Source organism: Anolis sagrei, chromosome 1 (genome assembly GCF_037176765.1).
Source record: "Anolis sagrei isolate rAnoSag1 chromosome 1, rAnoSag1.mat, whole genome shotgun sequence".
Taxonomy (NCBI): Eukaryota; Metazoa; Chordata; class Lepidosauria; order Squamata; family Dactyloidae; genus Anolis; species Anolis sagrei.
The window spans coordinates 329,097,535-329,241,713 of NC_090021.1; the positions used below are offsets into that span (position 1 = coordinate 329,097,535).

At 40.8% G+C, this 144,179-nt stretch overlaps 1 protein-coding gene across 1 annotated transcript; it reads right to left on the reverse strand.

Moving 5' to 3' along the window:
- Positions 1-2,981: 2,981 nt before the first annotated feature.
- On the reverse strand, positions 2,982-69,760 carry NUDT14 (nudix hydrolase 14). The gene is made up of 5 exons (XM_060754466.2): positions 69,585-69,760; positions 35,418-35,461; positions 15,292-15,356; positions 10,678-10,915; positions 2,982-4,002 (listed from the first exon to the last, which is right to left on the reverse strand). The coding sequence occupies exons 1-5, from the start codon at positions 69,663-69,665 to the stop codon at positions 3,762-3,764; spliced, it is 669 nt and encodes a 222-aa protein (XP_060610449.2). The 5' UTR covers positions 69,666-69,760; the 3' UTR covers positions 2,982-3,761.
- Between the last annotated feature and the right edge of the window lie 74,419 nt (positions 69,761-144,179).

Below are 144,179 nucleotides of genomic sequence, written 5' to 3' on the forward strand. Positions count from 1 at the left end.
TCATATATTTTGTAATTTTGGCACCTTTATTCTCACCTTTTTCTTCTATTTTCTGGGTAAAAATGGGTTTTTGTTTATCTCTAATTTTATCCCTAATATTTCACTTTTTTATAAGTTTTGTACCTTATCACAGTTCCACCACATATGTATATTGGTTCCTATTTTCCCACATTTATGCCAACGTTGTTTTGATGTACTTTTTGTAATATGGGTTAGTTGATGTGGAGTTCAATACCCTTTAGTCAAAATTTTCCACTGTTTCCTTAATCCTTAAGTGTTTGATTTTTAAAATCGTCTTTATCTAATTCTGAAGCCCTCATTACTATTTAATGCCTATTTCCTTATCTTGATCAGTATATTGGGTTGTTGTAGGTTTTTTTCGGGCTGTATGGCCATGGTCTAGAGGCATTCTCTCCTGACGTTTCACCTGCATCTATGGCATGCATCCTCAGAGGTAGTGAGGTCTGTTGGAACTAGGAAAGTGGGTTTATATATCTGTGGAATGACCAGGGTAAGACAAAGGACTCTTGTCTGCTGGAGCTAGGTGTGAATGTTTCAACTGACCACCTTGATTAGCATACAATGGCTTGACTATGCCTAGAGCAAACTTTTGTTGAGAGGTGATTAGATGTCCTTGTTTGTTTCCTCTTTGTTGTGCTGTTGCAATTTTTTCAGTATATTGTTTTTCTACTATTTTCCTATATATATACATCCTACAATATATTTTTCCTTCTCTCTTTTCCATTTAAAAATTTGATCTAGATCTGCTTCTGGGTTTTCCCTTCTCTTCCATTCTGTGAAGAGTTTGCTATTTTCCTGAGGTTTCACATATCCCCGTGAAGTCCAGGAATGTACTCAGCCACCCATATTGCCAAGGCTATGCAGGTCAATATGTGTTTCTACAAATCTGGGGTTCTTCAAGTATACTGTAGACTATACACTGTTTTGGCAACATAACTTGTGTTTTCTATGAGTCTATATGAGTGTTAAACAGTAAGAAATACAACAAATGCATAGCAGTTTGCATCCTGCCTTAGGTTTGCATGATTGTGCTGTGCGATCCTTGGGGTGAATGGCAAAGCGGGTCAAATGAATGCGTACCAGAGTGTGCAAATGAAAACACAGCCAAATGTATATCAACCTGCAGAGGGATGATAGGAGCATAGCTCCTAATCTGCAATCCTGAACTGAATGCAAATGTTTTGAATCAGACAAAACAAACAAAAACCAATGTACGTATGAAGGTCCAGCAGGATTCTGGTTGGCATTTTCTGTAGGCTGAATGATGATTTGAAATCTGGGTTGTTGTAGGTTTTTTCGGGCTATATGGCCATGTTCTAGAGGCTTCTAGAACATGGCCATATGCCTCTAGAACATGGCCATGTAGCCCGAAAAAAACTACTACAACCCAGTGATTCTGGCCATGAAAGCCTTTGACAATACAGATTTGAAATCTATTTTTTAATCCTATCTTAATTCAATTGTTGACTAGTGAGTTGATGCACAGATAAATAGCATTTGCTAAACGGGTCTACTCCAAGTGGACTCAATTGTTGACTAGTGAGTTGACGCATAGATAAATAGCATTTGTTAAATGGGTCTACTCCAAGTGGAGTTAACAATAGAGTTGAAAGTCGTATTCTATATCAAATGGGCCTGATAGACATTTGTCACTGTATAATAACAAAATGAGGTGGTCTGCTTACAGTCCAGTTGAAACTACTACCAGATCCTATAGTACTTTGAAACTACTAGCAGATTCAATAGTACTTTGGTAGGTTGCAAGAGAACCACCAGTGTCCCAAATAGATCTGTGAAATAATTAATAGTTTAGTCACTCTGTGTTATTCTGATACATATGAAACATGGCTACCTTGACTAACAGCTATGATGGCGCTAACCTCCATAAATTTATCCAAGGCGTTGAAAAGCCATCTATGCTAGAAACATATGGCAGTGAATTCACATTTACTGAGTAAAGAAGGGTGCTTTTTATTTGATTTTAATTTCTCAGTATTTGGCTTCTAGGCTGAAAGGATAAAATACTTTACTCATTAAGCATACCATACACTGGTCCCAATACTGATAGTTGAGATTCAATAGCTCATATCCTTCCACTGAAAAAACTGAACATTTATTCCTATGCTGCTTGCTCTTCTTAAAGAGGAATTTTGTCTGCCTCTAACATTTAAGATGGCAGGTACATGACAACCTATCACTACGATCAAACAAATTAACAGCTTCTATTTTCTTCCATGTTACTTTTAAATTAACATCTTCAATAATGGAATAGAGATCTCTTTTAAAGCCATAGTTTCTAGTTCATGAAAAACCAGTCAACTGAAATTTTCCATGTAGTGTTGTGACCTGGTCAGATTCTGAGTGCTCAGATGAGGAGGAAGGGGATACTGGGAGAGATTCAGAGGGCCCAGAGGAGACTTGAAGCTGTCCAGAGAGAGATGTTTTCCAATCTCCTGGCAGTTCTCAAGAGATCAGTGAAGGCAATCTCAGTTCCCATGAGAATCTGCCAGAAGTGCAGGCAGGGAAATGTGTGAGATGAGTGTTTGTTGAGGTTCAAGAGATTGGAGTTGAGAAAATGGCCTGCAATTAAGACAGACTTGCTTCTCCAAGCGATTTAGAGATAAGGAACGGGGAGGCAGGTGCAAGATATATGATCTCATGGGAAGGATTCTGGCTTTTTAAAGGTGATTCATGCTGGTATAATCCTTGTGAGAGGAACGCTGCATACAGATGAAGAGCTCTTGGTTCCATGTACCTTGTAATTAATGTATTCAAGTTTTCAAGCTGTTCCCGTGTTCTGGTCTTGAGGCATAGTTTTGCCTGCCTTGAGATTCATGTACCTTGTCTTGGAATATTTCAGTGGAATTGTTTTAGAGACTTTCTTTGTATTGATTTTTGGACTTTTGGCTTTTATGGAAATAACCTCTTGGACTTTGATTCCCTTATTTATATTTGCTTACTTTTCATGCAGTCAGCTTTTATTATACTCTGCTTTTAATAAACTCTTACATTGGATCAACTGGACAGTGCGTAGTTTGTGGTGGAAAGAGGCTCTAGAGCCCTAGTGCAACATATAGGATATTTACATGGAAATTAGTTGGTTTAAAAATTCCATTTATTTTATTTTATTTGAATGGCTGAAGGACCACTTTTAGCAGTGGTGGCAGACTTCTCAAACTGCCACATAGTTATGCAGTTAACCCCACATGAAGCCTTGAGAAAGCAGTCTGAGGGGCCATGTTATAGGATTCCCAAGCTCCCACTCATGCTGTGGGACACTTCCCCTCACAGGCATGTAGGGAGGAGACCTCCTTCTGGGGAAGTGTGCCATGCAAGTTGACATGCTTATGGACCCAATGGCCACAGCTTCACAAAGATGGAGTTGAAACTGTGCGTTCACCTCTGTAACCAGGTTTGGTTATATCAAACTAAGGTCTATTCCAACATGTGTGAAGCTGTGTGCTTTCACCAGTCACTGATAAAAAAAGTGCTGTCAAAACTTGCTGCCTATATAATATGCATGTGCGCTGGGCTGACACCAGTGGCAACAAATGATGGCAACAACTTTGTCTGAATCCCTTTCCAAATGGTTTCAAGTTTCTAATTGCCATTCCTTTCTTTGTGAAACTCTTCTAAAGGAGGCGTCTCACTTACATGAATCGAGTTTCTTAAATATTTGATTATTTTCCCCACCCCCTATTTCTAATTTTATTTCCCATGCTCCCAACAAAATTCAGCGCTTATTTTTTTAGCAACTTCGGGGCGATGTTGGTCTGGAACCACATGAAGCTGAAGATGACGCCCATTGTTTTAGGGAAGGTTTCATCAAATGCAAAATTCATGGAGTCCTGAAGAGGTATTTCCACAACTTCAATCAGCTCGCCTTCTTCCGGCTGACCACCTCCTTCGCTGGCTTTCATCTCGTCAGTTACTTCGGCATAATATAATATCTGCTTAGATCCCGTCACACCAACTCCAGATCTTTAGGCACACAAAACAAACAAACATGAATAGATAGACTTTAGACTTAGGTTTATTTCATGTCCTCATCAAACTTAGTAGACTACAGACTGAACATGAGTCAACATTGTGATGCAGCAGCAGCAGCAAATAAAAAAAGTGATTCGTGGCTGCATCAATAGGTATAATGTCTAGACAGAGGGAAGTCAAAGTCCCACTGTATTCTGCTTTGGTCACCTGGAATAACACTGTGTTCAGTTCTGGGCACCACAATTCAAGAAGGATATTGACAATCTAAATTGTGTCCTGAGAGGGGCGACCAAATTGATCAAAGGTTTGAAAACAAGGAGCTTTGTTATTCACATAATAAGATATATTTATTCCTTTCCCTGTACTTCAAAAGTTTAAAGCTTCCCTGAAAGCATAAAATTTATTACGTAACAAAATGAACCATAATTTAGGTGAAAGGGTATTCGGTTTATTTATATCTAAATATTTTACTTCAAGGGGGAAAGGAAAGGAGTGAATGAAAGAGGGGCTGATACGATGCTTATCAGCAAATCCAGGATCATGCCATTCTTTGATCTGCATTCCAAATCCATGTATTTCCATAATGGGTCAACTGATTAACAATTAAGGTAATTTCCCAAGGTATTTTCTTTGGAGTTTTAAACTGTTTTGAGATTGTATGTAGCAGGTGACTGAAACAAACATATACACACACAGATGGAGCAATTGAGACAAAATTATTTCATATTATAGTATCTGCAGACAGGTGTACCAGCAGGTGATCTGACTAATTATAAAGCATTTCATTGTACTCCAGCCATTAACAACAATGCGCTGAGGTTAAAATGGCATTTGTACATAGATTACCACGTAGAGTACAACGCGATGCCACATTAGCACTATATATTGGCAAACATCAAAGCCAGCCTATTGATAAAATTAAATATGGAGTGAGGTCTTGGTATACAATTTCATATGCTTTGGAAACGTGTCCACAATTTGCGGGAAGTTGGCATTATTGGCATGGTTTAGGGAGATTAGTTTTAGCCTACTGTAGCAGCTCCCCTCCCCGAAAAACAAACAAACATTCATCTATGCCAATGCTTTCAACTGTTCCAGCCTTAATTCTCTGCCATCCCACCTTTTCTGATGCTTTTCCATTGTACCAGATTCACTTTCCTCCTAGGACCCCGGTGGCACAATGAGTTAAACCCTTGTGCCAGCAGAACTGAAGACCAACAGGTTGGAGGTTCGAATCCAGGGAGAGTACAGATGAGCTCCCACTGTCAGTTCCAGCTCCCCAAGTGCGGACATGAGAGAAGCCTCCAACAAGGATGGTAAAACATCAAAACATCCAGGCGTCCCTGGGCAACGTTCTTGCAGATGGCCGATTTTCTCACATCAGAAGCGACTTGCAGTTTCTCAAATCGCTCCTGACACGGAAAAAAACACCAAACTTTTCCTCCTCCCAGTTGTGAAGCAATTGAAGAAACTGGAGACAAAGGGTTATCCCTTTGTCCTCAGCTTCTTCAATTGCTTCCAACTGCAAGTAGTAGCGGTCATTCAATTAATTCAGCAGAAGGAAAGTACTACGAGTGAGATCCTGCCTTTCCCAGTTGGCTCAGGCAAAAGCAAAGAGCTGCACCATCTCAGAGCTTTTCCTGTTTATTCTCAGTAATAGCCCTTTCCATCCATGTTGACCAGGTCCTGATGTTGCTTAGCCAAATCAATGTTTACATCTGTGAAACATTGAGGGGTATGATGTACTCCTAAGCACTGCTCCAGTGGGCATGCCCACTCTATTCTTTCTGCCACACAGGAAACCATCAAAGGGAGACACATCACATAAGCAATGGCTACTCCAGTTTATATTTTCGTTAGCAACTGGTGGACCTGCTGCCGCAGAAGTGGTGAACCAACTCTGGAGCTTATAATCCATTTGAACTAGTTTAGATGCTTTTTGTTTAGTTGCTTTTTGTTGCTCAAGAAGTTTAGTTGCTTTTTGTTGCTCAACCACATGCACAGAAAGCTGTATTTTTTCATCTCTGTTTCAATAAAATATGCTTCTGGAAATATGGTCAACTTATATTTATAGATATGCACACATAAATATAAAATATATAGGATCTGGGAAATGCTCAGATCCTATATATTTTCCTTCCCTTCTTATTGTTTCCTTTTTCCTTTTTCTGTTTTCTCCCATTTTTTCCTTTATTTTTTTTAACCAATCACTAATCAACAATCATTACATCTTAAATGATGGTGATGTGAATGCAGCCACACTGGTGGGTTACTCCCAGCAGTCCAAGACATTCATAATATAACATAGACCATCTTTAGATCTATGTTCCCTCCTTCAGGCCAAGGATAGGCATTTGGTAATCCCTGCCTTATACCTATAAATGTTGCCACTCTGCAAAGATGATGGAACGGAGAAGACAACAGAGACATCATGAAGGGTCAAAACAGCATGTGCTCAATGGACATTAAGCATATTGTCCTCCTTTTTGAAGCTGTATAATCTCAGACTATTAATTCTGAAAGCTGGCAATATTTGAATTTTTGGTCATTCCAAGAAATAAAATTATTATTATCAAAAAAGGATGTGGAACTTTCACCTTTATAGGTTTCCCTTGACATTAAGTTATTCATGTGTGACTCTGGCAGGTGGTGCTCACCTCCATTTCTAAGCCGAAGAGCCGGCGTTGTCCGTAGACACCTCCAAGGTCATGTGGCCAGCATGACTGCATGGACTGCCGTTACCTTCCTGCAGAAGCAGTACCTACTGATCTACTCACAGTTGCATGTTTTCAAACTGCTAGGTTTGCAGAAGTTGGGGCTAACAGCGGAGGCCCATCCCACTCCCCGGATTTGAACCACCTACCTTTTGGTCGGCAATATCAGCAGCTCAGCAGTTTAACCTGCTGCACCACTGGGGGCTCTTTTTACCTTTATACCCTGATGTCTCCATGGGTCATATCAAAATCTGACATTTTGGGCCCCAAACCTGCCTCCAATTTATACATGAAGTCAATTTATACATAAGTTTATATAGGATTAAAATAGCACCACATGTTCTTTCAGCATCGATGTACAAATGGCACATTGACAAATAGATGATCAAAATGCTAGAGACAAATTCTGGCCTGATCTTGTGTTTGCCTGGCAGCCAGCTCTGCTGAGCACAGGGAGTGTTATTCCCACGGAAGTGTGCCTTTCTTTCATGGGGAAGAAAGCACCTTTTCATCTTGCAAGCCCCTTCCTCTAATCTGGCTCCAGGGAGTAGCAAGAGGCACCCCCGCTCTTCCACTCCCCTCCCCTTCGCCAAAGCTCATTAATCCAGCAGGAAGGGACATTTGCCAGGATTGACAGCTGTGGGTTTGGATTTAATTCTGAGCTTTCTTTTTCTTTTCTTAAAAAAAGAAAATACATCTCAGTGTCCGCTTCAATAGAGTCGTCAAGAGGCAAAAGCAAAGCAAAGTTTTCCTTCTTTTAGAGTTGCTACTTCTTCAGGCATTTCAACATGCATTTCCAAGTCTGAGAACAGATGCTTTTTTCACAAGGCTACAATCTGGGGAGGCAGAAGGCTAGGAGCACATTTTCATTTTAGATTATTTAATTCTTGACATTTGCTTAATTCCAAATACTAGACATACTCCCCCTCCACACACACACACACACACACTTTTCTTCTCAGATCTGATTCAATTTACATTTTAGAAAAACAACAACAAAAAAACCCAAAACAAAGCAAAATCAAATCCTTAGTATAATAGTCTCATAATACAATTATAACAAAATGTATATCCAAATACACATATTGGTTTTTATATCACAATACAGAAACATCAAAAGTGATAGAAAACAGTCTCTTAACTCTTGAACCAATATTGGGATTTACAAAAGTTTGCCTGTTGTGTACCTGCGTAATTCATTGCTTTTGGCACTCTAGAACCTTCTTCCAAACAGCTTTGTAAGATCTTAGCAATTCAGCTGTATGTTTACATGGAACTGGACAACTGTTAATTGTTGAATATTTCATTCTTGCAATCATCTTCAAAGGTTCAGTTAGCGGGAAGATGAAACAGGGCCTTCTGGGTGTTGTCTCCTAATTTTATAGCACTTCCCTTGGGAGACTAAAATGCACCTCTCCTTGCTGTTCTTTTCTTAGAAGGTAAAGACTTATTTAATAAGACGGGGTTTTACAACTGAAGACTTTAAAGGAGCAAGCTTGCAAGAGGGTGCTGCATTGTTTTTAGTTGTTATTTAAATCTTGTAAGTGTATGTTTCAAATTATAATATGAGGGTTATCTGGAGCCCCCGTTGGCGCAGTGGGTTAAACCTCTGTGCCAGCAGGACTGAAGACCGACAGGTCGCAGGTTCGAATCCGGGGAGAGGTGGATAAGCTCCCTTCTATCAGCTCCAGCTCCTCATGCAGGGACATGAGAGAAGCCTCCCACAAGGATGATAAAACATAAAAATCATCCGGGCGTCCCCTGGGCAACGTCCTTGCAGACGGCCAATTCTCTCACACCAGAAACGACCTGCAGTTTCTCAGGTCGCTCCTGACAAGACAAAAAAAAATCTGGAAAGTAAGGTTACAAGGCACGTAGCTCTTGCAGGGAATTTTCGCAGGGGAAGTTGGTCACTGCTATGTAGTGGAAAGCCAGCGGAAGCAAACGAGCAGTGCCAGTTGTCAGTAGCTCATTGACTGGCATTGTGGTGAAGGTTAGAGATGAGCATCCTCATTCAATTTCTCTCCAAGTGCGAAGTTCACACTGTAATGTTGTTCATTCGTTCAGTCGTCTCCGACTCTTCGTGACCTCGTGGACCAGCCCACGCCAGAGCTCCCTGTCGGCCGTCACCACCCCCAGCTCCTTCAAGGTCAGTCCAGTCACTTCAAGGATGCCATCCATCCATCTTGCCCTAGGTCGGCCCCTCTTCCTTTTGCCTTCCACTTTCCCCAGCATAATTGTCTTCTCTAGGCTTTCCTGTCTCCTCATGATGTGGCCAAAGTACTTCAACTTTGTCTGTAGTATCCTTCCTTCCAGTGAGCAGCCGGGCTTTATTTCCTGGAGGATGGACTGGTTGGATCTTCTCGCAGTCCAAGGCACTCTCAGCACTTTCCTCCAGCACCACAGCTCAAAAGCATCGATCTTCCTTCGCTCAGCCTTCCCTATGGTCCAGCTCTCACATCCGTAGGTTACTACAGGGAATACCATGGCTTGGACTAGGCGGATCTTTGTTGCCAGTCTGATGTCTCTACTCTTTACTATTTTATCGAGACTGGACATTGCTCTCCTCCCAAGAAGTAAGCGTCTTCTGATTTCCTGGCCACAGTCTGCATCTGCAGTAATCTTTGCACCTAGAAATACAAAGTCTGTCACGGCCTCCACATTTTCTCCCTCTATTTTCCAGTTGTCAATCATTCTTGTTGCCATAATCTTGGTTTTTTTGACGTTCAGCTGCAACCCGGCTTTTGCGCTTTCTTCTTTCACCTTGATTAGAAGGCTCCTCAGCTCCTCCTCGCTTTCGGCCATCACACTGTAATATGCTACCTAAATGCTAAGCGTATGAACACTGCCGTGGTTCATCGCGAAATCATTTCAGTTTATGATGAGGACGTAATGTCAAGACACATGTAACAAAATGAATACGGGATATATTGTGAGACCATGAAGAAACTTCGGAGAGCCATCCAAAACAACGTCATGGGATGCTGACAGCGGGAATCTGTCTCCTTCATGACAATGCACATCTGCACATCGTTTATGCAACACAAGAATTGTTGACTTTGTATGGTTGGGATGTTTAAAGCGACCCCTCTCACAGCCTCGATCTCGCACCCAGAGACTATAATCTATTCACTAAATTGAAGGAACACCTAGGTGGAAAACACTTGTCCGATAACGACGAGGTGAAAATCGAAGTGACGAACTGGCTGAAAAAGGCGAAGGGAAACTTCTATGACACAGGCATCAAAAACTCGCCCCACAGATGACAAGATCTATTGAACTGAATGGTGATTATGTGGAAAAATAATGTAATACCTATGCTACAATCCATGTAAGTTCTATTAAAATATATTCATTTTTGTTTTTTTAAAAAACTTGTAACCTTACTTTCCAGATAACCCTCGTATTTTTCAAAATTTAGTTCCATTTAGAATTTGAAGGCCTAAAGATGGTAGTGCACATGCTGGTAACCTCATGGTTGGACTTCTGCAATAAACTGTGCATTGGGTCACCTCTGTACCAAGTTTGGACACTCCAATTAGTTCAAAACACGGCAGCCAGATTACTACAGGAGCATAAGAGTGCTAGGAGTGAGCATATCTTTATTAAAGTCACTCCACTGGCTGCAATTGAGTTTTCGAGCAAAGTACAAAGTGTTGGCTTTGACCTTTAAAGCCACACATGGTTTGGGTCCAGGTTACCTGCAGGATCACCTCCACCGAGTTCAGCGTTCAAACCACTCCACCAAGATGGCTGCCATTTCAAAATATTTGGTAGGCTATGATATGTATATTTGCATCATATCCATTGGAGCAGATGATTCAACAGCTTGGATAGCTTCTTATAAATTTAGATTAAGATCCAGAGTAGATTCACTGCCCATTCTTTGGAAAGCACCAGCTGCCAATGGTTGTTTATATCTTCAGAAAGCTCACACCCATTACCTTCTTACCTGTATGAAGTAATCCTCTTCAAGTTGGCGACAGAGACCTCATAGCCACATTCTTCCATAACTTCTTTGCAAGCAAGTTCTTCCAAAGACAGCTCTGGCTTGTCTACGATACCGGCACAGAGTTCATAGGTTATTCCTTCTGAGGCAGGCAAGCAATCTGAAAGGAGGCGCCAGCTCTCTTGACTTTTACTCTCAAATTGTTGAGGACACTTCCGCTCCATCTCACACATGTAGACAGCTGACAAACATGAGAAAGAAAAACTCAGTGTCTTGTCATCTAGAACACGCACAGTCCCTTAGCTCATATTTTAAGGACAGACAGAGCAAGTGAAACCTCCACAAGGACCAACTCAAGACTGCCAGAGGAAGAGAAACAAATGGTGGCCCCACCTACTCACACAAAATCAGCCAAGTTATTTTTGTATGTAATATAGGAAAGCCCATGATTCCCTCTCCCTGGCAAGTAAAATATGAATGAAGCAATGAATACACAGAAATTGACTTTCTCTTTAACGAGAAAATCTGCCGCCTGAGATAGTCACTTCATTTTGTCTAATGGTTGGTTGGCTGGTCCTAACACATCAGCAACACAATACCTATTCAGGTAAGCACACTGTTCTTTACTAAAAAAAGTAGCATGTATACATATATATTCTGACGTGAGAGAAAAAAACGGAAACCCTTTTTGGATCTCAAGATATTTCATTAGGGGACTTTCACATTACACACATGATAGCACTTTAATACTACTTCAACTTCCATGGCTACGTCATTTATAATCCTGAGATTTATAACTGAGTGGGGAACCAGAATTGTCTGGCATAATTTTAAAAGCCCCATATAATCATAAGAGTTGGAAGAGAACTTGTGGGTCATCCAGTTCAACCCCATGCCAAGAAGCAGGAAAATCACATTAAAAGCACCTTCGACAGATGGCCATCCAGCCTCTGTTTAAAAGCCCCCAAAGAAGGAGCCTCCACCACACTCCGGGGCAGAGAGTTCCACTGCTGAACAACTCTCACCATTAGGAGGTGCTTCCTAATGTTCAGGTGGAATCTCCTTTCCTGTAGTTGGAAGCCATTGTTCCATTGCGTCCTAGTCTCCAGGGCAGCAGAAAACAAGCTTGCTCCCTCCTCCCAATGACTTCCCCTCACGTATTTATACATGGCCCTCATTATGTCTCTTCTCAGCCTTCTCTTCTACAGGCTAACATGCCCAGCTCTTTAAGCCACTCCTCATAGGACTTGTTCTCCAGAACCTTGATCATCTGACTTGCCCTCCTCTGGATACATTCCAGCTTAGAGTCAACATTTCCCTTCAATTGCCGTGCCCAGAATTGGACACAGTATGATTCCAGGTGTGAATAGAGGGATAGCATGACTTTCCTCCTATTTATGCAGGAGGCCAAAATCCCATTGGCTTTTTAAGCTGCTGCATGACATTGTTGGCTCATATTCACCTTCCTGTCCATGATGACTCCAAGATCTTTTTCACATGTACTGCTCTTGAGCCAGGTGTCCCCCATTCTGTATCTTTGCATTTCATTTTTCCTGCCTAAGTGGAGTCTCTTGCATTGGTCCCTGTTGAACTTCATTATTTTAGTTTTGGCCCATCTCTCTAACCTGTTAAAAGTTTTCTGAATTCTGCTCCTATCTTCCGGAGTACTGGCTATCCCTCCCAATTTGGTGTCATCTGCAAACTTGATGATCATGCCTTCTAATTCTTAATCTAAGCCAGTAATAAAGATGTTGAACAGGACCGGGCCCAAGACAGAACCCTGCTGATGGCACTCCACTCGTAACTTCTTTCCAGGATGAAGAGGAAGCATTGCTGAGAATCACCCTCTGGGTTCGTTCACTTAATCAATTAGAGATCCACCTAACCGTAGTTTTGTCTAGCCCACATTGGACTAGTCTGTTTGTCAGAAGGTCATGGGGGACCTTGTTGAAGGAAGGCCTTACTGAAATCCTGAGAAAGGCGGCATAGAAATGGGGTAAATAAATAAATAAATAAATAATCCAGGTACGCTACATCCTTGGCATTCCCTGTGTTTACCCAGATTGTAACTCTATTGAAAAAAGAGATCAGATTAGTCTGGCATGACTTACTTTTGACAAATCAATGAAATTAGAAATTCCAAGATCTGATAGGACAGGGTAAAAATACTCAAAAGTACTACAACTGTGTAGTGTGAAAGACACCTTGGACTTGCTAGATTTTTTATAACACTGCTACTTTTTCTTCACCAGTTAAAATGACCTGGGCTCACAGCTTAATCGTTTGCCTGATGCTCTTAAAACAATTAAAGATCATACCTGTAAATTAGATCAACTAATAATGAAAGATTTACAAGTCTATTTTTTTAAAAAATAAAGAGAATGTTTGGAAAAAGATGAAACTATAATAACCCTAGAATAAATAATTTAATAACCCTAGAATAAGCTGTTGAACTTGATGACTGAAAGGTTGATGGTACGAATACAGGAAGCTGGGTAAGCTCCTGCTGTTAGCTTCTGCCAACCTAGCAGTTTGAAAACATGCAAGTGTGAGTAGATCAATAGGTACTGCTTCTGCAGGAAAGTAATGGCACTCCATGCAGTCATGCCAGCCACATGACCTTGGAGGTGTTTATGGACAATGCCGGCTCTTCGGCTTAGAAATGGAGATGAGCACCACCACCCCAGAGTTGGACAGGACCAGACTTAACGTCAGGGGAAACCTTTACCTTTACTTTACCTAAGCCATTTATTACCCTTTTTGCCAATACCACTTCAGACTTTAACAGTAGAACCATTAAGTAAATACACTTTAATAACACCCAGCACTTTGCTTTTACATTGCAAAAGATTTTATAAAGAATCTTAAAGGCATGTGTATAAATAATCTGAAGCCACTTAATGCGGTAAGCACATCTGAATTTCTTATAATTGAGCACATCCAATGTAATAGCTGCACTTAAAATGGAAAGAAGTACCTAATGTACTGCATATTTTAGAAAAGGAGGGATCGATTAAGGTTGTTTAGCAAAACAGAGGAGTTTTACAAAGTTTGATTTTTTTCCCCCGCCTCCAGCGTTACATCTTTTTTGGAAGCAACTTCTTGTCTCAGTGCAACCTTCCTTTTGTCAGCCAACATGTGTATTTCACAGTATTCGCTGATACTTGCTGGGACGTTGGGCTGCACATGATGTACCATGTGCTTAATTATGAGTTTTCCAACCTGTCAATTCAGCTGCTGTTTTGGCAGTTATGGAAAGCACGCATGTTTGTTTGAACGCCGACACCCTCTTTGAACATATACTCCCCTCCTGCACAGATTGCTGGGTGGAATTTGCTACAGACTTTTTACATTAATCTAGAAACAGCTGTTGTGGTAATTTGTTCCTAAAGAACACGCTAAAAGCCAAATAATAACATCAAAGAAAACACGAAGGAATGGATTCTATCTGTACTATTGATTTGGTTTCTATGTTGTTGGGCAGGCTGTTAAAAGACAGAGCATTATTACTGGCAGTCTTCTTTATAGTGATGCTATCTTTATTATTAGTCCTGCTTTTGTTCTTTTAATAGTTGCTGGACATGTACAAAGTAAAATAGCAGGAGAAAAAAAATCACCTGCTAAACTGTTATTGTGTTGTCTAAGGCTTTCATGGCCGGAATCACTGGGTTGCTGTGAGTTTTCAGGGCTGTATGGGCATATTCCAGAACCATTCTCTTTTGACATTTCACTCAAATCTATGGAAGGCATTCTCAAACCTCACAACCTCTGAGGATGCCTGGCATAGATGTGAGTGAAACATAAGGAGCGAAGGCTCCTGGAACATGGCCATACAGCCCTGAAAACTCACAGCAACTAAGTTGTCAAGTTGACTTCAACTTATAGAAACCCCAAGAATGAGAGGTCTTCAACACACTCAGGTTTTGCAGACTCATGGCTGTGGCTTCCGTGATTGAGGGCCCTTCCAGACAGGCCCTATATTCCAGAACCTGATCCCAGGCTTTCTGCTTTAAACTGGATTATATAAGTCCACACTGACAGATAATCTGGGATAAACAGAAAACCTGGGATCCTCGGGCTACGAAGAATTGCCTAAGAAGAAGTATGTATATTTATGTATGTATGTATGTATGTATGTATATGTGTGTGTGTGTGTGTGTGTGTGTATAGACATACTATGCACTTATGGATAGCTCTTCCATGCAGTGTGGATGTGTGTGTATGGTGGTTTGGGCGGGGGAGGGGGGAATTTTCCTTGGACAACTATGGAAATACTCATGGTTGAATGGGTCTTTGAGCTCCTGTCTTCCAGAGTCCTAGCCTCAAGTATTTACACCACATTGGATGACAACATCAACAACTGTCATGTTGACCAGAAGATTCGGGGAGTGGTTGCCTAAAGGTAACCTTTCCAACCTTTTCTAGGTGGCAGAGAAGAATATGACACAGATTCTCTCTTTCTGAACGGAAAGGGCAAAAGCTGCTGGAGATGTTGACTGAACTCAGGATGGAAACTCCCAAACAGGCAGATGAGCTGTAGCAATTGAACAAGGCTGAATGCAACTTCCTTGGCTGACAAGGGAAAAAAGGTTAAGTAAAACAAAGGAATAGGATTACCTGGACGGAACTGCTTCACCAGAACAAAGCATTGCCGAGAAGTATTAAAGATCAAAATGGACACACTAGGGAAGGAGGAGACAAAAACAAAACAGAAAACCAGATCAATGGACTTGTTAGAGAGCAACTTGCCACACTGGGAAGGTTTTAATGATGGTAGGGCTAAGCCTTAAAAGGCAGGATGAGTTAGCCACAAGCACATTAGCTAAGGATATAATTATTAAATTACAGTTTGAGCAAATGAAGAAGCTGGCACTGACAGATGTATAAGTCTGGCTGGTTCTGGAGTTCATGAAGCCACTGGCATTTATATGATACCTGCTCCATTGCTATTAATGCCCCTCTCTTCAGCCCAAAATGTCTGTTTGTGCAACCAAGGGCACTTTTAGACAGTGCCAAAATGCAGGATTAATATGCTGGATAAGCAAACCCGGGACCTCAGAGCAAGTCCCCACACAGACCTGCAGTTCGGGCCTTTCTGTGTCTTGGGATAAAATGGAGGGTGGATGGGGCAACATACGCCGGAAGTTTTTTTAAAAAATCACTCAATTATGCACTCATGCTTATATGCACACATGCATATATCCTAATACAAATATGGAGAGATTCCTATGTGCACATATACGCATTAGCACATAATGGAAGGATTTTTTTTCATGCCGCCGGATTTCCTTCTTTCCCCAATTGCCTATTCATGATCTATTTAATATTATAAAGTTTAAAATAAACACTTTCAGGGACCTCTAAGGGCTCTCCACTTCTCTCTTGAAACCAGCTGGAAATCAGCTGTGTCTCCGAGAGAGTCCGAACAGCTGATCAGGGCTTTTTAAAACTGGCATGGGCGGGAAGCAGTCTCCCTAGAGCAGTGTTTCCCAACCTTAGGTCCTCCAAGTGTTTGGGACTTCAACTTCCAGGAATCTTAGCTAGCTTAGCAGCTGTTAGGAACTGTGGGCGTTGCAGTCCCAAACACCTGGTGGGCCAAAGGTTGGGACACACTGCCCTAGAGGCAAAGAGGGAAATTCTGAACTTTACATGATAGCAGAGCCACACAGTCATGGGAAAATCTGCTTTTCTCACCCAGAAGCAGGGTAAAAGAGGACCTTTTTGAATCGGGTTTTCCCTCCGTTGCTGCAATTGAGTGCGCATTTAGCACAAACGTCATCTGGCCACTCCTCTTTTTAACCCCGAATTATAGGTACTGTCTGGAAGCGCCCTGAGTCTTAAAGTATGTATCACACACTTGAATGTTGTGTTGAAGTTAAGGTTAATTATCACTGTTTGGGGCCAATTCACGTGGTAAGTGGAATAATCAAAAGTGGGGAGAGCCCAGTAAAGTATTCCTGCTCAGCTCATGCCCTCATTCAGGATGCTGTATTCCATGGAGTCCACATTTCATGATCACCAACTCTTCCCTTACCTATTCCAGGGATATCTCTCCTCAAAATTCTGTACTTCTACAACTCTGTGGGTTTCCTAAAGTTTGCTAATACTTTGATCTTGTGTGTGGATGATGCTGTTTTGGCTATATAAGGATTCATGTTTGTATAAAGAATTTTCTAATTAATGTACAAGGTGTGGAACATAGCCAGGTTGTTTGAAATTTCTATTTAGCATTTTGAACAAATTCAAATTATTACCACTTTTAGGAGAAATGGCAAATACTCTGGAATATCAATCATTTGAAATTATCCTTAATCCTTAAACTATTCTTGTTGATGTTGTTCATTCGTTCAGTCGTCTCCGACTCTTCGTGACCTCATGGACCAGCCCACGCCAGAGCTCCCTGTCGGCTGTCACCACCCCCAGCTGCTTCAAGGTCAGTCCAGTCACTTCAAGGATGCCATCCATCCATCTTGCCCTTGGTCGGCCCCTCTTCCTTTTGCCTTCCACTTTCCCCAGCATAGTTGTCTTCTCTAGGCTTTGCTGTCTCCTCATAATGTGGCCAAAGTACTTCAACTTTGTCTCTAGTATCCTTCCCTCCAATGAGCAGTCGGGCTTTATTTCCTGGAGGATGGACTGGTTGGATCTTCTCGCAGTCCAACTATTCTTATAAGAATAAAATTTCTTGTGGCACCTTGAGTTTTGTTTCATGTAAACCTTTGCAGTCCACTTTACCAGACTCCAACAAGAAAGAGCTAAACAAAGAATAATACTTTATAGCCTGGAGGTGATGAAGTCCACCATATACCAAGAAATGGTCAGGATCACCTCTGACATTAAACTGAGCCAGGTGATAGCCTCAGGCAGCAGATGCTGGAAAAAGGGGCAGCCCTCTGGCTGTTCTGCTTTAGTAGCGGACAGAACTTTGGATATTATGCAACCAATCTTGCTCCATTCCCCACAACTAGATTTTTATGTAGTGGAGGCACTATCGCATAGCTTAATAAAGTTATTGGTTTCAAGAACCCCCTTGATGCGCCAGTTCCACTGGATGCCAGCATGCTACCGAACACAATTCAAAGTGCTGGCTTTAGCCTATAAAGCCCTAAATGATTCTGGCCCACTTTACCTGTCCAAATGTATCTCCCTCTATGTTCCACCTCGGAGGTTAAGATCATTGGGGGAGGCCCTGCTCTCGGTCCCACCCCTCTCGCAAGTGCAACTGGTGGGGATGAGAGACAGGGCCTTCTTAGTGGTAGCCCCTCATCTATGGAACTCCTTCCCTAGTGAAATTAGATCAGCCCCCTCCCTCCTACCTTCGGTAAAAACTAAAGCTATGGCTGTGGAAACAAGCTTTTGGTCAGTATGCAGTACAGTAAGTGAGTACACATAACGGAATGATGACTCGGATTGGCCCTGGAACATGATTAGGATTTTGTGATTTTAACTGATGTTTTAATGTTTGTGTTTTAATTGGGTTGATTTCAATGCAGTTGTTTGTTTACAAATATGTATATGTAAATATGGCACTGAATTTTGCCTTTGTGAGGCCGCCCTGAGTCCCCTTCGGGGTGAGAATGGTGGAGTACAAGTGTGGCAAATAAGTAAGAATTAGTCTAAGCAGCTTCTTCACACAAAATCAGGAAGAATCCCCATTTTGTCCTATATCTGGAAATTCTGGCATGCATTCATTGTTTCCATAACATACAAAAATGTGAAACTAGAAAGCTTGGAACACCTTTGTTCTTCAAGCAAACCTCCCAGACACCCCGAACCAGCATAGCTAAGAGTCATGTTGGATGGAGGAAAAGGGTAGGGGGTTGCAGTTATTGTCTAAAAAAAAAAAAAAAAAAGATTGTCCAAGCTCTGCTAATTTGGTACACATACAATAAAGCGACCTCGATGAATACAGAAATCTGCGAAACATGGAAATTATTTCTGTCCTGCATTGTGTTTTTCAGCCAATTTGAATGCCAACTTCCTGACAAACACATTTGTCTATTCATTTCCATGATAGCTTGTTGATTATCTAACGTTAACTTTGATTTATATTTTGCCCTATCACAAAGACTTAGAAATCTCCACAGATTACAGCTGAAAACCAGCATCGAATTAGGACTTGGGATTTAGTCATTGATTCATTTTCTGTTTTGGTGCAAATATCATTTTGTTTTTAGTCCCGCATCTGTGAGTTAGAAATTATCACAAACCTTTATGACTATGGGTATGGTTTAGGAATGTTCTTCAAGTGTAACTGTACTATTTTTTTGGGAAAGAACTGGAAATATTGGCAAAATCCACATGGCTTCAAAATATTCAGAAATGTGATTTGTCTAATCTCATGATGGGGCTGAGGACCCCGAGAGCTTCTTAAAATGTTACTTTTCTTTGTCATTACCATCTTAGTTGAATACTTTACTAAGAGCAGACTTCAAAATACTCATGAAATTAAATATATATATATATATTCCAACAACATTGAAGAGGGATAATGAGAATAATTTGAAAACAAAAGGAAGTGTCAATTCATTGAAGAATGAGTTCTTATTTCTTTCCTAAGACTCTCTCACTTAAAGACAAGCACAGAACAGATGGAACAATCAGAACCAAGCTGTCAAAGTTAAGGAACAAGATCAAATCAAACTTGAATGAAACTGTGTTTTCATTACAACTGTCTTCTTTTTGTGCCATCTTGAAACAACCGGGAACACTGGAACATTAGGTTGGAAAAAATTACCAAATTAAACAGCAAAAGAAATCCAATTTATTCATATTAACAATTAATTAGTGTGATATTTTTTTTAAAAAAAAAGAATGATGAAAGGGACTACAAAGGGGTGTTCTTGTTGTAAATCAGAAACAAATAATTGTTTGTGTTTATGTATATATGGAGCCCCAGGTGGCGCAATGGGTTAAACCCATGTGCTGGCAAGACTACTGACCAATAGGTCAGCGGTTTGAATCCGGGAAAGTGGGTTGAGCTCCTTCTGTCAGCTCCAGCTCCCCATGCGGGGAAATGAGAGAAGAAGCCCACAAGGATAGTAAACCATGAAACATACAGGCATTCTGTGGGCAACATTATTGCAGATGGCCAATTCTCTCTCACCAGAAGTGACTTGCAGTTTCTCAAGTCACTCCTGACACGAAAAAAATGTATTTAACAGAACATATATATATGACGGAGGAACAGACACTGTAGCAGGTGGCACAGTGGGCTTCAGTAAAATCCTTCTCCACTGCAATCCCATGTGCCCCCAAAACCAGCTCTAGGGAGTTCTGAAACTCCTTGGAGGTTTTTGATGTGAAAGATGATGGAGGAGAGAGAAAGATGGATGTGCTACAAACTCCATAGAAATCTTGCAGCAGCCCACTACATTTTACTGATTTATATGAAGCATGTTCCCCAACTGGTTTAAACATTGATTGATTCTGGGGTATGCATGTATTTCCACTCAACGCTAGCAAAATCTCAAGAGGGATTTTTGATGTTCACAAGGAATACTCCAAAAGGCCAAAGGTATGACCTATCAAATTGGGAGGCCAGGCACACACACACACACACACAATAAAATCAAAATGCCCACTTTGCTGCAAGAGTAATGGGTGACCACCACAAGAAATAAGATCTACAAGACCTCTCTTATTAGGAAATGTTATCTGGAAGTCTTGCGTCTTCTTCAGTTTGAAAGTGGGGTCTCCACACTAGTTGTTTCCTCTTGGTACAGACTTAGGAAGACTGGCACAGAAGGCTGGGTAATAACAGGCTGTGTCTGAATATAATTGGGACTAGGAAGATTGGAAGAAATTCACTGAATTATCGTGGCTTAGAGCTGAAGATCGATTTCGTTTGGTCTGCCTTCCCTCTCAGGTCCTGTTTAGGGCTAGTTTGAAAGGAGAGAAGGCTAAATTAAAAATAAGACAAAGATTTTGAATGGGGGAATTTAGCATTTCAGCTTCTCCCACAGTCCCATAACATTTTTACATGAAAATAACATAACCAATTTGATGCTGCATAAATTCCAGTTCAGATAGCGAGGAAGGGGTTTTCATCACACATACAGGAGTTAAATTTATTTAACCAGAAGATCTCACTTGATATTTTCCCTATATTGTAGCAGGAACATATTTGGAAACATAATGCACAAAAGATTATATCCGACCAAAGTATTATGTTATCAGAACGTCAAAGCATAACACAAGAGCAGGAAAAGAGCACACTTTCCTTGGAATGTATGAGGCCTATACAAGAATTTAATCTGTAATTGACATCAAAAGGTCCTAAACAATAGGTCTCATGTGCAAACATGCCAGAAATGCATACAATGTTTTTGGTTGTTGTTCTTATCCCCTCCCTGGAGAATACAGTCAACAAAACGTTTTGTTTCAGGTGCAATGGGATGCCGAGAGATCTATGAATCATTTCAAGGGTACAGAAAAATTCATGGGAAGAGAAAACTTGGTTGATTTGGGTTCTGTGATTTCATGTAGTAAACCCTCAAAGGTCTACCCAGAGGTCTTATGATATAAAAGGGATATAAATACTTAAATGATTTTTTTGTGTGGTCGTGTCAGGAGTGCCCTGTTGTGATGAAGAAATAATTAGAGTGATGTTAAATTTTAAAGAACAATAATTTAGGAGTTTTAATCGTTTGGATGGTGAAATTGGCTTTTTCAGATTATTGAAGAAAGAACCTATTCTAAATAGTTCACTTCGAATATTCTTAAACTGAGGATAAGAAAACAGATTATAGGCTGTTTTAGTCAACAGTGGTTGCAGGATGAAGTCCTGCCTCAGATAGGACATAGAGCTTACATTGCTTCATAGGTCCCCCAAATAGGGATGTCAAACCTTCTCAAGTCTTGATTTTCTTGTGGTTCTCCACAAGGAATACATTGGCCCTTGGTTTGGTATAATGGAGCAGTACCTTGCATTTATCCCTGTAAAAATTCAGTATGTTGGTTCTGGCCCAGCTCTCCAATCTATCAAGGTCAAAAGTTAGCTACCATCCTAATTTGAGTAATCTGGAAATTTAGTACGTATGCCTTGGATTCCATCATCTAAGTAACGTATAATGATTTAAGCTGTATTGGATCTAGTCACTTCTTTCCAGGATGAAGAGGAACCACTGATGAGTACTCTCTGGCTTCAGTCTGTCAACCAATTGTAGACCCACCTAACCATAGCCCACAGTTCAACACCTTGCTTGAATTAATATCATGAGGGACATTATCAAAAGCCATACTGAATCCAAATATACTATATCTACAATACTCCCCTGATCTACTAGGAGACATTTTCCCTCCTCCAATCATGCTAGGACCATTTCTGTCCTCTAAGAATTCTCAAAGATGGTGGCTTAGGGCACTTCCTGACAGCACCAAAATCTGTGCCAAAGAGAGTTTTAAAAAGCCGTTTTGGCACGGATTTGTGTCCCCACTCCCACCAAAAAACCCGGGTTTTCTTGGGGAGGGGGCTACATGACCTCCCGATTACAATCAGGATGGCATGGAGCCACCCCAAAGCCCACAGAAGTTTCCCCTAAAAATAAAATAAAACATACCTGACTGTCATAACATTCATCCTCACACCCTCCTAGGGTGAGAAAATTATGCGCCATGAGACCGGGGGTCGGGTGAGGAGGAAAATCCCTCCATACCTCCATCTCCTGGCATGTCATTTCCTCGTACCAGGAAGGCATGAGGAGGAATGTTATGGCAGCCAAGTAAGTTTTATTTTTAGAGGGAAATGGGAGGGAGGGGATGGACGCCATCCCGGATGTTTGGGCTCCAGGATGTTCAGGATGGCAAGTGGAGACTCGCCCCTGGGTAGTCCCAGGACTACTTGGAAATGAGTCCCCACAGGCCCAATACCCTATTAGACCCAGGCCTTTAGGAAGGCCCAGATCTAATGGGGCATTTAATTACAGTAATTCGGAAAAAAACAAGGAAACACTGGTTTAAACGTCTCTGGTAAAACCGAGATAGATCCCATTTTTTGAGCCTGATAGGATGGACCCTTGGATCCAGAGTTCCTTTTTTCTCCTTTGACTCCGATGTTCTGAATTCTATTGGTAGCAGGGTTTTAGCTTAATATAAGTAAACATTATATAACAAAATAGACTACAGATTGTATTCCTAGGCATTACTTCTTTAACATAAAATGTGGCGCCAGAGTATCAGAAGTATCAGAAGTGGGAAGAACAAGGATAGGATCATAAAATACAAAAAAGGAAAAGCTCAGCATGTCTCAGTAAACTTTATCCAGAACAAACAGTATGCCAAGGTAAAATTAAACAACAATGTCAGGTAAATCTTGCAAAAGTACAGATTTTTTTTAACCTTCTAGTGACATATTGAAACTGATTATGTATTTTTATTGTTGTTTGTGTTTTTGACTGTGTTATTTTGTGTTTTTTTTAACCTGGTGGTGAACTGGAAAGGAAGTTTATTTGCTTTCTCACTTTTCTTTCTCCTTTGCAGTTCATGCATACTCAGTATGGAATTCTTAAGGCACCTGCTGTTTACTTTACCTGTTGCAGACACGCACCCACAATTACATAGCTAAGGTAGAATCTTATTCTTTCCCAGTTTTATAATTTTTCTTTAAAGTTTTATTATTTTAGTTTATTAAATGGTTTTATTGGGGAGTATTTTATAAAAATGAGCTTTTAGCCAGAAACTTTAAAAACTGCATTCTATTTCTATTATCTATGGCCTAAAGACTGCAAGATCAAAATCTGAAACGTAGGGATGGCTCTCAATGATGGCATGTACAAGGGGTTGAAATACAGACTTTTAACATATTGCATTCATTTTAAAAATAGTTCAGCAAAAGTCACACACACTGTTCAGGGCAGTGGTCTCAGGAGTCCAGAGAAGGGCAACCAAAATTATCAAATGTTTGGAAAGCAAGGCCTACAAGGAACAGCTGAAGGAACTGGGTATGTTTAGCTTGGAGAAAAGAAGGCAAAGAGGGAATATGATATTCCTGTTTAAATATTTGAAAAAAAATCACTGAGGAGGGGGCAAGCTTGTTTTCTATTACCTAAGAGTCTATCACACAGAGCAATGGATCCAAATTGCAGAATAAACACCTAAAACATCAGGAAAAACTTCCCGACGGTAAGAACAGTTTAGCAATGGAATATGCTGATTCAGAGTGTAGTGAAGTCTCCTTCTCTTGAGGTTTTTAGGCAGAGGTTGGGTGGCCATCTGAAGGGGGTGCTTTGATTCTGTGTTCTTGCATGGAAGGGATTGGACTAAATGGCTATTTTGGCTTCTTCTAATTTTCTGATTCTATGATTCTCCTTGAGGGCTGGAAAAGTCAGTGGTCTGAGAATTGGGAGTATCACCTAATTGGGAGTATCAACTAAAGCAGAACCACTGAATCTCTTATTGAATGACAACATTTAGAGAAATCTCACTAATTTTATATGTGAAATGAAACAAAACTTTATTTATAGCCTGACCTATCTCTTTGAAGGGACTCAGGCAGTTCACAACAAAATACACAATGGCAAACATTCAATGCCAACAGTAATATATAAGCAAATCAATAAACAAATCAAGAACAACTCAATAAATTATAGACCAACATAAATGACCAAGACATAACATAATCCACATAATTACAAAACAGATTAAATATTTAAAATATCAATAAAAATATCTAAAATTAGGTTAAAATTGTTGGGGGAGAGATGGAAAATAGCAGGTTACCAGGGTGGCTGCTAGCAGCTAGGTAAGGTGCAAACAGATGTACTCCCCATCTCCGTAAGCTAAATTGCATAGTGTTTTTAATTGCGAAGGAGAGGAGGGGGGAGGCCATTCTTAACTCTTCAGAGCAGTGGTTCTCAACCTGTGGGTTCCCAGATGTTTTGGCCTACAACTCCCAGATATCCCAGCCAATTAAACAGCTTTTAGGATTTATGGGAGTTGAAGGCCAAAACATCTGGGGACCCACAGGTTGAGAACCACTGCTTTAGAGAGTGAGTTCCAGAGTGACCACGGAGAAGGCCCTCTCTCTTATTCCCACTAACCGTGCTTGAGACGGGGGTGGGACTGAGAAGAGGGCCTCCTCCACCATCTGAAACACTCGTGTTGGTTTGTATAAGGAAATGTGGTCTTTCAAATAGTCTGGGCCTGAACTGTTGAGGGCTTTATAGGTAATAACCAGCATTTTGTATTTTGCCCGGAAGCAGCCAGTGGAGCTGCCGTAACATAGGAGTTGTCCGCTACCTGTACGGCACTCCAATTAGTAATCTGGCTGCCGATCCTAAATTCAGCCTACCAACATAACTCAGCCTCACATTTCTTTTAAAACACACATAAAACTTAGCTGTGTCTGTGCTGAATGAGAATACATAAAATATGAACTAGTATGGGTCAAACGAACATATATGATCCCCAACATATAGGAGGGGTTTTAAACAATCCCACCAGGACAAGCAACGAAGCGGAAAAATCCTTGTGATGCTGCAAGTAACAAGGCCTGCTGCTTTAACAATGAGGCTTGCAAGAGAACGAAAAGTCACAATAATTTCTAAGACATGTTAACAACCCCATAAGCATCTATCTTTGAGACATAAACTGCAGCTAATTATTATTACAGTGGCTCAAGCTGCCTACATTATTTTATTTAATCAGCATATAAAAGAACGAGCTGATGGAGAAAATTTCAAATAAACAGATGCTCGGCAATGTATAATAATGGATAAAATATAGAGTGTAAAAATTCAACAACAAAAAAAGGAAATGAACTGTCGGGCCAACATTCAGTATACAATATACTGCATTAGTCAGAGCATTTTAAAGTACAATATACTCTCTGTGTTTGTGTGTGAGAGATACCTTGGCTCACATCCCAGGATCCAAAAGGCAAGGAGACCTTACAATTCAAAACCATTTCTGCTGGGGCGGGGGCGTAAAATAAATTTCAGACCTATTGTGTTTATAGTTTCAGTAAGCTCCCTGATGGTGGTGTTGGCAACACATGTTGTAATGGCCTTTAATTATTTGTGAAAATTGCTTTCTCGCAAAAGATACTACATAAATACCTTAACCATCTAGGAATACAAAACTGTGAAAACACACAGAGTAGAGATCGCAGTGGTGTTGGTAGAGTGGCAAACTTGATCTGGATTGCAATCTGAATGCGGATTGCACAGGGAGTTCTGCAGATATTAAAATGTAATCATGGAAATGTGTTGGTGCAACATCCTAAAATTCTACACATAGGTAAGGTAAAGGTTTTCCCTTGACGTTAAGTCTAGTCATGTCCGACTTTGGGGGTGATGCTCATCTCCATTTCTAAGCCAAAGAGCCAGTGTTGTCTATAGACGCCTCCAAGGTCATGTGACCAGCGTGATGGCATGGAGTGCTGTTACCTTCCCGCTGAAGCGGTACCTATTGATCTACTCAGATTTGCATGTTTTCAAATTGCTAGGTGGGCAGAAGCTAACCAGGGGAGCTCTCCATGCTCCCTGGATTCGAACCGCTGACCTTTCAGTCAGCAAGTTCAGCAGCTCAGCAGTTTAACCCACTGAGCCACTGGAGGCATATACATACACATAAGTATGAAAGAAAATTAGGTTCCTGTGGGTTTTTTCGGGCTATATGGCCATGTTCTAGAGGCATTTCTCCTGATGTTTCGCCTGCATCTATGGCAAGCATCCTCAGAGGTGAGGATGAAAGAAAAATTAGGAACACGAGTTTCTCCACACCAGTTTAGACTATTCTATTCATTTTGCCCCATACCATTTACACAGATTGAAAGCTTTGGTTATGAAAAATTATGACTGTATAATTATTTCTCCCATTTTTCAGTATCTCACCAGGATTCTTATCTAATCCACATACCATACCAAATTGAGAGATTTTTCCCTGCTTCCCTTCCAACATAGAAATTTGTGTATATGATGGTAAAAACTTTACCCAGCATACTTTTTTGAAAAAAACAACAACCTGAATATATTTTTATACAGTTTACTATTAACTAAACCAGGGGTCCTCAAACTTTTTAAACAGAGGGCCAGAGTCCCTGAAACTGTTGAAGGGCCGGATTATAATTTGAAAAAAAAAACCCCATGAATTAATTCCTATGCACACTGCACATATTTTATTTGTAGTGCAAAAAAAAAAAAAACCCACTTAAAAACAATACAACAATTAAAATGAAGAACAATTTTAACAAATATAAACTTATAGTATTTCAGTGGGAAGTATGGCTGATGAGATGGGATTGTTGTTGTTGTGTGCTTTGAAATAATTCCAGACTTAGGTTGACTCTGAGTGAGGGCCAGGTAAATTGCCTGGGAGGGCCGTATTCGGCCCTCGGGCCTTACTTTGAGGACCTCTGAATTATTAGTACAACAGGTTAAGCTGCCAGCTACAGAAAATCTTTTTTGCAGGCTTTTAAGCAGAGGCTGGATGGCATCTGTCAGGGGTGATTTGAACGCAATTTTCCTGCGTCTTGCCAGGGGGTTGGACTGGATGGCCCATGAGGTCTGTTCCAACTCTATGATTGTATGACCAGAAGGTTGGCAGTTCAAACTGTGGGTTGGAGTGAGCTCCCACCATCAGCCCTAGCTTCTGCTTACCTAGCAGTTTGAAAACAGCAATGTGAATAGATAAATAGCTACTGCTTTGGCGAAGAGGTAAAAACTGGCCCTGAAGAACTCATGACGGCAATTCGATCAGGAAGGCGTCCATGGACAACACGCTCTTTGGCATGAAAAATGGAACAACAGCACCTCCCCATGGCCAAGTTGAGCCTCCAGATGCCAGAAATGAAAATGAGGAAAGCCTTGCCTCTGTTTATGTACTGTCTATCTTTGTTAATTATATAACGGCACTGAATGTTTGCCATGTATGTGATCTATACTCCGGTCTGAGTCCCCTCGGGGAGATAGAGCAGAATATAAATAAAGTATATTATAATACTTATTAAAGTATTCTGTATGCATTTTCTAGCACATATGTAGTAGTGTGCATTTACTTGTATATTAATCAAGAATATAGAATCAAAGAGTTGGAAGAGACCTCATGGGCCATACAGTCCAACCCCCTGCCAAGAAGCAGGAATATTGCATTCAAATCATCCCTGACAGATGCCCATCCAGCCTCTGTTTAAAAGCTTCCAAAGAAGGAGCCTCCACCACACTCCAGGGCAGAGAGTTCCACTGCTGAACGGCTCTCACAGTCAGGAAGTTCTTCCACATGTTCAGATGGAATCTCCTTTCTTGTAGTTTGAAGCCATTGTTTCGCGTCCTAGTCTCCAGGGAAGCAGAAAACAAGCTTGCTCTCTCCTCCCTATGACTTCCCCTCACATATTTATACATGGCTATCATATCCCCTCTCAGCCTTCTCTTCTTCAGGCTAAACATGCCCAGCTCCTTAAGCCGCTCCTCATAGGGCTTGTTCTCCAGACCCTTGATCATTTTAGTCTCCCTCCTCTGGACACATTCTAGCTTGTCAATATCTCTCTTGAATTGTGGTGCCCAGAATTGGACACAATATTTCAGGTGCGGTCTAACCAAAGAAGAATATGCAAGTGAATGCAGGTATGCAGAATCATGGTTTCCTTCTTACAATGGCACACCAATAGCTATTCCCATGCTTTTGATATTTGCAAATCACTAATTAGATCTCTTTATTTTGTTTCAAATCAAACAAGAGACCTGAAAGAGACCAGCTGTTCCTTCTCAAGAAAGGTGCAGGGAAAGCTGGAACTGCGGGACCTTTCTTAATGACAGTTGTGACCATGGGATACAAACAAATCAGATGATTATCTCAGTTGAAAGAAACTTTTGATGGGTTGCTTAGCTCACCCTCTTCAACAAAGGCGGGATAAAATTCATGATCCCTGCATCATCCTCGATAAAAAGGTGTCAAGTCTGGACTCGATCACCATCAACAATGTTGATTGCCCAACATCCCTTCACAGCTTGTTCAAAAAGCCTTTCCTTAATGTTTAACCTGAAATGTTCTATCCTCAGCTTTATATGCCTACATGTTCTGGTCTCAATGGCCAAGGAATATAATTGATATCTGTCTCTTCTAAAGATCTCTTTACATGTTGACAGAAAGTACTCTCATCTCCCCTTAAGCCTCCACTGCCCAAGTATGAACATGCCTTACTCTTGAAACAATGCCGCTTGCTTTTTTTTGGCATCCTTGCTAGTCTCCTTGCAATCTGGATCATGTTGATAGTATTCTGAGTTATTTAAAGGTACATTCCTTTTTATTATCTTGGTTCACATAACCAATCATGTCCAATGGGAAAATAATAAATTTCCATAAGACCCAACAGTGGGCCAGCATGTGGTAACATCAAGAGGGCCACAACACTGTACAATATGTTCCAGGCAAAAATGGGTGCAACACTGTGCATTGTGGTATAACAATGTTGTGTGAGAAGCTTCTTTATCTTATGTCTCTGTCTGTGCAAGTTCATGCATTTTCTTTTGAGGACTACGCCTCCCAGACTCTCCCTCTCAGCATGCCTACTTTAAGACATGCTCCTCCTCTTTTGTTCGGGTATTTCATGTACATTGAAATTACACTCATGTAGGAAAAATTATATGTTCTATTCCAAATATTAGAATATTGATACATCATACTTTTGTCTTGGTAAACATTGAACCAAGGCAGCGTTTCTCAACCTGGGGGTTGGGACACCTGGGGGGGGGGGGGTTGCGAGGGGGTGTCAGGGGAGTCGCCAAAGACCATAAAAATACAGTATTTTCTGTTGGTTATGGGGGTTTTATTGCAAAGTTTGGTCCAATTCTATCATTGGTGGGGTTCAGAAGGCTCTTTGTAGAAGAACTATAAATCCCAGCAACTACAACTCCCAAATGTCAAAGTCTATTTTCCCCCAAACTCCACCAGTGTTCACATTTGGGCATATTGAGTATCCATGCCAAGTTTGCTCCAGATCCATCATTGCTTGAGTCCACTGTGCTCTCTGAATGTAGGTGAACTACAACTCCAAAACTCAAGGTCAATCTGATCAAACTCTTCCAGCATTTTCTGTTGGTCTGTGAGCCAAGTTTGGCTTAATTCTGTTGTTGGCGGGGTTCAGAATGCTCTGATTGTAGGTGAACTAGAAATCCCAGCAATTACAACTCCCAAATGGCAAGGTCTATTTTCTTCAAATTCAACCCGTGTTCACATTTGGGCATATTGGGTATCTGTGCCAAGTTTGGTCTAGATCCATCATTGTTTGAGTCCACAGTGCTCTCTGGATGTAAGTGAACTACAACTCCAAAACTCAAGGTCAATGCTCACCAAACCCTTCCAATATTTTCTCTTGGTCATGGGAGTTCTGTATGCCAAGATTGGTTCAATTCCATCTTTGGTGGAGTTTAGAATGCTCTGTGGGATGGTAAACAATAAATTCCAGCAACACCCCCAACCCCACCAGTATTCAAATTTGGACGTATCGGGTATTTGTGCCAAATTTGGTCCAGTGAATGAAAATACATCTTGCATATCAGATATTTACATTATGATTCATAACAGTAGCAAAATGACAGTTATGAAGTAGCAATGAAAATAATTTTATGATTTAGGGATCTGTATTAAGGGTCACGGCGTTAAGAAGGTTGAGAACCACTGAACTAAGGGCTGCCTTTGAGACAGAATGCATACCTCAACATCCAAGTGAAACCTTCCAAATGCTATCTGCTATTTTTCTTGAACTGATGAAGGATGTGTCCATATTGTCTGATTCCCTGTATCTTTTATTGTTCAACATATTTAATAGCTTGTGCAGTCATAAGGTTTGAAAAGTTACCCTTTGAATTACAACTCCCAGAATGCCAAAATCAGCTGGGAGGAAGATGTTGGGAACTTCAGTTAAATTAGTAATTATTCAATTGTGTGGTACAATCTACACGAACCTGGGGTTAATGTCTAAATAGTTGTTAGTGGCTACTCAAATTTGGAATGCTATGGGCACATACAAAATAAACTTGTTGCAATCTCAATATGCCATTACTAAAAAAGGAAACTTGTTCAACATGGATCCATAGCTTAGCTCATACTGCGTCACAATGGAGACCACAAAGATAGAAACAGTTACTAAATAATTCCCCTTTGGCGACCAGTTGTTGATAGGAGGAAGAAAGAAAAAAACCCAGCAGTAACTTATGAGAAAAGGTTCATGAACCAATCTGTAGAAAAAAAAATCATACTATAGCTTCATTCAACTCCAAAAAGTTGTGGTCACAGCTAATTTGCTGTTTTGACTCAGGGCATAATATGCCAGGAATATATTTATGTCTATAGCTCTGCATAGAATGAACATGGGTTGTTTATGGCATGTAATTTTGCCTACATAACTTTATAATGTCAAGATTTTGAGTTATCGCACAGACACAATTTTGCTTCCTCAATGCATAAAGCAGCTATAGAGGAGACTAGATGGAGGAGCTTCACTCATGACATTGCCTCAGTGCGTGCCCAAAGCTGCTTTCGATGTGTTTACATTGTAGGTAGCACAGTCACATCATTTGGGGTGGGGGTGGGGGCACATATGTAGCACATATTCAATAGTGACTTCTTAAGACCTCAGGAAGGTCGGATTTTAGGACTACACAAATTCCCCCAGTCAGCATGACCCATAACAATGAGTGCAAGTTCAGAAAGAGGCTGGACAGCTATCACTGGAGATGGAACTCACCTCTAGCTGGACTTCTTGCATTGAGCAGGGGGTTAGACTCAATGGCCTACAGGGATTGTTTCCTTTCTGGCTTTCTGTATGTAGTTAATACCCCTGCTAACTGTAAATTGTTTTGCATTCACACATTATAAAAGCACAGAGAGGCATGGGGGGGGGGGGGGGGGGGAGCTTCTTCTAAACCTTGAGATGCCAGATCTGGCAATGATAGTACATGCCTTAGTCATCTCAACTGGACTACTTTTTTGTGTCAGGAGTGACTTGAGAAACTACAAGTCTGCAAGGACTTTGCCCAGGGGACACCCAGATGTTTTACCATCCTTGTGGGAGGCTTCTCTCATGTCCCACATGGGGAGCTGGCGCTGACAGAGGGAGCTCATCTGCATTCTCCCCGGATTCGAACCTCTGATCTGTCAGTCTTCAGTCCTGCCAGCACTAGAGTTTAACCCATTGCACCACCAAGGGCTCCTGTAGACTGGACTACTGCAACACGCTCTACCTTACAGGGAGAGAACAACTCTCATGCTATGGCAGCTTCACTGGCTCCCAGTCTGCTACTGGGCAAAATCTAAAGTGCTGGTCATTATCTTTAAAGCCCTAAATGGTTCAGGTCCAGTCTACCTGCCCAACCGCCTCTTCTCATATGAACCTGCCCGGACACTGCGCTCATCAGCAGATGCCCTCCTCTCGGTCCCATGCCCATCTCAAACCTGGTGGTTGAGTCCATAGTGCTCTCTGGATGTAACCTCCACCCCTGGAACTCCCTCCCAAAGGAGATCTTCCTATGAACCCAGGCGTATGAAGATGCAAATGTTTAAAGATTTGGCCTGATGAAACAAGGAAGGGACTATGGTTTAATGATTTACTTTATTGCTCTCTGTGTGATTATTTGTATGTTCTAATGTTTTATATTGCTTAGTCGTATTGTTTAATTTATTATTTTTATAGCATTGAATGTTTGCCTTTTATGTTGTGAGCCGCCTTAAGTCTCCATGAGGAGATAGGGTGAGATATCAATAAAGTTTTACTTGCTTACTTACTTACTTGCTTGTTTGCTGCACTGTAGTACAGACAGAGGACTGCTAGATGAGCCACCAAGACAATTGCTCTAGACCTCACTTTCCATGAATGATGGAAACCAAAATTATTCTCTTTAACCATCTTATCATAGGACAAAATTGAAAGCTAGCATGGAATAGTGGCTAGAGCCACGGATACAGGGGTGGGGTGTGTGTCAGAGTTAATATGAATGCTAGAAAACCACCTCTGTGAAATGCATCAGTGGAGGCAATATAAAGCAGAAAGACATGGGAGAAAGACTTCTGGGCTGTGGAGCCCTGCTTATGGAGCACGCTTTTCTTGAAGACCTCCAAGAGAAGGATGTTCCATAAGAGGGGCTCCACACTTTCTTTCTGGCACCAGGCTAAAACATGGCTATTAATAAATGCCTTTGGGGGCTAATATATTTTAAGTGCACAGATAAATAATAGTACCTTGCTGCTATTTTTTAAAAAGTGGTTTAAACTGATGCTATCTTTAATATAAGCATGATGTGAGGGACTTCTCAGTGGCTGCTCCCAGGCTTGGCGATTCTCTCCCTAGGAGGCCACAATGGCCCTGTCCTTGCTTTCCTGTCCACAGGTTAATTTTTTTTGCTGTCTGCTTTAGTCCATGCTTTTTATCAGTTTTTAAAGTGTTTTTAATATTTTATATGTACTCCAATTTAACTTTTTCTATAGTTTTATTTATATTGTCTTCTAATATGATGTTAGCTTCCTCGAGTCTCATTACTGAGAGAAAGGTGGGCTACAAATGATAATAATAATAACCTCAAAGGTATCAGATTCTATTTGGTCATCTCTACTTAGTACTTGGACAGAGGAACCCCAGGAGGAAAGAGAAGGAAAAAGAAGGAAAGAAAAAAAAGGAAGGCAGAAGAGGAAGGAGGAAAGAGAAAGGAATGAAGGAAAGAAAGAGGAAGAGGAAGGAGGAAAGATAAAAAAGGAAGGAAAGAAAGAAAAGAAAAGAAAGAAAGGGTGAAGGGAAAGGAGGAAAGAGAAAAAGAGGGATGGGGGAAGGAGGGAAAGAAAGAAAGAAAATAAAGAAAGAAGAGGAAGAAGGAAAGATAAAGAAAAGAAAACAAGCAAGCAAGCAAGCAAGAAAGAAAGAAAGGGAGAAGAGACAGGAGAAAAGAGAAAGAAAGGAATACCAGGTGTCATAGAGTATATTTCACAAGAAAGAATTACCAAAACCATATCTGAGTATTCCTTGGCTAAGAAAACTCTGAAATTCATAACGCTGCCATACATTGACAGGTTTTTTGAAGACACACACAGTAACATAATTATTTACATTTTTAATCTAAAACTGTTTATATAGTACACTGCCCTGAGAGTTTGTGATAGTGAAAAAAACAGAAGGTTTCTAATAAGGAAATGAATAACACATAAATACAAAAGAAGACCCTTCTTGGATGACTATGGGCTCTTTGTAGTCTCATTTGCTGACTCTTGTACCAATTACAATTTCTTAGCCTTGTGGTGAAGGGATAAAATGGAATGAGCCCATGTACACTGCATCCTTGAGAAAAACCAAAGTATAAACACAAATAAACAAATAAATTAAAACAGGGGGTGGACAGACTAGAAAGTTTCCAGTGCAAAGGAGGTATTGGATCTACTTGAACATAGAACTAGTCTGGTATTACCAGGTTTGGGGGACAACCTTGGGAAACTGATGGATGGAATGAAGACATTTTCATTATTCCCAGGATGGCAGCCTGCAGCTTGAACAAGATGGCATTCTATCCAAGCTGAAAGCTGTGCTCTGCAGTCACGAAAAAAGTTTGAGGATGACAGCTGCTGTACATGTAAAGGCAACAAATGTTATGTGACCAGAAATGACTGGCATGACATGTGCACCTTACGTAATCATGTTCCCAGCTATTCTAAAAATGTCCTGTTAAAAAGCCCTTTAAAACAGAGCCTTGTACCGTGCCAAACCACACCAAGAAATAAACCAACTCCACCTCCTACCTCATTGGGATCTGGTCTCTTGGATGCTTTCCTCCCCAATATTTATTTATTGAGCCTAGAGAAAGGGGGGAGGGGGACGGGACTCAAGGCGGCTTACATATGGGAATTATTCAATGCCTTAAACACATACAACATTAAACTTAAAATCCATTGAATTAAAATGAATACATATTTAAAAAATTTAAATTACATTCAATATTAAAATCATCCTATCCAAAAATTGTTGTCTGAGGTGGTTCCGTACCTATTGCAATTATATTATATTATATTATTGCACTGCTTCTCTGAAGGCCTGGTCCCAGAGCCAGGTTTTCACTCTGCTTCTGAAGGCTAGGAGCGAGGAGACTGATCTAATGTCACTAGGGAGGGAGTTCCATAGCCAAGGGGCCACCATTAAAAGGCCCTGTCTCTCCTCCCCACCAGTCACGCTTGTTAAGAAGGTGGGACCGAGAGCAGGGTCTCCCCAGAAGATCTTAATCTCCAAGGTGGTTCATGAGGGAGAAGTTTCAGACAGGGAAACTGGGACGGAACCATTTAGTGCTTCATAGGCTAAAGAAACCACTTTGAATTGTGCTCGGTAGAACAGTTGGCAGTCGGTAGAGCTGACATAACAGATTATTTGAAAATGGTTTCATGAAGCAACCTCTTAAAAAATAGGCAGTGTCATCTCCTGCAGAAACATTTATGAAATGTTTCTGTCTCAGATTAAAAGGAATAATGAAGTATTGTATTTTCAGCCATCATTGATCCGTATAGTCTTTCAAGACACAACAAGTACAATTGTGATGTTTTTGGCTTTGCAATCGCTTTTCCCTGGAGACATGAAAAATATGAGGTGAGAACTAAACTACATTGAAATGCATGTTTGTATGGGAATGTGGAACCTCAGAATGAACATGAGCAGGAGGAATGGCATGTCTGAATGCAAGCCATGTTTGATGTTAAGCAAACACTCCAAGGTGCTGTTTGTCTGTCTATCCAGAGGGCAGGATGGATTATGGATTTATTTGAAAAAAAAATCTGGAATTTACCTGTCGTGTGTCCTCATGAAGTCCCAAATTTTGGAAATCCCATTCTGAAAAACAGAAAGCCATCACTAACCATTAGTACAGAGTGATAGTCTTTGATCTTCACTCATATGAATCAATCAATGTAATATACATGTGCAGGTAAAGTATGGTTTTAGATACGGTTGCAGGTTGAGTATCTCTTATCTAAAAAGCTTAGGATCAGAAGCATTTTAATTTTTTCGGGTTTGGAATATTTACATGTACATAATAATAATAATAATAATAATAATAATAATAATCTTTATTTATACCCCACTCCATCTCCCCCAGTGGGACTCGGGGCAGCTTACATGAGGCCATGCTCATCAACACAATAGACACAATATACACAAAAACAACACGACAATATAAAATCAAACATCAAACACAAGAAATTCCACAGGGAAGGGCCACTTCAGAATAAAAAAAATATTTTTTTAAAACAATGGGAGATAGGCAACGTAGGATTGTCATGACGGGGATAATGCAATATCTTGAAGATGATACCAAGATTAAACATGGAACTGATTTATGTTTTGCATGGAAAACAGTGCAGGTAGGAATGAGAGTTCCAATGTATTTGGAGCAGAATTTAACGTGCAGGCTATGACTTATCCAGCCTTCACAGCTTTCATCCAGGCAATCTTAAGGACTATGGCTAGAATCCTGTTAAAGACTCACATCAACGTAAACAGATTTACATCTGTGAAAATTAGAGCTGAGCAGTTCCAGAATGTCCATATTTAATAGAGGACTGCAGTCATGTTACTACATAAGGCAGCGTTTCTCAACCTGGGGGTCAGGACCCTTGTGGGGGTTGTGAGGGAGTGTCAAAGGGGTCGCCAAAGACGATCAGAGAACACAGTATTTTCTGTTGGTCATGAGGGTTCTGAGTGGGAAGTTTGAACCAATTCCATCATTGGTGGGGTTCTGAATTGTAGGTGAACTATAAATCCCAGCAACTACAACTTCCAAATGTCAAGTCTATTTTCCCCAAACTCCAGCAGTGTTCACATTTGGGCATACTGAGTATTGTGCCAAGTTTGGTCCAGATCCATCATTGTTTGAGTCCACAGTGCTCTCTGGATGTAGGTGAACTACAACTCCAAAACTCAAGGTCAATGCCCACCAAACCCTTCCAGTATTTTCCGTTAGTCATTGGAGTTCTGTGTGCTAAGTTTGGTTCAATTCCATCGTTGGTGGAGTTCAGAGTGCTCTTTGATTGTTGGTTAACTATCAATCCCAGCAATTACAACTCCCAAATGACAAAATCACCCCCCACCAATCCCACCAGTGTTCAAATTTGGGCGTATCGGGTATTTGCGTCAAATTTGATCCAGTGAATAAAAATACATCCTGCAGATCGGATATTTACATTACAAGTCATAACAATAGCAAAATTGCAGTTATGAAGTAGCAAAGAAAATAATGTTATGGTTGGAGGGCTTGACCACATGAGGCACTGTTTTAAAGGGTCATGGCATTAGGAGGGTTGAGAAACACTGACCTAAGGGATGTAGAAAAGTGATTGATGCATATTATACATCAAAAGACCAGCTAAGTGTGAATGTGCACTGGCAAATCCTGAAGCACATCAAGATGTTGTTCGACATGCCCCATTTTTCATCTCTGCAATTCACTCACATGATTTCTGAGTGTATCTGCTACGTAGATAACCACACATAAGGTCTCATAACATTAGCTGTGAGTGAGGATTTCAGCTTGTATCTCCCAATATAAACCTGCCAAAATGCAAAGATCTTCAACGTAGGGCTTTCTCACGGTCCGACAATTGTCCCCGTCCGTCTGGTGAGGACACATGAGACGGCCTACTTGGCAGCTGCTCTCACGCACTGGAATTCCCTTCCATGGAAAGTTAAGCTGGCTCCCTCTTTTTTCTCCAACAGGTAAAGACTGTTTTTATTTCAAAAGGCATTTATCAATTAACTGGTTGCTCAGAAGTGTTTCCTAAGAAAGTGCGTACTACATTTATAGTTTTCTCTTTATGTTTCAAAATGTTGTGATACAATTTGATACTATTAAGTATTTTAACATGTTAGCAAAATTATTTAATTTTTTATAATCATCAGATTTTAGTTCCATTATGTTTAAACTATGTTGCAAGCTGCCTTGGGCCCCATGTCAGGATTAAAATGGCATACAATGAGAATGAGAATAAAATAAACAATTTGTAAGACGAATAGCCCCTAAGAGCTGATAAAAACTTCTTTAGGTGGCAGGAAGACACTTCTTCTGGCAAGACTGGTAGGATTGAAAGCGTCTAAAGCAGACTTGGGTATCACAAGTTATTTTCTATTTATTTGCCTTATTTATATCCCACCTTTCTCTACTTCGAGGAGGACTCAAGGTGGCTTACAGATCGCAGGTAAATTAATTAATTTAATTTTCTATCTACTAAAATCTGGGGCACAAATACTTAAATAAATAGTCTGAGGATGCCTGCCATAGATGCAGGCGAAACGGCAGGAGAGAATGCTTCTAGAACATGGCCATACAGCCCAAAACACCTACAACAACTCAAATAAATAAATTTTCTATCTATTAAAAGCTGGTGCACAAATACTTAAAACAACTAAATAAATAATTCCACTAAGAGAACCAGTGTGGTAGATTGCTTTGAGTGCTGAACCTGAGTTCCAATCTCCATTTAGCCACAGAAACCAACTGGGTAACTGTGGGCAAGTTACTCTCTCTCAGCCTCTCAGGACGATAAAAACAACCCCCTCCGAACAAATCAGGCTGATAGCAAATAAAATACCCTTTTGGTTAATTCAATAAGGGGACTTTTTCACTCAAATAAAATATTTTAAATTAGTTAAACTAATTATTTAGTTACACACTTCAAAACCCCTCTCCAAAGTATTAATAAGACTTGGTTCTGACTTCCGCAGTGAAGATACCGCTACCAGTATGTTGCCATTAGAAAGGCAAGCTGGCTGGCACCGAGGTGTGGCAGGAGGCTTATTTTGGAAACAACAGAGGTGACCTGAGGGGGAAAAGAGGGAGAAGCGGAATGCGGTGGTTGTCGGTTGTCGCTGCTGCCTAACGGCACAGGCAGGAAGGAGGAGGGGTGCATTGCATTTGCCAATACGTCCTTTGTGTGTGTCAGGATTTTCAAATTGAGGTGCACATTACATTCAACACTAAACTCAAGTAACTATCTGGTTTGAACAAGTTATAATATTTAAGAGAATTAGAAATGTTATGCCTGATCCAAGATTCCTATGAGGAATCTTGGATCAGGCTGAGATTCCTATGAGGAAGAAACCCTCTCTGAACGTGTAACGAGGCCACCAATTTGTAAAGGAGGCACCCAGTTTGTATCGATGTCTCCAGTTTGTAACCATTTGTAAAAGAGCCACCACTTTGTAAGGACTTACTAAATTGATAACACAACTACTGGCTTGTAATATTGAATTGGTCTTTCTTCAATGTGTAGCGTGGCTTAACTTGAAAGTATTTGCAACAGAGACTTGGCTTTAGAAGAAACTGTAACAAGCTTATTGAAGTATAGAAGAAGCTTGATGGTTTCAATGTTTCTTAGCTCTTAGAGACACATTTCTTCAGAGGTTACATTTAATACATTTCATAAAACAACTCTTAAGAGAACTATTCCTTTTAATAAACAGGTTTCCTTCAAAAAGTGTTTCTTTCCTTAACCGATTATTTCAGGTACAAGCTTATTCTATTCTTGAGTTATTTCTGTTGCAGTAAAGATGCTTATTGGGTTTCTCTCACCCTTTCTACTCATACACTAACTACTAACCTAAATAAGTCAACTTGATCTATCTAAATCTCAAAGGCTAAAAGCCTAAACCCTCCTGATTCTCAACACAGTAGAATCAGCCTTTCCCTGTAGTTCTTAGACTATAGACTACCTTTTTGGTTCTCAATACACAACAGAACCAGCCTTCCCTGTAGTTCGCTGACTACAAACTAACTGTTTTAAAATGGCTGCTCTGCCAAGTGGCAGTTGGCTCCACTCCTTTTTCCATGGCAACCCAGCTGAGCTGTCTACCATCCCCCCCAGTTATGCTAGTTTAAATACTTACCCTTTTAAACACCTATCTATTATTATACATAACTGTAGATTAAAACTCACACTTCACCACAGAACCCAGTGAGACTTCAGAGTAGACATATGTCAAATCATGGCCATGTATAAATATGTGAGGAAAAGTCATAGGGAGGATGGAGCAAGCTTGTTTTTTGCTTCCCTGGAGACTAGGATGCAGAACAATGGCTTCAAATTATAGGAAAGGAGATCCCACCTGAACATTAGGAAGAACTTCCTGACTGTGAGAGCTGTTCAGCAGTGGAACTCTCTGCCTCAGAGTGTGATGGAAGTTCCTTTGTTGGAGGCTTTTAAACAGAGGTTGGATAGCCATCTGTCGGGGATGCACGCCCTCCAAATGGGAAGTTTAGTTTCACAACTCAGTTTGTTTTTATGAGCTCCCTGCAAATAACCTGCTCCTATTTTTATCTCATTAGAATCTTTTAATTGTTTTATTCTGTACATGTGGCCTGCCCACTGTTATCGTGATTGTGTTTATTTGATTTTTTTCTCATGTAATTTTGATGATATTGTTCGTTGTTTATGTTTTTGGTTTTATTCTGCTGTAATATGTTGTCCGGGCTTGGCCCCATGTAAACTGTTCCAAGTCCCCACTGGGGAGATTGTGGCGGGGTATAAATAAAGGTGATGCTTCTTCTTCTTCTTCTTCTTCTTCTTCTTCTTCTTCTTCTTATTATTATTATTATTATTATTATGCTTTGAATGTGATTTTCCTGCTTCTTGGCAGGGGATTGTACTGGATGGCCCACGAGGTCTCTTCTAACTCTATGATTCTGTGGTTGGTAAAATTCTTTTTGATGCCACCATTTCCCAAGCATATGGGCATGCATAGTGCTAATATGGAGGCCCCAAATCAAACTAAAGCTATGTTTGCAGATTCCTTTGTGGAGTGAAATCTTTTTTTAAATATACGTTGCATCAAGGCTTGGGAAAGAGCCTCCTGTAAATGTGAACTGGCCTTCAGAGTTTCCTCCATTCCCATCTTTGTGTTGGAGTTCTGGTAGTAGCACCTAAGTGCAAAAGTGGGTTCAGATATACTTCCTGATCCTTCTTGCTATTTGTTTGCCACTGTTCTATCCATTCAACTAATTGCCCCACATTTCATTTAGTTATGTGCATGGTGTGCCTTCAGGCAGCCTGTTGACTTGGTGATCCTATGAATTTTGTAGTTTTCTTAAGCAAGGAATTCTCAGAGGAATAATAAAAAAGCTTCCTGGTTTGTGGACTCTTTGATCTACAATAATGAAGCCATAAATAGATTAAGAGTGTCACTCTTAAGATAAAGCTAGTCTATGCATGACTCCGACTCTACCCATGCAGTGATCTGATAATGCTTGTAAAGGCACCTCGAGCTTATCTATGAATAAAATCCAATTTTATAGGACCAGCTTGCACCTGCCCAAATAAATAAAGCAATAAACAAATGAAACTGCCCAACATCCTATTGTTTGCAGTGGCAGAGTCTCAAAGGAGTACCATTTGCTGCCATTGTCCAATGTAAAGTAATTTCAACTTGGCTATATGCAGAGTTTCTATTCTGCCAAATGCCTGGCACCTTGATTAACAGTCCAAGAGAAATTCTGCTAATTATTAATAGCAAGTAAACAGTTACCAATGGTTATATAGCTCTGTGTACTTTACAGCACACTACATCCAATGTATTTATGGTGATTTTATCAGGTAGTGGGCAAGATCAGGGCAGAGATTTATCTTCCCACTGTTCTGCAAACATGTACATTGTTAGTGTAATAAAAAAGGGCCCTTTCACACTACGAAGTTAAGGCACTATGATTCCACTTAAAGTTATTGTCGAAGGCTTTTATGGCCGCAATCACTGAGTTGTTATGAGTTCTCCGGGCTGTACGGTCATGTTCCAGAAGCATTCTCTCCTGACATTTTGCCCACATCTGTGGCAGGCAACCTCAGAGGTTGTGAGTACTTTTGAAACTAGGAAAATAGGGTTTATATATCTGTGGAATGTCCAGGGTGGGAGAAAGAACTCTTGTCTGTTGGAGGTAGGTGTGAATATTTCAACTGGCCACCTTGATTAGCATTTAATAGTCCAGTAGTTTCAAGGTCTGGCTTCTTACTGCTTGAGGGAATCCTTTGTTGGGAGGTGATTAGCTGGCCCGGATTGTTTCTTGTCTGGAATTCCCCTGTTTTTGAGTGTTGTTCTTTATTTACTGTTATGATTTTAGAGTTTTTAAATACAGGCAGCCAGATTTTGTTCATTTTCATGGCTTTTTCTCTTTTCTGTTGAAATTGTTCACATGGAGTTCAATGGCTTCTCTATGAAGTCTGACACGATAGTTGTTGTTCCAGCATTTCTGTGTTCTCAAATACTATGCTGTGTCCAGGTTGGTTCATCAGGTGCTCTGCTGTGGCTGACTTCTCTGGCTGAAGTAGTCTGCAGTGCCTTTCATGTTCCTTGATTCGTGTTTGGGCAATGCTGTGTGAGGTGGTCTCTAATTAGACTTGTACACAGCTTCATGGTATACGGTAGACTTCTGCAGAGATGAGAGGATCCCTCTAGTCCTTTGCTGAGCGTAGCAGATGAAGAAAAACAAGCTACAAACTATCTACAGATCCACTAAGAAAATCCAACAAATGTTTTTAAATCTGGCTACCAGTATTAACAAACTCTAAAATCGGAACAGTAAATAAAGAACAACACTCAAAAACAGGGAATTCCATACAAGAAGCAATCAGGGCTAGCTAATCATCTCTGCAGAAGTCTACCGTTTACCATGAAGCTGTGTATAAGTCTACATAGGGACCACCAATCAGAGCATTGCCCAAACATGAATCAAGGAACATGAAAGGCACTGCAGACTACTTCAACCAGAGAAGTCAGCCATAGCAGAGCAGCTGATGAACCAACCTGGACACAGCCATAGATGCAGGCGAAACGTGATGAGAGAATACTCATGGAACATGGCCATATAGCCCGGAAAACTCACAACAACCCATGTATCCATTTATTTGTTCAATGGGACTCTAGTTGGGAATAAAAATTGGATTTAACCTTAGAGTATGCTTATTCGAGAGGGCCCAAGCATCTGTCTCCTCCGCATGAACCACCTTTTGCTTAATTTCTTTTATTCTTGTCTGCTATGTTCTTTGCTCACAAAAGGCAGAAAACCCATTTTGTTTATCCACTTTCCATTTAGCCTAATGGAAATTGATTTCACATCTACAGTGGTTTGCAAGAGAAGACGAAGTGGAGTTTCATAATTTGATGGGAAAGCATTTTTTTTTTTTGCTGGCTGCATTATTAATGCCAGTTACTGTCATGGAGAGTCAACAGCTAACATCTCCAGTGACTATGGCAATGCCCCTGAACACTCTGTACCTTCAGGTCAATCTGAACTCAGTGTGATTCGTTCGTGTGCATTTCCATTAACATACCTTCACCTCTGCATTGTTTTAATTAGCTTTGCTCAGGAGGAATTTGTGTCCAGTATCACTCTGAGCGTGGCCTTCATGTAAATATAATATAATGAGGGGAAAAAACAAGGTTTTACATTCACTGTCAATCACCACTTAAAACCATAGGGGATTTTGAAAAGCAGCACAGAGCCAACTCCGCCTGATGTTGTGAAATCGGAATTCTGAATATAAATTCTGCCTTGCAAGACAGAGGCAGCACGTTTGGACTTGTACCGATTTCTATGTAACAAACTGAAATGAGCTCTTTTCTACACATGAATAGGAAAAACAGGACATCCCAATGCTTCCTGATGTGGGAAAGAAAGACTGCTCCTATTACCAAAGAGAAATTTCCAATATTTCTCAAGAATGGAGAGCCAGAATGATACAGTTGATACCTGGCTAGATTGGGAGTTCCATAGTACATAAGCAACAACTGTAATGACTCGTGAGAATTGTCAATTAGGAGACCTTGGACTGGAACTCTGGACTATGGCGAGACTGTTATTTATTATGTACTGTCTATGATTTATGTTTAATTGTAGTTTTATTATTGTGGTTGTTATGGATTGGCATTGCGTCAGTGTCCAATGTATGGCATTGAAGTTTTGCCAGTTATGTGTAAACCGCTTTGAGTCTCCCTAGGGGTGAGAAAAGCGGTATAGAAATACTGTAAATAAATAATATGATTTGGATTTGTGGACTCGAGACTTGGTTGTGTTAATATTTTAAGGGCCAATATTTTTAATGTATTTATTGCTTTTTAAATGTATTTTTTATTGCTATTGACTTGTTTATGTTAATTGTTGTGCTCTAAATGTTCTTTCTCAGTATCTAATGACTGTCAATTTTAAACCGTCCTGAGTCCCTCTTCGGGGATTGAGAAGGAAGGGATACAAATGCTCCAAATAAATAATAATAATAAATAAGATCGCTGTGCCGCTCAATCTAATCTAACCCACAGTGTTCTCCTTGGGATAATTTAAAGTGCAAATACCAACTAGAGTCCCTTGGAAAATGGGCTAAATATAAATGCCACCAGGCCGTAAGTGGGTAGAGAACTACAGAACTTAGATTGCATTTAGTTTAGATCAGTGGTTCCCAACCTGTGGTCCATGGACCACCAGTTGCCCACAAGAACTAAAATATGGTCCGTGGCCTCACCGTTACTACACCTTTACAACAAGAGTGACTTGTCTTGCAAAACCCTCTTATAGTGCCAAAACAATGGGAATGTTGGGAGGGGAAAGGCTGACTACCCATGGAAGGTGTGACAACAAGCCCCCTGATTGCTGCTTCTCCTCCTCCTTCCCCCTAAGAGAAGCTGTTCCATGTGGTGCCTGGAAATGGGGGCACCTTGGTCTCTTAGTTTTTAGGCATGTTCCTGGGGTTATTTGATGTGCTGATTCAGAAAATTGCATTGGATAGACTTTATCAGCTCTAGTTTATTAAATATGATTTTCTGTGGGTGAGCAAATGGTGACTTCTGGATGGCATATGTTCTGTATCAGAAATTAGAGATGATGTGGTCTATCCAATGCAATTTTCTGAATCAGCACCCCAAATAACCAAATCAAATCTAAAATTCACTAAAAACTGATTTTAACCCTTTTAGTACTAATGTTGTTGAGTGGTCCTTGGTCAAAGTGGTCCCTGGTCAAAAAAAGGTTGGGAACCACTGGTTTAGATACTGTGGGTCTGGGTTACCTAAGCAACTCAGAAGTACCCTACTTTGATTCTCAGCTTCAGTGCAACACTGAGATAGTTGAATGAATGCGTATTGTGGTTATGTATGAAGGTGTGCAAGGCACTAATGAAGGGTTTCTTAACCAAGGTTCCACGGAATGATAGAGTCTCATAAGATATTGTTAGGTTTTACAAAAGAGGCAACTGAAAGATAATACAGCTCTATTTTTTCTGGGTTTAACTTTTGTGGATTTGATTCTTTCAGTGAACCTTTAGGAGCTTTGTAAATTGAGGTTCATGTTTTATGGTTAGATATAATTTTACTGTTTAATTGTTTGTGTAATTTTAGGTCTTATGTTATAATTAGTTGATCGATGTCGGTTTGCTTTGGGATTGGGTGGGTCGCTAATGTATTCATGTTTGTACTTGTCTTGAGGCACTGAATATTTACCTCTGTGTTTTTTGTTTGTTGGAACCCGCCCCGAATCCCTTAGAGGAGGTAGGATGGAATACAAATAAGGTATTACTATTATGATTAGTCTACATAGGGACCACCAAACACAGCATTGCCCAAACATGAATCAAGGAACATGAAAGGCACTGCAGACTACTTCAACCAGAGAAATCAGCCATAGCAGAGCACCTGATGAACCAACCTGGACACAGCATTTTATTTGAGAACACAGAAATGCTGGACCACTCTAACAACCACCATGTCAGACTACACAGAGAAGTAATTGAAATCCACAAGCATGTGAACAATTTCAACAGAAAGGAAGAAACCATGAAAATGAACAAAATCTGGGTAACAGTATTTTTTTTAAAAAAAACCACTAAAATTATAACAGTAAATAAAGAACAACACTAAAAAAAACACAAAGGGGAACTCCAGACAAAAACAATCAGGGACAGCTAATCGCCTCTCAACAAAGGATTCCCCCAGGCACTAACAAGTCACACCTAAAAATGGTCAGGCCATTAAATGTTAATCAAGGTGGCCAATTGAAATATTCACACCTAGCTCCAACAGACAAGGGTTCTTTCACCCACCTTGGACATTCCACAGATATATAAACCCAATTTTTCTAGTTTCCAACAGACCTCACAATCTCTGAGGATACCTGCCATAGATATGAGCAAAACATTGGGAGAGAATGCTTCTAGAACATGCCATGTAGCCCAAAAAATCTACAACAACCCTATTATTATTATTATTATTATTATTATTATTATTATTTGCAAATTTGACTATAGAGTTGCCCTGGAGGACCTATGGATTCTTCAAGAAGTCTTTTCGTAGCTTAAAAAGTGATTTCAATTAATGATTTCCCCCCACTTTCACAAGGGTCCTGATTCCTCAACCCCCATGAGCTGTATATTTAACAGTTTTTATTCAGAAGTCCCACAAGACATCATAATTATTTCAAGAGCTCCCCAAGGGAAAATAGTTGAGAACTGCTGAGTGTCACCAAAAAAGAGTCAAAATTTTTCCAGAAATAGAGGACAAAGGGTAGCACAAATTTTCATAGTATTTGCATGTACTGATTTACCTGTACAGATGCAAATTTAGACATCATTGCTAGAACTGAAAGAAAAAAGATACCTCACGATAGTGAGTGGGGAAGTGATGTATAATTGCTGTACCCATTGTCTGAATGCTCCTGAGTGGGTGATTTCAAGGCTTCGTCTCTCCCTTCTTACTGTTATATTTCATATTTAACCAGTTCTGGACTAACCAGCCTTTCAGAGAATGCCTATGAAAAGAGGAGTTCCCTCTGGTAATCCTTAAAAAGTAGGACACATAGGAATTCCAGTAGACTATTACATAATCAGCTTATTATTTATGTCTGCTACCATATAGGGTTTGGACACCAAGTAGTTCAGGATACATTCTGGTGAAGCATCTGGTGAAGCCTTGCTAAGAAAGTTCAAGTTTTGGGCTCTAGTAAAAAGAATGGCAATGGATCTCCCAAAATGGTACACGCGGCTCATGATAAAATCATAATGAATTTATTATGATGGTGATTTTTATTTTGTGTTTATTATATGTAATGAAATCACATTATTCTTTTACTTTTATATAGTTATTCCGTATGGGGACAAAAAGAAGGCACAAACAAGAGGAGGAATATAAACACTTCTGGTTGCTTAATAATGAAAGGCACACATTATGGAATACGGTAATTTTTACAAACCGTAACCATGCTAGCCTTCAAAGTGGGAGTTATTTTTTTAACTAGTAGGCTGAGATCAAACTGCTTCCAGATGCCTGTGGTGGTATATTTTACTGCTCCAAGGTGCTATTTTTTTACCCATTAGCAGGTAAAATAAACATCTGAGAACACGTTTGCTTATTCGACTGTTAATGTGATACAGTGGCACGGGCCTCTCTATTCGTTTCATGCCTATCAACTCCTAGGTCAAGTACATTAAAACCTGTGATTTGCACGTTAGTATTTCTCTTTATGGTTAAGACAATGTCGTAATAGTAAGGTTGCTTTTATGCATACATTGAATCCCCCTTTCTCCTTAGATTTATAAGCCCTTGACTTGCTTTCCGACCATAAAATAAACAAGTAGTTATGCCAGCAGAGTGGAGCAGGTAAGTCGCACACTAGGGAGACCTGTGATCAAATTCCCACTCACAATAGAAAAGACCAATGGGTACCTTTGGGCCAAGCATTATCTATCAGTCCAATCCATCTTGAAGAATTGTTGAAAAGGTAAAATGGGATTGACTCCATCAAGAAGTGAACAAACAAGTTAACTAATACAGCCTGTAAATGGGAAATATTAACCAACAAACCTGGCAAACTCTTTTTAATGTATATTTATAATCATTTTATGTAATTGTGTATTTTATTGCTGTTTTTATATTGTATTGGCAACCAATTGTTTCTCCCTATAAAGGCTATTCTTTTCCTACAAGCAAGTATGCATTAATATATTGAAACTGATACTTGCAATGAGGAGGATATGCTGCCGGCATTAGGAAACTTGATAGGCATTAGGCGGTTTATATTATGACTTTTTTTTTTGCAAAATTCGGTTTAACGCTAGGTCAACAAAAGAAATGCACTGAACGTATTGACTGTTTCATGAGCTATGAAAATTAAGGATGTAATAGATTCAGAAGCAACAAAAATGCAAAATGGGAACAAGGCCCCTGAATCACATGATGGGCCATGGCTATCTTGCCTCTCCTAGGTTCTCAAAGGCAATGTCCATAGAGCACATGTTCTGGTAGAATCTACTAAGATGTCTGGCTTTGGGTATGGCACTGTCACCCAAGAACCAGCCTAGCTAAATACAGTGACACATCTGCGACAAACTCCTCTGTCTCCTTCTCCTCCTTAATTTCTTGCTGCTGCAAGAAAATTGCAGACGGACTACAAACAGAGGCACAGCTATGTGGCCCAAATGATTCATTGGAACTTAGGTCACAAGTACCACCTGCCAGTAGTAAAGAACTGGGAGGATCTTAAACCTGCAATCGGTAGTGGAAAATGAACACGCAAAAATACTGTGGGACTGTCAAATCCAGACTGACAAAGTTTTGGAACACAATACACCCGATATTGTGGAAAAGAAAAATGTTTGGATTATTGAGGTTGTCATATCAGGCGACAGCCGAATTGATGAAAAACAACAGGAAAAACTCAGCCGTTATCAAGACCTCAAAATCAAACTGCAAAGGCTCTGGCACAAACCAATACAAGTGGTCCCAGTGATCATCGGCACACTGGGTGCCGTGCCAAAATATCTCAGCCGGCATTTGGAAACAATAAACATTGACAAAATCATGATTTGTCACCTTACTTGGATCTGCACGCATCATTCGAAAATACATCACAATGGCCTAGACCTGGGGTCCTCAAACTTTTTAAACAGAGGGCCAGGTCATAGTCCCTGAAACTGTTGGAGGGCCAGATTATAATTTGAAAAAACCACGAATTCCTATGCATACTGCACATATCACATTTGTAGTACAAAAAACACTTTAAAACAATATGATAATTAAAATGAAGAACAATTTCAACAAATATAAATTTATTAGTATTTCAATGGGAAGTGTGGGCTTGATGAGATAGGATTGTTGTTGTTGTTGTGTGCTTTCAAGTCGTTTCAGATTTAGGTTGACCCTGAAGGAGGGCCAGTTAAATGACCTTGGAGGGCCGTATCCAGCCCTCGGGCCTTAGTTTGAGGACCCCAGGCCTAGACTCTTGGGAAATGTTTGACTTGTGATTTTGTGATATGAAATCCAGGATATAGATCTCGTTTGCTGTTACATACTGTATTTTTGTGTCAGTAAAATAATAACAACTGCATATTTGTAAGACACTGAAGGTAGGAAATGATTAAGCATGCTTTCAAAATGGCTAGTGAAAAGGCTTTAGCAATGATCCTATCAAAGTGGCACTGCTGCATTGTCTCTTTGGTCCTATGAACACAGCCTAACACCTTCAAACATACCGAGCTGCTGAAAGCTGCTGGAGATGGGGAGAAATCAGATACATGGCACTGGAAAGAAGCAGTTGGCAGGTTATGTTTTGCACATCACCAGTGGCATCTGAACTCCAAGAATGTTGCAGTCCAGCAGCAATTACACAATTCTTTGTTGAGTTGATGAAGTGAAGTAGTTTAACACATCAGATTAAGACCAGGAACGCTCATTCAAATCTTAACTCTGCTGCATCACTAACTCTCTCTCCTGATCTAAATATAACTACATGACAGGTGAATATAAAGACAAGCATTCTATTGTGTCGAATTCTACATTCCACTGAGGGGAAATAATTGCTCCGCAAACAATTTGACAATTTCTGAGCTCTTCTAGGTAAGAAAACAGTGTATGCATTTGCAAGTCCTTTGTGCCCAGGTACTATGGGAGAACTGACTTGGCAAATCAATTGCATCAGTGATATTTTTTACCAAAGCAATTTTCTAAACTACCTCTCACATAGTATGTAGGCTTTGAAAAACCCAAATTCATAAAACAGAGAGCTTGGAATTGGCATCCTCTTACTTTCGGTACCTTTCCCCAAGTTACAAACATCCGACTTACATATGACTCATAGTTAAGAACAGGGCTGAGACACCAGGAAGTGAGAGAAGTCTACACCTTGGAAGGGAAATTCACCCCTGAAAGTATTATCATGGGAGAAAGATGTCTCAACTAAAGCTTTCTCGCCAATCCTTGTTTCTACAACAAGCCATTTTTTTCAATATCCAATTATGACAGGGATAGAGAGTGAGGTGAAACCTTCTGAACAGGGGCACAGACAGCAAAACAAACACTATAGGGGTGTTAATCCTTCCCTATACTATCCAAAGCTATAACTGGAGTTACACTTAAACATGTACCTATTCCAACCCTTCATACAAATTCAACTTAAGAACAAACCTACAGAACCTATCTTGTTTGTAATTTGGAGACTGCCTGCATTATGGTTGCTGATGCCTCTGCTTTCTGTGCAGCTTTGGCAATGAAAGTTTTATTTCTTTGTTTATTCATTGGATATGCCACTTTTTTCCTAGAATGAAATCTAGGGCAGCTTCCTAAATCATTAAATGAAAAACATTCACCATGCAATGTGTCGAAGGCTTTCAGAGCCGGAATCACTGGGTTATAGTCCAACCAGTGGGTCATGGCACACTGGTGGGCTGCGAGACCTAAAATAAGGTCCGCAACCGGGGGTGTGTGCTACCGTTGGAGGAGAGAGAGAGGGAGAGAAGGAAGGAGGCCAGTGCCAGTGCCATTGCCCTCGCCCTCTTACCCTCTTGCGGCTTCCCAAGCGCCATTGAAGGAGAGCGAGAGAAAGAAGGAGAAGGAGAGAAGGAAGAAAGGAGGCCAGCGCCATTGCCTTCGTCTTTGCCTTCTTGCAGCTTCCCTGGTGCCGTTAGAGGAGAGAGAAGAGAATACCCCAAAGTAACTATTATTATCGTTGGGTTATTGTAGGTTTTTTCAGGCTATATGGCCATGTTTAGAGGCATTCTTTACTGATGTTTCACCTGCATCTATGGCAAGCATCCTCAGAGGTAGTGAGGTCTGTTGGAACTAGGAAAATATTATCATTATTAGCACCCACTGCCAAACACAAGAATTGTAATGGGAAAGCAGCCCTTTGTAAAACTCTGTTTAGTCCCACAAAGTTGTTGTTGTTGTTAAAGCCATTTGGGACAGTTTCTTTGGTCTCGCACACTGCTTTTTGTATTTTTTTTCAATCTCAGCCCCCTTCCCACGAGCTTTAACAACATCCATTTGAACAGGGACCACTTTGACCAGAAACTAGAGCTGACGTGTTCTATCCAATGCAATTTTCTTAATCAGCATCCCAAACAACCAAACCAAATCAAAAAGTAACCAAAAACCGATTCGTAATCTTTTTGGTACTAATGTTGGAGAGTGGTCCCTGGTCAAAGTGGTCCCTGTTCAAGTGTTCCCTGGTCAAAAAAAGGTTGGGAACCACCGCCTTAGTCTGAATGAACTTGTTAACAAGATCAAAACTTGAACATCTCAGCTGATCTACCTCCAACTCAATTTCATTTACTATGTATGTATGCTGGGATATATGCTAGGTGGAGAGAAATGATAGCCAGTACATATCAAACTAACTGATGTGAAGGACCAACATTTCCCCCCCCCCCCCCCCCCCCCCGGATATTTGTGCTCATGAGCTCCATTTTTTCTGTTATGGAAACTTGTCCTTTGACTCATGGCAGTCCATGAGCCAGCGCTTTAAGTTGCATTGCTATAAGCAGGTGGTTTCTCACAAGGTTCTAGATATCAATGTGTTGCCGTTATATTCTCTCTTGATTAAAGGGTGGCCAATTCTTTGAACAGGAAGGTAGTTTGGCCACAAAGTTTGGGGCAGCGCCCATTCATTGCACCATTATGCTTGCTTCAGATTTTTTGAGCAGCAACTCTGGGATGCAGAAATGAGCTGAAGTATCTTTCCTTACCATAAAGCTTGGAACTGTTATCTTATTTGAATGTTTTGTCATGCTTTTAGGTGTTTTAAGAACTCTCTGAAATGCTTTTTAGATTATAGTACTTCTTACTGCAGTGGCCAGGTCTTCAGTTTTTGCTGAAGTAGTCACAGCTCTTTGTATAGTTGTGAGTGAGATATTTCCAAAGCCACAAAAAGTGGTTTCAAGTCTCAAGCCCCGTATGTGTTTATTTATATGCTTGGTTTATTTATTTTATTTACTATATTTGTATACCGCCCTTCTCAGCCCTCAGGCAACTCAGGGCGGTTTACAATGGCAATGATTCGATGCCCCAAAACACCCTAAAACATTTAAAAACATTAACACAAAATATAAAACCATCGTTAAATTAAGTTAAACATTAAGTGATAATTGTGCATGGATGAAGTCACTCTCAGTGCTGAGACACTTGTGGGTTTTGATCTGGGTTTTGATCTATGAATGGAGATTATTTGTTTACATATTTAACATGGCAATAATGATGTCAAACCGATTATCCTTCTAAGATTTTTTTTTTTGCATGTTTAGAGTTTGGAGAGATGGTAAATTGTCTCATGTTATGGAAGTCATAGTTTGAATTCTGGAGTTGGTAGCATCTGTCCATTTCGTATTGATTTTTGTTAAGAAGTGGGAAAGGTGAAAGGTCCTTGTGATTTTTTTTTATTTTGTAAAGAGGGTCTTATGAGAAAGTCTTAGGGGAAAATCTAAAGATTATTTCTGAGCCTTGCCTTCCATTAACCCCCTGCTGCTGCTCTGCATCCAGTTATTTTAATGGCTTTCAAAGCAAGTGAGCGGAAAATGGCTTCTCTAGAACTTTCTTGAGGAGGCTGACTTGCAAACTGCCATTGCTTTTGAAACAGAGCATATTAATGCTTGTTAAAATACTCCATTATTTCTGATTTAAAATATGAAGGCATTTTTTAAAAAGAACATTAGTTGTAAATACCCAAGGATTGGAAATTTCACCTATTAAAATACACTTTTTTAAAAAAATATTTGCTAATAATATTGGATGTACTTCCTTTTTTTAATAAAGGAGAGGTAGAGAAAATTATAGTAGAAGGATTGTTTGGGTGGAATAATAATCTGACCCCGTTGCCTTCATTCTTCCTATTTTAATAGAGAGGTTAGCTGCATATTATTAAAACACACAGTGGCTGTTTCTACCAGCCACTTTTTTCATGAAACTGATTTTTCAAAATCCTGATGCATAAAAGGTACAGTCTGCAACATATTCATGTCAACCTCCTATTTATGATCAGTATCCATGATACTATTTAAATCTGACAGATCTAAGTGGATAAAATGCAAACTTTTTAATGGGGTTTGTGTGTCAAAAGTACACATTCAGAAAAGTCAATCAAGTGAAGGTAAGGTGTCTCTGCTTTTATTCAGTAAGCAGCTGGCATTAATTCATGATGCTGACTGGTTTCAGGGGTTGATACAGCACCTGCAAGTTACTTAATTGTAGGAGGTAATCTTGAGTGAGAATGGTAAATATCTTCCCTATGCTAATCACCACTGATAAGAGAGGGCAAGTAAGCACCTGAATCAGACAAGCTCACTTTGCAATGGGGATCATCTTCTACCTGGATTAGATAACTTCACTTGACCTAAGGGCTGTATTTTTCTGTCTCAACCTACCTCAACTAGAAGCTGCCCATGACAGTATTTTAAAAGCAAAAATATTCCACAAAATACATGGAAGATTAAAAGCCTCCAGATGGAACACAACCTGAAAGCCCCCACTGAAAAATTAGGTATAGAAGCCCCTCTGAAATGCCAGCAGGAAGTTTGCTAAGAAGACTTCTTTTGGTAGCCTGTCTCCACATCTCCCACTTCCCCAGGTAGGAACTGGTAATGGCCTACATTCTCTTTATTTCTGCACATATGGCACACAAGAAGAGGTCCTGGTGAAATAGTTAAACGGGTGGGGAGGGTGAGGAAAAGTCCAGGGATATGTCGTTCCAAGTGGAAGTGGAGTCAAGCCTATGCAAGATATTAAATGGTTAAAACCAGTAAACTGAATTCGGTTCTCACATGCAGTTAGTGCTGGTCATTGACCATATTATCTCTCTCTATATATATATGTGTGTGTGTGTGTGTGTTGGTGAATTTTCTAAAGAAGGTGTGTTTGTTTTTTAAAAAGCTGATTTATAGCATTCCTTATAAATTGACCAGATTCAGGCTTATTTCAGCAAAACTGATGAACCAGAACATGCCCTATATATCATGTATAGAAATTTTAGCTAAATAAAATCGACCCAAAAATATAGATTGACTTATTCATGCATCAATAATAATAATAATAATAATAATACTAACAACAACAACAACAAAAATATTATTATACCCCACCTCCATCTCCCCGAAGGGGCTTATATGGAGACAAGCCCGATCAACATAGTTAAAATAACACAATAAAATTCATAAAACAGTAACGTAAAGCAAAAACAAAACAAACAAGAGCATAAAACAATACAAAACAATTGAACAGACAACCAGTAGTCTAAAATAACAAACAGTTCTAGGCTTGGGCGGGGATACAAATCAATTATGAGCAAAGGGCTGATAAGTCCAAGTACAAGGTGACAAAATTGAAGATAAAGCACTATATGAGGTGGGACACTATAAATCTCATGTGAGTACTATATCTTAACTCTTATCAAAAAAGACCCATCCACGTCTCTGAGTAAAGTCGAGAAATGTAAGAGCTTAATTTGTGCCTTGAAAACCAAGAAGAAGAACTGGTGGTGCCATTTCTGGTCTTTGTGAATACATGGACAAGGAAATGGCAGAGCGGCCAGAGGTATCTGCCCCCCCCCCCCCAAAGATCGAACTGGCGCTTTCGCCTTTATGTAGAATGAGCCTTGACTTATCCATGGGTTATATCACAATCTAACCCATGGATAAACCTTCCCTTGACTATATATGATGCTGCCCAAAAGAAAGGGATGGCAGGGCTCTTGTGTCTTCAGTCACTGGACTAGGAGCCTCTAGTGCAGTGGTTCTCAACCTGTGGTCCCCAGATGTTTTTGGCTTACAACTCCCAGAAATCCTAACAGCTGATAAACTGGCTGGGATTTCTGGGAGTTGTAGGCCAAAAACATCTGGGGACCCCAGGTTGAGAACCACTGCTCTAGTGGCACAGTGGGTTAAACCCTTGTGCAAGCAGGACTGCTGACTGAAAGGTCGGCAGTTCGAATCTGGGAAGTGGGGAGAGTTCTCATTTGTCAGCTCCAGCTTTTCAGGCAGGGACATGAGAGAAGCCTCCCACAGGATGGTAAAACAGACCCTAGGCAACATCCTTGCAGACGGCCAATTCTCTCACACCAGATACAACTTGCAGTTTATCAAGTGTCTCCTAATATGAAAAAATGTCACCGGACTGGCAGTCTGTCATACACTAAAATCCTCATGCACTAAAATCCTTTCTTTGGCACAGTTGAAGGTGATACACATCTTGTTGTCACATTTAGTTGGAAGGAACTCCCAGCCCCAGTTCATATTTGTTCTATGTGACAAAAATCAATCTGCAAAACCAAATGGACTAAGAAAGAAATTGAGAGAGGACCCTGCTTTACACACTGAAGCCAAAGAAGATAAAAAAATACTGGTGTCACAGATAAATGTATTCATCTGTGCTGTTCAGTGTTAATACACAAACACAGAGCATAAATAATAATTTTTAAACCCCCCTAATCTCTGCTACTCTGCTTTTGTTCTTTAGCTCTTAGCAGAATAAGGATTTTATTAAAATTAATGTTGAAACGTGAGCCCACACTCTCAAATTAGTATCCTCTCTTTCTGCCGTGGATATCCCAAAGGCCATCTTTTGAAAGGCAAAGACTTTCCCATGACTATATTGAACAGATTCATGGAAAGAACATCACTCACCTTGAGGAGTTCTGCCTTTCTTTGGCCTATAATGTATTCATCACCGCACATCACATCTGTCCCTGCAAATCCCATTTCCTCTTCTATTCATGAGGCGCAGCAACCTGGAGCTTTAGTGATTGCCGCCACACTTTTCCCATGGCCTTCTCACCTCTCATCTCCCCCCAAGTACCCCATTCCCATTGTTTATCATCTGTTCTCCCCTGCTGGAAACTGCTGTCAGATGTTCACTTATCCCTAATCTTGCTTGCTCCCTTTGATATTCTTTCTAATCCAACAACCTGTCAACTGGGGCATCAGCCCATGTCCAGGCCAGCTGCTCTGTCCCAGGCTACGAGAGTCTCTCCCAGACTCCACATGAAATATTTAGACGTTTGGGACTCAGCGAGGAAAACCTGGAGCAAATAATTAATGTCGTTTCGATCAGAGCTCATGATTTTGGTGTGCCATTAAGTGAGCCATTGAAGGAAACTAACCTTTAAAAGTTTGTTTAAACTCAAGCGTTAATATATTAATGGAACTCTAGTCAATGTTTAAGGGACATCTTTGAAGACAAGGAAGCTCTCGATAAAGGCCAGGAGAAGATACTCTCTAAATTAAAAGCAATCAAGAAAATCAAGTTCACATACAAGCTCGACATTGTGCACAAAGCTCCCTGTATTCATTAGCTGTTCATAGGACAAAGCAGTATCCACAAAATAGGCATTAATTAGCAAACATGACTCATCCTGATTGTAAAATATGGATATTAAACTTGACTAGCTCCAGCTAGTCCAATGCTCAGTAGCCAAGTTGCTCATGGGAGCGGGGTACAAGGAGCACACAACTCCCTTGGTACACCAGCTCCACTGGCTGCCGATTGGCTTCCAAGCACAATTCAAAGTGGTGGTTTTAACTTATAAAACTCTAAACGGTTACGGCCCAGTTTACCTCTCCGAATGTATCTTTCCCTACAAACCATCAAGGACTTTAAGATCTTCCAGAGAGGCCCTGCTCTCGGTCCCACCACCCTCGCAGTTGCACTTAGTGGGAACGAGAGACAGGGCCTTCTCTGTCATGGCCCCCCAGCTGTGGAACTCTCTCCTCAATGAGGTTAGGTCTGCCCCCTCCCTCCTGACCTTCATGAAGCAACTGAAATCCTGGCTATGGAATCAGGCATTCGCAGATTAGATGGATTGTACTGGTGAAAACTAAGAGTTATTGGAACACAATGTTTGGATTGCGCTGGATGATGTTTTTAACTTGGCGAACTGTCTTTCATATGTATTTTATAATTTACTAGCCATCCCTTGCCACGCGTTGCTGTGGCCCACATGGGGGTTCTGTGTGGGAGGTTTGGCCCAATTCTATTGGTGGGATTCAGAATGCTCTGTGATTGTAGGTGAACTATACATCCCAGGAACTACAACTCCCAAATGTCAAGGTCTATTTTCCTCAAACTCCATCTGTGTTCACATTTGGGCGTATTGAGTGCTTGTGCCGTTTGGTCCAGATCCATCAGTGTTTGTGTCCACAGTGCTCTTTGGATGTAGGTGAACTACAACTCCCAAACTCAAGGTCAATGCCCACCAAAACCCTTCCAGTATTTTCTCTTGGTCAAGGGAGTTCTGTGTGCCAAGTTTGCTTCAATTCCATCATTGATGGAGTTCAGAATGCTCTTTGATTGTAAGTGAACTAAAAATCCCAGCAACTACAACTCCCAAATTACAAAATCATAATTCTTTGAATGATGGTCACTCCTTGTGTTGTGAGACGTTTGGTTGCCAAATTTGGTGTGGTTTCATTCATTGGTTCTTTTGTTTTTAAGGTACTCATTATGCACAGAGGATTTATATAGAGAGAGATTAATTTTTCATGTCTGTTGTTTTTAAAATGTGACTACATTGTATAGCATTGAATCTTTGCTGTTGTAAGCCGTTCTGGGGCTCATAGCAGGAGCTCACCCTGCACTCCGAATTTGAACTGCCAATCTTTCGGTCAGCAAGTTCAGCAGCTCAGCGGTTTAACCTACTGTGCTACCAGGGGGCTTCTATTGAACTCAAATCTCCTCTTGAGTATGGATCAGCTTCTCTATATCTAGAGCAGAGTATAGCCCATAGCTAGTTGCTCAAGTGCCAGTCTTGGTGTTATATGACAGGACTTTCTGACAAATGGAGGCAGTAGCTCTGACACCTAGTAGAATAAGTCTACTTTTAGCAGACACAGCTACAAAACAAATGAATTCCTTGAGTGAGTCACGTCCTCTAAGTAAATAATATATCATAATAGAGGACTGCACATCTGGTGGGCTGGTTCACTGTATTTGAGCTCCTAGGTTATGTCTTGTGTAAATCTGGGCTATAACATCAGTATCTTTTGTATAAGGATGTGCATATTATTATTTTTTTCCAAAGAAGCAATAAGGTAGAAAACAAACTGATTTTATTCATTTCTGGATTTGATTTCTCAGTTCTTGGACAGAAGCAAATATGGTTTATCACCAAATCCATTTTATAAAACACAAAAAAATCATATTACTACTTCCCTTGATACTTAAAGAAACAAATGCATAGACACGGCAACTTCACAACATTTACTCCCCTTGTTGTTGTTCATTCGTTCAGTCGTCTCCGACTCTTCGTGACCTCATAGACCAGCCCACGCCAGAGCTCCCTGTCGGCCGTCACCACCCCCAGCTCCTTCAAGGTCAGTCCAGTCACTTCAAGGATGCCATCCATCCATCTTGCCCTTGGTCGGCCCCTCTTCCTTTTGCCTTCCACTTTCCCCAGCATAATTGTCTTCTCTAGGCTTTGCTGTTGACTTATGCATTTACTCCCCTAGATAATTGATTTTGGACACTAGAGACTTACAGCTATGAGCTGTGTTATACCTTTTCCTAGAAGCACTGCACAGATTCATCAGTATTCAATCAAAAAGCCCAGAATAAGGGCACGTGTACCATCTTTTAAATGGCAAGTTGGTTCATATTTCTCTTATTTTTCCAGAGATATCAAAATACTAAAGCTATATGTTTTCATATAGTTATAGAGCTATGGAAGGCACCATCCAAGCTGTCCTGTTCTAAAACCCTAGGTATGACTCAAAAACTTAGGGAAATTGTTAATGATATGTGTTTTGGAGGAATTGATTAGCCAATATATAACTAGAAATCTGAATCAAATCACACAAACATATCTGGATTGACTTATCCATGAACCCTTATACATATAAAAAAGGAACTATTCCTTTCTCTGAGTAGAGTGGCAAAAACTTAGTCCTTCTTGGGAAAATCTAAAAGAAGTACTAATTTATCCATGGATCAAGCGACACTCAAAAATGTTGACTCCTAAACACACCATCAACTTATACATGAGGTCGACTGATACATGGTTATATATGGAATTCTTTTATTTTAATTGGTATGGAGTCTATGGGAGATAATAGCAGAATTAGATTAATTGGAACAAGGATATATCATGAAATAGAGCTGCGGTGGCACAATGGGTTAAACCAGTGGTTCTCAACCTGTGGATCCCCAGATGTTTTGGCCTTCAACTCCCAGAACTTCTAACAGCTGGTAAACTGGCTGAGATTTCTGGGACTTGTGGGCCAAAACACCTGGGGACCCACAGGTTGAGAATCACTGGGTTAAACACTTGTGCCGGCTGAACTGTTGACCTGAAGGTTGCTGACCTGCTGGTTGCCAGTTTGAATCCTCAAGATGGGGGAGCTCCCATCTGTCAGGGGGGCATGAGAGAAGCCTCTCATCAGGACGGTAACACATCTGGGAGTCCCCTGGGCAACGTTTCTGTAGATAGCTAATTCTCTCACACCAGAAGCAACTTGCAGAGTGTTCTCAAGTCGCTTCTGACACGATAAAAAAATCTGAAATATTTTTTTAAAAATATGGATAGATTTTATTTGAATACAACCTACCCTTCCATACAGGAGTCCAGGGCTAACAACCACCATAAAATCACAAAGCACACTGCAGCACATTAGATGCAGACAATCATTTATATGAAAGTGAAAAAGGACCAGGATACTCAGTAAAGAGACTGGATTGAAATATCTGATACATAAAAAGCGGACTGGAAGCCAGGAGGAGAAAAGACAGAGTGAAAGGCAAATGATGATATATCAATGAAAATTCCTACAGGTTACTGCCTCAGACCTTGCTTGGTAGCTTCCTGGAGACATTTATTGAGCCTTTGGAGAAAGTGGACTAAATGTTTTTTTGGCTGTGTTCGTAGATTCACGAAGAAAAACAGAATGATCAAAACACGCACGTTTGCCCACATTAGAAAAACAGCCCTAAGGAACAGAACATAAAGAATCAAACAACTATAAGTTTATGTTCCTAAGCACTACTAAACTAGTCGGGCTGGACAAAAATTAGCACTACACAGCCACTATGTTATCACTAGGATTTAATTCTAAGAGTTTATTACACAACACTGTTATACCGAAATTAGGCTGCATGAGTCTTGTCTTAGCCTGGGGCTTATTGCATGACATTGTGGTTTTTCAATGCTGTACCATTCTATAAGGCCATTAAGACTATCTGAAAGTCCATTCTTTTCCAAACGGCAAGAATCTGTTAATGATCTGCAACCTACATTCTCACTTTGGGTGAGAATGCTTCATCCTGTGTTATTATAACACTGGGAGTATGGTGGGTGCAGTATATGTTATTTCATTGTTCCTCTCTTGAGAATTTCCTGAGAATATTCAGCAGGAAATCCCCAGACTACTTCTTGAGGTTGCGTTGAGAACACAAGCATTTCTAAGAGAACTGCTATAGGTTCATCTACTGTTTTCCAGCATGCTTTTATGTAATTTTATATATATATACACACATGCACACAATACTTTATATATTATTATTTTATATTGCTATATAATACATGTATAAAAAACATAATATATAACTATAATATATATTACAAAACATTATATTTTATATAAGAAATAATTACAATATTTTATATATTACTCTTACATAGATTACCATATAATATAATGTTACTGTTATATATTACTATATAATACAAATTAAATAGACTCATAGAATAGACTTGGAAAGGACTCAACCATGGTAATGGGGAAGAAAAGTTGGGAAGTAACAAGAGAAGGAGGAAAAGAGGGGAGGAATGAAGGAGGGAAAAGGGAAAGGAAGGGGAGAAAGAGGGAAGGAGAGAAGGAAGGAAATAAAGGTGAAGAAGGAAGGAGAGAAGGAAATAAAAAAGCAAAAGAAGGAAAGAGAAGGAAAGAAGGAGAGAAGGAAGGAAAGAGAGAAAGAGGCAAGGAAGGAAGGAAGGAAGGAAGGAAGGAAGGAAGGAAGGAAGGAAAGAAGGAAAGAGAGAAGATGGCACCAAAGAGCAAACGAAGGGAGGAAAGAAACATGTAGAGAAGGAAGAAAGAAGGGAAAGAAAAAGAGGGAAGGAAGGAAAGAGGGAGGGAAGGAAGGAGAGAAAGAAAGAGAGAAAGAGGGAGGGAAGGTTGGCCACAGCAATGTGGGGTGGGTACAGCTTGTGTGCGTGCGTGATATATATATTAGTTATATTAAATTAGTTTGCACTCTAGCCCCATATATATATATATATGGGGCTAGAGTGCAAACTAATTTGTAACTTTGGGACTGCCTGTATATAAAAGTGTAATGAGTGATATACAAAAGCAGAACTGGGACAAGTGCTGATTACAATTGGGGGCCTTGGGGAGGCAGAGCACTGAAATAAATGGTGGAAGTAGCATGATGTGTATTCCTCTTCCTGGTTGGGGTGGGAAGTGGGGGTGGTTCCGTAACACAGTCATTATGTAATTGTGTGGTTATGCAATTGCATAATCATGGAGCAGGATGTGGACAAAATGGGATAGTGGAACTGGTATTGTCATATTTCAGGTGCAAGGAAGCAAGCATGAGAACCAACCGCAATGCGGTGAGGGTATAAGAGAACTCACTCCCATTCATTTCCAAGTGTGGGAGAAACAGTTTTCAAACAGAACAACCCAAAATAACTGTCTAGTGTGATAATTCTATATGAGGCTTCATTCAGATTTGGATGGAATGACACTTCTTTTCTCCTCTAAATCATGGAGATGAGTACTTTCTGTATAATTTTTTAGGGGTACTGAAATAAAGAGCCCCAAACAATGCAAGAGTTAGTGATGTAATAGAGCTATTCAGACTTGGGTGTATATATGTTCTTGTGTCCCTTTAAGTATTTTTTTATTTATGGTGACTATAAGGTAAAACCCCCAGTGGTGCAGTGGGTTAAACTGCTGAATTTGCTGACCAAAAGGTCAGCAGTTCGAATCTGGGAAGCAGAGTGAGCTCCTGCTGTTAGGCCCAGCTTCTGCCAACCTAAAAGTTCGAAAACATGCAAATGTGAGATCAATAGGTATCGCGTTGGCAAGAAGGTAATGGCACTCCGTGCAGTCATGCTGACCACATGATCTAGAAGTTGTCTACAGACAACGCCAGCTCTTCAGCTTAGAAATGGAGATGAGAACCAACCCCCAGAGTTGGACACAACTAGACTTAATGTCAAGGGGAAACCTTTACCTTTACAAGGTGAACTTATCATAGTATTTTCTCAGCAAGATTAGTTTGGGGTGGGGATGTCATTGCCTTCATCTGAAGCTGAGAGAGCAAGACTGCACATGGTTATTCATTGCCTTTCATGTGATTTGAACCCCACTTGAAGCAAGTTCCATTGGTTAAGTCCACAGGTTAAATCCACAGTTATTTTTCACTGAAAAATACTGAGGAAGAATGAGAACTGACAGCTGGTTTTATCTAACTCATAAGCTGTGAACATTTGAAATTGGGAAAACCTGATTTATCCAATGTAAAAATAAATGAACAAAAAGCTGTTTTTTAAAAAAAGAATTGCATGTAATTCCTCAATTCAGAGGAAGGGGCATAAAATATATTTCTAGGACAATGTATTGTTATCCCAAGTTCTTGTGTTTTTAACAACAGCACTGAAGACATCATTCAGCAACAGCACTGAACTACAATATTCAAACTTGCTTCAAACAGATAAGGAGTCTTTCTCCTACACTGGACATTTCACAGATACGCCCCACATACTTCAAGCAACAGAACCTCTGAAGATGCCAGCCACAGATACGGGCAAAAAGTCAGGAGAGAATGCTACTGGATCATGGCCATGCAGTTCGAAAACCTAACAGAAACCCAGTGATTCTGGACATGAAAGCCTTCAACAACACAACGAAAAACCTGTCTAAAATAAGATATTAGTAGGATTACAATAATATTTTCACTGTTTTTTCTTTGTAGCGGCAAGTCCATTTTAACTTTTTAATTTTATTATTTTGATTATGATTTTTAGTGGGGAGGGTGGGGGACGCTAGTTTTAAATGGTGTATAAAGTCATATAAATCACATATGGGAAAATTACTATCTTTACAAATTGTATAAGAACACTTATATTGCTGGAAAAATAATATTGATTAATGATATAAAAAAAATAAAACAGAACAAAGAGTAAATTCTGAAAATTCTCGGATAGTCGAAGGCTTTCATGGCCAGAATCACTGGGTTGTTGTAGGTTTTTTCGGGCTATATGTCCATGTTCTAGCCATATAGCCCGAAAAAACCTACAACATTCTCGGATAGATTTTTAAAAATAGTCTGCTTAACTGGATAATATCTCAAATGCACAGTAAAATGGCTAAAATGTTAGAAAGGGAGTCCCAAGAAACCTTTGAAACTATTCATAAACTTTCCCAAACAATAATACTTCTTTTATCTGTGCTACAAAATAAAGGACCCTGTGTCCATAAATGTGTGACGTTTAGATCCCAAATCTAGGGTCCAGCTAAGGAGATTTGTCAAATGCGAACACAATGAATATATACCATACTGGGCACGGACACCCCAAAAGTGAAAGTGTGCAAAGGTGAATTAGCACCAATATTTTTACATTATTTAATGTGGCCCCAAAATGAGAAAGTAGGAATAAATAAACTCTGTCTCCAGCCAGAAGTTAATCCTCCAAGTCAGAAATATTATCTTCTTGGCAGATCCAGAAGCAGGTGAGACACAGATATCTATATCTATGCTTATATCTTGAGTGGCTCATGCTACAAGTGTGTGTGTGTGGTTTTGCTGGCGTAGCCACAGTGCTTACCTTTGCACAGTTGTAGGATGGTGCACTAGGAAGTTATTGCCTGCCTTCTGACCTCAAGCCACCCCTCTGGGAGCACAGCTGGCAGCTGTAAAACCTATGAGGCCAGAATTCCCCTCCTCTGTCATTCCAGAAGGAAAAAAGGATAATACTGAGTCATGCTTAGGAAACAGGCAGCCACAGCACACCTAGCCTGTATGGCAAGGAAGCATTTCCTTTCCAAATGAATGTGAGGGGGAGCAATCTATGTAGGCCCTTTAAAAGGGCTACAAATCAATAAATATAAACCCTAGGGCAGTGGTTCCCAATCACTACTAATAACTCATTCTCAAATTGCCACCTATAAGAATCGAATTGCCCTCCTTTGGGGCATATGCCCCACATTGGGAACCAGGGCCATAGGGACAGGAATTCTGTGTATGCTCATAATTGCATGTCTCTGACACATTACACAATTATAGCAGCTTGATCTCACTTTCAGGGCCCTTTGGCTCCATCCTATAGAACCCTGGATTTGTAGTTTGATTTCTGCATTTCTCATCAAACTACAAATCCCATGATCCCATAGGAGTTAAAAGCAATACCAGTTTATCTGAATTTATGTATTTATTTATTTAGAATTTTTGTATCCCATTCTTCTCTACCTCCATGGAGGGACTCAGAATGGCTAACAGCAAAAATTCAATGCACAATAAATAACATAAAAAACAACACACACAATAAATAAGTCCTAAAATACATATAAAAGACAATTCATCAAGTTAAAAACATCATTCAATTCAATCCAAATGTTGTTGTCCATTAACTCTTAATCTATGATTCCAAAGCCAGGATTTTAGCTGCTTCCTGAAGGACAGGAGGGAGGGGGCAGACCTAATCTTGCCGGGGAGAGAGTTCCATAGCCGGGGGGCCACCATAGAGAAGGTCCTGTCTCTCATCCCCACCAAACGTGACTGCAAAGATGGTGGGACCAAGAGCAGGGCCTCTCTGAAGATCTTAAAGTCCTTGATAATTTATAGGAGGAGATACCAGATAAACCGGGCCGGAACCATTTAGGGTTTTGAAATGCTTGGGATGTGACTAGAAGTGTTTTGGATTCTTTAGGTTTTTGGAGTACCTGTGTTTGCATATTATGTCTCTAATGAAATTTCTTGTTGACGGCATTCAAGTCTAAACATAAGACTCGTTTAAGGTTCATAAACACCTTATACAGATAGCCTGGAGGTACAATATTTTTAAAATATTTTTGTGCATGTTGAACCATCAGAAAGAAAAGGTGTCACTATTTCAGCCACCTCCATGGACAAATTTGGATTTTGGAGTATTTTAAGATTTTGGAATTCTGGATAAAAGATGTTTATCAACGTGGTGTTACAACTATGTTAGGATAGGAAGGATCAGCTTTTTAGTCAGGATCAGCTTTTTAGTCAGTTTTTTTCTCAAGGAGATGTGTATGTGGTGTCTGTTTTAGGGAAACTAAAAGTTGTCAGTTTTACTAGGAAAGCATGTCCCTAATCAGAGCTGCAAATGCACTTAAAAACTACCTCTACTCATGAACCCCTAAAAAGAAATAAAAGGGCTTAATCTCCTGGGTTAGACTAGGAATGCCTCTACACTGTAGAATTAACACAGTTTGACATAGTTTGACACAACTTTAACTGTGGAATCATGGGAGCTGTAGTTCAACAAGGACTTTAGCCTTCCCTGCCAAAGAGTCCTGGTACTTCACCAAACTGCAAGCCTTGGGATTCCGTAGCCATGATAGTTGATGTGGTGCAAACTGTATTAACTGTACACTGTGGGAAGGATGAGCTCCTCGACTGACCAAGTCATTTCAGCTTTTGCATATCATCTTGCATATTTTCTCCTTCTCTTGATAGTGTATATTTATAAAATGCTATAAACCACTGTATTTAAACATGCATGTGGTTATCTTGATGATAATGTATGTGGTTATCTTGATGAACATGACATTACAAGCTGAGAATCCCTTTATCCAAAATGCTTAGGACCAGACGTCATTTGGGATTTCCCCAGATTTTAGAATATTCTCCAGCAAAGGATCGCCGCCTTGTCGGGGCGCTGGAGCTTGAGCACCTCAATGATGTCATGAGCGAAACCGTGAAGGGCCACCCAAGACGGGACGGTTGTGGCAGAGAGGTCAGACCAAGCGTGATCCCTGGGGAAGGCAATGGCAAACCACTCCAGTATCCTTGCCAAGAAAACTAAATGGACCAGGACAACCAGAGATATGTCGGTATGCCATTGGAAGATGGGACTCCCAGGTCGGAAGATGGCCAAAATGCTGTGGTTATCTTGATGATAATGTATGTGGTTATCTTGATGAAAATGACATTACAAGCTGAGAATCCCTTTATCCAAAATGCATAGGACCAGACGTCATTTGGGATTTCCCCAGATTTTAGAATATTTGCATACATATAGTGAGACATCTTGGAGAGGGCTCTAAACACGAAATTCATCGATGTTTCATATACACCTCATACAATGGCCTGAAGGGAATTTTATACTCAATATTTTAAATTCTTTTGGGCATGCAACGAAGTTTGTACGCACTGAGTCATCAGAAAGCAAAAGTATCATTATCTCAGCCATGAAACAACTTCAGTTTTGGGTTTGGAAGCATTTTGCATTTCTGGTTGAGAGACATTCGTGGAATCATAAGAACTGGAAGAGATCACAAAGGTCATCCAGATCTACCACCCTTCTGCCCTGCATGAAAATACAATCAAAGCACTCCTGACAGATGGCCATCCAGCCTCTACTTAAAACACTCCAGAGAAGGAGACTCCACCACACTCTGAAGCATTTTGTCACCCTTCTGTAGACCTTCCACTTTTTCCATATCCTTCTTGAATTGTGGTGTTCATTCTGCATCAACTACTTCAAGTTGGTAGCGGAAGTGGTAATAATAATATCAATTGAAATGATTTTTTATCATGTCAGAAGCAACTTGAGAACATACTGCAGGTCACTTCTGGTGCGAGAGAATCGGTCATCCACAAATACTTTGCCCAGGGGATGACCGGATACGTTCCCATCCCGCGAGAGGCTACTCTCATGTCCCCGTATGGGAAGCTGACTGACAGACAGGAGCTCACCCCTTCTCTCATATTCAAACCGCTGACCTTCAGGTCAGCAATTCAGCCAGCACAAGGGTTTAACTCATTGTGCCATCACAGTTCCCTAATTATAATAATAATAATAATGATCCAGCATTAGGGCGCATATACCTTTCTAAAAGTATATGCGCCCTAATGCTGGATCATTATTATTAACAGCGCTCCATGCAGTCATGCCGGCCACATGACCTTGGAGGTGTCTACGGACAACGCTGGCTCTTCGATCCAGTTCTTTAAGACACTCCTCACAGGGGATCGTCTCCCTGACCTTGATCATTTTAATCGCCCTCCTCTGGACACCTATTAGCTTGTCAATAGGTAAAGGTAAAGGTAGTCCCCTGACATTAAGTCCAGTCATGTCTGACTCTGGGGTGTGGTGCTCATCTCCATTTCTAAGCCGAAGAGCCAGCGTTGTCCGTAGACACCTCCAAGGTCATGTGGCCGGCATGACTGCATGGATCGCCGTTACCTTCCCGCCGGAGCGGTACCTATTGATCTACTCACATTTGCATGTTTTCGAACTGCTAGGTTGGCAGAAGAGCTTGTCAATAGAAGTAAGGAATTAAATAACTCAATAAATATAATTATTATACTGCCCCTTCCCTGTTACCTTTCAAGAACCAGATGAAGTTCTACCTGTTCAAGCAAGCTTTTGAGGAATGAATTCAATTGCTAATCTATTTATTTGTTTACCCTATCTGTATCCTGCCTTTCTCAACCCAGAGTGACTCAAGGCAGCCTTAAAACAGGCAACTATTTGATGCCATACACAAATCTATATAAATAGAAATGTATTGTTTGTTTGTGGGATTAACATAACTCAAAAACCACTGGACAAATTGACACCAAATTTGGACACAATACATCTGTCAGGCCAACGAGTGACCATCACTCATAAAAACACAGTGGAAAGGACTTTAAAAGCCACAAAAGCAAAAAGACACTACAGCACATGTGCAAACATGACTGCTCCTGGTAAACAAAACACACAATAGCGTATTCACACTCTCTTCCAGACTACAGCTCTCATGATTCCCTCTAACAGTACTATCTAGTAGTACTAGTAATACTATCAATTTATTTTTAATTTATTTACAGTATTTATATTCCACCCTTCTCACCCTGCAGGGGACTCAGGGCGTAGATTACAATGCCCATATACATGGCAAACATTCAATGCCATTAGATATACAACATATATAGACAGACACAGAGGCAATTTAACATTCCAGCTTTCTGGCTTCATGAGGGTATGCTTGATTCCGGCCACAGGGAGAGCTGCCGCTTCACTGTCCACTTGTGACACCGAGTCCTTTGATGGAGTACTTCCTCATTCTTCCGCACACTGCTGGAAGGTTTCATGGTGCCGTAAATTAGTTAAATGAGCTTCCCTAGAATCATAGAATCAAAGAGTTGGAAGAGACCTCATGGGCCATCCAGTCCAACCCCCTGCCAAGAAGCAGGAATATTGCATTCAAATCACTCCTGACAGATGGCCATCCAGCCTCTGTTTCAAAGCTTCCAAAGAAGGAGCTTCCACCACACTCCGGGGCAGAGAGTTCCTCTGCTGAACAGCTCTCACAGTCAGGAAGTTCTTCCTCATGTTCAGCTGGAATCTCCTTTCTTGTAGTCTAAAGCCATTGTTCCGCGTCCTAGTCTCCAGGGAAGCAGAAAACAAGCTTGCTCCCTCCTCCCTGTGGCTTCCTCTCACATATTTATACATGGCTATCATATCTCCTGTCATCCTCCTCTTCTCCAGGCTAAACATGCCCAGCTCCTTAAGTTGCTCCTCACAGGGCTTGTTCTCCAGACCCTTGATCATTTTAGTCGCCCTCTTGGACTGCGAGAAGATCCAACCAGTCCATCCTCCAGAAAATAAAGCCTGACTGCTCACTGGAGGGAAGGATACTAGAGACAAAGTTGAAGTACTTTGGCCACATCATGAGGAGACAGCAAAGCCTAGAGAAGACAATTATGCTGGGGAAAGTGGAAGGCAAAAGGATGAGGGGCCGACCAAGGGCAAGATGGATGGATGGCATCCTTGAAGAGACTGGACTGACCTTGAAGGAGCTGGGGGTGGTGACGGCCGACAGGGAGCTCTGGCGTGGGCTGGTCCAGGAGGTCACAAAGAGTCGGAGACGACTGAACGAATGAACAACAACAACAACAACCATTTTAGCTGCCATAAAGCAGTACCTAAATTGCCTACTTGACAAATGTCGTTCAGGCTGCATAGGTCAACAGCAAGCTAGACTATTAATGGTTGGGAGCTCACTCCGACCCGGGCTAGCTTCGAACTCATGACCTCTCAGTCAGCCAGTGATTTAATGCAGCTGGCTACTAACTAGCTGCGACACAGCTAGTAATCCTAGTAATACGATTTATAGTAATACTACTATTACTAGTAATAATATTTTTGAACTGCCTCCTAACCTGGCTCCAAAACAGTCCCCTAGCCATGTGCAGAGTGCAGACTCCCTTCTACATAAGCTTGGATGCATCTACACTATAGATTTAACCCAGTTTGGCACCACTGCTAAGGCAGGGAATAATGGGAGTTGTAGTTCTGCATTTCTTGAGGATGCTGATGTCACTGGCGAACTACAACTCTCACAATTCGAGGTGTAAAGTTCTGTAACGTAGGCGCGACTCTGGCCTATTACTTTCTCGGCCTGGATCCGGGGGCGCCGGAGGCCCCGAGAAAGCCGCGGCCTCTCGTGCCGCGCTTCCCGGCCTCAAGGCGCGGGGAGGCGGCTTGCTCCTTCCTTACCTGCCGGTAGCGGAGGCGGAAAGGCCTGATGTATTGCGAGCCGGCGCAGGGCCCCAGGGAGAGCTCCTCCAAGGACTCCATGGCGGGTGGAAGGAAGGCAAGGCGGAAGGCGGCAATTCAGCCCAGTGCGGCCGGCCTGTCAGCCTGGAGGGAGCCGCAGGAGAGAGGCGAGGAGGGAGGAGGAGGAGGAGGAGGAAGAGGCCGCGGGAGAGCAGGCCCAGGCTGAAAACGTCCACACAGAAAGCTTGTTGTTGTTGTTTGTGAGGGGTGCTGTTCCCCACTGAGCAGGCCTGGGCCAACTTTGGCCCTCCAGGTGTTTTGGACTCCAACTCCCACAATTCCTAACAGCCTCCGGCTGTTAGGAATTGTGGGAGTTGGAGTCCAAAACACCAGGAGGGCCAAAGTTGGCCCAGGCCTGCTCAGTGAGTTTCCCCTCAAGACCTGCATTGCAATAGCTGCAATAGTTGACATAGTGACATCCAAACATAAATACACAGATCCTCAATATATATGCAGGGCCATGAAATGTGTGTGTCTGTGTCTATATATATACACACACAAACATAAGTAGAGAGATATACACATAAACACACACACCTTCTATAGCTACCGGGCCATTCATATCTCTATCTCTATCTATCTATCTATCTATCTATCTATCTATCTATCCATTCATATCTATATCTCTATCTATCTATCTATCTATCTATCCATTCATATCTCTATCTATATCTGTATCTATCCATTCATATCTATATCTCTATCTATCTATATCTGTATCTATCTATCTATCTATCTATCTATCTATCTATCTATCCATTCATATCTCTATCTCTATCTATCTATATCTGTATCTATCTATCTATATCCATTCATATCTCTATCTCTATCTATCTATATCTGTATCTATCTATTCATTCATATCTATATCTCTATCTATCTATATCTAACTATCCATTCATATCTATATCTCTATCTATATCTCTATCTATCTATCTATCTATCTATCCATTCATATCTATATCTCTATCTATCCATTCATATCTCTATCTCTATCTCTATCTATCTATCTATCTATCTATCCATTCATATCTATAGCTCTATCTATCTATATCTGTATCTATCTATCTATCTATCCATTCATATCTATATCTCTATCTATCTATATCTGGAGCTATCTATCTATCCATTCATATCTATATCTCTATGTATCTATCTATATCTGTATCTATCTATCTATGTATCTATCCATTCATATCTTTATCTCTATCTATCTATAGCTCTATCTATCTATCTATTCATATCTCTATCTCTATCTATCTATCTATCTATCTATCTATCTCTGTATCTTATCTATCTATCTATCTATCTATCTATCTATCTATCTATCTATTTATCCATTCATATCTATATCTCTATCTATCTATATCTGTATCTATCTATCTATCCATTCATATCTATCTATCTATCTATCTATCTATCTATCTATCTATCTATCTATATCTGTATCTATCTATCCATTCATATCTCTATCTCTATCTATCTATCTAACTATCTATATCTGTATCTATCTATCTATCTATCTATCTATCTATCTACCTACCTATCTACCTATCTGTCTATCTAAATAAATAAAAATGTAATGTTCGTTTTTGGGATTAACATAACTCAAAAACCTCTGAATTGACACCAAATTTGGATACAATACACCTATCAGGCCAAAGAGCGACCATCACTCATAAAAACACTGAAAAACACAGCAGAAGGGACTTAAGAAGGCAAAATAAACCCAAAATACATTACAACACATACACAAAACCGCATATACACAAACACACATATATACACATTAACACAAGTATACACACACACATATGCATATACATACAAAGCACATATACACAGATTGGGCCACAACAACACGTGGCAGGGGATGGCTAGTCTATATTGTGGGATTAACATAACTCAAAAATCACTCAACGAATTGCCGCCAAATTTGGCCACAATATACCTACTACCCCAAGGAGTGACCATCACTAAAAAAAAAATGATTTTTTTTTCATTTGGGAGTTGTAGTTGCTGGGATGTATAGTTCACGTACAATCAAAGAGCATTCTGAACTCCACCAACGATGGAATTGAACCTAATGTAGCACACAGGACTCCCATGACTAACATGGGCATTGATGGGCATTGACCTTGAGTTTGGGAGTTGTAGATCACCTACATCCAGAGAGCACTGTGGACTCAAACAATGATGAATCTGGACCAAACTTGGCACAGATAGTCCATATGTCCAAATGTGAATACAGATGGAGTTTGGGGGAAATAGACCTTGACATTTGGGAGTTGTAGTTACTGGGAATTATAGTTCACCTACAGTTGTGTGCCTTTGAATGGTTTCCATTGTGGATACAAGGCACGGCAACTGCTAGAGAATATGACGAAAGTTCTGTGCAGCTATCACATCGCACATTTTTTTTTTATTTTGCATAGTATTTGCATTACCTGATTTTTATAGGTAGATGCAAATAAAGAAACCTACTTCAGTTGAAATGGAAATACCATAAATATTGAGGAGGAATATGTCTGGGTGAGCTGCGTGTCTGCCGAATGTGCTCTCCAGGTGGTAGCTGCAGATGGGTAGCTTCAAAGGACTCCAGCGCCTGTGGTCTCCTTCCTTTGTCCCTTTTTTGTCTTTAAAGTAAACTTAGACTGAACATATTTTCAAATGGGCAACTGCCCTAGTTTTGTAAAGTAGGACACAGGACATTGTGTTCCATTCTTTAAAAAAGTAAAACAACGAAGAGGCCTCTGGTACCTTAAAAATGGAGATACCGAGGGAGTCCAGGTGCTTGTTTTAGAACTGAATAGGGAGTCAGCACTCTCTAGGAAAGGACAGAGGCACACAGTGCAAGAGACGTCCTACAGAGAAGAGACCCCAAATCTTGCTTTCTGTAAATCTACGTGACTTTCTCAATTTTATCTTGTAGGTCTTCCTGTGTCCTTTTAGTCCTTGCCTTAAGGAGAAGCAAGTATCATAACAACAACAACTATAATAATAATCTTTGCTGTGGTCCCCTAATCCTGGAATATCTTCCACTTTGTTGTTGTTCATTCGTTCAGTCGTTTCCGACCATTCGTGACCTCATGGACCAGCCCACGCCAGAGCTCCCTGTCGGCCGTCACCTCCCCCAGCTCCTTCAAAGTCAAGCCAGTCACTTCAAGGATGCCATCCATCCACCTTGCCCTTGGTCAGCCCCTCTTCCTTTTTCCTTCCATTTTCCCCAGCATCGTCTTCTCTAAGCTTTCCTGTCTCCTCATGATGTGGCCAAAGTACTTCAACTTTGTCTTCCACTTAGATTATATTTTATTCCAGCACATACTTTTATACTTATTGTATAAAATGCGATTTTCCTGCCTCTTGGCAGGGGGTTGGACTGGATGGCCCACGAGGTCTCTTTGAACTCAGTGATTCTAGATTCTATGTGTTTGAGGTTATAATTTAATATGTTTATGGTTGCTTTTGTTTTTGTAGTACGATTTGTTAATTTGTGTTGCTTTGGTTGCTGATTATTACTATGTATATTGTATTTTTGTTATGAGTCCCTTTTGGGAGAGGGTGTTGAAAATAGCAACCTTCTTGAAGCCCCCACTAGTTGTTTGTTGAATATATAATTGCTTGCTGTATTGTATATGCGTGTATTGGTTTGCAGTTTTTCTTTAACTCTTTGTTGTGGGAAGGGCTGCAGACCATGTGATCAGGTCTGGGCTTGTTCAGGACTCAGACTTCATTTTAGAACTGTATGCTTAGAGACTTCAGTAGGAACAGTATGTTGCTTAGAAGCCATTGGAGTGCCTTGGACTTTCCAACTAGACGGATACTCTTTTAGACTCTCAGAACAGAGAGATGCTTTGGACTATTGGCTATTGATTCTAAGAAATATGCCCTGTGTTACCTATACAGAGATACTACTTCAAATCTATTTGTAATTGGATTGATAAGCACCTGTATGCTGAATTCATGAAATTTGTGATTAAACTAACTATTACTTTTGAAGAAGACTACTTATTTTTGTCTCCTGAGAGCATCATTTAAAGGCAAGCGAGGAGGGAGCAAGCTTGTTTTCTGCTTCCCTGGAGACTAGGACGCGGAACAATGGCTTCAAACTACAAGAGAGGAGATTCCATCTGAACATGAGGAAGAACTTCCTGATTGTGAGAGCTGTTCAGCAGTGGAACTCTCTGCCCCGGAGTGTGGTGGAGGCTCCTTCTTTGGAAGCTTTTACACAGAGGCTGGATGGCCATCTGTCAGGGGTGATTTGAATGCAATATTCCTGCTTCTTGGCAGGGGGTTGGACTGGATGGCCCATGAGGTCTCTTCCAACTCTTTGATTCTATGATTCTATGAGTAGATGTTTTTGGGCAACTAAAAGGAACACTTCTGAAACTCTGCTATACATGTGTGTGTTTTTGTGCATTGGCATATCTTTGTACCTAACAGTTCAAAGATATACCTAGGTACTAGTCTCGTGCATTCGTATAGAATCACTATCCGTTTCTGTTTGTCCCATTCTTATGGCTCCATTTCCATCTGCTGCTTCCAAAAATGGCCACCTATGCAAAGGAGCTTTTCAGCCCAAGGTCCAAAAAACCCAAAGATTTTCAGACCTTGGGTGGCAAAGCACCAGCCTACAGGCGAGCACGGCTGACACTTGGCAATAGGCCCTGCCAGGACCTGCCAGCTGGACCTACAAGCCGTGAGCGCTTGGCGCTTGGCTATAGGACCTGCCAGGCCCTATAGCTGGCCCTCCTCCTGCAACAGACTAAGGCCCCATCTTCACTGCCATATATGATTGTAGACCCATATAATGCAGTTTCAAACTGTATTACATAGCAGTGTAGACGGGGCCTAACTTGGCTTCCAGTGTCGTGATTGTGGTGAATCAGGAATAGTTGGATTCTCCAGCTGTTATAACACAAACCGAATAAATTTGCATACCTCCTTCTATTTTAGTACAACACTTTGCTATTTGGCCTAGTTTGCATATTTTTGTTTTGTTTTACTTTGTTTTTACTGGTGGCAGTTAATGCCCTGCCCTCAACCAATTCTTTGGCTTCAGAAATTCAAGGATTTCGGCAGATACTCTCTTTGCTCATTCATGCAGATCTTTGCAGCTGTAAAAGCTAGTAGAAACTTGCTCAGAAAAGGGTGGGTTTTGGAAAGCAGCTGAAATTCTCAGCTGAATTTTGTGCTCGATGCCTGCAGAATACATGCATCCCTTTGTGTGGCTGCGCATAATTATTATCAAATTGGCTATTGTATAATCAGTTCGCACAAACTAAGTATCTTAACTTTATCGTGTTGAAAGATCACTTGTAGAAACACAGTTGGGCATATCGCTATGCCTAGTGGAGCCATCCTTTTCTGATTTTTCCATTACTGGAGCATAAGTTAAGTGTGTGGGCGGGTATGTTGATTAAAATTGGAGGTGTACAATTGTTGAAACTCTGAAAAAAAACATACATTCTTAATCAGCTTTCAGTAACGAATACTAGCTGATTTACTTCATGAATCGTAGTTCTGGTTTTCTGTTTGGAATCATGGAGTTGGATGGGACCACAAGATACTGTCATGCAGGGATGTACAATTAAAGCACTCCTGAAAGATGGCCACTCAACCTCTGACCAAAGACCTACAAATCTGAAGGGTCCAAAACCCTCCAAAGCAAGTGGTTTGGTTGTAGCTCTTCCTAATGTTTATTCTTGCAATTTGAACGCATCGATTCTTGTTCTAGTTCAGTGTTTCTCAACCTTCCTCATGTTGCGACCCATTAATACAGTTCCTCATGTTGTGGTGACCCAAAGCCATAAAATTATTTTCGTTGCTACTTCATTACTGTAATTTTGCCACTGTTACGAATCATAATGTAAATATCTGATATACAGGATGCCTTTTCATTCACTGGACCAAATTTGGCATAAATACCTGACACGCCCATATTTGAATCCTGGGGGTGGGGTGGGGGGTGGGGTGGGAGGGGAGTATTGATTTTGTCATTTGGGAGTTGTAGTTGCTGGGATTTATAGTTAACCTACAATCAAAGAGCATTCTGAACCCCACCAACGATGGAATTGAACCAAACTTGGCACACAGAACTCCCACAACCAACAGAAAATACCGGATGGGTTTGGCGGGCATTGACCCTGAGTTTTGGAGTTGTAGTTCACTACTTCAAGAGAGGACTGTGAACTCAAACAATGATGGATCTGGGCCAAACTACGCAGGACTACTCAATATGCCCAAATGTAAACACTGGTGGAGTTTAGGAAAAATAGACCTTGACATTTGGGAGTTGTTGCTGGGATTTATAGTTCACCTACAGCCAAAGAGCACCTTGAACCCCACCATTGATAGAATTGGGCCAAACTTCCCACATAGAACTCCCATGCCTTGAAGGGACTTGCTGGCGTGAGCCTACCTCCAGCCTCACATTCTCTCCCTCACCTGCACACACACACCACGCTGCCATCCGCTGAGCATTCCTGTTCTCCCCTTCCCGCTTGGAGTTTCAGAAACAGTCCTCCCCTTGGCAGAGAGGCCAACAGAGAGGGTGGCCAATCACAGCATAGAAAGGCTTTTGTTGGGAGGATTCGCCATCTGTTTCCAAAAAGAAAGAGAAGGACAGGCGGCAAGATCTTCAGCCTTCTCTGCCAAAGGGGCTCCTAAGACCATCAGAAATAACATGTTTTCTTATGGTCTTTGGTGGTCACTCTGAAACTGGCTTTTTTGACCACTGCTTGCTTACTTACTTACTTACTTAGGCGATCCCAATGGGTTCGTAGGTGACTGTGGAGCCCTATTCTTGATCTGCATATTCTCCCGCAGTGAGAGCATTGGTTTCCAGGTGGAAGGCGGTCTCGGACGAGGTTGGCTTGACATGCCTTCCTCTTGGCACATTTTTCTCTTTCACCCTCCATTCGTGCCTCTTCAAATTCTGCAGCACTGCTGGTCACAGCTGATCTCCAGCTGGAGCGCTCAAGGGCCAGGGCCTTCCAGTTCTCAGTGTCTATGGCAGAGTTTTTAAGGTTGGCTTTGAGCCCATCTTTAAATCTCTTTTCCTGTCCTCCAACATTCCGTTTTCCATTCTTGAGTTCGGAGCAACTGCTTTGGGAGACAGTGGTTGGGCATCTGGACAACGTGGCCAGTCCAGCGGAGTTATGGTGGAGGACCATCGCTTCAATGCTGGTCTTTGCTTCTTCCAGCATGCTGACGTTTGTCCGTCTGTCTTCCCAAGAGATTTGCAGGATTTTCCGGAGGCAGCGTTGATGGAATCATTCCAGGAGTTGCATGTGATGTCCGTAGACAGTCCACGTTTCACAGGCATATAGCAGGGTTGGGAGGACAATAGCTTTATAGACAAGCACCTTGGTATCCCTATGGATGTCCCGGTCCTCAAACACTCTCTGCTTCATTCGGAAAAATGCTGCACCTGCAGAGCTCAGGCTGTGCTGTATTTCGGTGTCGATGTTGACTTTGGTGGAGAGGTGGCTGCCAAGGTAGTGGAAATGATCAACGTTTTCTAATGTTACACCATTAAGCTGTATCTCTGGCATTGGAGAGGGGTTGACTGGTGGCTGCATCATGCTGTTGACTCATGTTTAGCATTTTGCCTACTAAGACCCATAACCCCTTTCTCCATGTACTACTTTCAAGCCAGCTGTCACCCATCTTCTAATTTTTCCTGCCCCCTTTCAAAAGCTATTTGAACCACTGGTCATCACTCCTTCTTGCACCGTATAATGAATATATGCATCCCATATGTTGGCTTAACATCTTATGTCACAATTTTGCCCCTCTGTGGCCTGGGCTTTGTTACCTATGAGTAACAAGGTACAGAAGGGTCTGAGGTTGGTGAGGGTGGAATAGGTATTATATCTTCCATCACAAGTGATAATTAGGGTGCCTTTCTTGTAATCATGATGGGAAATCTTTTAACTAAGACCTGAAATGCCAATTAGATGATGTCACTGTCACATTAAAAGAGAAAACAGCAGATGGCCGGAATTTCAGAATAGTGTTTTAGTACAATCAATACATTCACCGACTAGTTTAACGTAGTGATTAGCAAACAGTTGTGTCTGTGGTTCATCTGTCTTGTGGTTGCCTAAAAAGTGAACACAAAACTGGAGACAAAAATGCCTTTGACTCATATTGAACTTCTGTTTAAGGATGCGATAAAAGTTGCCCTACTGAGTATTAGAAAATACCAAAACAAGTTTACTTTATGGTCAGCCAAGCCTCCGCAAAAGAGAACCAGGGTCTTGAACCTAACAATAATCACTTTTTTGTTTATTTGTTTGTTTAAAATATACAAAGCTACATTAAAGGGAAAAATGTAAAAAAAAAAAAAAGCTTAATTTTTTTTTTTTACAAAATGAGAATAGCTCGGTTTGGTTTTCTGCCAGGGATTCTTGCTCTTTGGTGTTTCCGTTCCAGGTGTTGTAGGCATGAGCCATTCAATGAAAGGATATTTGGTAATCCTTAGGAAGGACATTAATTACTATGCATTTTACCATTTTAATGATATGTAGCCAATGCTACCTGGTTTGCTTTTCTTTGAATATGAGATCAGTGGCAACTCATAGTATGCTTGATTTACATAGTAGGTGCAAATCCATTTCTCAAATGAGCCAAATAACTACCAATAATAATAATAATAATAATAATAATAATAATAATGGTTTTTCACCTATAATCAGCTACAGTTGGCTCTCTTGCTTGCTGCTTTGACTTTTTATGATTTTATTATTTACAAATTTGATTCAAATGGGTTGTTGCAGGTTTTTCGGGCTGTATGGCCATGTTCTAGAAGCATTTTCTCCTGACATTTCACCTGCATCTAAGGCAAGCATTCTCAGAGGTTGTGATCTCACAACCTCTGAGGATGCTTGCCACAGATGCAGGTGAAACGTCAGGAGAAAATGCTTCTAGAACATGGCCATACAGCTCAAAAAACCTACAACAACCCAGTGATTCCAGCCATGAAACCCTTTGACAATACATTGATTTAAATGTTCTCTCCAGAAATCTTTCTGCCCTCTAATGTACTGCTTCTTAAATGGTTGATCCCGACTCTAAATAGAGTTTCCTTAATCCATTGTTAGGTCCTGAAAAATTGGGTACAGTGGCTGTTTTAGCCATGTATATGAATCTGTTGTGCAGCATTTGTAGTCGACTCTGCAGAAGATGCTTCTGTTGTACTTCATGAAAAGGAAAATCACCCTGTTCTGGACATTCCACAGATATATAAACCCCACTTGCCTCGTTTCCGACAGACCTCACAACCTCTGAGGATGCCTGCCATAGATGTAGGTGAAATGTCAGGAGAGAATGCTTCTGGAACATGACCATACAGTCTGGAAAACTCTCAGCAACTCAGTGACTCTGGTCATGAAAGCCGTCGACAACACATTGCTTAGCAACCATTGCAAATGACAATTTGTTATCTGTATATATTTGATTTTTATACGTATCCAGTAAGGAAGGTGCTCCACCATTCAACATTTTCCTTGAAAAGTTTTGGTGGAAGCGTATCTTCTCCAGGTGCTTTCTTAGCTTTCAAGGATGCAATTAAAGACTTTACCTCTTTGCTAGAGACTGCTTCCCACTCAGGTAAAATAGAGAAGTCTTTGGGCCCATCCAGACAGTACGTTTATCCCAGGAGCTTCCGCAGAAAACAGGAGGATGGCCAGATGGCCCTTTAAACGTGGAAGCAATCGCTACAAAAGGCAAAACTGGTGAGATTTCCAGGTGTGGGAATATCGCAGTTTTGAGCTAAATATACGGATCTTTGCATGTCTGTATGCCCCTGCAATCAGAAATCACGGGATTTTCGTTTCCAGATTTTAGATGTTTGTTTCTGATTAGTTGGTCCTAAAAAGGTGACACTTGACTAGAAGGCAAAAACTTTGTTTGTGTGCCAGAAATTTCATGAAACATGTGGACGGCACATTTTCTCTGGCCAGGATAAAGAACAGAACTTTTGCAGTGATTTGCTACAGTGATTCTCTGCATATCTGCAACGCCGAAGTTTCCGGCAGAAGTCCCACGACAGCCAAATTGAGAGCCTCTAAATCTCACAACAAAGCATCAAATCTGGGCAATGGAGGCAGAAATCCCGAGATGAACAGGTCTGTATGTGGACCTCTTCTGAAGTTCTGAGATTTGTGCTCCTGTTTAAAACCCATGATTTAGTGCTGTCTGGAAGCACCCTTTGTCTTTGTCCAGCATTGCCACTTCCAATATTCTTGTCTTGGGGCAAAAGATGCTGGAGAAGTGCTTAATCAATGTAGAGGCAGTGATTGAGGCTTCCGAAGTATATCTTACTACTTATACGTATCTTATACATATACCTTGGGTCATGTCATAGAATCATAGAATCAAAGAGTTGGAAGAGACCTCATGAGCCATCCAGTCCAACCCCATGCCAAGAAGCAGGAATATTGCATTCAAATCACCCCTGACAGATGGCCATCCAGCCTCTGTTTAAAAGCTTCCAAAGAAGGAGCCTCCACCACACTCTGGGGCAGAGAGTTCCACTGCTGAACAGCTCTCACAGTCAGGAAGTTCTTCCTCATGTTCAGATGGAATCTCCTTTCTTGTAGTTTGAAGCCATTGTTTCGCGTCCTAGTCTCCAGGGAAGCAGAAAACAAGCTTGCTCCCTCCTCCCTGTGGCTTCCTCTCACATATTTATACATGGCTATCATATCTCCTCTCATCCTTCTCTTCTTCAGGCTAAACATGTCCAGCTCCTTAAGCCGCTCCTCATAGGGCTTGTTCTCCAGACCCTTGATGTAAATGTAAACATTTATTGTGTTGAAAGGGGTCACAAGTGGAAAAGTTTAAAAAACTCTGCTCTAATGTGTCTCAGTGGTCAACTTCTGGTGGTATTAAAGGTAGGTAAAAGTGTTCCCCTGATATTAAGTCTAGTCGTGTCCACCTCTGGGACTCTGGTGCTCATCTCCATTTCTAAGCTGAAGAGCCAGCATTTTCCGTTGACACCTCCAAGTTCATGTGGCCAGCATGACTGCATGGAGTGCTGTTACCTTCCTACCGGAGTGGTACATATTGATCTACTCACATTTGCATGTTTTCGAACAGCAGAAGCTGGGGCTAACAGTGGGAGCTCACGCCACTCCCTGGATTCGAACCAGCAACCTTTCGATCAGCAAATTCACCAGCTCAGTGGGTTAACCCACTGCATCACCCTTTATGTACCTTCCAAAAATACCAAATGTAATTTTGTTCTCTGCTGAACCTTTTGTGTAGGGTGGCCTATCTTCTCTTTCATCCTCTGCCTCTCTTTCTCGCTCCATTCACCTTAGGCTGTTCTCCCCTGCTCATCAGCTGCTGTCCTTTGCTCAGGTTGCATGGTTAATAACAGTGTTTGTTTTCACTTTTACTGGCTTGGAGGTTCTGCTGCTCAAAGAAGATGCTTCCAGCGTGAACTTGCTCCCGCCTCCCTCTGCCCTGTTCCCGCCTGAGGCAGCTGCGGAGAGGGCACAACACACCGCCTGGCTGCACCTGGGTGAGCGTGCAGAGCAAGTGAGTCAACCTGGCTGCCCGCTGCCCTGCCCTGCCCTGCCCACCCATCTGCTCAGGCAGCAGCTTGATGTTTATCTTGGACACACAGGAATGTCTCTTGCGGTGTGTCTCCCTTTCTGCTGCAGCTTTTCACCTGGGAGTCTGAGTCGCCTGATTCATTTCTTCGTAGCTAACTAACTGTTAAAATGCATTCAAAAGAAAAGGCCACAGGACTGACTGGTTTACCCCCAGAAATAATAACAGGGTAGCTCAGGTATGGGCAAACTTGGGCCCTCCAGGTGTTTTGAAGTTCAAAAGGAAAGGGCTTGAGGCTGTTAGGAATTGTGGGAGTTAAAGATCCGCCTAGTCCAAGCCATGGTATTCCCTGTAGTAACCTACGGATGTGAGAGCTGGACCTTAGGGAAGGCTGAGCGAAAGAAGATAGATGCTTTTGAGCTGTGGTGTTGGAGGAAAGTTCTGAGAGTGCCTTGGACTGTGAGAAGATCCAACCAGTCCATCCTCCAGGAAATAAAGCCCAGCTGGTCATTGGAGGGAAGGCTACTAGAGGCAAAGTTGAAGTACTTTGGCCACATCATGAGGAGACAGCAAAGCCTAGAGAAGACAATTATGCTGGGGAAAGTGGAAGGTAAAAGGGGCCGACCAAGGGCAAGATGGATGGATGGCATCCTTGAAGTGACTGGACTGACCTTGAGGGAGCTGGGGGTGGTGACGGCCGACAGGGAGCTCTGGCGTGGGCTGGTCCATGAGGTCACGAAGAGTCGGAGACGACTGAACGAATGAACAACAACAAAGTTCAAAACACCCGGAGGGCCCAAGTTTGCCCATACCTGGAGAAGTTCAATCATGGCTGTGTTTTGTAGAAATCAGAAATAAGATGTTTGCTTTATGTATTGTATTTTTAGGTCCCCCCAGCCCATGTGGCCACTTGGAGCATTGGAAAGGTAGAAAACGCTGGACCACTGTAACCATTAGCATTATGGAGAAGCCATTGAAATCCACAGAGAAGCCATTGAAATCCACAAGCATGTGAACAATTTCAACAGAAAGGAAGAAACCATGAAAATGAACAAAATCTGGCTACCAGTATTAAAAAAACCCTCTAAAATTATAACAGTAAATAAAGAACAACACTCAAACACAGGGGAAACACAGACAAGAAACAATCAGGGCCAGCTAATCACCTCTCTACAAAGGATTTCCCCAGGTACTAACAAGCCACACCTAAAAACTTTCAGGCCATCAAATGCTAATCTAGGTGGCCAATTCAAATATTCACACCTAGCTCCAACAAACATGAGTTCTTTCTCCCACCCTGGACTTTCCACAGATATATAAACCCAATTTTCCTAGTTTCCAACCGACCTCACAACCCCTGAGGATACCTGCCATAGATGCAGGTGAAACGTCAGGAGAGAATGCTTCTAGATCATGGCCATACAGCCCGAAAAACCTACAACAACTCAGTAGAAATTAGCCAGTGGGTCTGCTGTTTTCTAGGAAAGAGAGAATATAAATCTACAGTAAGTTTCCATAAAGCCTGTGGTATGGCTGGTTTATGTCGGTCTTGTTTTAACTTGGTTTATTGTCTAGAAAAGTAATATCTGCTCAGACTGCCAATGTTACTTTTCAAGATTTGGGGCAGGGGAATTCCCAATCTGGCAAAGATCCCTTTGGCTGGAAGGGGAACTGGAGGGAGGGAGTTAACAGCTTGTTTTAAATGGTGCCCTTGCTAGTCTGTGGTGCCTCTTGTATCCTGCCATTGTGTTCCTGCGTGAAAGGATAGGGCCTGCCCTTTCCCATAAGAATATAATCACATTTTCCAAATGTAGAAAAGAGGTAGGGAGGTCTTGCATTGGGTGTATTATGAATGGGATTTTAAAAGAAACATGTAATAATAATAATAATAATAATAATAATAATAATAATAATACTTTACTTTTACAAGTGAAACAAGCAGTCGAAGAAGACCTCACCTCTGAGGATGCTTGCCATAGATGCAGGCGAAACGTCAGGAGAAATGCCTCTAGAACATGGCCATATAGCCCGAAAAAACCCACAAGAAATGAAGAAAAACATGTTCTGGCAGAATATGTAAAGGAAAGCAAAGAAGTCTTCTCAAAGCACAGCAGACAAAGAATCAGTACAAGAAAACATCACTCCAAACCAGAGCTGACAACTGGCACAACAAAGCATTGCATGGGCAGTTCCTTGACAAAATTGAAGGAAAAGTTGATAAGGAGAAGACTTGGTTATGGCTCACGAATGGAACACCGAAGAAGGAGTCAGAAGGCCTAATTCTTGCAGCCCAGAAGCATGCTATCAGAACAAATGTCATTAAGGCCAGGACTGAAAAATCAGCTGATGACTCAAAATGCAGACTGTGCACGGAAACTGATGAAATCATTTATCATATTCTCATCTGCTGCAAGAAAATCGCACAGATAGGCTACAAACAGAGGCACAATTCTGTGGCCCAAATTATTCATTGGAACTTATGTCACAGGTACTACCTGCCAGTAGTAAAGAGTTGTGGGATCATAAACCTGCAAAGATGAACATGCAAATGAAACATGCAAAAACATGAAAATGAACATGCAAAAACACTGTGGGACTTTTGAATCCAGACTGAAAAAGTTTTGGAACACAATACATCAGACATCATGATTGTGGAAGAGGAAAAAGTTTGGATTATTGATGTTGCCATACCAGGTGACAACTGAATTGATGAAAAACAACAGGAAAAACTCAGCCATTATCAGGACCTCAAAATCGAACTGCAAAGGCTCTGGCATAAACCAGTACAGGGGGTCCCAGTGGTAATCGGGACCACCAAAAGATTTCAGCTGGCATTTGGAAACAATAAACACTGACAAAATCACGATCTGTCAACTGCAAAAGGCCACCTTACTTGGATCTGCGCGCATCATCCAAAAATACATCACACAGTCCTAAATATTTGGGAAGTGTTCGACTTGTGATTTTGTGATAAGAAATCCAGCATATATCTCTCGTTTGATGTGTCATACTATGTTTTTGTGTCAGTAAAATAATAATAATAATAATAATGAAATTGAATATCAAATTGATCATTCTGCAAACTATTATGACTCCAGAGTATTTCCCATGGATGTATTTCTTAAATTGCGTTGATTTACTTTAAAAAACTGAAACCTGAGCAAATAGGTAAAAAAAAGAAGTAACAAGCTTCAAAATTTTACTTCTTTCCTTCTTTTGATTTCATGGACTTTTATTCTGCCTTTCAGGACATGTATCTCCACAAGAAACTAGTGGATTACAGTGGATTAAGTGTTGCATTATGGGTAGATCTACTCTGTAGAATTAATGCAGTTTAACACCACTTTAACTGCCATGGCTCAGTGCTATGGAATACTGGGACTTATAGTCTTGCAAGGTCTTTAGTCTCCTCTGCTAAAGATAGCTAGTACCTCATCGAACTATACCCCGCCCACCATTATTCCATAGTATTGAGCCATGTCAGTCAAAGTGGTGCCAAACTACATTAATTCTTTGACTAAAATGCACTGAAACGTGAGCCTTGGAATGAAACAGTTAAGGTAGACACTGAAGTAATTGCAGTAATGAAAATTTCCTCTGATCCTACACTTCACAAAATGATTAAAGTATTGAATTGCACCATAGACTTCCAACCACTGGCAGATGAAGCAACGTTCCAAAAGAGTGATGGGGAACATGCCTAAAAGGTGTGTTGAAAGACGGTTTAGATGTAATTATCCAAGAAATTGAATTCCTTTGTTAATTTCAAAGATTTCCGAAACAACAACAACAAAAAAGCAGTGTTATCTACCATCTTGTTATTAAATTATATATAATAAATTTTTTCCAGGTACTTGTTTTCAGACAGCTCATGCTGCAGCGTTAACATGGCTGGAAAGCATGTGAGGGACTTTCACATTAATATCAAAATTATCCTATTGTATAATTGATGGATTCTCCCTTTCACAGCGGTTGTTCTTGGATTAAGCTTGAATAACCCATTACGTATACAGGCAGTCCTCGAGTTACAAACATCCAATTTACAAACAATTGGGTTGTTGTAGGTTTTTTCGGGCTGTATGGCCATGGTCTAGAGGCATTCTCTCCTGACATTTCACCTGCATCTATGGCAAGCATCCTCAGAGGTAGTGACCTCACTACCTCTCAGGATGCTTGCCATAGATGCAGGCGAAACGTCAGGAGAGAATGCCTCTAGACCATGGCCATATAGCCTGGAAAAACCTACAACAACCCAGTGATTCTAGTCATGAAAGCCTTCGACAATACATTACAAACAATTGATATTTACAGACAACAGGGAGTGAGAGAAATCTACCCTTTGGAAGGGAAATTCATTCCTAAAAGAGTTATTATCATGGGGAAAAAGTGTCTCCACTGAAGCTTTATCCCCAATCCTTGTTTCCACAATAAGTCAAAATTTTCAACATCCAATTATCACAGATAAAGAAAATGGGGTGAAATCTGAACAGGGGTACAATCAGCAAAACAAACACCACATTGGTCTTTTCCTGTCCCCGTAGGCAGCGTCGATGTAGACAGTCCACATTTTGCAGGCTTATAACAGAGTTGGGAGGACAATAGTTTTATAAACAAGCATCTTGGTGTCTCTATAAATCTCCCGATCCTCAAACACTCTCTGCTTCATTTGGAAAAATGCTGAACTCGCAGAGCTCATGCGGTGTTGTATTTCAATGTCAATGTTGACTTTTGTGGAGAGGTAGCTGCCAAGGTAGTGGAAATGGTCAACATTTTATAAACTTACATTGGTAAGCTGTATTTCTGACATTGCAGAGGGATTGGTTGGTGACTGCTGGAACAGCACTTTGGTTTTCTTGATGTTCAGTGACAGGCCAAGCTTTTCATATGCTTCTGCAAAGGTGTTTAGTATGGCTTGTAGCTCTTCTTCTGAATGAGCACAGATGACATTGTCATCAGCATATTGGAGTTCTATAACAGATATTGTGACATTGGTTTTGCTTTCAGTCTGCTGAGGTTAAATAGCTTGTTGTCTATATGGGAGGTTGTTCTGAGTCCCCCTCAGGGTTAAGAAGGGTGGGGTACGCATATGGTAAATAAATATAGCTTGCCACCTGTGTGAGAGATGATTTCCATGCCTGTAGGAAGCTTCCCATTGATACGGTACAGTATCATAGCAATGGAGAATAAGGTTGGGGCAATAACACATCCCTGTTTGACACCTGATTCCATCTTAAATGGGTCACTTTGGGAGCCACTGCTGTCCAAGACTGTTGCCATCATGGAAGAGCTGCAAGATGTTCACAAATTTGTCAGCACATCTGATTTTTTGGATGATGGTCCAGAGAGAACTGCAATGCACTGTATCAAATGCCTTTGCCAGGTCAATGAATGCCATATACAGAGGTTGATTTCATTCCCTTCATTTTTCTTGGAGTTTGAGAACACTTTATTTGAACATTTTATTTGAGAACACAAAAATGCTGGACCACTCTCACAACCACCATGTCAGACTACACAGAGAAGCCATTGAAATACACAAGCATGTGGACAATTTCAACAGAAAGGAGGAAATCATGAAAATGAACAAAATCTGGCTACCAGTATTAAAAAAACTCTAAAATTGCAACAGCACAACAACAGAGAGGAAGCAGGCAGCGACATCTAATTACCTCTCAACAAAGGTTTGCCCCAGGCACAGTCAGGCCATTGTATGCTAATCAAGGTGGTCAGTTGAAACATTCACACCTAGCTCCAGCAGACAATAGTCCTTTGTCTCACCCTGGTCATTCCACAGATATATAAGCCCTTTTGCCTAGTTCCAACAGACCTCACTACCTCTGAGGATGCTTGCTATAGATGCAGGCGAAACATCAGGAGAGAATGCCTCTCGACCATGGCCATATAGCCCGAAAAAACCTACAACCCAATTTCTTGGAGTTGTCACGCAATGAAGATCATGAAGATCATGTCCTGAGCGGGTGAATTTAGATACAGGGCTATGATGTGGATACGTTGTTTGGCTTTAAAGTGTCCTTCCTCCACAAATGTGGTAGTTTCCTGAGATACCCCTGGAGTTTGGCCCTGCCTTGTGTGATGAGTAGCTGAGCTGGGATGCATCAGGGTCAAATTCCTGGCAGGAATTTGTTCAGGAAACCAGAACAAACTGCATATACATTCAAGCAGACTTCCTTAGGTGGTCTCCTTACAGCAGCCGCAGTGTGTGTGCTTGCATATGAATACTTTTCTCTTGGGTCACAGGTTCAAGTTCCATGTGGAGGTTTAAACCATGGTGGAAGCATCTTCCGAATGCTCTTTAAAATATTTAGAACTCTTCGTCCACCACCACCCTTTAAAGCTGGTGTACAGGATTCACCACTTCTCCACCCCATCCTCTTATTCAGCGCTACGCCCTACAACAATGGGTTGTAAATTTCAATATTGAGTTTGAACTGTAAACAGGAGGCTCTTTAAAAACTGGAAACAATAAGGGATTTCTTGGAAAACATGGACTATGTGCAGAAACGTCACCTTCCAGACCACAGTAAACCGTTTATGATTCCCTCTTGGGACATTTGGAAGCGGTTTGTTGTGTCAGTAACTCGAGCTGATATGTGAAAATAAGAAGCAAGCAAAGTCAAAAGGAGTAAAAGGGGGAAAATCTGCAATATAGAACAACTGCATATAATGTGAGAAATACGTTTCAGGAGGGAGATAATCTAGTTGATTTGGGATGCAGGAAAGGAAATATCTTGGTCTGTACTCTAAAAGAGTTGAATATGTTCTTCTAGTGCAGGACACATTACCAAAATAGGAGAGGAAAACATCACACAAGCAATGAAAGCTTCCAAAGTCCTCGTAGGGAGTGATAAAAATATGAAAACAACACAGTGATATTAATTAATAGCATGCCCTCCCAACTGTCAACGTTTGCCAGGGACAAATCCAGTTAATCCTCAGTCATCTCACTTCCCCAGTTACTTTTTAAATGCCTCAGTTTCTCTCCTCACTATCCACTTTGTACTTATATTATTTCAATTGTTTCAAACCTCAACTTCAGAGCCACAAGTCAGGGATGAAAGAGTTAGTACATACTAATTTAAGAGGTTGAAAGTAGTTTACACTCAACTCAGCAAGAAGGAAAGGAAAAGATGGACTCAATCTTGCACTTTCCAGTAGGCTCAGGAAAAAACCAAACTGGCAGTGTATTCTCTCTTGTGTCTACATCAGTGGTTCCCAACCTGTGGGCCACGGCTCACTGGTGGGCCACAAGACCTAAAATAAGGTCCATGGTTCTAGATTGTTAAATATGGTTTTCTGTAGGTGAGCAGAGGGTGACTACTGGATGGCATATGTTCTGTATCAGAAACTAGATCTGTTGTGGTCTATCCAATGCAATTTTCAGAATCGGCACCCCAAATAACCAAACTGAATCTAAAGTTGATCAAGAACGGATTCGTAACCCTTTTGGTACTCATGTTGGAGAGTGGTCCTTGGTCCAAGTGATCCCTGGGCAAAAAAAGGCTGGGAACCACTGGTCTACATGATCAGCTTTTGCCATCTTGACCACAATCTGATGTTATTTGACCATATGTGTCCCAGTTTTGATCTATGAAGTATTGGTAGATATGGGCTTCTTCTTTGTCCAGTAATGCAGGAAAGAACTGTTGGTGATTACATCAATTCTGTTTTTCTGCGTATATGAAAATAAGGTGGTGGTAGGAATCATGTCCAAGATCTCACTTCCTTCAGATGGCCAAATGTTCCTGTTTGTCCTTGAGAAAAGAAAGGAAACATGTGATTGTCTTGAAATTCTTCTGCTACTCCTCTGTGACAAGGTTGACTCCTAGTCATGCATTCCTTTTAAGATCCCTTTGTTTCAAAAAGAGCTGCACCTGAGTGTGAGTGGAGGCACTGGATTATTAAACAAAGGGAGTTTTCTTTTAATTTTAGCAACTACTTAATTAAAGCGGAAACCAATAGACAACTTCGTCTTCCTCCAGCCGCAAGGGAAACGATGACCAAAAAAGAAAAGAAAAGATATATTTGGATATGACTTATGCAACTAGTCTAAAAAAATCATCTAGAAGATATAACGATTATAGGATATGAGTACAAGCAAAGAAGGTCTGGGGTTTATTACTCACTCTGCAGAATGTGCGAAGATGTTATTTCCTCCCCGTATTCCTTATTAGGTTATCTTAATTAAATTTCCATTTGTTTATCTGATTGGCATGGATTTTCCCAATGGAGTTGGGTTTCTGTAATGCTACAGGGTGGGAAAAAACAAGGAAGAGGAAATGCATAAGAGGAAGAAAGGAAATATGGGAAAATGTATGAAGACTCACCTGGATAACTGCACTCCGTGCTTATTTTAAGATGGATATAGAAAAGTTGGAGCGAATTCCAAAAATGACGAGGATGATAAGAGGTATCAAGAGCAAGGCATGTGAAGAAAAGTTGAAGCAGCTGGACATGTTCTGTCTAATGAAGAGAAGATTGAGGGTGACACGATCACCCTCTAAACATTTCAAGAGCTGCCCCAGAAAAGAACAGAAAAGCCTGTTCTCTGCTGCCCCAAAAGTTAGAACTCGGTCTGATGATTTTGAGTTATAAGAGGGTCATTTTGATTGAACATTATAAGGAGTTCTTGACAGTGAGAGTGACTTGGAAATGGAATCAATTGCCTAGTGGGGTGATGGTTCCTCTTTGGATGCCTTCAGAAAGAGGCTGGATTAGACATAGGTGACTTTCAGTGTTTTAGTTTTGTCTTCATTGCACAATTGCAGCAAAACAAGAAAAGAAAAAAGTGAAAGAAATATATATCTATATAAATAAAAATGTAATGTTCGTTTGTGGGATTAACATAACTCAAAAAACACTGGATGAATTGCCACCAATTTTGGACACAATACACCTACTACCCCAAGGAGTGACCATCATTCAAAAAACATGGATTTCATCATTTGGGAGTTGTAGTTGCTGGGATTTATAGTTACCTACAATCAAAGAGCATTCTGAACTCCACGAACGATGGAATTGAACTAAACTTGGCACATAGGACTCCCACAATCAACAGGAGATTGCGAGTTGTAGTTCACCTACATCTGGAGAGCACTGTGGACTCAAACAATGATGGATCTGAACCAAACTTGGCACAAATACTCCATATGCCCAAATGTGAACACAGATGGAGTTTGGGAAAAATAGATCTTGACATTAGGGAGTTGTAGTTACTTGGATTTATAGTTCACCTACAATCAAAGAGCATTCTGAACCCCACCTACGATAGAATTGGGCCAAATCTCCCACAAAGAACGCCCATGACCAACAGAAAATACTGTGTTTTCTAGTGGTCTTTGGCAATCCTCCTGACACCCCTCATGACCCCCCCCCCCCTCCAGGGGTCCCAACCCCCAGGTTTAAGAAATGCAGCCTTAGGCCATCCAGTCCAACTCCCTATACCAGGGCAAGAAAACATAATCAAAGCCCTCCTGACAAAGAGTCATCCAGCCATAGATATAAATAGATATATATGATTCACACACACACACACATATGACAGGTATAATATCACAGATTTGAAAGGGACCCCTAAAGAAGGACAAGAATATGTTGCATGTTCCAGAGTAGACAAACCAGAAAATCTCTACATCAACAGTGACAAAGAAACAACAAGAAGTACTATTTACCCACAAGCATAAAGAAATTAGATATATCAGAAACCAACACTTTCTCATTACTTTATTTTCGAGATCACCAGACTGGGCCATAGCAACGCGTGGCAGGGGACAGCTAGTATAAAATAAAAATAGAGTAAAACTTTGTCATATTAATCCTGCTCTCATACAACCAATATGACAAAGATCATAGTCACCTAGTTCCCACATGCATTAATATTGTTTGATGCGAGGCATCCTGATGAATGTGTAAATGGACTACATTGCTGTCCTAGAGATTACTATACTTATTACTGTATGTGCGTCTTCTACAGTTTGCCACCACTTTAATTGTCATGGTTCAGTGCTATGGAATACTGGGACTTGGAGTGTGAAAAGGCACTCTTTGTCAGAGAAGACTAAGAACTTTGTAAAATGACAACTCCCATGATTCTATAACATTAAGCCATGGCAATTAAAGTAGTATCAAACTGCATTAATTCTGCAGTGTAGTTGCAGCCTATGTTCATATTAAGTCATCATCTGTCAACTAATGACTATTCCATGAATTCCATAGGGTTTTCTTAGGCAAGGAATATTCAGAGGTAGTTTTGATAGTTGCATCCTTCAAAATATATACCTTACGGTACATGGTGTTACTACAGTTTGAGCATCACTTATTTGAAATTCCAGGATCTAAAATACTCCGAAATCTAAAATTGTCCACTTGGGTGGCTCAGATAGTGACCTTTTTGTTTTCTGGTGATTCAGTGGAAACAAAATTCCCTTCATGCACAAAATTATTTAAAATATTGTGTATAAAATTACCTATGTATATTAGGTGTGTTTGAAGCATAAATGAATTCTATTTTTAGACTTGGGTCCCACCTCCAAGATATCTCATTATATCAGCATATGCAAATGCAGATATAAAAATATCGCCAAAATCTGAATCCCAAAACATTCTGTTCCCAAGCATTTTGGATAAGAGACACTCCACCTGCATAATAATAGTTGCAATTTGCAAGAGATTCCATCTAAACCTTAAGGAAAACCTCCTGTCAGTAAGAGCCAAAGGGACTACTTTGGAGTTTAGTGGATTTCCCTTCTTTGGAAGTTTTAAGGTTAGATGGCCATCTCTTGAGAGAGTTGCATTGCATCTTCCTGCATAGCAAGGGGTTGGACTGGATGAGGGGTTGGACACCAAATTGGGAGGGATAGCCAATAGTCCAGAGGACAGGAGCAGAATTCAAAACGATCTTGACAGATTAGAGAGATGGGCCAAAACTAACAAAATGAAGTTCAACAGTGACAAATGCAAGATACTCCACTTAGGCAGAAAAAACGAAATGCAAAGATACAGAATGGGGGAGGCCTGGCTCGAGAGCAGTACGTGTGAAAAAGATCTTGGAGTCCTCGTGGACAACAAGTTAAACATGAGCCAACAATGTGATGTGGCGGCAAAAAAAGCCAATGGGATTTTGGCCTGCATCAATAGGAGCATAGTGTCTAGATCTAGGGAAGTAATGTTACCCCTCTATTCTGCTTTGGTTAGACCACACCTGGAATACTGTGTCCAATTCTGGGCACCACAATTCAAGAGAGATATTAACAAGCTGGAATGTGTCCAGAGGAGAGCGACTAAAATGATAAAAGGTCTGGAGAACAAGCCCTATGAGGAGCGGCTTAAGGAGCTGGGCATGTTTAGCCTGAAGAAGAGAAGGCTGAGAGGGGATATGATAGCCATGTATAAATATGTGAGAGGAAGCCACAGGGAGGAGGGAGCAAGCTTGTTTTCTGCTTCCTTGGAGACTAGGACGCGGAACAATGGCTTCAAACTATAAGAGAGGAGATTCCATCTGAACATGAGGAAGAACTTCCTGACTGTGAGAGCCGTTCAACAGTGGAAATCTCTGCCCCGGAGTGTGGTGGAGGCTCCTTCTTTGGAAGCTTTTAAACAGAGGCTGGATGGCCATCTGTCAGGGGTGATTTGAATGCAATATTCCTGCTTCTTGGCAGGGGGTTGGACTGGATGGCCCATGAGGTCCCTTCCAACTCTTTGATTCTATGATTCTATGACCCCCCGCAGCCCCTTCCCACTTCTTTTTAAAGCTCTTGCTTCAAAAGATTTTAAAGGAGCCAGCGTGCCCAGCCCTGGGATATTTTATTTTCCTTCTGACGGCCAGAGATTTCCTGAAAAAAATCTGCAAAACAGCCAGAAGGAGCTCTGTCTTTTTTTACTTAAGTCACTCAGGAAATATGAAAAGGAAACACAGTTCTAAAAGCTGGCATGGAAAAAAGAAGCCATGCAAGTTGCACGAATCCCTCAGCCTCCATGAACTGAATGGAGAGTTTGAAAAAAGATAACCAAAAGGCTGTTGAAGTCCAGAACCCAAAGAAGGTGGAATATAGGGACTAAAACCATCATAGTTCCAGCCAACCAGCATGTCCAATGAGGATTAATAGAAACTGGTGCCCCAGAAGGTAACTTTCCCTGACTTTGTTCAATTATTTGTTGCTTTCCCATGGGTAAAGTGATCCACAAGATGGCTACAAAGACCTTTGATGGAAAACACGTGGATTTGATATGTTCTCTCTAGGTCCTCCAGCATGACTCTATGGTCAAGTGTGTGTGTGTATGTGTGTGTGTGTGTGTGTATGCATGCTCCATGCAATCATGCCGGCCACATGACTTTGGAGGTGTCTACGGACAACGCCGGCTCTTCGGCTTAGAAATGGAGATGAGCACCACACCCCAGAATCGGACACGACTAGACTTAATGTCAGGGGAAAACCTTCACCTTCACCTTCACCTTTACCTATTGTTCTGGAACAGCTGTACCAGGAGCTCCAATTTTGTTTGCTTTGCATTGAATGTTTGTTTGTAGTCCTAAGTTTCAGGAATTCTGCAGATAGGTGGCTTCTTTGGCTGCAGTCATACGGCAGGCCACCGGTCCGTCATGGTTTAGTTTTGGTCCTGCCCCTTGCTCAGGGCAATTGGGAAGGGAAGTGGACCATTTTGTTAGTTAGTCTCAGTCAGATTAGCTTATGTATAGGATGTGTGTAACTTCCCCTGTACAAAAGCTTCAACCTTTAAGAATTCCAGGGAAGCATTCCCACAGCTTTAAGAACTCCAGGGAAGCACCCCTACAGCTTTAAGAATTTCCAGGAAAACAGCCTTAAAGACTAAAGAATTCCAGCTGGAGAATATCCACTGCCTTGCTGGTAGGTCCACTCGGCGTCCGAGAAGCAGTTCGGCCTGGTAGTGGAGCCCACATCAGTGAGGGTTGGATTTCAGTCAGCCTGGGAGAAGTTAAAAAGGGGAATTTTCCTTTAAAGAAAAGGTTATTGAAGATAGTGCCTGTCCCCTGTGGACAAGATTGAGAGAGCCAATGGTTTAACAAGAAAGCCCTGAAGTACCTGTTTAATTTCATTAATAAAAGACTTTGTTGTACTTCTCAAGCCATCTGAAGATTCTTTTGTAGTGGAAACCTCTGAGAACTTCTCCTTGGGCCCCTGGCTTCCCGCTGGGCAAAGGTTACACATCCTATTTCTAAAGTCAACCAAATACAGGCCCAGCCCGCGACAGAACACCGATATATATATATATATATATATATATAGAGAGAGAGAGAGAGAGAGAGAGAGGGGGGGGGGGGGGGAACAATTTATATAGAAATGAAATTGACAATATGGAGAAGAGTATGCCAAGGTTCACCTTCCCAAAATGGGCAGCATAAGAGTCTTGTTTTCCCTTCTTGTTTTTTCCTGTGTTTTCAAAATGGACTTGAAGGGAGTCGGCCCTTCAACCATTTTCAAATAAGAGACTGTCCTTTACCAACTTTCAAATACACAATAGTCCTATGTAAAGAAGGGCTCATGACCATCTGAGTTGTTTGTCTATGTAATAACACATCAAGACTGTAGTCTGGCTTGGGATCGCTGTTTAGATTTTGGAATTTCCTAGCCAAAGAGAAAGGTCAGAGGGCGCAGATGTGTCTGCTGACTTATGGTGTCCCAGCAGCTCTTAAATCTGCCTTTTTCCGTACTGTTGCTCCAAGGAGGCTGTGGAATTTATGGAGTTTTCTCCCAGGTCACAGCTTTTGCAAACAGTCCATTACCTTCCTGTCCCGGTTAGAGTCCTGAACAGTAGCAGTGCTGCATGCCTCAGCGGAAAAGGGGGGGGGGGGCTCACAGGTACACATGCATGTGAGAAAATCACTATAAACCCCAAATCTGCAAGGTTTATTTGTGCATCAACAGATTGCCAGAATCTGGCCTCTGCTTAAAAAAAAAAAAAAGAAATAGACATTTAGAGTCTTTTTGTGTATTATTTGTAAGGTTTGGATAACATGAGTTATAAATAAGTCTGAGACTGCATATTGAGAAAACAAAACCTGGTGTGACCAGAAGGACTTTTCTTCCTTATCCTTCTAGGACAAAATGCAATTTATTGTTGGTTGTAAGCTACTCTCATGTTGTTCTGGCAGACCCGCACAGCTACAAATAAATCCCTGCCCTTTGTAACAAGGGTCCTGCCTAAAATGTTTATATGACAGCTTTCATACTCTCCACCTTTCTTGTAGACCCATTTCTCGTGGTGCCAGTGCGTAGTCTGTTCAGCACCTTCCAAGTCACTCAGTTTTCTGTATTATCAAAGGCTTTCATGGCCGGAATCACTGGGTTGTTGTAGGTTTTTTCAGGCTATATGGCCATGGTCTAGAGGCGTTTCGCCTGACGTTTCGCCTGCATCTATGGCAAGCATCCTCAGAGGTAGTGAGGTCTGTTGGAACTAGGAAAAAGGGTTTATATATCTGTGGAATGACCAGGGTAGGACAAAGGACTCTTGTCTGCTAGAGCTAGGTGTGAATGTTTCAACTGACCACCTTGATTAGCATATAATGGCCTGACAGTGCCTAGAGCAAACTTTTGTTGAGAGGTAATTAGATATCCTTGTTTGTTTCCTCTCTGTTGTTGTGCTGTTTTTTAATACTGGTAGCCAGATTTTGTTCATTTTCATGGTTTCCTTTTTTCTGTTGAAATTGTCCACATGCTTATGGTGTTGTTTGTCTCTTAGGTTGATGATGGTCCGTGATATATCCAGTTCTGGTTTTGGCTGTTGCTTTTGGCGTTTGTGGAATTTTTGTTTTTGTCTGTTGGTGTGGACAGCCATGTTTTTCTCCATTTTCCTGTAAGTGAGGTTGTCTATTTTGTCCCAGTCCTGGGAATTCATCTTCTGGCTGATGTTAATATGATCTGATTAAGAACTCCTCAATCAACTTCGACATACGACAACAGCTATGTAAATCAGGCCATTATATGCTAATCAAGGTGGTCAGTTGAAACATTCACACCTATCTCCAGCAGACAAGAGTCCTTTGTCCCACCCTGGTCATTCCACAGATATATAAACCCCTTTTCCTAGTTCCAACAGACCTCACTACCTCTGAGGATGCTTGCCATAGATGCAGGTGAAACGTCAGGAGAGAATGCCTCTAGACCATGGCCATATAGCCTGAAAAAAACTACAACAACCCACTCAGTTTTCTGTATGTCCAGGAAGGAGTCTTTCATTTGGTATCAACCATTGATTGAGGTTCTGGGTTTTAGCCTCCCACTTTTGGACTCTCGCTTGCTGAGGTGTTCCTGAGAGTATTTCTGAGGATCTTAGAAAGTTATTTCTTGATTTAAGGCATTGGCGTGCTGGCTGGTTTTCCCTGTAATAGGCAGTAACAGCACCTAGACCAACTCAAAGCTCCCTGCTTGAGCGCTGATGGCACGATTGTCAGCATAGACGAAACTCTCTGTCCCTTCTGGCAGTGAGAGAAGGGGTGAGGTTTTGTCTTTCCCAGTTTACTCAGGCAACAGCAAACTATTTCAGCCTCTCATGGTTTGTGTGATCATTCCTCTTTAAAAACCTTGACATCTTAAGCACAACGTGATGTTACTTAGTCCTAGTTTTTGTCTGTGAAATATTGCTATGTGCAAGAAAAAAAGGGCTCATTCTACCAGGTTGAAGCCAAACTTTGACCATATAAGTTTTGAGAATGGCGTATCTCGGCATTTCAGTCTGTTTCAAATGGCTTCCTGTCACCGAATGCCTGTTAGGTATCAGCAGGAAATTACACATTATGAGTGATTTACTTCTAAACAAACACGGCTACTCAAACAATATGTTATTGAATTGAACTGTTAGCTTTCTAAAGTATTCCAGTGAAAGATTGTAACAGCTGCCTCAGCTGATAACTATTGCTTTGGATAATAATATTGTTGATAAGAGTTATTAGACAATTGTTTCATGAATGTCCAACTGCTGCTTTAAGGCAAGTGAGGGGAAAATGTTTTTAAAACTCAACTAAAGCATTGCATGTGATTTTCTTTTGAACAGAATATATATATATATATATATATATATATATATATATATATATATGGCCACAGATTAGTTCTTTGGGTGGGAACCTTTGATTAAAAAGTTATATCATAGGTTACATCATTATTTTCTTCTGAAATTTGAATTCACTGAATGCTGGGAAAGGCATTATGAAAAATATTCTTGAAATAAGGATACAATTGAAATCAGGGTTGTTTTTGTTGGGGATATCTAATGAACAGTGTAATGGTGTGAAATTTAGGGTGTTTTACTGTATGATATTGGAGGCCCCGGTGGCGCAGTGGGTTAAAGCACTGAGCTGCTGAGCTTGTTGATCGAAAGGTTGCAGGTTCGATTCTGGGGAGCAGCATGAGCTTGCGCTGTCAGCCCTAGCTTCTGCCAACCTAGCAGTTCGAAAACATGCAAATGTGAGTAGATCAATAGGTACCGCTCCGGCGGGAAGGTAACGGCGCTCCATGCAGTCATGCCGGCCACATGACCTTGGAGGTGTCTACGGACAACGCTGGCTCTTCGGCTTAGAAATAGAGATGAGCACCACACCCCAGAGTCAGACATGACTGGACTTAATGTTAGGGGACTACCTTTACCTTTACCTTTACTGTATGATATTAGCCAAAAGATTGTTATATGCTCAGAAATAGAAAACTATGGATCTACTTACGAAATAAAGTTGGATTCCGAAGATCATTACAATGGCAGAAATTGACAAAATATCTGACTAGGATTAGAAATAAGAAGCTGGATGCATTTTTAAAGGACCAAGAGTTCTTTTGAAATAACATAAAGAAGAATGAATGAAGGAAATATTACATTTCTGGGATTAGAAAATGGATATATATGGAATGCTCTTCTTTAGTTAGAAGAAAAAATAGTTTACTTTGATATATAGAGAAGTTGTAGGAACATTTAGATCTAGATCTTTGGGTTGAAGGATGAGAAGTCCATTATGTGTATTTTTAAGATAGTTTAGTTAGTGTTCAGTGATGGTGCTTCAATATTAGTAATAGTTTCAAAGGTCGCTGTCTGTTGGAAATAGCAACCTCCCAAGCCTTTCACTATTCATTTGATAACTTGTATCCTATGTGTATGTTGATTTGCAAGTTTGACTTACCTCTTTGGTGTAGGAAGGGTTATAGACATGTGACTGTACTGAGCATGTTCAGACTCAGGACTCCATTTTGTATTCAATCTCTGTTTCCCACTTCAGTGGAGGAAAATGTATATGTTTTGGTCTTCAATGAAAGCAGTTGCTGTTTGGACTTTAATAGATGCATGTAGGATTATGGACTTCAGTGAGTACAACTATACTTAAAGACTGTGGACTATTGATAAAGAATGACATCCTGTGTACTCAACACACAGAGAAGAAACTACATCCTAACTGAACTTCAATAAGAAATGTGCCTGTGTCATGAATTAATACAAGTTGTTTGTGAATAAACAAGATATGTTATTTCTCAAATAAGACTTTGTTTTTTTAATCTCTGAGGGCATATTTTAACAACGAGGTTTCAAGGGAGTGTATATCTTTTGGGCAACTGCAAATTTCAACTTCAAAGAAACAGCCAATATATTTTTGTAGTGGCATGTCTTTATCCTTGGTGGTTTAAAGACATGGTTCTTCAGTCTAACAGCTGAGTTACCTCTGTGCCATTACATGAATGTTTATGAATCTCACTTGTTCAAAGGGTTGACTTCTAACAAGGCAATGCTTTTCTTGAATAGTGGTTTTCAAAAAGTGGTCCCCACATGTTCATGGAGATTCACATTTTCCAAACGAATGTGACATCATTTTTACCTTTTCAATAAGGTTATGGTGCAGTTATTTCCAACAGGTTATGGAATTTTCAATAGTTTGGTAGATGTGTTTTATTTGTTGTGTGTGTTTTTTTTTTGGGGTAAAATGAAGGCAAAAAAGAAAATAATGCTCGGAAAGGCAGAGAAAGTTAAGGAACCAAAGCACTTTACATAAAGCCCGGTATATCTTCAGAATTGTAGACAAAGATACAGGATAAAGGATAAGAGAATGTTTTGCTTAAAGCCTGACGCAGCAGTGAAGTACAACTAGGACTCACAGAGTCAGAGAGATTTTGATGAGTAGGAACTATATAGTCATTTCTTAACTCATACAGGTTCTCCCATTTCCTCAGTAGCTTACCTAATGACCAAATGAATAGACAACTAAATAAATTCCCATTTCCTTTTTTATTAAGTTGTTTTTAGGTGACAAATCTTTCTAGTAATACTGTTGTTCATATATGATCCAGCTGATTGGTGGATGGGGGCCAACAAATTGATAAATCTATTCCACCTTTTGCATAGCTGAGAAAGGAGCTTTCCAAGGTGCTGGTCTCTATTTTGGGAGATAGGGTACAGCACCTTGGAGATACTTTTAAAGCTTGTGTTAAAAACAGTTATGGATTCATTGTCTTTCTCACAGCGGAGTCACCACAGTCTGGCCATCCTTTTTGCACATTCAGCTTGTTTTCATAACATTCTTGTCATCCTGACAGAGAGTGCAAGTATTCACAAAAATACATGACTAAGGGATGGGATGAATTCCACCTTCTATAGATCCTTCTCAGATGCTAATCCTTTTGCTAATCAATGTGAGTGAACTTCACACACACAGCACTGGCACAAAACAGCAAAATCACCACACAGGTATACACAACAAGAGGAAGTCACAGGTAAAAAGAAAACATACTTAAAAGTTACTAATCTCAAGGATGAAATTTGCAACAGTCTCACAAACAAATGCATCAGGGTTGTTCAAAAGATATGGAATTTTATAACACCCTTGCCATTGAGAACATTGTGGAAAAAATGAATTCCTGAATTTCATCCATATATTATCATATTTGAGGCAAACAAGCAAAGAATGATGAAGCTACGAAGTCACAAGAAGAAACACTTTTGGGAAGTTCCACTATTTTCTATCTCTCATCCAAAAGAGCTGATGGCAACACATTACATCTTGCAGTCACCAAAGCTCTCCTCTGGATGGGATTAATAAAATGCAAAGATATGCTTCCATGACTCCATGCTATCATGGGATTAATGATGTGGTAGGGGAACAAGTTGGTTTTGCTGCAAGAGTCATATTATGAAAGTCAAGATCCAAAAGTCTGCTCTTGACTGACATGCAGGTTCCACATTTGTGGGCATTAGGAATGCTTCCAAAGACAGACTAATTGGTTCGATTTTTCTGGGAATCAAAGAATACCATTCTGAAATGAAATGATCTGACAGCAGAGAGGGAGTTTCTCAGGTAGTTTTTGTTCTTGTTTGATTCTTATAGTCTCTATGTCATATACATGCTACTGAAGCATATGTTTCTAATATATGTTGGAGTCTAGAGCAGGAATGTCAAACTCATTTTCATCGTGGGCCATATCAGCCTTATGATTGCCTTCAAAGGGCCGTTGAATCCACAGGAGAATCCATGGATACAGAAGTCAAACTATATTTTATTTACATTGTGGTAGATGCTCTGGAATTTTTAGTGATAATTCTTATTACTTTTGATTATCTTCCATGTGGATTGGGGATAATGGGAACTGCAGCCCAACAGCACTTGTGGCTCTGAGGTTGGGAGAAAGGTTAAAGGACACTTTACCCCCAGGCATCCTATCCACAAGCCTTGTATCCAAATTCAAACCCCACTATTCTTACTAAACAGAACAGAGTGCAGCCTCCCAGATGTTACTGGATCACAACTCCTATCGGCACAAGTTCTGATGTCTAATGTTGAGGAATACAGGAGCTAGAGTCCAGTATCTGGAGGACCACATAAAATGACTTGGCGGGCCGAATGAGTTTGCCCATGTGGCCTAGAAAAACTGGCAGATCCACCTCTGAGTATTCTGTACCTTTAAAAAGTCATATGAAATTAACAGGGCTACCATAAGTTGACAGATGATTCAAGGCACATGCATATACAGTTAGCCCTCCATATTTGCAGGGGTTAGGGGCCCAGATGCCATGGAAAAAAACATGGATTAAAAATGACTATTACTTTTAGCTGAGGAAACACTTTATTTTTATTGAAGTGATCTTCAAGAAAAAAAAATCTAAAAATGTATATAAAATAAGCAAAGCATTGCAACTTTGCCCTTTTCATATATGAAAGATAAAACTGGGCTGCATCCAAGGTGGCAGTACAGAATATATATTTTTTCGACATTCTTCATTGGAAGATTCTGAGATGAAGAGATTTCATGGATGATGATGATGATAATAATAATAATAATAATAATAATAATAATACACTTTATTTATTTTCTATCTCCCCAAGCAGACTCAGAGTAGATTACAACATACACAGAGGGTAAACATTCAATGACTTAATACAGTGGAATAAAAATGAGATACAAATACACAGAACAAAAGTAAAGGCTTCCCCTTTCATCTCCAGCTTTCTGGAGGTGGTGCTCAACTCTAGCCATGGGGAGGTGCTCCCCATTTGGACCCTGGTGTCCAAAGACACCTCCTGGTTGTGTTCCTACTGAAGGTACCGCTTCCCACTGAAGCAGTACCTATTGATCTACTCATGCTTGCATGTTTTTGAACTGCTAGGTTGGCAGGTGCTAGGGCTGACACCGGGAGCTCACCCGACCCACGTCTAAACTGCAAACCTTAAAGTCAGCAGATTCAACAATTCAATCCATTGCACCACCGGAGCCCTAAATAATGGGAGACAATACCATTGATTTCTGTATTTAAAAGTAAGAACAAGGATCTGATAAATAAAAATCTTACATTGTGCACATTATGTGCCACAAGATTCAAAATAGTTAGAATTTGGGAAAAACAGGATTTGCTCTATAGTCCTATCAAAAAAGTTAACTTATAAATTGATATTAAGCAAAAGTAGAAATAAAAGAAGATCTATTTGATAATATATGGAAACCATTTATTAGCTACATGTGTTAAAGTAATAGCGAATTCAAGCCACCAAACAGCCAAAGAAAGATTACGGATGAACAATTAGAAAATATATTCCAATAAATTATATGTAATGAATAAAATTAGAACAAGTACAACAGATAGAGTTGTATTTTTATAACACTATGTGAAGGATGTTGGGGATGTGGGGTAGTATAGATCTGGGAATAGTTGATGTAACAAGGCAATTGTAGTATATCAAATGATTTGTAAAATTTAAAAAAATGAAATAAAATTTAAAAAACTATTCGTCACTGGATGATGATACCATTGATGCAATGCTCTGAATTGCAAGAATGTAATACTGGATTGGTGATGGGAATTTTCCGAGGATGTATACATACCTACACATACCTGAGCTATTCCAGTATTTTTCCAGAAGGTCATGGATATTTTCCAACTTCATCTAAATTGCTGAGATCCCACCCATCTCATCTGTTTACCCCCATCAGGCAAGGATTTACGTGTGCTATCTCCCACATTCAATCAGATCCCGGAAAAGCTTTACGACATGATTTACTATTTGTCTAGACGAGGTCTTACTCATCATATATGGCACAGCAAGGAAGGAAAGCCGAAGGGTAACGGGGTGGGTTTTTTGATCTTTTTTTTTTAATAGACATAATATTTGGAATATTTCCTGTGATACTTTTACAGTTTTGAGTCCTGGACTGATTCATCAGCACCTTTGCTTGTTGTTCTTTGGTCTCTTTTGTTAGACGAATCAGATCTACAAATAACAAAAAAGGACCTCAGTTCTCTGTTGACATAACCCTGAGGCTTCAAAGCAGACCCAGACAGATAGAAACGTCATCCAAAAGATGTACAAGGTGCTTGGGCTTTGGCAATTTTTCTTTATCAAGGGGATTGTAACAAGGCATTGTTGTTGTTGTTGTGTTCCTTCAGGCTGTTTCTAACTTGTCGCATAACCTATATAGGAGTTTACTTGGCAAGATTTGTTAAGAGGGGGGGTTGTTGTTGCTTTCCTCTGAGGCTGAGAGAGTGTGACTTGCCCAATTCTTTGCTAGATCTAGCACCAGGGATTTTTGGGGATTTTAAAACTTCTTAACCACCAACAGAAAGAACTCCAACTATACTGTAAATCCTGGGTCTCTGTAAGATGGAGCAGTGACCATGGAAGTAGGATCAAAGAAACGTAGACTCTCGGAGTGTGGCTGGATCTACACTGCCATACAATTCACTTGGGAATGACATTATTATTATTATTATTATTATTATTATTATTATTATTAGAAAATGGAAATCTCCATAACCCTTCGGAGATTTTATGATCTTTGAAAAGGCATGACCTTGTTAGAAGTCATAACCTTTTTGAAAATGATGCCATAACCTTTTGGTAAATACTATTAGTATTTACCAAAATACTAAATAGTATAACCTATTAGAGTCATATTTTTTTGGCAAAATGGCATTCATGCAAGGCAGTTAGATTTCTCAGCTGTTAAACTGATATCCTTAATATGTCTTTGAACTGTTAGGGACAAAGATATGCCAATGCGTGCGCACACACACACACACAGAGCAGAGTTTCAGAAGTGTTCTTTTTAGTTACCCAGAAACATCTACTTGCCCTTAAAAGATATTTGCCTGTAAATCATGTTCCCAAGAGACAAAAATAAGTAGACTTCTTTAAAAGTAATAGTTTACTCACAAACTTCATGTATTCAACATACAGGTATTTTGCTTATCAAGCCAGTTATAAATAGAATTTGAAGTAGTTTCTCTGTGTAGGTAAAGCTTTTCCAGTATCTGATTGAATGTGGAACACAGGGCACATTTGTTAGAATCAATAGTCCATAATCTAAAGCATCTCTCTGTTTTGAGAGTCTAATAGAGTCTCTGTAGTTTGTTTCAACTTAATTCTAAAAGAATACATTTGTTCCTACTGAAGTCTATAGCAAAGCAGTTCCTAAATTGGAGTCTGAGTCCTGAACAAGCCCAGACCTGTTCATATGGTCTGCATCCCCCCCCCTCAACAACAAAGAGTTAAGGTAAAATTGCATACCAATACACACACATACAATACAGTAAGCAGTTGATATAACAAATAACTAGTGGAGGCTTGAGAAGGTTGCTATTTCCAACCCATTTGGTCAATGAAGACTCCTATAATGCAATTCAGATTGCATCATATGGGTCTACACTGACAATATAATGAAAATCCAAACTATATTATTTGGCAGCGTCATTCTAGCCTCAGTAAACCAGACCCCATGGTGATTGGTAGATGCAAATTAAATGTAGTTTCTGGTTACTTGAAAATAGGCCTAACTAAAACTATTTCTCACATCATAAACTCTGTATTGATTTGATATTAATATTGAAATATAGTAATTAAAAGCAAATGAAGACAAATTTAACATAATAATAATACATTTCCTCTAAAATTGTTTTATTTAAATAAAACAGAGATACTCACTGGAACACCTCAGCAAGTGAGAGTCCAAAAGTGGCAGGCTCAAACCCAGAAACTCAACCAATGGCTGATACCAAATGAGAGACCCCCCTGGGCACACAGAAAACTGGGCGACTTGGAAGGCGCTGAACAGACTGTGCTCTGGCACCACAAGGTGCAGAGCCAACCTCAAGAAATAGGGCTACAAAGTGGAATCCATGACATGCGAGTGCGGAGAGGAGCAAACCACTGACCACCTGCTGCAATGCAACCTGAGCCCTGCCACATGCACAATGGAGGATCCCCTTGCAGCAACACCAGAAGCACTCCAAGTGGCCAGATACTGGTCAAAGGACATTTAATCAACTACCAAACTCACAAATTTTGTATTTTGTCTGTATGTTTGCTTTGTTCTGTTAGAAATGTAATATAATTGACTGGTTGCCCTGACACGACAAATAAATTTAAATTTTCATTTTAAGTATTAGTTTTTGATTTTTTTGCCAATTGCTTGAGATTTCCAGTTGCTTGAGTTCTGGTTAACTAAGAATCTACTGCATGGGTCCTCAAACTTTTTAAACAGAAGGTCAGGTCACAGTCCCTCAAACTGTTGGAGGGCCAATTATAATTTTTAAAAAAACATGAATGAATTCCAATGCACACTGCACATATCTTATTTGTAGTCCAAAAAACACCTAAAACAATACAACAATTAAAATGAAGACCAATTTTAACAAATACAAACTTATCAGTATTTCAATGGGAAGTGTGAGCCTGCTTTTGGCTCATGAGATAGGATTGTTGTTGTTGTTGTTGCATGCTTTCAAGTGGTTTCAGAGTTAGGTTGACCCTGAGTGAGGGCCGGGTAAATGACTTTGGAGGGCTGTATGTGGCCCCTGGGCCTTAGTTTGAGAACCCCTGGTCTACTGTATCATTACTGTAGTGCACTTTTGTCTCTGGGCAATTGTTAGTCAATATTCCATTACTACTGAGCTTCATAAAGTATACATGTGGGGAGCACACAATTAAAAAACTAACTGGCCCTTTCACACTGTGCAATTATAACATTATGATTTTAAGTTAACATGGGGCAATGTCGGGTCAAAAATTTGGTGAAGTTCAGTGGTTGTTTCAGTGGGATTTACTTCTAGTTAAAATTGTGAAGAATTAGAAATTATGAGTCCTTGGCACGTTAAAATAACTGTGCCATTTTGCAGCTTGTTAAACCTAGCCTACATCATTTCTGAATTTGAGTTTAAATGCTGAACAAAAGCAATTGGATATCACAGGTTTTGTTTTCCAAGTTATACCGTTTCTTTTTTGTTCATGGATGTTCTTTGTAACAGGAAACCTCGATTTTTATGAAGCTCTTTTATTACATGGAAGTTAAGTGAGCTGTCTTCAGTTTTTATTCTTTGAGACAAGGTCATTTTTCAAAAGGTTTGAACATTTGATCATCATCATAATGTGGGTCGTGACAACCTGAACTCTGGAAGAAAGGCTTTTCAGAAAATGGGAGCTCTGGCAAGGAAAGTGTTTTTCAAGAAAGGAAACAGCTATTTACAACTTGTTCATAGATTTTTTACAGGACTTCTCGTCAACAAGGGAAAACAAGAGATAGTTTAGTTTTGATTTAGTTTGGGTTTGATAACAAGTTAAAAGTCTTCACCAATTTCATTTTTCTCATAATTATGAAGAAAAGAATTTAAGATATATATATATATATATATATATATATATATATATATATATATATATATATATATATGGAAATTAGAGTAGGGAAAGAACTCATACATCCAGGTCCAAGAGCTTTTGGGGCTTTATTCTTTAAGACCTGGGTTTAATCCATCTTTTTTAATCGGAGAGAACACATTTCCAGGAATGTCTAACTCCTCCATTGTGACTTTATGGTAAACTTTCCCCAGAGGGACCTACAAATTCATCAAATTCATGAATAATCAAATCTGCAGACATTAAAAACACAAAGGTAGAGGGGTGGCTGTATATTCAATTGCAGTGTTCCGGTTGAAATGTTGGTTTGCCTGCCTTGTGTAATAAAGGATCTCATCACACTAGAGAATGAATCCACTTTAAATCCGGTTTCTACCTCCTGCAGAATTCTGGGGCTTGTAGTTTAGGGAGGAGCCTTTAACAGCCTCACTCAACTACAAACCCCGGAATTTTGCATGAAGCAGAAACTGGATTTAAACTGGGTTCATTCTCTAGCATGATGAAGTCCCAAGTCCCAAGTCCCAACAAACGATTCCTCCAGGTAGGAAGCAGCCAGGCCTTGAAGCTGAAAGGCCATTCAATGCTAATCAAGGTGGCCAATTGCAACAATCATACTTGCCTCAAACAGACAAGAGTTCTTTCTTCCACCCTGGATATTCTACAGATATATAAAGCCCACTTGCCTAGTTTCCAACAAACCTCACCACCTCTGAGCATGCCTCTGAGCATGTGGGCAAAATGTCAGGAGAGAATGCTTCTGGAACATGGCCATACAGCCCAGAAAGCTCACAGCAACCCAGTGATTCCAGCCATGAAACTATTCGAAAACACGAAGTCCTTTGTCTTTGACTCATCTTTTAAGAGAGTCATGTGAATATTTTTAGCCCAAATTGTACTGGGATATTTTGATGAATAATGTTTTCAAACATCTTGAGACTAGACTAGCATCCCATTAGTGATTTATGAAGTTGTAAGTCCAACATGTGTGTGTGTTGACTAATTTTTTTCTAGTAGTGGAGGTCTTAATTTTATAAGAAACACAAAATATTATTTTATATATACAAAGGGATCCATTTATACCAGGGGTTCCCAACCACGGGAACTGGGGTACCCACTGGGGTGAGGGTAGGTAAAGGAGTTAGTTGGGGGTGCAGAGAGGTTATCAAGAGGGGGAAGGAAAGAAGGGAGCCCCGCTCCGCGGGCTGAAGGGCTATGGGGCCACGTGGTTACTGGGGCTAGCTGCCAGAGGCTAAAGGGAGAGGGAAAGACACAGGAGGGAAAAAAAGATAGAAAGAATCAAATATAGGGGATAACACACCAGAAGTTACGTTTATTGAAGGGTTTGATTATAATAAAGGGGGAAAGAATGTATCCAAGGCGCTGGTAGCTGCTGCTGGGCTCCTCCATATCTCTGATTGTTTGCATCATCTATTCCACCGGGGCTCCGAGTTTCCATTCTCCACAGCTTTCTCTACCACGGTTCCAGCAATATATATTTACTATTATTTTGACATGAGGGGCGGGTGTCAATGCTCAATATTAATGGGTGAGTAAGGTAATTTGGTTTGTAGTTTTTGGAAAAAACCAAAACTTTGCTAAATGGAGCTGGGTCTTGAAACAGCCATAAAACAATGTTTTCTTAAACATAATGTGGCTTGCATTCCACACACGGGCCATTGCTACAGTTGTAGTCCATTTGAATTGGAAATAGGCTGTTGTTAGCAACTCCTTGCATGGGGTGGAATTTGAATCCAAAACTGTAACTGGATGGCAACAAGAAGAAGAATAATAGAAGAAAGAGCAGTGGCTGGTTAGCCCAGGCTGCATCTTTTCTACTGCCGTTAATTCAATCAATAATTAACTCTCCTCTTAGCAGGACTTGTTATCATAGCAATTCAAGTAGAAAAAAAATGCTGTCTACCTGAATAATTTCTTCAGAAAATGTCTTCAGGGTGTAACAACAAGCCAACTTACAATTTGAATGCGAACATGTCGTGCAAACCGTGAAAAGCTTGTCGACATGAATGTGGCAGTCAAACTCTGCCCTCTATCCAGAAGCAAAGGTTTGCGTGACTGAAGGAGTCTGTGGTTGGCTGCTTATTTATAACTCAAGATGTGAGAAGGCAGGGATCTTCCTTTCTTCTACATTCATCCCAGCAAATACGACACTGACCAAGCTCCTGCAGCATTAGATGTAGCTGTGATTGTAGAGCTCAATTAGCTACTTCTTAACTCCCAAACCCTATCTTTTGAACCAGGGACTGCCACAACCAAGGTGCTGTATATTAGGGTACCAGGAAAGGACCTCGGCTCGATCATTAATCAGAATGGAAACTACAGTCAAGAAATCTGAAGACAACTAGGATATGAAAGTCTAGCTATTCTGAAATATCACTGAATACTGAAGTTAGGGTGGTTCATGCCATTGTATTTCTCATTTCAATGTATGGTTGTGAAAGCTGGATAATGAATAAAATTGACAGAAAGAAAATCAACTCATTTGAAATGTGGTGGTGGAGAAGTCTATGGATACAGTGGACCTGCTAAACAGTAAAATAGCTCAAACCTGAACACACACTCTCTAGAAGCCAAGGCTGTCATACTTTGGACACTTCATGAGAAGACATGACTGACTACAAAAGACAGTAATGGTAGGATGCATTAGGAACAGAGGAATGCCACATTCCAGATGTATAGACTCAAACAGGAAAGGCACAGTCCTGAGTCTGCAAGATCTGATCAGGACTGTGAGTGATAGCGTGAATTGAATGTGTCTTCTCCATGAAGTCATCATAAGTCAAAATCAGCTTGACAGCAGTTAATAACAACAAAGAAATGACAATTGTAGTGTTCTCTTATTCATGACAAATACTGAAAAGGGAAGTTGGAGAGACACATTGAGGTCGTGTCATAGCTGCTTGTGTATAGAATCATAGAATCATAGAATCACAAAGTTGGAAGAGACCTCATGGGCCATCCAGTCCAACCCCATTCTGCCAAGAAGCAGGAATATTGCATTCAAATCACCCCTGACAGATGGCCATCCAGCCTCTGTTTAAAAGCTTTCAAAGAAGGAGCCTCCACCACACTCCAGGGCAGAGAGTTCCACTGCTGAATGGCTCTCACAGTCAAGAAGTTCTTCATGTTCAGATGGAATCTCCTCTCTTGTAGTTTGAAGCCATTGTTCCGTGTCCTAATCTCCATGGAAGCAGTAAACAAGATTGCTCCTTCCTCCCTGTGGCTTTCTCTCACATATTTATACATGGCTATCATATCTCCTCTCATCCTTCTCTTCTTCAGGCTAAACATTCCCAGCTCCTCAAGCCGCTCCCCATAGGGCTTGTTCTCCAGAACCTTGATCATATTAGTCGCCCTCCTCTGGACACATTCCAGCTTGTCAATATCTCTCTTGAATTGTGATGCCCAGAATTGGACACAATATTCCAGATGTGTACACACCTTGCTGTAATTGTTTCCTAACACACTGATGTACAGTTCCTTGGAAACCCATTTCTGGGATCATGTCTAGTCACTAACAACCATAAACATGAATTCGTGACATTGTAAGTCCAAGTCATGATCGTGTGAATACTGAATGGGATATGATCCAATGACTCTTTATCCCTAACCCTGGTGGGGTTGGGGGGAATTGATTGTGTCATTTGAGAGTTGTAGTGGCTGGTGTTTATAGTTCACCTACAATCAAAGAGTTTCTGTATTCCACCAATGATGGAATTGAACCATACTTGGCACAGAACTCCCACGACCAAGAGGAAATACTGGAAGGGTTTGGTGGGCATTGACCATGAGTTTGGGAGTTGTAGTTCACGTACATCCAGACAGCACTGTGAACTCAAACAATGATGGATCTGGACCAAAGTTGGCACGAATACTCAATATGCCCAAGTGTGAACACTGGTGGAGTTTGGGAAAATAGACCTTGACATTTGGGAGTTGTAGTTGCTGGGATTTATAGTTCACCTACAATCAGCCTTCTGAACCCCACCAATGATAGAATTGAACCAAAAATCCCACACAGAACCCCCATAACCAACAGAAAATACTGTGATTTCTGATTATCTTTGGCAACCCCTCTGACACCCAGTTGCAACCCTCCCAGGGGTTCCAACCCCCTGGTTGAGAAATGCTGCTGTAGAGCATTATAGAAGGCAGATACAGACATCTGTACATAGCTGAATGCTTGAAGAGAACTCATTATTCTGACATGGGCAGGCCCGTAGCCTGGATTTTGTTTCGGGGGGAGCTGAGTCTGAGTGAAAGAGGGTGTAGCCTAGCAAACCTTTTCTATCGCTACCCCAATACCCCCCATGCATATGGGATATATTGAGCATGGTGATCAGATCATGATATGAATAAACATAACCATTTAAATAATGTACCAGTAAGGCCTTCTCGCGGACCACCATGAGAATTTTGGGGGGGGAGGGGGTGAAGCCCCCCTAAGCTCCCCTCCCCCCTTTGCTACATGCCTGGACATGGGTGATATTAAAATAAGCTGTATTGATAGACCATGCAGCATACATTCAAAAACATGCCATTTTCTCCATACTTAAGGAATTTATCATCCTAAAAACACATAATGGCCAGAAATCCACCAGAAAACTCCAGGTGGACCTTATGAAGATCATATTTTTTAAAAACTGATTTATGTATGTCTATGCTTCTATTTTAGACTTATGTGTCATTAGAGTAGGTATGTATGTTTGTAGGAGAAATTGGGTAGTTAGTTATGTAGTTGTTTAAGTATTCTTATCTATATGTATATATGTAAAGGTATTCTAAGTAAATGGCCACCCACTTTTGCGGCTGACAGATGATGGGAGGGCTCCCCCCCCCCCCTTTCAGGGCTACTTGTTCATCATGTTTGTTTTTGCCCAAAGTGTACTTTTCTCAGGATCTTGTGTCTTGACCCCAGTCAGATATTCCCATGTAAAACACTTCAGAATAATAATAATAATGAAGGTTGCTGCTTGAAATTGGCCTGAATGGGCATGAAATGAGTTTGTTGTTTGGTCTCCAAGGTGATAAACCACTTTAGCTGAGTGGTGTATGATCAGAGAGGCGGCCTTCGCACTGTATTCTCCCCATTAATAAAGCTGAAAGCAAAATGAAAACATATGGTTTGCACATATTCTGAACAACAAAATACACCACCTGACCCTGAATTTGATAGCCTCTAGACAGATTAAATGAAAACTTCTCTATCATTTTCAGACAGTGGAGTCGTTGGATGATATACATCTTATTTTGTTTTAAAATGGGGACGGGGAAGAGCGACATGTCAAAGCAGCTAAAATTGTGTGGCCAGATGACTGCTATTTTAAGCCAAAAGAACTCTAGAATGTATGAATTTAGGAAAGGCAAAACTCTACTCCTTCCTCTTCCCTCTCTCCGACTGAATTCATTGAATGCAAAATACTTTTGTACTTTGAATTCTGCTTTCAGGAATTGAAGCAAGCTTGAGGACAAAGGAGGATGAAGAAAGAAAAACCAGGGCATTTTAAAAGCAGCTGGGAAAGTGAGAATGAAGAGGTGCATTTTTTGTGCATTTTTATTTCTCCCTGTCCCCACTTTTCCAGGTGTCTTTTTCCCCTAACCACAGCTAATAGGAAGGATTGACCTCAGACATTGAAGATTTTCAGTGTGTCATTCTCTGCAATGCTAAAATTTTCAAGACTGAATAAAAAATCATGGGAAGTTTCACAACTGTTGTTTGTATTAGTTTTCCCCTTTGGAATCACTGGGTTGTTGTAGGGCAGTGGTTCTCAACCTGTGGGTCCCTAGGTGTTTTGGCCTACAACTCCCACAAATCCCAGCCAGTTTACCAGCTCTTAGGATTTCTGGTAGTTGAAGGCCAAAACATCTGGGGACCCACAGGTTGAGAACCACTGTTGAAGGTTTTCAGGCTATATGGCCATGTTCTCGAACCATTCTCTCTTGATGTTTTGCCTGCATCTATGACAGGCATCCTCAAAGTTTGTGAGGTCTGTTGGAAACTAGAAAAATTGGGTTATATATCTGTAAATGGTCCAGGTTGGGAGAAAGACCTCTTGTCTATTGGAGGTAGGTTTGAATGTTTCAGTTGGCCACCTTGATTAGCATTTGATGGCCTGGCAGTTTTTAGATGTGCCTTGTTACTGCCTGGGGGAATCCTTTGCTGAGGGGTGAATAGCTGTCCCTGATTATTTCTTCTCTGGAGTTCCCCTGTGTTTGAGTGTTGTTTTACTGTTATAATTTTAGATATTTTTTTAATACTGGTAGCCAGATTTTGTTCATTTTCATGGTTCCTTCCTTTCTGATGAAATTGTCCACATGCTTTCAGTGGATTCTCTGTGTAGTCTGACATGGTGGTTGTGAGAGTGGTCCAGCATTTCTGTGTTTTCACATAATATGCTGTGTCCTGGCTGATTCATCAGGTGCTCTGCTATGGCTGACTTCTCTGGTTGAGGATGCTTGCCATAGATGCAGGTGAAGTGTCAAGAGAGAATGCTTCTAGAACATGGCCATATAGCCCAAAAAACGTACAACAATCTATATATGATATGTTTTCTCTATGTCAGCCATGTGGTACAGAAATGTATTTGTTTTCTAGAGTTAAACATTTCAGATAGGACTGCAAACATTAAAATATGATACAGAATACTACATTCAAGGTGAGCTAGCATTAACTTCCAAAAATGCAATCAAAACCTGATTTCTTGGATATAGACAATAAGAGTACTAAAAGTAAGTGCTAGGGAAGGATATGAAAGTCTTTCATTTTCACTTTCATTCATTCCTCAAAAGTCTATCTGCCTTTTATCCTGTGCAGATTGTGTGTTGTCCCTCTGCTCCTTACAGAAAATTGTGCAATTTTGTTATATAATTTACCAAATGTACACATTTGTACACATTTTCGCACTGTGTTCATTGTTTTCTGACCGATTTTTCTCACTGTGCCTATTTTCAAACATGCACATATAATCACAAAAAGAAACGGAAGGGATCTGATTTGGTTTCCCCAATTCACAAAAAGCCAAATTTGCATGCAGAGTGTCATTAACGGATTTGTAAGTTGCTAGTTTTTGTCAACTTCCAACTTATTTTCTATCCCATGCCGCAATAACACTTAGGCTGGAGCCATAGTGCCATATAATGCAGTTTCAAACTGCATTATATGGTCATTGTAGACCAGTGGTTCCCAACCTGTGGTCTGTGGGCCACCAGTGGTCCCCAAGATCTAAAATATGCCTCACCATTACTACATTGTTGCAAGGAGAGCGATTGGTCTCGCAAAACCATCTTATTGTGCTGACGCTTATTAAATATGGTTTTCTGTGGGGGAGCAGATAGTGACTACTGGATGGCATATGTTCTGTATCAGAAACTACAGCTGATGTGATCTATCCAAAGCAGTTTTCTGAATCAGCACCCCAAATAACTGAACCAAATCCAAAGTTAACCAAAAACCGATTTGTAACCCTTTTTGGACCAATATTTGAGAGTGGTCCCTGGTCAAAGTGGTCCCTGGTCAAAAAAAGGTTGGGAACCACTGGTGTAGCCCATTATAATGCAGTTAAACTGTATTATATGGGTCTACACCAGAGCTTTCTGAACTGTGTGTTGTATAGTGTGTCAGCTGCAGTCTGTAGATATGTCACACAAACATAACAAGAAACCTTTGAATCTATGTGAAATAAGCAAAAAAATCATATATTTAAAAATATCAATGATAGGTTTTCATGAGCTATGTTGTGTCCTCACACATTGTGTTATTACGTATGTATCCATATCTATTATAAGGAGTTGGTTTAACATTTGGTTTGCTAGTAATAACTGAATTACTGTGTCAAGAAATGTTGCATGACTAAAAAATGCGTCACCAATACAAAATTTTTGGAAAACTGGTCTATACTGACCATATAATGTAGTATTAAACTGCATTATATGGCATGGTAGATCCAGCCTAACTCTCAGGGCACAATCTCTCAAACAAAGCTTCAGCAAGGCAAGTTGAGAGCTGTACCTGTTTACAAAGTGTTCTAAGAGCTTGAATTAAGGTTGAGGATGACCAACTGTTTCCCCTGCAAAGCATTTCACTTCCATTGCCCATTCTGTAGTGACCTCTACTGGGTGACGGCTGCACAGTGCGATGCTAGACAAACCTCAGTGGCATTTGTTATCATCCGTAATCAACCTGCCCCGATTGCCAACCCCCAGGAATGTACTTGGAATGTTCAGAATTTTGGGAGCTGCACCTACTTGTAGGAGAGGTGTGTGTGCATATGTGTGTGAGTGTGTAAGAGAGAAAGCATTTGTTTGCATATGACTCCATTTGTTACTAAAGTGAAATACGGACTCCGTTGATTCAAACTGAGTCTTTATTTGGTCCTGTTCAAAGTAAACATTACTACATTAATAGGATTGTGAAGGTCTGTCAATATCTTTACTACTGTTTTTTTTCTTTGTCCAGCCCTTTCACAATGTTGATATCTTAGGGTGCATCTACACAGTATAATTAATGCAGTTTGACACCACTTTAAATGGCACAGCTCAATGCTATGGAATCATAGGAATTATAGCCTTACAAGGTCTTCAGCCTTCTCTGCCAAAAAGTGTTAGTATTTCACCAAAATACATCTCCCATGATTCTCAACCTGGGGGTCGAGACCCCTGTGGGGGTCACGAGGGGGTGTCAGAGGGGTCGCCAAAGATCATCAGAAAACACAGTATTTTCTGTTCTTCATGGAGGTTCTGTGTGGGAACTTTGGTCCAATTCTATCATTGGTGAGGTTCAGAATGCTATTTCATTGTGGGTGAACTATAAATCCCAGCAGCTACAACTTCCAAATGCTGAGGTCTATTTTCCCCAAACTCCACCAGTGTTCACATTTGGGGATATTGAGTATTTGTGCCAAGTTTAGTCCAGATCCATCATTGTTTGAGTCCACAGTGCTCTTTGGATGTAGGTGAACTACAACTCCAAAAATTCAAGGTCAATGTCCACAAGATCCTCCCAGTATTTCCTCTTGGTCATGGGAGTTCTGTATGCCAAGTTTGGTTCAATTCCATCATTGGTGAACTTCAGAATACTCTTTGATTGTAGGTGAACTATAAATCCCAGCAACTACAACTCCCAAATGACAAAATCAATCCCTCCAACCTTACCAGTATTCAAATTTGGGTGTATCGGGTATTTGGGCCAAATTTGGTCCAGTAAATGAAAATCCATCCTGCATATCAGATATTTACATTACGATTCATAACAGCAGCAAAATTATAGTTATGAAGTAGCAACAAAAATAATGTTATGGTTAGGGGTCACCACAACATGAGGAACTGTACTAAGGGGTCGCGGCACTAGGAAGGTTGAGAACCACTGTTCTATAGCAATGAGCCATGGAGTCAAAGTGGTGTCAAACTGCATTGATTCTACAGTGTAGATGCCACCCTCTGATACTAAAGAAAGGAAGTTGCTTGAAAAGTTATTGGATTCCGTCTTTTATAAGGCTCAGGGAAGCATTTGTGCTGGCATGACCACAGGTTCTGCCTAGACAAGCCACTAGAAAGGCTCTGATCTTAAATTACCACCCTGTACTCTAAGGAGTAGTTTCCTTTCAGTGAGTAAACCTGCATGGGTTTGTATTGTCAGGGAAGAAAGGACAGCTGCTAACTGTTAAGTCAATGGACAGAGTTTCACAATCCCATCCATGTTTACCTTAACCAACACCAAAAAGAGTATTCTTAATGCAAAACATCTTTGCATGTAAAACTCAATTTGCAGCAATTGGTGTAAGAGGGGGAAAATGAGAGGAGATGACAGATACTGGAACATTTGAGAAGCAGCTGAAAAGTATAATGACCGATGTTGAAGCAGAACTGTCCCTGACAAATCACAGAATAGAATTATATAGTTGGAAAGGACCACAAGAGCTGTCAGTTCCAATCCTTTGCTAAAATTGGACTATTTGAAGGACATGAGGAGTTCAATAGTCACATTGGCCTAGATTAAGGATGCATCTACACTGTGGAATCAATGTAATTGCCAAGGCTGATTGCTAAGGAATCCTGGGAGTTGCAGTCTGGTAAGGCACCAGGACTTTTTGGCAGAGAAGGCAACAGACCTTGTAAAACTACAATTCCTATGATTCCATAGCATTGAGCCATGTCAGTTGTAGTTTTCCAAGGTTTTTAGCCTCTGACAAAGAGTGCTAATACATCACCAAATTGGCAATTTCAGGGTTCTTCTCTGGTGGACTCTCTTTTCTGGAGGTTTTTACACATAAATTGGATTTTTACCCTTTGGAACTGCTTTGATTGTGCATTTGTATATAGCAGAAGGTTGGACTGGATGGCCCTTGAACTTGTTGTGGGTTGTAAATATAAATAAGCAGAAGCTTTACCACAGTTTCTGAACCAAGATATACCTTGCAGTATAATAAAGTGTCACTTGGGCTAGTGTAACAAGTAACATTTTTTTTACTTCAGTTCAAAAGATCAAACAGGGCATCAAAATATACAACAGTCTCTCTGAATTCACACAGAAAACAGAGGGATAATCAGTCCTTCAAAATATACTTCATGTCTTAGAAATAATCAGGCTTCAGAGAGTTGGCGGTCATTTCCTTCCTGGCTGTTTTCAGTCAGCACTCTCTTCAGTCTCAAAGACGAAAGTGGCAGTTAAAACCATTTGTCTCAGCAGCAAGCCAGAGATAGCACCCAATCAGAATCTTGGCTCCTGGCATGCTCAGCCAATCAGCTGCCGCCACATGTCTTTCCAGTCAACCCACCACATCATAGTGTCTCTTTACAAATCCCTACAGAATCAGGCACATCTAATCGCCTCTCAACAAAAGATTGCCCCAGGCACTGCCAGGCCATCAAATGCTAATCAAGGTGGTCAGTTGAAACATTCACAGCTAGCTACAACAGACAAGAGTTCTTTGCCCCACCTTGGTCATTCCACAGATATATAAACCCACTTTCCTAGTTCCAATATACCTCACTACCTCTGAGGATGCTTGCCATAGATGCAGGCAAAACATCAGGAGAAAATGCCTCTAGAACATGGCCATATAGCCCTGAAAAAACCTACAACAACCCTACAGAATTCTCTTCCAATACAATGATTCTATAATGTGCTAGATCCTCTAATGCAACTCTGTCATAATGGATGGGGGAAGGATAACATAAACTCATGCTGAGGACCTAATACATTTTCAGAGAGCCTATTGATAATGGTTTTTGAAATTACAGGGGTCCTATTGTATAAAGCAAAGCTATGCCATCTGCTTTTGTCAGAGGAAGCTCAGGCCTAGAATTTCTAACACAGACCCATATTAAGTAATACCAGCATTGCCCTGGCACTTCTTCAGATTCCCCGCAGAAAGCTGCATTGTTGGAACTTGCCTCCATGCTTGTTTTTCTTTCTTTGATCCCAATTAATCATTTCTATTCACTTCGTGGATGGCCTTGTATGTATTCTACAAAGCCTTGTTTACTTCTGTTGTGCCCGTAGCTGTGCTGACTTCTCCCGCACAAAGGGCTGCCTTTTAATTCCGATGAAGGGTACTGACATTTCTACCCACGCCTGCATTCACAGCCTTACAGAACACCCGTCAACATCCAAGCTGCCAAATGGTCTTGAACCAGGTGACCTGAAGAATACCAGGTAGGAATTCCTCTTGTGTGCTGTCATGCCCCAGATTGGCTCGAAAGAGGGAAATGCAAGGGCAAAAGTCAGGGAACTCTGCTTGCAGCAACAGCAATAGCAGAGCGAGAGCCAAAGCTTCCAGGTTGTATTTGTTCACAGATCTCAGCAAATGGTAGATTTACTTGCATCCCCCCACCAACTGTCTCAGTTTGGCCTCTGATGATCATATTTTCCAACTGTCCTGATTTGGCATGGACAGTCCCAACTAATCCTCCTTCATTCAACTTTTTCAGAATATTTAAAAATGTTCCAGTTTCTCTCTCCTTCTCCCACCCTTTGTCCTCAGGTAGAAATGTCCCCAGTGCCCCAAATGGGAGTACTTGAGAGCCAATTTCCTTCCCACTCTTGCCCTTGGAATTACTCCCCTCTTTATAATGCCATCATTATAAAGGACGTTAAGATCATCTGGGGAGGCCCTGCTCTCTGTCCCGCCGGCTTCACAAGCACGCCTGGCGGGGACAAGAGACAGGGCCTTCTCAGTAGTGGCCCCTAGGCTGTGGAACGCCCTTTCTACAGACATTAGATCGGCCCCCTCCTTACTGGCATTCCGGAAGAGTGTGAAGACCTGGCTTTTCAAACAGGCTTTCAACTAAGCAGTACAATTGAGTGATTATTGGAATGGAATAATGGACAAGATCGGATGCTGACTCTATTGATGAGACGTGATGGATTGTTATATTGCTGTACTGTTGTATTGACTCTGGTGTTAATTAATTGATATTACTGTTTTAATTGATTACTGATTTTGTATTGTCTTGTTGAAACTGGTTGTTAACCGCTCTGAGTCGCCTGAGGGCTGAGAAGAGCAGTATATAAATGAAGCAAATAAATAAATAAATAAATAAATCATTTATTTTTCTGCCTTAGCATCCCATTCTGAAAGGTTGGAATACCCCACCATAGGCTTATTCCTGGCAGCAGCAACTTCAATGTAAAATATGCTGGTATTTTTCATCCCACCCTTTTGCTTTCCCCAAGAATGTGATCCTACTTTTGATGCAAATGAGGATGGAGTGGAATCAAAAGCTCTTGGTGGCTATACTTTGTGAAACTATGGGCCCTTCCAGACAGGCCCTATATCCCAGGATCTGATCCCAGGTTTTCTGTCTTAAACAGGATTGTATGAGTCCACACTGCCAGATAAGTTGGAATAAACAGAAAACTTGGGATCAGATCCAGATACAATAGAAAAGGCAAATGACAAGAAACAGGACAACTATGCGCCCAACCACACTATACATCATTCCACATTATCAATTGCCATTGTTCCATCCTTTGGAGTCGTGAATATTTGCAGTTAAGGTACTTTACATTCTCAGCCAAAGAGCTCTGCAGGATTCTCTTGAATGCAGATAATTTCTTGGATGTAAACCACAACAGCTCTCCATGCAGTCATGCCGGCCACATGACCTTGGAGGTGTCTACGGCTCTTCGGCTTAGAAATGGAGATGAGCACCACACCCCAGAGTCAGACATGACTGGACTTAATGTCAGGGGACTACCTTTACCTTTTAAACCACATTTACATTTACATTAGATTACTGCAGACACAGACTGCAGCCAGGAAATCAGGAGATACTTACTTCTTGGGAGGAGAGCAATGTCCAGTCTCGATAAAATAGTAAAGAGTAGAGACATCACACTGGCAACGAAGATTCGCCTAGTCAAAGCCATGGTATTCCCTGTAGTCACCTACGGATGTGAGAGCTGGACCTTAGGGAAGGCTGAGCGAAGGAAGATAGATGCTTTTGAACTGTGGTGCTGGAGGAAAGTTCTGAGAGTGCCTTGGACAGCGAGAAGATCCAACCAGTCCATACTTCAGGAAATAAAGCCTGACTGCTCATTGGAGGGAAGGATAGTAGAGGCCAAGACGAAGTACTTTGGCCACATCATGAGAAGAAAGGAAAGCTTAGAGAAGACAATGATTCTGGGGGGAAATGGAAGGAAAAAGGAAGAGGGGCCAACCAAGGGCAAAGTGGATGGATGGCATCCTTGAAGGGACTGGATTGACCTTGAAGGAGCTGGGGGTGGTGATGGCGGACAGGGAGCTCTGGCATCAGCTGGTCCATGGGGTCATGAAGAGTCGGAAATGACTGAACGAATGAACAAAAACCACATTTACAGGTTTAACCTTTGCAGATTTGATTATTTGCAGATCTTCTAAGAATCTCTAGCTCTTCTACTGCAACTTTATAGTCAATTTCTGTTGGAAGCTGGCTGTAGAGTGGAGGAGCTAGACATTCATACTGAAGTGTTTTCTCACAATAAAACATTGTGCATTTTTATTCCTCCCTGTCTCCACTTTTGCAGGTGTCTTCTGCTGGCTGGCATGACTGCATCGTCACATTCCTGCCGGAGCAGTACCTACTGATCTACTCACATTAGCATATTTTCAAACTGCTAAGTTGGCAGAAGCTGGTACTAACAGATAGAGCTCACGCTGCTTCCCAGATTCAAACCTGTGATCTTTTGGTCAGCAAATTCAGCATCTCAGCACTTTAACCCACTGCGTCACAGGGGAGTCTCTCTTATCCAACCTTCACTTAACCAGCGTTCTGTGTTATCCAATGCAGTCTGCCTCCCACACGGATCCACAATGTTTCAATGCATTGTGATTTTTTGGTGCTAAATTCGTAAATACAGTAATTACTTCATAATGTTACCATGTATTGAACTGTTTTTTCTGTCAACTTGTAAAACATGATGTTTTGGTGCTTACTTTGTAAAATCATAATGTAATTTGACATTTAACAGGCTTTTCCTTAATCCTTCCTTATTATCCAACATTTCCGCTTATCCAACATTCTGCTGGTCTGTTTATGTTGGATAAGAAAAACTATTATTGCTTATCCCTCCTTATTATCCAACATTTTCACTTATCCAACATTCTTCCGGCCCGTTTATGTTGGATAAGCGAGACTCTACTGTACTTTCAAATAGTTAAACATGCCTATCATGTTGCTTTTTATCCTTCTCTTTTCCAGGCAGCAAACTGTGTTGGAAAATGTACAGAATAGCAGGATCTGACTGCATGTTAGAACAGGAGGCACAAGTCAGCTCAGTTTGCCTTAAAATTCACAAAGAAGAAGCTCCTCAAGTGTCCCTGTTGATGCGAAGGGTTACTCAAGTATTCCTGGGAAGTCTTCAATTAATCATGAGAACAGGGATCATGGTGAATGTATCTAATTTGTGTTTTTTAAAAAGGAATACACCAGAGAACTTAATTACTCCCTCCATGACAGTGATGGTCTTTGAGGCTTGCTTTCGAAGAGCATTTGGGACTGAACAACTGCTGAAGTAGGAGCGAACTCAACATATGTGTGTGTGCGTTATGTGCCTTCAAGTCAACTATCGATCTATGGCTGGCTACCCATGAATTTCATATGTTTTCTTAAAGGAGGAATACTCAGAGGTGGTTTTGCCCATTCCTTCCCCTGAAATATAACCTCTAGCTATATTGGTAGAGGTCTTGCCACCTTGGGATCCATACTGAAAGAAAGGTGGGTTGTAAATTAATTAATGAAATTCAAATACTAACTAGAGACAACCCTGCTTAGTTGCCAAGATCAGATGAGATCTGGTGCCTTTAGAGAATTTAAGCCTCACAACTTAATGAATAAGAGAATTCTATTATTCTTTCCGGGCTACTATACTTAAACTTAAGTAGCAAGTACTTCACTGTGCAAAGGTTGCAATTATCTTTCATTTTTTTTTTTTTTAAGATTTTATTTAAATATGATAACAACTTACAAAATAGACAAAACCCAAAACAGTGAACATTTTACAAACACATAACCCCACCACCAAGGCCTGAACAAGTATAATTTCCTTCACCATGTATTTATAAATCAGCCATTAATCAAATGTCATCTCCAAAATTCCTGACCAACCAAATTCTGTTGTTTTCCATTTTCGCTCTCTAAGACATATTTAATAAAGACCGACCAGTATGTCTCAAAATCTGACCTGTTAATTTCCCCCCTGAATACCCTCATTTCCATTGTTAGTTTATCGTTTAAAGCTACATTCCAAACTTCCCTGTACCATGCATCCAGTGTTAGATTGGTTATTATTTTCCAGTTCTTTGCTATTATAATTCTTCCCACTGTGAGCAAAATAGTCACCAATTCTTTCTTAGTTATTTCTACATTCAACTTTGTGGTGTCCATTAATAATGCTAACCTAGCATCCGGAGTAATATTTGATCCCATAATGTTGTTTATTTCGGTAAATATATCCTTCCAAAAATTCTTCACTTGGGGGCATTCCCACCATAGATGAAAATATGTCCCTTTGTGTTTGCCACATCTCCAGCAGAGGTTACTTTGCTTGCTATCCATCTGATGTTGTTTGACTGGCGTAGTATACCATCTCCATATAACTTTGTATACATTTTCTTTTAATCTTATTGATAGGTTCTTAGCCACTCTCCACTTCAGGACCCTTTTCCAATCAAAATCTATTAGAGGCCCTAGGTCTCCCTCCCATACGTTTTCTAACAGCTTCAGCCCTATTTCTTCACCAATTAGTCCATTATATATTTTCCCAATTAATCCTTTCCCCATTATTTCTTGGTTTTTGAGCTTATTATCTTTCATTTGATATCTCCAAAGCCTTTAAAGAAAGGTATTAAACTTTTGGAAATGGAAACATTGTGTCTGCCTATTTAAGTGATGCTATGCTTGTTGGAAACAGCAACTGCACTCACATTTAAGTCCCTCTCTCCAGAAAGCATGTGCTTTTCTCGGGGGGGGGGGGGTTCCATATGCCCTGCTAGGCTACTCGGTGGTGGCCCCCTGATTTTGGAACTCCCTCCCAAGGAGATTAGGCAGCCCCACACTGTCCTCCTTTCAGATAGATTTGAAAACCTGGATGTTCCAGCAAGTTTTTGAGAATGCTTTGTTCCCAGGTCCAGTTCCCAAGTAGCCAGATAGCACTCTGTCCTGCTCTTCATCCACTTGCCCGGCTCTATGATTTGCTGTTTGTGCTATCCCATGGCCAGCCCTTTTATAGTTGGCTGGGTACAATTGTAACGCTGGCCACTGGTTTTGTTGAACCTCTGCTGATGGAGCTACAATGAAATGGTTTTTAAATATTTTTATCTTTAGTGTGTTTCAGTAGAATTTTTTTTTGTATTTTATGATGTTTTTAGTTGTTGTTTATTATGTCTGCTAAGTCATGCTGGCCACATGACCTTGGAGGTGTCTACAGACAACGCCAGCTCTTCGGTTTAGAAATGAAGATGAGCACCAACCCCCAGAGTCAGACACGATTGGACTTAATGTCAGGGGAAAACCTTTACCTTTACCTAAGTTTCATTAGATTTTTATATTAAATTTTATTTGATACATCCCAACAATTAACAAACTTTTGCCATACAAAACTTATTTCAGTATACATTATTCCAAAAATAATTTTTCCTTAAATGACACCTTATACATTCCTTAGATATGTATCATCCATTACCCGCCCCAAAATATATATTGTTGAATGTGTTTATCTCGATGTTATTGTATGGTTTCACCTTCTCCTGAGTTCTCCTGGGTCGTACCAATAACGTGCCATGAGACGGGGGGGGGGGGGGGGGGGGGGAGAACGGGGAGCGATTTTTGGGTTTTGGGAGGCGGTGTGGGCTATCTCATGGAGCCCAAGAAACCCGAGACAGATTGTGTAGATGGGCACCAGAAGTTGTGCGGCACTATCCCCAGTCCCATCTACACAACCCCCACAGCTGAAAAGACATGGGTCTTCTGAAAGAAAAACCCGTGTCTTCCCAGCAGTCAAATAATCTCGGCACAAAGCAGAGCTTTCCTGCTTTGTGCCAAAAACATGTTGTGTTTTTTGGGGCATCATCTGGGTGCCCCACTTGAAGTAGCGAGAGAGCGTGTGTTTTAGGGCCTGTCTGGATGACCCCGTAGAGGAGGTTTAATATCAGAACCTTTCCTTTTGCTTTTCTTTTATATAAAATTAATATATAACAGACCAGACGGGTTTCTTTCCTTACATCTCATCCCCTTTTTTCATTAAAGAAGGAAACTACAGGAATAGAAATTTTATTTTGTCATATTTATGGAAGCCAAAGAGTTGTATAAAGTTATCTGGAAAACCCACCCTGTCCCAACATGTAGCGAGAAAGCAAGTTTGCACAATTAAGGTAAATGCACTGAGGCCTCCAAGCCTGATTTTTTGAAGTGATAATGCAGATCAAGTTTAAGGAGAGTTTCTCTGGAAAACAAGAACACTTTCACCGCTAAAATTAAAAAGCCTTACATCCCCTCGTTTCCTTTATGTATCTACAAAGTGTTCCAAGGTTCAAACTCACACAGATCTAATGCAACTGAGCAGGTGTTGCTCAATATTCATTGCCATGTTATTACTATGACTGGTGGTGTTAAAATGAGCCCCCTGTTCCCCAATAAAAATGCTCATTAATTTTCTTCATTCCCCAAATGCCTTGCACTGCAGAGAGTTAGGCAGTATCCATACTGCAGAATTACAACAGTTTGACACCACATTAATCGCCATAGCTCAATACTATGGAAATCTGGGGTTTTTTTATGTTGGTGAATTGTTTAGAAAGCAGCAAAGTATCCTAAAGAAAGACTGACGATGAAATAGGTGTAATTCTGTGCTAAAGAGAGGCAGTCAGAACATCTTTGAGGAATTGTAGTGTGAGGAAGTAGACTGCTGCTTACAAATAGAATTGCAATTGCTCTACCAAAGTACAAATCTGAATATTCTATAGGATGGAGCAATGGCAGTGAAAATGGTACCAAATCACTATAATTGTGCAGTCTGGAGGCTCCTTCTTTGGAAGCTTTTAAACAGAGGCTGGATGGTCATCTGTCAGGGGTGCTTTGAAAGCAATTTTCCTGTTTCTTGGCAGAATGGGGTTGGACTGGATGGCCCACTAGGTTTCTTCCAACTCTATGGCTCTATAATCTCCTGTAAGCCAGAAACCATATGGTCTTCCAAATCTTGTTGGATTGCAATTCTCAGAATCATTTGTTAGCCTAAACAATGGTGTGGAATGATGGTTCAGATTCTACAGCACTGCTGGTCACAGCTGGAGCGCTCAAGGGCCAGAGCTTTCCAGTTCTCAGTGAAAGGGTCCCACCCCCATCTCAAGTGCAGTTGGTGGGAACAAGAGATGCTTCTCTGTGATTGCTTCTGTAACTTCATCCTTAAAGAATTGGGGATTCTCCTCTTGTTTAAAAAGCTCCTGAAAACTCACCTATTGCACTTTAGCTTATGGAGAGGAGGAGGACTGATTACAACTCGATATACCCCCCCACCAAAGTGTTGAATACCTACCTTTGTGTATTAGCTTATACCATCTTAGCTCTAATAATAATTTTCAGTGGAACTTTCAAAGAGTTTTTAAGAACTTATTATGTTGTAAAGTGTGGGCTGTACTATGCTATGTTTTATTGAGTTTGTTTTTGATTTGTTAGATGGTTTTTGGCATTGAATGTTTGCCACTGTGTTGTTTTTTTATACTGCAATCTGCCCTGAGTCCCCTTGGAGAGATGGGGGGGGGGGGAGGGGGAGTTGAAAATAAATTATTATAATTATTATAATTACTTTAATAGCATTAATTTTCCTTGCACTCTTCTGCATCTTCACATTCCTGTTTACTTATTTTAATATATCTATCATGCCAAGTGGCAGATTCTCCTGGCAACCAACAATGCAACATCTCGAACATAATGTCATAAAATATATTAAAATGAACAATAAAAACACAGCCAAGGCAACTGGACAGCATCCAATAACGTAGACTTTACTTTAGGTAAAGGTAAAGGTTTCCCCTGACATTACGTCTAGTCATGTCTGACTCTGGGGGGTGGTGCTCATCTCCATTTCTAAGCCGAAGAGCCGGCATTGTCTGTAGACACTCCAAGGCTATGCGGCCAGCATGACTGCATGAAGCGCCATTACCTTTCCATTACCTTCACATTAGCATGTTTTCAAACTGCTAGGTTGGCAGAAGCTGGGGCTAACAGTGGGAGCTCAACCCGCTCCTGGATTCAAATGGCTGACCTTTTGGTCAGCAAGTTCAGCAACTCAGCAGTTTAACCTGCTGTGCCACCAGGGTACTTTGTAGTGCACAAGTTCTTGGCCTCTCCATCATTTGGTATTCTCTTCATATAACCCCAAATATATCTTACAAGTCTGAATAAAGATTATGAGCAAAGATTATGAATGAATGGAATCATTCACTTTATATGTTTTAATCTGTTATTATTCTATGTGTCTTATTGTTTAACCGTGTTAACTTTTTTAAGTATATGGGATAGGTCTTATGACTATGTTTTATGTGGCATTGAATCTTGCAGGTGTTGTAAGCTGCCTTGAGTCCCCGTACAGGGGTGAGAAAGGCGGAGTATAAATGAAGCAAATAAATAGATAAATAAATAATGGTAAATAAACAAAACAGAGTCATTATGAGTCAAGAATAGAAGAAAAAAGGTGCTCACATCTTTGGAATTGTTTTTTGTGTCAGGTGCGACTTGAGAAACTGCAAGTTGCTTCTGGTGTGAAAGAATTGGCCTTCTGCAAGTACGTTGCCCAGGGGATCTCCAGATGTTTTAATGTTTTACCATCCTTGTGGGAGTTTCTCTCTTGACCCTGCATGGGGAGCTGGAGCTGACAGAGGGAGCTCATCCGTTCTCTCCCCAGATTCGAACCTCTGACTTGTCCCTTTTCAGTCCTGCCAGCACAAAGGTTTAACCCATTGCGCCACCAGGGCTCTCATTTTTGGAAATGACATCTACCAAAACAACAATATGATTCTTCCCAGGCTAGATGGTGGCAGGTGTGAAGCCTTTTGAAAATTCAGGAATGAGTGTCACTCTGAAGCTTTAAATTTTAATCAGGGAGGTTAGAAAATGCAAGTAGCTAGAACACCAGGCTATATATTTCTTAGCTACAGTTGCTGAACCTGTTTGACTATTTACATATTTAATGGAGGGCAAATAAAGCCTGTGCCATGCAGCGGATGCCTGGCTTTGTGCTGCCAGTAGTCGCACACCTTCCATGTGCCCAACAGCCTTGCAAGTACCTCGTTGCGCATCAATAATGCATTGGAGACGACTTGTCATTTAATATGAATAAGTTACAAGGCCCTTCTTGAATTACCAGATTAATGGATGACATTGTCCCTGTTGTTGCACTGTGTGCTGGTGTGCTATTTGCTCTTGCATTCAGACTTGTATGGATGCAGGGAGGTGTGTGTGTGTGTGTGGGGGGGGGATTTAGACTTGAAACTACCTTTAATTAACTTTTATTCCATTATGGTTGGAGGTATAACAACATATTGCTTTTGTATTGCACTATTTTTGACCATTGTAGATTTATGGGCCCTTTAAAACTACATCCCTTGTGACATAATTTATTTATTATTTATTTACAGTATTTATATTCCGTCCTTCTCACCCCGTGGGGGACTCAAGGTGGATTACAATGTACATATACATGGCAAACATTCAATGCCATAGACACACAACATATATAGACAGACATAACTGATTGTCAACATGGTTGGAGTCTGTGTGCTTTAACTCCTGCTAAAAGAATTGTTCTCCAGAGCTAGTGTGGTGCAGTGGTTTCAGTGTTGTACTAAGGCTTCAGGAGACTAGAGTCTGCATCTATCTATCTATCTATCTATCTATCTATCTATCTATCTATCTATCCACCATCCACCCACCCACCCACCCACCCATCCTTCCATCCATCCATCCATCCATCCATCCATCCATCCATCCATCCATCTATCTGTCTGTCTATCATCCATCTATCTCTGTCTATATCTATCTATCTATCTATCTATCTATCTATCTATCTATCTATCTGCTCTGTTTGTTTTGAGTGATGTCATAACTAAAAATTTGCTGAATGAATTGCCGCCAAATTTGGCCTCAAGACACCTACTAACTCAAGGAGTGACCATCACTCATTTTGTCATTTGAGAGTTGTAGTTGCTGGGATTTATAGTTGAACTACAATCAAAAAGCATTCTGGGCTTTTTCCAAAATAAAAAAGTAAGAACAGTAAGAACTGAACACTTTGATATACATCTAACCTCTCCCTTGTTACACAACATGAAAGGTAGTGTAGTTTTATCTTTAGGTTATATTTAGATCTTTCTGTACTGCTTGTTGTTATTGTCCTTGTGGCTTATTACTGATTTACAGTTTTATTCTGGTGCTTTTGATTTGATTTACATGAATTCTAGGCTTTCTGTATGTTTGTATTCATAGAATGATAGAGACCACAAGAGCTATCTAGTCCAACCTTCTGCCATGCAGGAAAACAGAATCAAAGTATTTGATAGATGGCCATTCAGCCTCTGCTTACAGTCTGGAAGTTCTTCCTAATGTTCCAAACAGGGCAATAGGGATACAACCTATGCTGAATGGGGTGGAATCTCATTCCCTTGGCGGATATGACCATCTTGTATCTGCCAGCCACATAGGTATTGAAGAAGAGGAACATCTCAGAGAGTTGGCTCCCTAACTCAGCACTGGAATTAAAGTAAAACTCCAGAGGGAGGCGTATCACAGAATCATTGGGATGACCTAAAGCAGTGGTTCTCATGCTGTGGGTTCCCAGGTGTTTTTGGCCTCCAACTCCCAGAAATCCCAGCCAGTTTACCAGCTGTTAGGATGTCTGGGATTTGAAGGCCAAAACATCTGGGGACCCATAGGTTGAGAACCACTGACCTAAAGTCAGTGAGTCTACTCTAGTTGGGACTAAATCTTGCTTGTAGTGAATGTAGAATGCAAATCGTTTGTATTAATCCTTTACAATTTGAAGTTCTGCTGCACACAAGCCCGGGGGGTTTCACCTTAAAAGACATCTTATGAATCTTTTAAATAACAAGACAGAGCAAGGTTAGGCATGTTCTTTGGTGCTTACTTAGCCCATTTCTGTCTCCAGAGTTTATGGTTGGACACCTAGGAACAAAAACCCATTGGGACACATTACGATGTAATCTTATTTAGCACCCCAAAGACAGAGTCTAACAAAATGTATTATTTGTCCAGATCTATAATTAGGATCTATAACTCAATTTGGGCAGATCATCAGTCTCTGGTGGATGTGTTGGTGGCTAATGAATAAAATATGGCAAAAGCTAGGGAGTTTGGGAGTGATCCTGGACTCATCGCTGAGCCTGGAACCCTAGGTCTCGGCGGTGGCTGGGAGAACTTTTGCACAATTAAAGCTTGTACACCAGCTGCGCCCGTTCCTTGGGAAGTCTGACTTGGCCAGGGTGGTCCACGCTCTGGTTACATCCCGAATAGACTACTGCAATGCTCTCTACGTGGGGCTGCCTTTGAAAACTTCTCAGAAGCTACAATTAGTCCAGCAGTCAGCAGCCAGGTTGTTAGCTGGAGCTGCGTACAGGGAGCATACCACTCCTCTGTTGTGCCAGCTCCACTGGCTGCCGATTAGCTTCCGGGCACAATTCAAAGTGCTGGTTTTAACCTTTAAAGTCCTGAATGGTTCTGGTCCAGCTCACCTGTCCGAGCGTATCTCCTGCTATGAACCATCACGAAGCTTAAGATCATCAAGAGAGGCCCTGTTCTCGATCCCACCACTCTCGCAGACGCAGTTGGTGGGGATGAGAGACAGGGCCTTCTCAGCAGTGGTCCCCCGTCTGTGGAACTCTCTCCCTAAGGATATCAGGTTGGCCACCTCCCTCCTGTCATTTAGAAGACAACTGAAGACCTGGCTCTGGGACCAGGTGTTCGATTAGAGGCCAGCGGCAATAGGAAAAGGAAATCTGGATTTTGCAATATGGATTCTCCCGGCTCGGCTTGGTTTTACTGGCACTTTAATCTATTAATTTATTGTTAAATTTTACGGATGATGTTGTATAATGTTTTAAAATGATTTTATGGTGAATTGTAATTTTTATGGTATTGATGCTGTTAGCATCCTCTGATGCTTATGTGAGACCGCGCTGAGTCCCCCTTGTTGGGAGAAGGGCGGGATATAAATATATGAAATAATAAATAAATTGTGAAGAATAAACATGTTACTGACCTTCAGAGCCCTACAGTCCAAAGGAGTGTACTTAATGTAAAGCTAGACTGGAGCCCAAATCCTATAGTGTTTGCTAGAAGGACTGAGAAATGGGATTCCAAAACAGCATAATTTGAATAATGGGAATGAAGTTTAGCAAGGGGCCACTCAGGATCCAGTTTCATTTTTGGAGCAGAGCTGTACAGCTTTTCATTAGTTTATGGAGCGACTTGAGAAACTGCAAGTCGCTTCTGGTGTGAGAGAATTGGCCATCTGTAAGGACCTTGCCCAGGGGACGCCCGGATGATTTGATGTTTTTATCATCCTTGTGGGAGGCTTCTCTCATGTCCCCGCATGAGGAGCTGGAGCTGATAGAGGGAGCTCATCCGCTTCTCCCCGGATTCGAACCGGCGACCTTCATGAATTTGGTTTTGATGCAGCAGGTGGCATCGGACATTTTCAGGAAACTGCAAAACATGAATGGGACTGCTTCTATGATAATTTCCCAGTTGATTGAAGTTGCTAATACAGTATATATTAATAGAGATGTTAGTAAGGAATATGCAGGGGGAAATGAAGGACCAGAAGGAGCCTGAAATGAAAGCATATTTGCATGATGGTAGAAGAGGTTGGAATTACCTGTCCGAATGTATCACTCCCTATGAGCTAGGAATTTAAGATCTTCTGGGGAGGCCCTGCTCTCGATCCCACCTTTGTCGCAGGTGTGCCTTGTGGGGACAAGAGACAGGGCCTTCTCAGTGGTGGCTCCTCGGCTATGGAATTCCCTCCCAAGGGAATATTAGATCGGCCCCCTCCCTACTGACATTCCAAATGTGTGTTCACTGTGGCATTAAATTGTGCCAGTGTAAGTCGCCTTGAATCGCCTTCGGGCTGAGAAAGGCGGCACAGAAGTGCAGTAAACAAACAAATAAATAAAACTGAGGGCTCCGAGAAAGCGGAAAGAGGGGAGCTGGACCTGTCTGGGGAATGATTAGCTCATGACTTTCCTTCTTTTAACAAGGCAATCACATATGCAGGAGTGTGGAGCTGCAAAGAAAAGCAAAAGAAATCCACAAGCATGTGGACAATTTCAACAGAAAGGAGGAAACCATGAAAATGAACGAAATCTGGCTACCAGTATTAAAAAACTCTAAAATTACAACGGCAAAACAACAGAGGGGAAACAATCAGGCACATCTAATCACCTCTCAACAAAAGATTGCCTCAGGCACTGCCAGGCCATCAAATACTAATCAAGGTGGTCAGTTGAAACATTCACACCTAGCTCCAGCAGGCAAGAGTTCTTTGTCCCACCCTGGTCATTCCACAGATATATAAACCCACTTTCCTAGTTCCAATAGACCTCACAACCTCTGAGGATGCTTGCCATAGATGCAGGCAAAACGTCAGGAGAGAATGCCTCTAGAATATGGCCATAAAACCTACAACAACCCAAAACAAAAGAAATAGCAGGAAAAAAGGTGGATGGGTGCAGAGGAGCATACAGGAGCACACCAGAAGTGAATGATGCACTCAAGAAAATGGCAGAAAATGGAGGGATGGGCTTGCAAGTGATGAGTGTAGAGGAGGGAGTACCGGAAAGAATCCCAAAAAGGGTCACACCTCACCAAAAGAACTGACTTTGGTTAAACCTGCGGCCGAAGGACACCTATGAAACCAAAAACTTACTTAAAATATTAAGATTCTTTTTGGAACTCAATTGTGAGGTTCTTGAGTGCAAACTTTGTAAACAACCCCAGAATGGAATGGAATAATCAGAATACTGTATATACTCGAGTATAAGCCTAGTTTTTCAGCCCCTTTTTTAGGCTGAAAAAGCCCCCCTTGGCTTATAATCAAGTCAATGTTATTTATAATTTTACTCTGGAATTAGTATTATTTTAATTAGATTTATTTTTATTATTACACTTACATTATTTTACTCTATTATTATTATTATTATTTTATTACATGTATTATTTTACTCTATTTATTATTATTATTATTATGCTCTATTGTTATTGTTATAATTATTATTTTACTCTATTATTACTTTTATTATTTTACTCTACTTAGTTTTGTTATTACATTTATTATTTTACTCTATTATTATTATTATTGGAAGGATACATAAGCACATTTACATTGAAGAAGGTTAGAATGATGGTTTAATCAGAATTGGAAAGTCTTATTTTAAATTAAGACTGCATCAATAGGAGCATAGTGTCTAGATCTAAGGAAGTAATGCTACCCCTCTATTCTGCCCTGGTTAGACCACACCTGGAATATTGTGTCCAATTCTGGGCACCACAATTCAAGAGAGATATTGACAAGCTGGAATGTGTCCAGAGGAGGGCGACTAAAATGATAAAAGGTCTGGAGAACAAGCCCTATGAGGAGCGGCTTAAGGAGCTGGGCATGTTTAGCCTGAAGAAGAGAAGGCTGAGAGGGGATATGATAGCCATGTATAAATATGTGAGAGGAAGCCACAGGGAGGAGGGAGCAAGCTTGTTTTCTGCTTCCTTGGAGACTAGGACGTGGAACAATGGCTTCAAACTACAAGAATGGAGATTCCATCTGAACACGAGGAAGAACTTCCTGACTGTGAGAGCCATTCAGCAGTGGAACTCTCTGCCCTGGAGTGTGGTGGAGGCTCCTTCTTTGGAAGCTTTTAAACAGAGGCTGGATGGCCATCTGTCAGGGGTGATTTGAATGCGATATTCCTGCTTCTTGGCGGGGGGTTGGACTGGATGGCCCATGAGGTCTCTTCCAACTCTTTGATTCTATGATTTTATGATTTTATGATTCTATGATTACAGCTTTATGTAAATATTAAAAACTTTTCACCTACGGATGCCTCAATTAATGTAATTTTATTGGTATCTATTTTTATTTTGAAAAATACCATTGGCGGCTGCATTTCCCTCCCTTGGCTTATACTTGAGTCAATACGTTTTCTTAGTTTTTTGAGGTCAAATTAGGTGTCTCGGCTTATATTCGGGTCGGCTTATACTCGAGTATATACGTTATGTTATGTCTACTAATATTGGAGTATTATCTGTAATTCATATATAATTGCTAACTGTTCAACCAGAAGACCTGCTCAACAATTTTAAAACACCCTCTGGACAGGGAGGCGCATAATTAGGATTATTATGTGAGGATTTCTTTTTGTTTATCTGTGGTGGTGGATATCATGAAAATTATGCATGGATCTTTTCTTCTTCTTTTTCTCATCAGTTATCATTAATGTTAGAGTATTTTGTGTATTTTTACCTTCCAATGTGGCTTAAGGAAGCCAAAAGATTGGAACTCCTGCTAACACACTGGCGAAGTAAAAAGAATAAAGTGGAAATAAAAATATGGAGAAAGAGGTGCAGTGAAATAATTATTGTTGTTGCTGTTGTTATTTCATAGAATCATTGAGGTGGAAGAGAACCCGTGGGCCACCCAGTTCAACCCCCTGCCAAAAAGCAGGAAAATCCCATTCAAAGCACCCCTCACAGATGGCCATTCAGTCTCTGTTTAAAAGCCTCCAAAAAAGGAGCCTCCATCACACTCCAGAGCAGAGAGTTCCACTGCTGAACAGCTCTCACAGTCAGAAAGTTCTTCCTAATGTTAAGGTGGAATCTTTTCTGAAGTTTGAAGCCATTGTTCCTAGTCTCCAATGCAGCAGATAACTAGCACATTGAATTTTACTGAAGAGTTGAGTTGAACTTGTGCATTTTCACCAGTGTTGATCCAGTTTTAAGTGGAGACAGGAAGAGGAAAAACCATCTTCAGCACTGTGTTTGGAAATGGATTATGCATCAAGGGATGAGAAGGCCTGTTTACATATTCCAAGCACAGGTACAATTATTTATCAAATACTAATCCTTTGGGAAAATACTAATCAAAAGGATCTATGTTAACCCATGAAATTTCCTAGACTGCTTTATCAGATACAGACTAGGTAGCGGCTCGCGATAAAACAAATGAAACAGTGGCAGCATGACAAATTTTGGGGACATCAAGACATGATGAAGCAGGATGATATAATGGCTTTTAGAAGACATAACCAGAAAACAATATTATTTTTTTTAAAGGGAGTTGAAAAGAAATGATAATTAGAACCAAAGTGTTAATGAGTGAGGGAACAAGGGAAATAGTTCAATGTTGCAACATTAAAGAACCAAAACTAGGACAACTGACATTTTGAGTTTAGCGATCATAAGGGTTGTCTTAATAGTTTCTTTGGTTTCCTGTGGCATTGTGTTATAAAGTTTGCAACAGGAAATATTATTGTCCTGGCTTCTCATTTAATATGCTTTATTAAACACACACAGAGTGAGTACATAAACCTGGGTTAAAAACCGTGACAAATATATATATATTAAAAAAAATAGGTGTGTGCATTCACATCCTTTTGTTCTTATCTACTTCTTGTTAACTTTTATTTTAACTGGCAGGGAGTTATTTGCAAGATGTAAAAAAAAACCCCTTCAGTCTTGATTTCATTGGGGTTCTCCAAATGCCACCTGCATCCGCTAGTACTCATTCTGAATGTGGTTCATACAAAGTTGTAAGATTGGTTTCCTTCTTCTCAAAATTTGTATGCATTTTGGCATACACATTTTTGTACATCTAATATAACTTTTTTCTATTAATTATGTGTATTTGTTCTATTTTTTTTTGCTACTAGACACATTCCTGGAGCCTCCAGTGGCACAGTGAGTAAAACCACTGAGCTGCTGAACTTGCTGACCGAAAGACTGGCGGTTCAAATCCAGAGAGCAGGGTGAGTTCCCACTGTTAGCCCCAGTTTCTGCCAACCTAGCAGTTCAAAAACATACAAATGTGAGTAGATCAATAGGTACAACTCCAGCGGGAAAGTAATGGACACAGCCATACCGGCCACATGTCCTGGAGGCATCTACGGACAATGCTGGCTCTTCAGCTTAGAAATGGAGATGAGCATTACCCCACCCAGAGTCGACACGACTAGACTCAATGTCAAGGCGAAACCTTTACCTACACATTTCTAGCAATTTGCTTAAAATTTGGCATAATTTTGTCTATTGAAATTGTCCATAGTTTTGTCCTCAAATATGCAGATTTTAGAGGTAAGAGAAACTTTGTTTTGTAATTGTGTTGCAATTGTCCTGTAATGTTGCAGTAACCTTCCCTGGTGCGATAGGACCCTTCCATTCCTGTCTTAGCATGTGGGCAGTAAAGTGATGTCAGGTGTCAAGATGCTCCTTCCTTCACCACTTCTCCTCTCTGTTCCCAAAATGGCAATTTTTATATATATGTGTGTGTGTGTGTGTGTGTGTGTGTGTGTGTGTATACAACCCCTTTGTTGTACCAGCTCCACTGGCTGCCGATTTGCTACCGGGCTCAATTCAAGGTGCTGGCATTGGCCTATAAAGCCCTAAACGGTTCCGGCCCAAGATACCTATCTGATCGCATCTCGACCTATGAGCCCACCAGGACCTTGAGATCGTCCGGGGAGGCCCTGCTCTCGATCCCGCCTGCTTCACAGGCACGGCTGGCGGGGACGAGAGATAGGGCCTTCTTGGTGGTGGCTCCTTGGCTGTGGAACACCCTTCCCATGGACATCAGACTGGCCCCTTCCCTGATGATATTCCGCAGGAAATTAAAGACTTGGCTGTTCAAGAAGGCGTTCGAACAAGTAGTGTAATGATTGGTAATTGACTATAGGAATGGAACAACAGAAAATGATACTGGATTGTGGTTCTGACGATGAGATGACGCAGAATGGCTTTTGTAGTAATGATGATGTTTTGATGATGATGTTTATGTTAATGATGGATTGTGGATTGTTTTTATATTGTGTCTTGCATTTTGAACCTTGTTTTTTCTATGTTGTACACCGCTGTGAGTCGCCCCTGGGCTGAGAACAGCGGTATATAAGCAAAATAAATAAATAAAATATATAAGAGTTGTGCAACTGCGCTATTTTTTAAAAAGTAACATCAGTAGTGCAAGAAGGCAAAGTTTGGAAGGTTGATTACAGTACCACAGATTGGTGAAATGGCACAAATGTGGAAATGAAGAGAGTTATGATATCAAGGATACTCAATGAGTATGTATCTGTTATCAACAATAATGTGACTGTAATGGAATAACACGTTCACGTGATAAACACATTCCTGAAAACAGAGTGTCATAAAAACATTTAAAAGTGCATGCCAGCTCTGTAGCAAAAGAACTGTGCCTTGTATTACATTTTTATTTTGCTTTTCGAATCCAGCATTGACAAATACATTAATGGTGCACCCACACTGTAGACTTAACACAATTTGACACTGCTTTCGGTGTCACTGGGAGTTATAGTTTTACAAAACATTTAGCCTTCTCTGCTAAAGAGTACTGGTGCCTCAATAGACTCTAGCACCTAGGATTCCACAGCCTTGAGCTATGGCAGTTAAAGTGGTGTCAAACAGCATTAATTCTACAGTACAGAGACAACTGTATTCATAACCAGAGCTTAGGAAAGTTACGATTTGTAACTACAACTTACAGATTTAACATTTGTAACTATAACTTTTATGAGATCTGGTGAACAGTGGTATGCAAAACTATCTTGTCTAATGGGCAAATCCCGGAAAGTGACTTTTGGATGTCTAGGAATGTCAATACTGAAAGTGAATCAGACATAAGAAAGGCTATACAATTGTTGTTGTGTTTTCCCTGTGTTCTTTTTAGCCACTGGGCGCTGAACTTGGCAGACCTTTGGTGTCACTGTGCAGGAATCACTTTCTGTTCTTGGATTCAGACCCAATCTCATTCCGTTTGCCGTGCGGCTGAGGTTACCTGGCATCGTGCACCTGGTTGGAATTATATGGCCTCGCAAACACCATTACAGCACAGCTGTCGGATGGGACCTGGGAGGTGGTTTTAGTATATTTGATTAGGAAGTTTCAGTTACACTGCGGGAGTCACATGGCTCCCGTGCGTTACATAAAACGAGAGTTGGACATCTGGCTGATCTCTTTATGTTTTCTCCCTTTCTTTCGAGTTGATATATGGAAGAAATTTATTGCTCATGAATTGGGATACAAGTGACTCACGCTGACAGAATGAGTCTGCCCCAGGGCAGTGAAACCCTTTGTAAACATCCTTTTCGTCAGGGCCACCCAGAGGTTTTCTAAGGCCCCAGGGCAAGATTAAAGCATTTATTTACTACACTGGTACTCCAGTCTTGCTCATAGTCCCTTGGTATGTGTGTGCATGCTGTGCAGAGAGGCATTCACCTTTAAACTCACAACTACCCTTTGAGGTGTGCAAGGTAGGGACAGAGACTTGCTTATGGCCATCCAGTGGGGTCTTATGAAGGGTTACCACAGTGAAAATTGGTAAAGGCTATTTTACTTTTAATTGTTGCATATCAAAGCTAAAATTTAGCAAGTGTTGCTCATGAAGCAGCCAGGAACAAGTTGAGCATCCCTTCTCTGAAATATTTTGGACTAGAAGTGTTTGAGATTACAGCGTTGCCTTACTTATCGCAGGTATTCTGTTCCAGGACCACTCATGATAAGTGAAAATAGGGATGTGCCACCCACTCAACGGTGGCCTCCTCCTCCTTGCTGATTCCACTGCTCCCAGCCTTGGAGGACCCTTGGGCGCTGTGGATGGCACTGCCAGGTTGGGCTGAGACCTGGTCTGAGGCCTCAGCCCAGCCTGGCAGTGCTGTCAACAAAGCCCAAGGAGCTTCCGAGCCTGGGAGCAGAAGATGCAACAAGGAGGAGGAGGCCACCACCAAGTGGGAGACAAGCCCCAGGGTAAGGCCCAGCACCTGGCTCCCCCTCCCCTCCTTCTCTTCCTCTACCTCCCTCGCCCCACGGCTCCTGGGAGGGGGAGAGGAAAAAACCTCGAAGCAGTGAGTCCGCAATAAGCGAACCCCAAAATAGAGAGGGATCACTGTACTTTGCATTTTGCAATATTTGTATATACTGTTCATAATGAGCTATCTTAGAGATGGAACCCAAATCTAAAGAGGAAATCAATTTATGCTCCATTTACACCTTCTACACATAGCCTGAAGGTGATTTTATACAGTAAATAATTCTGTGCATGAAAAACTTCAGACATCCATGTGGACAATTTTAGAGTATTTCAAAATCATAGATAAGAGATGTTCAACCTGTCACAAACCACAACAGCTGAAATTCCCTTCTTTATATGTATAATAGATACAATAGCTCTCTCCAGTTTTCATTCTGACAACTCTATATGTGAACAAGGACTGGCACCTAAGAGTTCTCTATATAAGGTGAAAACAACAACAACAACAACAACAACAACATTATTTGTAGACTGCCCTATCTCCCCGAAGGGACTCAGGGCGGTTTCCAACACATATGGCAAGCATTCAATGTCAACAATAAAAACTAGTAACCACTAAATTAAACTGTCCCTTGGACACCAGCGGCCCATTATCCCCATCTACATCTTATTATTATTCCTGCCTGTTGAGGGTATGGCTAGATATTAGATAACCAATTTACTGACATATTAACTCGCCATTCAAAGGCTGAATCAGTGAACCCTTGGTATCCACTGGAGTTTGACTCCAGAATCCGCTGTGGATATCAAAATCCAGTGATGCTCAAAGTCCCATTATATACAATGGTGTTACTACAGGGATATCAGGGACAATAATGTCCCTGATATCAAATGGTGTCCCAGATATCAAATGGCAAAAATCAAGGTTTTTTAAACCAATGAATGAATGAATTGGTGGAGGCAGAATTCATGACTACGGAGGACTAACTATTGCAGAATTTATAAAAGGCTCCCAAATTACCAAAGTGCCCCAAGGCTCTAAAAGCCATTTTGTTTCATTTGGTAGAGGCCATCTTGTCAAGATACAATGGATCTTTCCTCAAGTAGGAACTTGTTGTCCACTCATTTCCTGTTTGGAAAAAAGTCCTTTTGATTAATTTTTACCCAGATGCTCTCACATCCTGGCTTCCAGGATTTAAGTAATGGATCTTTTCACAAATGTAAACATCCTTGACATATATAATGACCCCCCTCCTCCTTTGGGTGTATTTCTCTGAAATAGATTATATCTCTCTTTTTTCTACATTCCATTCATGATTCATCTCACCAGGTTTCAGTGATGCCTATTATATCATATTTGTTTGCTGTATTAAGAGTTCAAGTTCATCTTGTTTACTTCATATGCTCTATGCATTCATATAGAGGCATCTAATACCATGGATCATTGTCTCTAACTACTTATTTAAGTTTTTCCCCTCACAATGTTGGCGTTTTGAACTATTTGCTCTGTTGGGTTGTTGTAAGTTTTTTCGGGCTGTATGGTCATGTTTCAGAAGAATTTTCTCCTAACATTTCGCCTGCATCTATGGCAGGCATCCTCAGAGCTTGTGAGGTCTGTTGGAAACTAAGAAAATTGGGTTTATATATATCTATGGAATGTCCAGGGTGGGAGAAAGAACTGTTTTATGTGTTACTGATTTTATTTATGATTATATATTATATGTTAATGTTTAAATGTTTTTAAATGTTTTGTGTTGCTGAGCATTGAATCTTGCCTCTGTAAACTGCCTTGAGTCACCCACGGGCTGAGAAAGGTGGTATACAAATATAGTAAATAAATAAATAAATAAATCTTGTCTGTTTGAGGTAGGTGTGAATGTTTCAACTGGCCACCTTGACTACCATTTAATTACCTAGCAGTGTCAAGGGGTGGCTTCTTACTGCCTGGGGAATCCTTTGTTGAGATCTGATTAACTGTCCCTGATTGTTTCTTGTCGGGAGTTTTCCCATGTTTGAGTGTTGTTCTTTATTGACTGTTATGATTTTAAAGGTTTTTTTAAAAAATAATACAGATTTTGTTCATTTTCATGGTTTCTTCCTTTCTATTGAAATTGTCCATATACTTGTTGATTTCAATTGGCTTCTCCGTGTAGTCTGACATGGTGGTTGTTAGAGTGGTCCAACATTTCTGTGTTCTGAAATAATATGCTGTGTCCAGGTTGGTTCATCAAGTGCTTTGCTATGGCTGACTTCTCTGGTTGAAGTAGTCTGCAGTGCCTTTCATGTTCCTTGATTCCTGCCTTCAAGAATATTATCTCTCTCTTCTGTAGAGCCCTCTTTAAAGCCCTGAGATTTATTAGTCACTTGGCAAGAACATATCTGCCAACTGCTGTGAGCTGCAACCCATCACTTCCCAAAAATCCATCTTCATGAAACTGTAGATCAAGGTCCAAGAAAGCCAAATCTTTCCTGACAGCACCATCTGTGAAGCTCATTGTTCACCTTCACTATTTTTCTCCCCATTTTTGGGCTGTGTCTTTCAGCTAGGAGGAAAGACCAAATTACATGTGCTTCAAGGAAGTTTAGTTTCCTGCCCAGGGTCTCATAATCCCCTTGGATATCCTGAAGTGTCCTTGGTTCCCATGTAGACCAAAAGGAAGGGGTGACGATCAGTGGGCTTGACCAGTCTTGCCAACCTCTCTGTTCTATCATGGATATTTTTGCCGCCGCATATTTCTTGAGATGTCTGAAGAGGTGATTCCTCCCCTTCCCTACTGCTTTAAAACAAGAAAGGAATGCAGTAATCTACTTGTCTGTTTCTAACGAAGGCCATATGATTAATGACAATAATTAGTGTAATTACTGTAATTTGAACAGAGATATATCACACAAGGGAAGACTGGCAAGGAGATCTGCCTAGTATTCAGGTACTAACTGCCAATGGTCAGCTCCAAGGACTCCATATGGTTTTCTGACTGTTTTTGGTCTTCAGCCCAGAACTATATAGCCCTTCAAATAGAGGCCCATCATCTGATATTGAGGAGAATCTCTTTTCAATGAAGTTGGACACATTGCCACTTTATCAAGTTGGTGCATGAGCTAAAAATTCTGAGAAAGTACTTTGTTTTGGACTGAGAGTCAGATTCTTCCAGCCAACCTGTCCATGTGAGATCCTGGGAATTCTTAGCTATGCTACTGGGGGAATCTGGAAGTTCTTGTTTTCCAAAAGTTAGCTTTCCCAAGCTCTGGTTGGGAGCTTCAAAAAACAGAACACTCCTCCATAAGGTTCTTGTGGGTTTTTTTCGGGCTATAGGGCCATGTTCTAGAGGCATTTCTCCTGACGTTTCGCCTGCATCTATGGGAGCATCCTCAGAGGTAGTGCTCACTACCTCTGAGGATGCTTGCCATAGATGCAGGTGAAACGTCAGGAGAAATGCCTCTAGAACACGGCCCTGTAGCCCGAAAAAACCCACAAGAACCTAGTGATTCCAGCCATGAAAGCCTTCGACAATACTCCTCCATAACTTAGATTTTAAAAACTGGTTTAGGGATTCTATCTTTTCAAACTTTTTCAAACTTTTCCCTATGAAATGTGCAACAACTGAACCTAATTCTCTCACTCCATGATTTGAACAGATTTGTATGAGTTGGATCATGCTTCTGTCATGCCTGAACTTACCTGCACATGCGGTATTGGCACAGACCTCACACACTCTTACCTGTCTTTAATTTGCATGGATAAGATGATTTGCCACGAGTCTGTCCATAAACACATTTTTCACCCTGGAGCGATTCAGACAGACTCCTAGCGACATGCCTTTGAAACAAGACGGAGATCCTCCAGCTAGCAGGGAGTTAAACCAGCCCCACAGTTCCCTCCAGAGCTTGTCTTTGCTTGTCTCCCTGTTTGCAGAAGCTTGCTTTCAGGGTTGAGCTTGAGCTTTTCCAGACAATTCTCCATGGTGGGCAAGGTAAAATGTTATTTGAGGTCTCCAGCTAAGTTAACAGTCCAGGGTCTTGTTAGTTACTTCCTATTGTTTTTATGTCTACAAGTTGACTCATGGCAACCCTAAGGCAAATCTATAGGGTTTTCTGGGTCCAAGAGTGTGTGGCTCAAGGTCACCTAGTGGGTTTTCATGCCGGAATCTGGTTACTATTAGATGTAAAGGGGTGTATACATTTTAGGGACACCATGTATTTGGGTCCATATCCGAAATAGATTCTGTAATGTTATGAACATTTGTAAACATGTTAGAGAAATTAGTATAATTATAAGGTAAATTATTTTTGGGAGGGGGTGAAAGTATGGAATATTAAAAGTGACAAGCTGGAATGTGTCCAGAGGAGGGTGACTAAAAGATCAAGGGTCTGGAGAACAAGCATTATGAGGAACGGCTTAAAGAGCTGGGCATGTTTAGCCTGCAGAAGAGAAGGCTGAGAGGAGACATGATGAGGGCCATGTATGTGAGGGGAAGTCATTGGGAGAAGGAAACAAGCTTGTTTTCTGCTGCCCTGGAGATTGGGATGTGAAACAGTGGCTTCAAACTACAAGAAAGGAGATTCCACCTGAACATTAGGAAGAACTTCCTGACTGTGAGAGCTGTTCAGCAGTGGAATTCCCTGCCCTGCAGTGTGGTGGAGGCTCCTTCTTTGGAGGCTTTTAAACAGAGGCTGGATGGCCATCTGTCAATGGGGCTTTGAATGCAATTTTCCTGCTTCTTGGCAGGTGGTTGGACTGGATGGCCCATGAGGTCTCTTCCAACTCAATGACTCTATTATTCTGTAGAGTAGGAGGAGGGAGCAAACTTGTTTTCTGCTTTCCTGGAGACTAGGACGCGAAGCAATGGCTTCAAACTACAAGAAAGGAGATTCCATCTGAACATGAGGAAGAACTTCCTGACTGTGAGAGCCATTCAGCAGTGGAACTCTCTGCCCCGGAGTGTGGTGGAGGCTCCTTCTTTGGAAGGAGGCTGGATAGCCATCTGTCAGGGGTGATTTGAATGCAATATTCCTGCTTCTTGGCAGGGGGTTGGACTGGATTATTATTATTATTATTATTATTATTATTATTATTATTATAACTTTATTTGTACCCCGCTAGCATCTCCCCAAGGGATTCGATGTGGCTTACACAGGCCGAAGCCCACGAGGTTTCTTCCAACTCTTTGATTCTATGATTCTATGATTAGCACTTGGTTGAATGTTTGAAGAGATTTTGAAAAGACTGAGATATATGGTAGTTAGAGTGAGAGAGATGAGTCTCTCCAAGTTGAGACTATGAAAGAGGAGATGTGAGTTTGAGTCACTGAGTAGGGTCAGTCCAGAATGGGATGTGTTAAATAAATAGGTGCGTATGCTTTGTGATGTGAGCATTGGACGATGTATCCTCATCTGGTCTTGTATAACTGTTGTGCAAGCAGACAAATACTTGCAGCGACTGTCAGGCCCCTTCATTTTATGAATAACATCACTACACAACAGGCATGGACAAAGCATAGTAGTCTGTTGCCTGATTGTTTGCACAACAGTGTGATTTAGGATCATAGACCAAGATCCTACATCAGGAGATGATTCTCCAAAACATAGCTGTATGTCTTATAGTGCAAGCCCTGCCCCAAAGCTGACCTTTCTAGTGTGTCGTTGGAGAGTAGAGGAAGCACATTCAGCTATTTTCCCTTTCACCAGTATCCTCAGGGACCTCCTGGGTCTGAAGATGATGTTATTGCTGTGTCTGTAGCCAAAGGAAAACAGCTGGAAACATCTACGTTGTTTCCCTCTGTCTCCACTGACTTGGAAATGACATATCCCAAGATATTGCAGAGGATGGAATTCTGTTCTGACTGCTCCATGAACAAATTTCTCTCAAAGCCCATCTTTCAGTGTGCCAGCCCTCAGAGAGGGCTGGCACACTGTCAGGGGTGATTTGAATACAATTCAAATCACCATCCTCTGCAACAATTCCATCCTCTGCAACAATTTTTAAAAACGAGCAATTATGGTTTAATTTGGACTTATAATGTCATAATTCACTAAAAAGTCCAGGGCCATTCAGAAATATATAGGTAAAGTACTCTCGACTGATCACCAGCCAGTTTTGTTTGAGTTCCTCCAATGAAGGAGAGCATAACATCCTCTGAAGCAGTCAATTACATTGTTCATCTGGGACAGAGGTAAGAACTAATTTCTGCTTCCCACCCCCCAACCCTAGCCCCATGGGCCACACTCCCATGCAGCAAGTCCAAATACTTCCTTTTTCCCTCTCGAGCTCCGTTCAAAATGGTAACAAGAAGAAATC

What these genes read in the sequence shown, in the direction of transcription:
- NUDT14 (XM_060754466.2), bottom strand. Translation starts at nt 69,665, where the DNA reads ATGGAGTCCTTGGAGGAGCTCTCCCTGGGGCCCTGCGCCGGCTCGCAA. An exon ending in TCCGCCTCCGCTACCGGCAG is followed by an intron (nt 35,462 to 69,584) that starts GTAAGGAAGGAG and finishes TCTGTTTTTCAG; the next exon opens with AATGGGATTTCCAAAATTTG. An exon ending in GGTGAAGCAGTTCCGTCCAG is followed by an intron (nt 10,916 to 15,291) that starts GTAATCCTATTC and finishes CATGTTTGTCAG; the next exon opens with CTGTCTACATGTGTGAGATG.